This window comes from Scomber japonicus, chromosome 2 (genome assembly GCF_027409825.1).
Source record: "Scomber japonicus isolate fScoJap1 chromosome 2, fScoJap1.pri, whole genome shotgun sequence".
Lineage (NCBI taxonomy): Eukaryota > Metazoa > Chordata > Actinopteri > Scombriformes > Scombridae > Scomber > Scomber japonicus.
The window spans coordinates 20,377,254-20,521,432 of NC_070579.1; the positions used below are offsets into that span (position 1 = coordinate 20,377,254).

Genomic DNA, 144,179 nt, shown 5'->3' on the forward strand with positions numbered 1-144,179 from the left:
AGAATATCTGTTAGTCGCTGTAAATAAGTGGTTGTTTACCTTTGTATGCTGCTGGTTCACTGAGTTTTTAGCGCAATAATAGTGGTACTGTTGAACTCGCCAGGGTCTTAGCTTTCATATGAGATGCTATTTGTTTGTGTACCATGAAGTATCAAAACGGTAGCAATGGAAATGTGGAGAGTGGGTTGACTTTCTGACGCTATTCGGATTTTGATATTTGATCATTAACCTCTTAACGCACGCTGTTCCGTTCACGGGACGGGACGGATGTTAGGAGGTAGCCACACGTTCTTCTGAATGTTTTAAACACCAACCGTTAAACATGTATACTCATGCCGTACATTGTTGGAAAGCCTAGATTGTTCTGATTCATTCAAGACCACTCACGACTTATATGGTTGCTCACAGCCGTAATAGTATTAGCGATTAGCTTGGCTAGCCACTCAGCTAAGTGAGAAAAGCTATAATGCCTACATACCTTCAAAGTCTTCCCTTTATCCACAACGATCATCTTATGACACAGGACTTTATGTACAGCTCGCCAAGTATCCATTCTTGTGAAATATGAAATCCGTTTCCATAAAACCGGAATATTTTCCTCAATATGTCCATGTATTTAGTCCAACACGTAATGTAATAACACAAATAACAAACCATATACGGTCCGTTTACGTCATTTCCTGACCTGCGCGTCCATCTCACAGTACACGTGACTAGATGTTTACGACCGTGAGCCTCTTCTGCTTCTGACGACACCACACACAAGCCAATCGGTGTTTAGGATTAGGCAGTAGCCTACATGCAGAGACATTGCTGCTACTCCCACTGGCGTGTTACAATGTAATGTACCTCGGTGGTTTCAAGTCAGTTACAGCGAGGGTATGTTCGCTTCCTGTTTTCAAAATAAAAGCACCAACTCTATCATTATGGTTTTCTTAATAATAAAAGGCAACGGGTGTTTTATTTTGTGAAAATGACCGGAAGTGCGTTACTCGCTACGGCTAACTTGAGTGGCTCCGAATTCGCAGGAACAAAACTTTAAGCAGATGTTATTTGGACAAATTAGCGTCACATTGTTGATCTAAAGGGCTACTTTCTCGCCTAAAAAGGTTAGACATGTGGATAAAGTGGTATATTTACAGAGTTAGAGCTAAAATAAAATCCGGCACCTGACCTGGCAACCCGACTGCTGGAATTACTTTTTGGTTGTTGCGACTACGATCTCGAGACATTAGATGGCGTTGTTCTGCTCATTCTACATATTCTACCTTTAACGTGTTAAATTACGTGGTGGACTACGGTGTGCCGTGCAATGGCTTCAGTACCAGTGATCTGAGTGAGTATTTTATCTGCTGCATTAATATTGTATTTCATTATGTTGATGTAACTGTAGATAAGTTTATTAGTTAATGTGGAGAAGAGGTCGGAGTTGAATTGCCCGCCATGTCAGCTTCATGTACGCTAGCTAACAGCCTGGCTAATCAGACCTTGCACTTCAGGTCAAAATATATCATGTAGAGTCCAAACTATGTTTACGTGTTACCTGTTGTAGTGCTGTTAAGAGTGTTTTGTGATTGCGCTGGGGTACAGATTGTTTGGTGTGGGGTGTCGTTTCCATGCCAAAATGAAAGCTAAGGCTAATTAGCCACCGGAAGTGGCACACTGATAATTTCACAATAAAAGCATCCGGCCGCCACAAGAAGTGGTATGTTAGCATTAACGGGAGCTTGACACAGTGTAAAGAAGAGAAACCTGTGTATTGAGTGTTTGGAGTATATTTCTGTTTCTTTGTAGTGTAAATGAGTAAGAGAAATGTAAGATTGTAATCATTTGATGACTTCTTTTGGTTGAATCATTGTTAGTTGATATTAGGTTGGTAATATTATTTATATTACTTCATATGTGTAAGATTAATGTATGGATATGTGGTTATCCTTTATTGAGTTGTATTTGTTACTCTTTCTTTATAGAAAAAACACACAATCACAACTGTAATATCCAACTGTTCTGGAAGCTCTGTATGTTTGCTGCAAAGAAGAAGAAGTAAAGAGAGTAAACTGCAGATTGGCCTGTCAGTTCTTTATTCCTCCATACTCTGGAAACGGCCTTAAGTGGTGTTCTGGCCGACACTCCTGTGTGAACTTAGTAATACAGTCAGAACTAGCACCCAGCTAGAGCTCCTCTTCCTTACACTCTTTATCCAGGCGTAGGTGACGCAGTTAAGGCACTGAGTGTTTGCTGCGCTGGCATAAAATGCCCCTGAAAGTGTGTGTGTGTGTGTGTGTGTGTGGTGTATATATACTACATAGCTTGAGTGACAATCCTGTCGTCTTTGTACTGTCCATCCCTCCCATCACAGAGCGCTTCCTAACAGACGAGTTCGCTGATGGACTGCTGTTTGTTAGTTAAGTCAGGCAAAGGATTTAGTGGGATTTCAGATCCCTGGAGCCATTTTCTATTGAACACTGCACTGTTTATTGACTGCTGAGTTGTCTCCAACATGCTCGCTACTCTTGCTTTGAGAACACCTTAAGTTTAACCTATGAACAAGGTTAGTATTGTCTTAATAACTTACTATTGTCTTAATAACGTAAGCCCTTTAATCCTGAGTGCCTGTCTGTCTGCCTGTCTGACATCCAAGCCAGAATTTATTTATTTAAAGGTTTAGAAATCAGGGACAATGCACATTAATAAAACATTTTAACAAAATGTAAACATGCCAGAATTAGCCAAAAGGATATTTTACATCTGCTGTCCCTGGACTGATGTTAAATAGTCACCCTTAAGGAATATAAAAAGATTTAGTTTTAGGCATACAAATAATACATTAAAAAAAGAAGACTAAATCTAAATAAAAGCAAAAAACAATGCAAAAATCCATACATACACACACACGCTAACAAATATTCAGCTCAAACAGCAGACAGTTGCTACAGACAAAAACAGCATTAAGCAGCAACACCAACATCAACAAAACTGATTACACCAGACACCATTAACAAACTAGCAGGCCACAAGCAGGCGGGACATAGACAATAAACACATTATAAAAAGCCATGCACAAAAAGCAACAAAAATGCTAGACAATTAATAAGCTGACAGACAACATGATGGATGGCATCAGAAAGCAGGGACAGAGGCAGAGCAGCAAACGTGGAGGAAAATTAAGCACTAAAATTTAATGTTGACAGCTTTGACTACTAATTCACCACTTTAAAAAAAATGTTTTAAAGCAGCATAATTTGAAAGATTTCTAATGTGAGTTGGAATGGATTGTAAATGCAGACTGGCTAAAATCACTTTTTCTTTTCCATGTGGATGTTGATGCCATTTTTATAAACTGGCTCAATACAGGAGGAGCAGTCCATGTATGGTTTTGTACATAAAACAGGAGTGTGAATATTTAATCAGGTTTTCCCAGTGTAATAACTTGTATTTCAATAAAATATGGAATTTCCAGTTAGAGTTTCCCCATTAGCTGTTTCACTAGCAAGGACCACATCAACAACATGATGCGCTTTAATGATTTATTTAGAAAAATGATTGATGAGCATAGTTCTTCCTTTGCCGACTATGTTTTGGGGAGGCTTATAGGAAGTGCAGGGAAATAGGGCGCCGAATACGAGAGCGGAAGGGGAGGAGAAGTTTAGGTGGTATTTATAGGAATGGCTAGAGGCGGGGCCATTGTGTGGTTCTGCTTCCCTTTCAAACTGTTTTAATCACATCTTGCAGCCGTGCCCGAGTGCACTCCCAAAATACGTTTTAAAAACATATACCGACCGAAGTTTCTCACACAGAGACTCTGACACTTACAGGAGCACCACCAACCAACAGACACAAATGGGGCTTTTCCATTATAAAGTTCTAGCAGTACTCGGCTCGACTTGACTCGTTTTTTTAACTTATCCATTAGGGATAGTACCTGGTACCTGGTGCTTTTTTTGGTATCTGCTCTGAGTCTGACGAGGTTCCAAGCGAGTTGAGCCAATACTAAAATGTGACGTCAACAGACTGCCGGCAACTGATTTGTCAAAGAGTGTCATCACTGGAAGAGTCATACACAAGAATCAAACCCGCAACATCATTACAGCGATTCGTTTCAGGCGAGTTAGCATACATGGCACCTTCTCTGGTTCTCATCTCTTGCTTTGTGTGTGACAAAAAGCCGCAGACTGAGCAGCAAGTACACCATCGTCCTCCATTGTTTATGTGTTTGTGTTGCGTATAAAATGAGGTCACGGCTATGAAGTAATGGAAAACGACATGCCTGGTACCAAAACCGAGTAGAGTCGAGTACTAGAACTGTATAATGGAAAAGCCCCAAATGAGATGTGACAGATCAATTTTACTAGCCTAAACCGCAGGTATGTGGTGGTTAGCATGGCTAGCATCATTAGCATAATCATGCCCAGAGACTGTTATATTGTCATTATAATTATAATTGTTATAGTTAAAATAAAAATAAGTTTGATGTCAAATCAGACAGCCCAAGATATGAGTGGAAAATAATGTTTATTATTATTTATTATTTATTTTTACCTAAAAGTTGCTTGACCATGTCATGTGAAAGGCTACTTCAGTGCACTTTAACAACTACTATACCAGGACCACTACTGAAAATTGCAGATAAATCTTTAATATCCAGAAATCCACATTATAGACACTGGCTATCCCTGTAACAAAGTGGCCACAACTTTGCACATTGACCACAGTTCAGCAATATACTAGACTTTGACCTAGATTTCTTTTATAAATGTCACATACCTGTAAAAGACACATCAGAGTAGTTTGTTACTGTCCATACAAATTCTGTTGTCCCTGTTGTTGACATTATACATTGCTCAGCAGTGGTCAGGACCTGAACTTTGTCTCACTTCACTAGACAAACCTGCTTCATGACCCGTGACTCTCGTAAATGTCACATCTCACTTTATAATGTGTAAAAAATAAATCCAAATCATATCCACTGTGTCATTTTAGTGAAACTTAATTCTGTAATTTCATGACGAGTAGGTTTACTTTAATCCTTTACTCCATCCATTATGTAGCAAGGTCTTCCTTCCTCCCTCTTTCCCAGTGTGTTGCCTAGTGAGGCAGTGCTGCAATGGGAAACTGTTGAGGAACCTATTCCCCTCTGCCATCAAACCCTCACCACACTCAAATATGCTTAGTGCATCCAACAAAAGCCCTTATTTAGCATTTGGCTTTTTTTAAAGACGTGGATAGTTTTTTTCACCCCTTACCTTCACAGAAAAAGACAAGGAAGTGCAATAACGTGGTCACATTTCATGCACCAGTCAGCTCCCAGTGGAGTACAGACCTTTGAATTGTTAACTTAAGAGGAAATTAACTATTGTGATTCGCTTGGATTGGCTGGAGGCAGAGGTACAGTTTTGGGCTATAAGACGCCACGTTTAATAATAAAGAATTTGGCCAATCCAATCCAAAATGTAATGTAAAAAGGAAACATTTTACATCCATTCTTATTAAATAGAATTACATTTGTACCGTCTGTTTAAGTAGTAATGCATGTGCTGTTTGTGTGTTTGCAGAGATGCTATTGGAGGGGTCTCAAAATTAATGATGCGTTCAGTTATTGGTGACTGATGATGTCATATCAGGAACTAATTGCCTGCACTTTTGCCTCATTAAGCACAGCATGACGTCCTGCCATAGGCCACTGACTGCACACCTCACTACAATCACTGCTATCTCAATATGTCCCTGTTTTACTCCCTCATTTGCTGCTGCTGGGGTGTGTGTGGGGGGGCATTTCTCTGTACGTTTTATCAGTCCTGTCAATTTCTCTTGGTTACTCTTGCATTTTAAATCCATATCTCTCCCTGCTCTTTATCTCCATTTATCTGCTGTTATCTGTCTATCTCAGTTTCACCTGTTTTAACTTGTATGCATATTCTCTCCATTGGATCTTTTTAATCTTTGATATTTGCTTTTGTATTTCCTTTTAATTTTCTATTTCTCTCTGTGTCTTATTCGCTGCAGTCACCTTCACACTCCTAATTTGGAGCAGTTGGCTCGTCTCTCCTCTTCTCTCTCCATTCATTCACTCATCATTCGCACATGCCCACTGCCATGCCTCTGGGCCACCCCCACCACCACCTCACATCCACCTCAACATCTCTCCCTCTTTTATTTATGGGAATATGCTGATGGGGCATACCCAGATAAAGATAGAATATTTCTAGTTACAGGGCGATAAATAGGAAATGAAAGAGAAAAAAAGAAGTGAGAAGGTATGAAGGATTGAAAGAGCACACACAATTAATCATTGTGCTGTCATTTGTCCTAAAAAGCAAAGCCATTTATCAAAAGGCGCAGAGGAAAAATACAGAAAGGGAGAGAGAAAGAGTGGGGGGGGGAAAAATGTATTGCAGGATCTATGCAGTATCTAATTGGGTCAGTGGCAAATAATGTGGCTGCGTTAGTGCTGAGCTTTGCTTCGGAGCTACAACAGCAGGCTGATTGGAAATCAGCATCAGCACAAGAGTAATTCAATCTTATGACAGATAAAACAAAAAATAAGGTAACCTCAAACCTCCTGAGCAACCTGACTTCATATGTTTCAAATCCAATCGTGTTTCTTACTCCAGAACCGCCTGGTAACTTTCTCTATATGAAAACATGAAATTGAGACCCAAACAACATCACCTAAATGCCAGAGGGACCTGTTGTGTAATTTATCCAAGACTGCACATAGACCCAAAAAAGAGCAAGAGGAGAAGTATAAAATAAACAAGGAATGAACCTCGGGGAATATCATTCTGTCAATCTGTCATTTTATTTGACAGGGGTCATTCTTTCTTTTGCATTGCTGGCTGAGCCTGTCACAAAACATTAGAAAAACGAAAACTTATTCAATTATATTGTTTTTGAATATAGTTTTTTCTTTTTATGTGTACCCCTGCTTGTCAAAGTTGAGGACAAATCACAGGTAGGGTTAATGGGATCTGTCTGTGTCAGACAGAAAGACTCATAAAAGGGAACGATGAAGGTGAGGTTGGGTGTAGATGACAGCAACGATGGAAAGCTGAAAGACAGACTGAAGGAGCTGTTTTTTGTGCAAGACCATGCTGGGCTGAAGTTGGGAATGTGGCACACGGTGAAAAGAATAATGCACCTTGACAGAACAGCACTCTCTGCCAACACGACCAATGATTCCCCCTGAAGCAGAGTGATGTGGATTGCAAGCAGCACCTGTGACACCAACTGACACCCCTGGGGAACGTCAACAACTAGCCACCTGTTATAAAATGCAGTCACCAACATCACACTGCTTATTAAAGTCAATGAATCTCCAATGATTGATGCGATTGTGTGTCACGCCATGACAGCCTTTTAATGATTATTGAGCTGAATTCAAATTCATTCAAACAATTTGTCAGACACTCAAGGAAATTGTTGCTGCATTATAAGGTGACTACTTCACTTAAAGTTGAACTGAACCTCCTTTTATACTTGGTGTTCATTATTTGGGGTATTTGGGGAATACCCATTGTGCTGTTAAACCATTTTTTGGTTGACTTTATACAGGCCCTAACTGCAAATGCAAAAAAAGAACAGGGAAGTAAATCAGGAATTAAATATATGTTTGCATACAATATATACCTCCAGGGGCAAGTGTAGGATATAGTGAGCATTTCCTTTTATCGTTATCATAAGATTTAAGCAATTTCCCATCTTGTGTGATGCCAAGTATGTTGAAAAATTCAGCACACACTATAGCAACAGTATGTAAATAGAGGTTTACTTAATCTCAGAGCTAATGGCTTGTGAAGAAGCTGGGGAGTCTGTGGTTGTACACTTAATGGAAAACCTGCGCCGCTTTGTGCTGGAGTAATGGGAGGAGATTATCTTGCCATGCAGAAGGACTGGATGAATACTCCTCCACAAATTGGTCATACCCTCTCCTTCCTTCCCACCAATCTCTTTCTCTATCTCATTTTAGATGTTTATTATTTATAATATACTCATGAGCATCATGAATGCTTTAATCATGCTGACATGAAGGCTGAAGGATGTTTGGCTGACAGTCTGAAGGATGGAATTTTTGGTTTGATCATGCATTTTATTTTAATTAGGGTAAGTTTTGTGACTTGTTTAGCATACAATGGAGTGTCACTACATAATATTACAAGTTAATCTGTCTCCATATTCTTCATCATCAAACTTTGCTCCTCTGATTTTGATTTCACATCTTGCTGCTGACTATTATTTACTTTTGCTACTGTGTTAAATGTCTATGTCACAGGCAATCTAATGTTTACCCCAGAGAAAGATCAATACCTCAGCGCCATTGTCCAGACTTCATTCTTCAAGCACAATTGATTGCGTTTCTTCCTCAGAACTGGACACAGTAAAACCAGACAAATCCATGCGGTCTGGTGTCACTGTGGATGGAAACATTGTCAAGTATTAAGGCTGTGTCTGCCGAAAGAACTGATTACCTCACTCATTACATTGTCAATCTTTGGCTATGGTGTTGTCAGCCTTCCCAATCACAAAATATAGAACACTGTATGTGTCAGTTGAATGATACTCTGCTGAACTTTTTCAATATAAGACTGTGACAACACCAGTCACACAGTCTCACAATTGCAACTTTTTTCTCACACAGCCCAAAATCACAAAGTATAAAGGTGGAGATTGAAAAATATATCAGCCAAAAGTACTCTATTGCAGATAAATGAGTATCAGTGTAGGGTATATGTTGGCCTAAAAGTAACATGAAATGTATGTACAAGAAACTGCAAAGTTGTGGATGGATAAGAAAGGATAAATATTGATGCAGAGATAACACAAAGAAAAAGAAATTTCATTTTTATATCACGATGAGTCTACGAGTGGTGGTCAAGTGGTTAGAGCGCACACCATATGCGCAGCCGACCCTGGTTCGAATCCCGATCGGAGGTCCTTTGCTGCGTGTCACACCCCCTCTCTCTCCCTGTTTCCTGTCGGCCTACTGCTAAATAAAGGCATCTATGCCAACCAAAACTTTTTTTTAAAAAGTATATCGCCCAGCTCTACCCACAAAACAACTTGACTCTACCGATAGTTCAGTAGGAGATTGGGATGTGTTATGCTAGTAGCAGCTAATGTAGCCTCAAGCCGCTAGCCTTAGTTAGGTGAAGAGTGGCCTACAGAGGTTTGGTAACCTCACTTCTTTGTAACTCCACACCTGCCGATTCTTTTGATTTTCAAACCTGTAGTCTTCAGTCCCAAGGAATGTTAACATCCCTTGCAATATGTGTGATTCAAATGCCATTTTAAGCAATTTAGAAACAGCGTCACCATTATATAATTTATCTTTCAGACAGCATAGATGAGGTTCTTTTTCAACTGTAAAATGTCCTGCTCATGCCATGATGGTCACAACTGTTTTAAGTAAATTAACAACTTTATTTCCATAGTTGTCTCAAATGTTTTTTTTATAATTTGTCTTGCCTTCACCCAAATTACAACTCCCTGGGCCCTCGCCCCCAATAGAAAATAATTCCTTTCACCGAGAGATTGTTCCCTAAATACCTGACAAACAAACAAATAAACAAACAAACAAAAACCGAAATGCTGAAGTCCCCCCAATCCTGCCACACACACAAAAAGAAAGACTCCTTTTATTTTATTCTTTGTATTTTTCATAGGTATTGACTGAGTTGGTTGTTTAATTCTTAAATCAACCCAGTATTTTTCTTCTCTCTTTTATTTAAAGAGTGAAGAAATTACATAGTCATTTTCAGGAGATAACTAGGTAGTATCTGACCTATAAAATACACTCTATTACTCATAAAGCCCTCTCCACGCTGTCAATCATAAAATTCAGGTAGAGAAATACTGAAATTATTTATTTATTTTTTTAGTCTTAAAATATTGACTAAAAAACTGGAATCAGAGCCTAAAGATTTTTATCTGCAGAGTGTGAACCCACCAAGATTGCTAAAAACCTGAAAGGTGCATGGCCTCAGATACCACAAGGTGTGGTTGAGAAGGAAAAAAATATATATATATATTTTAGTAGTTTGGTTGAACTTAACCCTTGCAAATCTGTGTAGTTCACCCACTCATGACCTAAGCGTGTTGAGACTGCCTTGAAAGCCCTCTTGGTAGAGTACAGCCTGTCCCTCGGGTGCCCAGGCACATGGAGAGCGTCTGAGAGTTTTAGTGGTCAGCAGGTCAGCTGTGAGCGCTCTGCAGCTGTCTGATAACTGCTGCCGCTGTGGGAGGAGTAAGCACTCACCTATGGAAACGTGCTTTTTCATTTTTCACAAAAGGGATGAGCACCTCTGGGGAAGCCAAGAAGACCATGAGAGGATTCTGTTCATGGACTCAGACAGCCAAAAGGCTTTAATAAAGGCACTTCTATATTCATCTAAACCATTTAAAACATGCCAATTTATAGATTGATAGCTTTGGCATCGGTAGACTGAATATTCATTTATCTCTTTTCAACTAATTTAGCTCTCATGTTCCTTTTGCAAATTAATGAACATACAGTGTAATGGTCTGTTAGCACAGTATTGATGAGGTAACGCTGATAGTAATGAGATGCCCAAAGTAAATCAAAGTGTTTACAAATGGATGAGCACGGGCATCCACATCTAGCTGACCATTAATTTAATTGACCAAGCTTGTTGTTCATCTGTTACTTATCAACCATAGAAAATTGCATAGTTATAAATGAATGCTGTGATGACATTGCAACCGGTAATACGTCACGAAAATATTGTTTTTATATTCTCTGCCATGTGCTGCATTCAGAGGAGCTCTCATCCCACCTGACAAAGAATGTGTTGTAAGCTTTCTCAATGAGAACATTTTTTATTGCTATTTATAATGTTTTACTGTTTTTATTTTGCGCATTTATTTCATTACTGAGGCAGATGAAAGCTGCCACAGTTATGAATGCATACAAACAAAGCGCACACACATGCACACATATGCTTGGCTTATATTGGCCACAGTCTCAGCCAACACAAATTAATCTGGCAGTGTGATTGTACGGCTGGCAGTGTATTTTGTTCAGCTCAGTCAACATGTTGAATTTAATTTCCTCTCACTGTCCTTCAGCCGGTGGATTTTTGTTTTCGTCCCAGAGTAATATTTCCCTTTTTTTATGCACTGAGTGTTTACAGACTGGTTTCCCTCTCCATATACTGTATATATATATATATATCTGCCGCTCTGTGTATTTGCTTTTGCTGGTGTCACTGTGTGCAATGCCGGTTTGTCTCCTCATCCGTCTCTCTGTCTTGCTCTGCTTGTCTGTCTGTCACCCTCCACCCCCCCCCCCCCAATCCCCCCTCTACACACCACATCCACCAACACCATCATCTTCAAAACACACACCCCCAACCCATTTTCCTACATTTCATTATATCTCCTCACTGCTGAGAAAGTGAGTGACAATATGCACAGTCTACAAACGACTGACGGGGATTTTAACAGGATACGTCACGACTGAAGGGGAAGGGAGAGAGGGAGGGACAGAGGAGAGGGGAGAAGGAGAGGAGGAGAGCAAACGATGAACAGAGACAGAGAGAGAAAGAGAGGGAGAGAGAGAGTACAGAGGGATATATTGACTCAAAGCTGGTCTGCATGCTCCTCAGTGTGTGAGAGACTAAGGACGTGAGAGCAAGCAAGATGGAGTGCTGGCACAGATGAAGACTGTCCCTGGGTACGTATTTGTAGATATCTATATTTGTGCATGTGTGCGTCTCTGTATGTTATAGAGGTTGAGAGTGAATGAGTTTGTAAGCAACATGCTGCAAGTTATTATTTGTATGTGGGTACCCAAGCACTGAATTTGGGTGTTGTTACATAAGAGCAGTGTGAGTAACTGAATGAGTGGAGGTATCGAAAATGGGAATGGGCAGTTTGGGATCTTTATCTGTGTGTAGGGTCTTGATGCACATGTGTATGTGTCAGAGGGAGTCTGTTTAAGTGCTGTGAGTATAGAGAGAAAAGAGAAAGATACAAGTTTGTGACTGAGTGAAGTCTTGTTGTTTTTGGACATGGATAATGTATTGCCTTTACTTTTAGTAGATAAGCTTCCAGAACCTCATTGTGTTCAGTATAGAAACGTGTATGTGAGTGTGTGTCAGAAAGAAAGAATAAATGTTTTATGTAGGCTTAATAGTGATGTAAACAAAGCGAAACAAAATCTTAGCATTTTCACCAACTGGGTTTTCTCATGGCTTCTACATGCAACTGGAACATTTTCAGTTTATTCTCTTGGCAACACACATTACCAACAACAAATATTGTACACTCCTTGTGGAAGAGGTTTTTCTATCCAAAATGAAACTGTAACAAAAGTAAAGTTTTACTCTCAATGACTCAATTAACTGATTGTCAATCATTTTCATAATTGATTAAGTCATTTTTCAAGCAAAACGCCAAGCATTCTCTATTTTTTCCAGCTTCTCAACTGTGAAGATTTTTCATTTTATGTAATTGTAAACTGAATACCTCTGGGTTTCTGTACGTTAGCAACATTTGAAGACATTGTTCCCAGTGTTCAGACATTTACAGTCTAAATGATTTGTCACCTTACTATAAAAAATAATATATTAATCAATAATAACCATTATCATAGTTGCAGCAGCTCTAGAGTCAACACTTTGATATGTGAGTTTTCAAAGTAGCACAAGACTAATAAGAGAGCTGCCAAAAAGCTGATCATTTCTGTCCAAATAACGGATGCATCAATCAAAAAACAAAAGAGCAGTAGTGTATCATTTGCAAAAGGAGATGAGAATCTTGACATCTGTTAAACGAACAAACTGCCTTGACAAAAAGGAACAGCGGTTGTGCGATGACATTAACCGCCAGCGACATGATGAACATATGCAATATATAGGGGGATGACAAGTGACATACATCCTCAAATGACCTGCATTTGAAGAAGTGTTTGCAACAGTGATTCAGATTATGTGTCATGTTTAGGTACTTCATTATAAACTGAATTTGCGATTGTGTCTGCTGCCTGCCTGCATGAAAGACCATTTTATTATCTAGTTATTTATAATTGTAGTTGTTTTCCGTAATGATCATCATTAAAATGATAAATGATCATCTTTCACAGTTTCATCTAGGAGTTTATCCCTTTGTTGGAACAGCACCAGTAAACAAAGGAAAGACTCTGACATCTGATTGTAGCTGATCACTGATATCAACCATCTCTTTAAATAATGAAGAAACAGATGCACAGTGGGAGCGCATATGAGAAAACATATCTGCAGTCTCTTAATCACCGTGAAGAAAATAGGAAATGATACTATTTGGCTTCATTTAGTGACAAATATGCTAAGGACTGAGAAAGGCATCAAATAGTATTGCGTAAATATTGCTCAGAGGACTTGCAGATGAGAGAGAGAGAGGAGGGAAAGAAAGAGATAAGGGAAGGATTAGAGTGAAGTGCAGATGCACAAAGTGACATCACTTGTTCATACTCTACAGCAATACATTTGAATATTCATTCATTCAGAGAACAGACTTTGTAATGCTGACACAATGTGTGAGTCACACTTGAAGTGCCAAAGGTTCTAGCGAATTCTATTTTGGTTTTTTCAGATGTCAGGATGAAAATGGATGAAAACAGAAACATATTTCTGCCGGATTGTTTCAGATGTGTTGTGAATTTTAACACATTTTACGTGTGTTGGCTTGCCTAGAAAAGGACTGTTGCTGCCGCTGCACAAACCCAAAATATAGAAAGTTGGAAACTCAGAGGAGAGTGAAGATGTGACATATGTGTTGTTTTGTGTTTTCTTTAAGTTCTGAGCCTCAGGTTCCTCCCCTCTGCTATGATGCCATGTGTTATTCTGTTTTTCTTTCATTCCTTTCTTTCTCTCTTCATCTCATAACTTCATCTTCATCCCTCCCTGTCATTTCACCCCACAGTCCTGTTCGACAGTCCACATGAGTGTCTCCAAACCACCGCCGCCACCCTCCACCTCTCACCTGGCCATACCCCCTTCCTCTACCTCCAACCCCTCTTCATCTGCCACCTCCCCCTCGACAACACCCCACTCCTCTGCCCTACCCCCTCCCTCACCGGTCAAAATCTCTATGCAGGAGCACTTTGCCATAAATGTGTGCCCGGGCCCCATCCTCCCCATCCCACAGATCTCAGACTTCTTCCCGCGTTTTCACGACTACCCCTGCACGCCACCGCCCCCAAGAGAGAAGAAGATCCTGAAAGAAGAGACTTTCAACGGGGAGACGGGTGTAGGATACAAAGATGGGGAGAGGGTGGTGGACAACGATGGAGACAGGGAGGAAGCGGTTGACTCTGATGATGATGACAGTGAGTTTTTAGGAAGGTGGTATAAGTTTTGTGTGTGTGTGTGTGTGTGTGTGTGTGTGTGTGTGTGTGTGTGATCACTCATGTGAAAATTAGAAGGCTAAACAGAATCAAAACAACACTGCCAAATCTGCAACTTTGGAGTGGAGAGTCATCTTCTTTTTTACTCAAAATGAGTTTGTGCATTTTTTCCTCTCTGAAGCACACCATATGCTTGCAGAGTAATTGTGGCGTCAAGCATTTTTCCTAAAGTGTTTGTCACTCCCACTTTGTGTGACACTGTGCCTCGGATGATTTATTAGACAGCATCACAATAGTGGGACTCAGCCTGCAAGTTTCTTCTCATTCCCAAACAGTAATCAAACAAGACAGATCAATTCACATTAGCTGGCGTCATGTTTTTAAGAGAACATCTGCTACAAATATGACTCCAAGCTTTTGAGTGTGTATTTGTGACTGGGTGAGTGTGTCTGTCCCTTTTCCTGGCAGTAATTGCTGTGTTTTCTGTTGTTTTCAGCCTACCTGGGAACATTGGAGTTCACCCTACACTTTGATCAGGAAAACAACTGTCTTCACTGTACCATTAACAAGGCAAAGGTACACACATTTCCAATATCCAATACCCAGTAGACACTTCTAATAAAGACACCCCTGTCTATGTGTGAGTCGTTGCATAATCCTCCTTGAGGAAAACAATTGGATGTCATACTACTTTGTGTCAACCTTTTAAAAGCAACATGTTTGCCACACATCCACCACAGCTTGTCAATTCAAGACAAAATCATCTCATACTATGAAATGTTAAAAAATAGTGCCCCATTGCTCTGGCACATTTAGTATGTGCATCGTAAAAGGACACCAGCCTTGTGCTATATATATTGGCTATATATACTGTCACATGACGTTAATTATGTAAATCTCACTGAATGGTTCCCTTGAGGACAACACAAGGGAGTCGAGGAGAGTAGAAAATAGTGGTGTAGTAAGAAACACCCAGCAGCGCTCTTGAGTTGTAACTACTGTGGAGGAGGTCTGTCATACTCGCTGTCTTTTTCTGACCCTGTCAGTTGTGTGAAGTGTTTCAGGGCATGATGACGTCACCTTTGACACTACAGTACATGTGTGCGTGTGCGTGTGCGTGTGTGTGTGTGTGTGTGTGTGTGTGTGTGTGTTTGCTTGTGTCCACAGGGACTGAAAGCCATGGACTCCAATGGGCTGGCTGATCCATACGTCAAGCTTCATCTTCTCCCCGGGGCTAGCAAGGTCACTGCTCCAACCTTACCTCAGTGGCAATTAACGTAACATGCTACCACACTGTGCGGCATGCTCTGTCCCAGTCACTGCAACTCCCTCATGAAGTCATACATCACATCAGTGAAATTGGTGGTAAACAAAGATCATTTCTGGAAAAGTATTTAAAAAAGCAAAAAACAATGATTTGCTTTTTGTATTTAGTTTTTGTGATTTGCTTTTTTTGTAAATACACTCCCTCATTGATTCTTGTTTATCAGACACCATGAAAAGGTCAAAACGTTCTCGCTGAAATGTAAGCGTCTGAATTTATTGGGTTGCTTTAGCGGGCCGCTTAATGTAGCCCATCCAATGCTCTGCTTTATTGAGCACAAACATGTTCTGGTCTGCTGCACTGCTCCTGTCTTGTTTGCAGCTCAAGCAGCAGAGAAGATAAGTCTCACCACAACAGTAAACCCCAGCTCTGGCAGAATGCAACTTGTTGTCGGCCATTTTGGCTCAAGGTTAACACGAAATGAGGTTATGATAAACGCGGGGGAAGACGCTGAGCTAAGATAGGTTGAATGAGGCAACTGTCTGAGGTCTAAGGTGCTAACAATAACAACGTCTGGGGGATTTTTGTCCTCCAGCCTTCCTCTGTCTGTCTTCTCTGCCATTGTTATCGCTCTCCTTTCCCCACTTTCCACCCCTATCTCTGTCTCTATCTCACTATCTTGCTCTGACCCTCTTTGACCTTGAAATACCAACAGTGTGTGGAGAGAAAGGAGACAACTGGGAGGGAGGAAAGGAGGGGAGAGTGAGAGAGACGGAGAGAGAGGGAGTGGAGAAAGGGAGGGAGAGACAGATGAGGGGAGGACAGCAGCAGGTGGTTGTCATGGAAACAGGGAGGATTGTTATACGACTCACGTCAACAGGCGAGTGTTGATGGGGGATAGGAAGGTGGTGGTGGGGGGGCACGGAGAAAACGTCAATGAATAGGTAAGTACCCATGTACCCATTTGTTTAATATCCACCAGACGGGGGTCACCACACTTGAAAAGTGGGAGCGAGCACACGAAGAAGTGAGGATGACAGAAAAAAACACACACACCTACTCTTGTCCACAGTCAGACTCAGCATGTGAGTATTGTAATAAACGATCAACAATACAAAGGGTTTCAGTTTCTGTGCACAACTGAGTTGTCTGCGAGCAGAGACACACGTCTCTCTGATCACACACGTTTTCCATCCTTCACACTCTCACATCCTGCAGCATACGCTGTGTAACCATGCAGTATACACGCAAGCATGCTGTCTTGTGATGCCAGGCACACAGGGAGACACTTGCGGCACATGACCTTGCGTATATTCAGACACATAAGAGTTTCGTCACAGTCACATAGAGATGTGTGATGCACCCTTCATCCCCCACTCTTCCTCTATCACTCCCTCTTTCCTTCTCACACATAAACATACATGGACACAGTAGTTCCTGGAGCCTTTTTGATGGTCACTGGTGTTTTCATCTCTTCATTCATAATTGAGACGCGTGGCAAATTCACCCATAGCCAGCTTCTCTTCAATCACAGTTTTAGAAGTAGGGATTGAGAGAAAGGGAGTGTAAAGTACTGTGAATAAAAAGGATCCATGCAGGCAGATGGAGACAGAGAGAGAGAGAGAGAGAGAGAGGAGGGAGAGTGTGATGGACAGATGGAAGGATAGAGATAAAACATTTAGAAACAGATGCAAAACCTGGGATGAAGTGGGAGAATGAAGGCAGGGAGTGACACAGGGCAGGAAAAGGGTACTGGTGTTTTAAATGTAAGATAAGTGCTCAGAAAATATTCAGTCAACCCAATTTAGTCAATAGGGAGTGATCATTATTTGAAGAATTGTTATTGAGTTGACTTGTGCTGGTACACATGCAGTGGTGCGACATGATGTGAGTCGTGACTGCCTGTGCACGACTCCTCCTGCACTTTAATGAATCAAACAAATGACATGAATCAGAAACACTTGTTCCCTTCATATAACAAGCTCTGGAGGGCTGACTCTTGTAGATAAGTCGAAACTTTCTGAAAGAAGGAAGGATAAAGAGGGACCAGTGATGGGAATGAGGAAGAAGAGGGAAGAGGAAGGGGGAGCCAGTGCAGGCAGAACAATGGGATGTGGACAAAAACCAGAGCATGGAAAAGAAGATGGAAGGAGAGGGTTCAGCATCTGGTCCTGAGGCACTCACAAGAGGGTGAATGTGGCAAAAGAGAGAGAGAAAGAGAAGAGAGAAATTATGTGATCTTCAAAGCTTCAGACATGAACATTTTGAGAGAATAGCTACACACTTTCTCTACCAGCTTGACAGCATATGAGTTTGCATAGACACTAGTGCTGGAAGATACTTTAGTGAAGTAAATGTAGAAACACTATAATGTAGAATACTACAGCTTAAATGTTGATATTTTTGTATGCATTAAATAGCCCCTGTCATATACTTATATATTATATTATTGATAAGTAGAACTTATGCTTTAAATAATATTAAACATATTATTGTTCTTATCTAACTTTGGTCATTTAGAGGACAAGGCTGGCGATGCTCTATATTTTTCTTATTGTTAGCAAATCTCACGAGAAGACCAAAACAAGAGTCTCTCAGTAATCTCAGACTTCTCTAGTCTATCTGTGGCTCTCAGCCCTGAGCCAAGTCATCCCTACTGAAAATGGAGCATCCAAATTCATATAGTTTAATTTAAAAAAGTAGTTTCCTACATCATCTGGGCTCTCTAATTTCTTCCGCAAAAACACTCAGAAAGGAGTAAATGGCACATTTTGGGGAGCTATTTTCAATGGCAGATTAAAGAACATTAGAACATTTGGTCTTATAGTGAGTATTTACAGCATCATGACCTTGTACTATTTGTATATATAAATATGTGCACTGACTCAAAATAAACTGCCCACATTCAGGGTAATGAAAAAAACATGTCGCCCAGTGCAATGTGGCTGATGGATGTGTTTTTGATATTTTGTTTTTGGACAAAAATGTCGCTCTTTAGCACAGAGGAAAATTAGGATTTTGTTACATGAAGGATATATTTCATGTGGGTTTTTATGGGATTTCTTGGCAATAACAAAAATGTACTATTTCAGAAGACTCATAATTTATTTCTGTCAGTTACAGTTTGTGTTTATGTATATATGTAAATCTGCAGTAACTACTGGTAATTGAAAGAAATGTATGTGGGTTGAAAAGTACGGTAGGTTGTTGGAGTAGAAGTTAAGTGGCATAAAACTGAATGCGTAATATGTCATATTTCTACTTAAAGTACTTCGGGCAAATACTTTCCAAACCTGATAATCCCACGGCTCTTTAAGGTCTTATTACCTATATTTTATGAGAAGAATTTGTGTAGAACTTCAGCATTTGAGCCGCAAGTTTGGCTTTACAAGATTACCCTTCAGGAAAATGTCAATACATAGGAAGTCAGTGATGCATTATATTATCATGCAAGCCTAATTTCTAGATGGTTTTATAAAACCATAATTATATACAATAGACAAAAATCCGAAATAAAAACTTAAACAAGATGAACACGTCCTTAAGGCGACTGGGAAATGAAGCAGCAAGTGGCAACTTTATTTATGGATGATGCTATTAGGGGCTTGTGGGCATTTCCTTTCCTTTAATTTTTCATACTAATTGTGTTGTGCAGTTTAATTGGCTGCTATGTTGTGCTGTTGTTTCAAGACACAGTGCTTGTTTTGGAGGCCTGGCTGGTGCTAATGCACCGACTTATCACGCTGGGGAGGAGACAGACGGACAGGTGAGGCGAGGGAAGCCTTGTGTCCTCTCACTCTCCTCTACAAAGTATGCAGCAGATGTCTGTGATATCCTGAGGGACAGAGATAAATGATGTTCCCTCACTCTTTTTCTCTCACTCCCTCTTTCTCCCTCTTTGATCTTTTAGTGTCACTTGTTTTTTTCTTCTTTTTCGTGATCTCATTCTCCTTCTTTCTTGCTGATCTGACAACTTTGCTCCCTTGACACTTTAAATATTCGTCACCACTCTTTTCCTCTTTTGATCCTTCCCTTCCCATGGATGTCTTATTTAATATTTCTCCTACTCTCCCCTCTGCAGGCGAACAAGCTACGCACAAAAACCCTGAAGAATACGCTGAACCCTGTGTGGAATGAAACGCTGGTGTATCATGGTATCACAGCGGCTGACATGACCACCAAAACACTCAGGTAGGAACAAAACTCTAGATGTCACTCTGGCCAGCAATTAGCTCTATTCCCCAGACAGCCAAATGACCAGTTTATTATGCAGAGGATGACGATCCATGCTTCCAATTCTCTAGTGTACTGCCAGCAACTGGCTATGTATCCCACTGGGATTTTCCAGATAATTCATTATTGCAGCCAGGCAGCACAAGCCAACTGTTCACCTCACTGTTGCTCATCAGGTGTTGGCTAAGTGGTGAATCTACCTCCCTCATGGAAATTCTTTCCATATGAAGTAATTGAGGTCAAATGTAGCCATCTTGGCCCAAAAACCCGGATGCACTGGTGTCACCCTGCATGTGTAAGTTGATTCAGAGGCTGAGTTTTGTGTATGTTGTGTTTGTGAACGTGCGCGCTGCGTACAATCATTGTCAGTTTGTTCAGCAAATTCATAATAGGGTTGGATGGCATTGTTTATCCTGAGGAAACACAAGCACGAAAGCATGCAGACATGTGCACGAGTGCACACAGGCCACGCACACCCACTTGTCTCTGCCGCACACATAAATGCAGGCAGTCAGGTGTGTGCTTATCCTCTTGTGTGTATGTCAAGGGCAATCACTGGCAGGAAACAACATGCATGGCCCCTCCTCTGTACACAGAGAAAACACACACACACACATAAATAACGCATGTCCTTGAGCTTGCAAGCACACACATTCATAAATAACATTTACTCTCCCTCACCAAACACATCTCACACACAAACAGCAGCATGAGGAGAGACCCCTCAAACTAAAGGAAACCCACCTGACCTCTATCCAAGGACATAGCCAACAGACAAAAACCAGCATGGAGGCTGTGGGCAGCCAAGGCGAGGACGAGGAGGAGGTGAAGTGTGTCCAGTGTCATGCAAGAGATGAGGAGAGAGGGAGAGAGAGAGAGAGAGAAATAGAGAGGTGGCTGCCAAGATCAACAAAGAGAGCAGGAAGAAAAGCGTGAGTGATGCCAAGTGACAGATAAGGGAGTGCAGAAGGGGAAACTAGGGAGGCCAAGATTGAGGAACACGACAGAATAGAGGGATGGAGAGGATCCAAGGGTCAATGGAGAGACAGAGACACTGGCTTAGAGAGGGACAGTAATGAAATGGCTTAAGTGATGAATGAGGAATTTCACTTAGCTGGGGGAAAAAGGGGCGAGTGATGGGAAGGAGTTTACTCAATGAACAGCCAAAAACAAAAGAATGAAGACAGTGAGAAATATTTGAGAACAGCAAACAAGCATGAGTGAATGAAACGCTGTCTGACATGTGGAAAGGGGTGGGGAGGGGGGCGAGCAACAGACAGAGAAAAATCAGTTCAAACTCTGTCTGGATGTGTTAAGGCACCAGCACAATACTTTCAGCCAATAGACAGACTTTGTTCTCATTACACCATAGAAAGCAGCAAACAGTCAGAGAATGGAGAAACAGAGAGCGATCCCTGGAGAGATGTTTACCTATCAGTTGTACCCTGCTGTGTCCTGCTGGTCTGGTCCCAGCAGGGAGCACAAGAGGGGATACTGGACTCTTTGATCCCCATGCTCTTTGCACTGCTGAGTGGGAGGACTGTGTCCAGACTCAGCCTCTCTCTAGACTTGCCCAAAGGCCTGGACACTGCGAAAATGGTTAATCTGGGCTACGCTGCATGCAGCCTAAACCCATTTCAATTCAAAAGATTTGGTTTTCATGCGAGAACAAAGGTTCTTCCTGAGCGGTGTTGTCATTCAGGTATTTCTTTAAAGTTGTTTCTTACTGGTCAGCCCACATCAGAGACACAGATAAAAGCTTGAGTGCGGCCAAAAACTTCTGAGTCATTAAACATTTCTTTAGTGTTAAAAGCATTTTTATCGAACTGTTCTTTGTAGTGGAGGACAAATGCTGTATGCAGTGTGTAAAGTGGAGGGAGAAGACTGGTTTTGTGTATTTATCTATTTATCCCTTTCATTTTCAGTTAAAAAGATTACAAAAAGGCATTATGCTGAAGGAAAATGGGCCAAAATAGAAAGAAGCTGGTTATGAAATGGCTATAAAAAGAAAGACGTCTCTCAAAGTTGTTTAAGAATTCTTTTTTATATCATGTATTCAACAACTCTATTCCTCAGTGTGCAGACTTTATCTCCAAGGACCACTGTTATTAAGAATGAACCAGCTGAGTAAACTAATAACTAATGTCCTCAATCCAGACTTCACGGTTGGCCTCATACTGACTAATCCTTTAATTGGTGCAGGAATACTGCTTGAGGTGTTCAGGTCTTGAGTGAAACACCAACCAAACTTAAACACAGTGCAGAAATCCCCATCCTCATAAGTAATTTAGACTGTTATTGAGTCCTAAACATAATAATTGTCACAATCTGAGATGATTTGAATGTCCAATAAAAATCAGTTTGTTTCAAAAGTGATTTAATTTCTAGAAAGCACCTGACACATGGAAAACTGCACTGGGAACATCTCCTTTGATGTCTGAATATTAGACATAACGACTCTCTTAGAAGATCGTTTTATTGTAGTGAAGCTGACATGATTTCAAGATTAGGTCCAAATTTCCCTGTTTCTCCATTGCATTCTGCCTCTGCCTTTGGGCAAATTTAAAATTATTTGACAGTAGTTACCTGGTGCTTCAATCATTCCCCTCATTTAAATGACACAGCCCTCAAAGAATATGTGAATTGTACATTCATGCACACATTGGGTAGAATATTAAGGCTCCTTTTAGCTTTTTAATAGCTGAAATGATGATCAGGCCACTAGTTAAAAGAGTGAAGATGGAGACTGTGGCGGTGTTTTGATCAAGAGATTGTGTGTGTGTCTGTGTGTGTGTGTGTGGACTGGTCTTCCCTCTATCTCACCATCCCTCTCTCGGGCTTCGTAATAGACTCACACTGTCCCTGGCTGTAGAGAGATAGGAGCAAATCTGGGACCTGATATTGTATTGGATGTAGAATGAGGCTGTGATTAGTTACTGGATGCCTTAGGTGAGATGTACAGTCTGGTACTGATATGGTCAGGGAGCAAAAAAACAAACTTTGATTAGAAGTTAGATGCTGCGGTTACATTTTGGTTGGGGTTGTTTGTTTTTTTTGTAAGGAGTTCACTGAACAATGACTGTCCATTTGTTGCATAGCAACTGTAACTAGGCAGGTCAGGTCTGTCGAACTAATTAGAGTGGTACTTGGTATCTAATGAGTGTGGTTGGTTGTGTCTTTTTATGACCTTTCTAATACCAGAAACATAACAGAAAAAGGAAAAGGGAAAGAATAAGCTGTGTTTATCTGTTCTAATTAAGACTGCAAGTAACATTATCATTACTTCCAAACTCAAGGGTCACTAGCCAACTATACTAAATATGTGGGGTTACTGGTTATACCTGTTCAGGACTGGTGCATCCACAGCATGGAAGCCAAGATAGTGGTTTATCAGTAGAGTAACATTAGCAGCTCTGCCTCTGCTCTTAATTTGTCTTGGGGAAGTTTGTTTAGCATAAATCTAATCACTCTCTGTCATGCTACTCAAAGTACATTCTTTTAAACTATCATCAAGATCTTGGACTGATTCTACAAAAATGTGTCCTGATTTGCATGTTAGATCACATCATGTACTGCTCAAAAGTTCCTCCTACAACCAGTGTAGAATATCAGCTAATTTCAAGTAGCCATGTAATTTATCTTCACAGTATTAAACTTTTAAATACATTAAATAATGTAAATGGAAAATGATATGTCATTTGTAGTGCTTTGAACAGTTCAATTAATATTTGGGAACATGAAGTAAAGCCCAAATGTGGAAAACAGAGAATTAAGCCTTAAATCACACAAATCCCCATGGCATGGAATTAAAAGCAATATGGCATAACAAATCAATTGGCAGGCTAAGTGGGGATTCATGAGGTATTCACAGTATCTAAAGTTTGAAACACCAGTGAACTCCTTTCATGCCAATGATCTTTAAAAGAAAACTGTAATAGTACCACAACAAAGGTTATACTTGTCATCGAAGCCAGTTTTTGTTGACAGTCTTCCTACTTGTTTGAAACCAGTGTGAAAAAGTGTTCAGAAAACACACTGGCATGCTAAAACATCCAGTTAATCTAAAGTAACTCATGAGGCAGATTTTTGTCAGCGACTCCACACTGAATTTGGCACTGCAGGTTGAACAGATTCCATGAGCATCTGCTTGGCTTTTACAGGAATACTAGAGCCGGAAATTGTGGGAGAGGGTGCAAAGAAACCGGATGGAGCATTTGCACAGAGGGCCACACGTTTTGGGGCAGAACTGGTGTCACTTTTCACCACAACCTCCGTCTCATCACAGACACCTTACAAGTATGACAGAGCAAAGGCACATAAATCATCTGACAGCTGTGGTCATGAGTCAGAGTTATTCTGAGGCATTTTCTGGAGATATCAGTTATGACTAAAAGGCTGGAACCAGCATGTCAAACGTCCAAATGTCAGAGGGACAGGAAGAGGGTAAGAGGTGTGTGTGTGTGTGTGTGTGTGTGTGTGTGTGTGTGTGTGTGTATGTGTGTATGTGTGTGTGTGTGTGTGTGTGTGTGTGTTTCCATGTGTGCAGCGAGAGAGAGAAAGGTTAGGTTGAGAGTAGAGAGTGAAGAGTGAGAGTGAAATCAAGAGAGGAGACAGTCCATCTGGGAATATCTGAGCACAGAGGGAATATTGTAGCAGGTGATGGGCTGTGAAGACGCCACTGTATCTGATGGAATATATTCACCCTCCATCAAACATCACCAACTGTCGGAAAAAATGCTCTCTGTGGGAGCAATCATTTTGCACGACTATAGCAATACACAGGACACTGATTTAGTTGTCTCTTTTTATATTTATAGGGCAACTAAAAGCAAGAAATGCAATAGAAGAATCTTTACATAATTCAAATAGAATGTTTTCTGCTCAATTATGGCACCTTTAGTAATATGTAGATAGTCTATGCAAATGACTCGATTACCTGCACACAACATGAAATAAAAACATTTTTCAACTCAGTGAAACACACAAAAAATAGAGTAACAGTGAGTCCGAAATCACTCCCTCATTCACTCCTTCCTCTTATAAGAGACACTCAATAGCTTACTCAGTAATTTACATTTACATTTTGTCATTTGGCAGAGGCTTTTATGCAAAGCAACTAACAAGCGAGGCAAGACAATCAAGTGTTAGAGGAGAGAGACAGAGAAAGAGCTGTGGTACAAATTGCTGACATGGTACAAGTGCAATTAGAAAAAGCTGTCTTCAGTTTATTTATTATTTCTGTTATTGTTGTTGTTATCATTAAGGGCTGAGGTGTTCATGGAAGAGCTAAGTTTTCCTGAAAGCAATGAATTATCATCATTTTGAACCGTAACAGTCACTCTGTAATTTTTCTATCTATAAAATGCTGCTGATTGTTTGCCGGAAGTAGTGTACATCTTTTGGACATGATTTTATACATTTACACACTTTCAATTAAGACACTGAAATAAATCGGCAGAGGGTAAAATAGTGCACTCTGAAGTGAATAGTGAATGAATTTACATAGCATAATAACACAGCCTAATACTCTGCAGCCATGCTAGCAGCTCTTGGACTTAAGGGAGGTTGTGCATTGAGCTAAATACTACTGCCATCAAGCTAACATGCTCAACATGACAAAGCTAACATGCAGAGGTTAAGCAGGTAAACTTACTATGCTCACAATCTTCGTTTTGTGTGTTAGCATGCTAATATTTGCTAATTAGCACTTAATTATAAGTACAATTGAGGCTGACAATTAGCAGATTAGGTAGCCTGGCTAATTAAGCTAATCTGCTGCAGCACATTAAACAGCATGCTTACCTGAAAATGGTCTAAAATGTGAGATGCTGGTCTGTCCATGACTTGTAGCTTCAGCAGTTTGTTTACTTTGCCATATGGTGTAGCCCCACATTCTGCCAATTAATGTCAATCAACAACAACAAACCTCCAACACGACCCCCAGCTGACTTAGAGAAAAGCATTGCTGATATTTTTCCAGTCATTTTTTTTCTTCATTCAATACAAAACTATGTTGTTTAAACTGACTGCAAAGGGGGATTATTAAATGTGATTTCAAATAGGTGTCTGATGGAGGAACAGCCATGAAGAACATAACTGAAATCCTTTGGAAACCTATGTCCTCCTCAAGCAATCACGCAATGTCTCATCAATAATGAGGTGGTTCTTGTGAAATCACAGAGAACTTGTCTTGTGTTGCACATGAAGCTGGATGATAGTTCAGACACACTTTGGATGTATTTGACACAGTCTTCACAATAATGAGTAGAACAACACAGCAGCAGGGTTCTTCTGTAACTTCACTGACTCATCTGTTTCTCTGTGTATGTGTGTGTGTCTGCCTTGTCTATGAAGGCTGTGCGTGTGTGATATGGACAGACTCGGACGAAATGAATTCATTGGAGAGGTGAGAGTGGCACTGAAGAAACTGAGAGAGGGGGAGAACAAACGATACAATATGGGCCTGGAGAGAATTGCACAGGTTGGTACATTATGTGTGTGTGTGTGTGTGTGTGTGTGTGTGTGTGTGTGTGTGTGTGTGTGTGTGTGTGTGTGTGTGTGTGTGTGTGTGTGTGTGTGTGTGTGTGTGTGCGTGTGTGTGTGTGTGTGTGTGTGTGACCATGCATGGACTGTTCACATACATAGCAAATGGGTTTCTGTAGACATATATATATATATCAAGATATGTCCTATTTCCATTGTTCATGTTGGCCTCGGGGTTATCAGGCATCAATTTGAAACACTACATTATATTGTGTAATAGATATTCACCTGGAGGTTTTGTAGGTTATAACCAAGATTGCTCTCTCTCTCTTTCTGTATGTCTGTCTCTCTCTGTTTCTCTGTCATTTCAGAATAAAGAAACTAACAATCAAATGGTGGAGCCAGGAGCGGTGGTGGCAGAAGAGGAGGTAACACTATCATGTTTATCATCACCAATCCTATCATCATTTTAACCTAAACATGGCTCTCTGCAATTTCCTATTACTCTTCTATAAAATACATGTTTTTATCTTTTTTAGAATTTCTAATCTGTCTTCTATTTCCACCATGTAAAAAGAAAGTTTAATTGATTAGTAAATGTGGTGTGCACTTTAATACACCAGTGTGAGAGAAACTTTTCATATGGACACAATATCGGTAACAGTTTGTGAATCGCAGCAGTGTTTTTCTCCTCTGGTGGTCGTTATCTCATTTCTCCTCATGATTTTACAGACAGAGGCTAATAGCTTTGGGTCTCAAATGAGAAGGGAGCAGTGTCATTTTGCCAATCCCAGATAAGGCTTTTAATTACAAACTTAAATTTGAATACTGCTGTTTTCCTTACAGGCACACATTGTAATTTTGGAGCAAAATTGCAGCTAAAGTATTTGTTTTAATTTCATTAAAAAAAAATATTGTTGCTATATTTCAGTTCCTGTGGGTGAAAAAGAGTTCAGTTAATTTTTATAGTCACTGACAAACAAAATCTGCTGCAGGATTCCCCACTGCGCATATTCAGTGAAGGGGGGAAACATCAGAGTGGAAACAGGTGCTTCGTCTGACATGGTTGTTTTCTGTCCCCAGCGTGGTCGCATCCTGGTGTCACTGTGCTATAACACAGAGAAGGGCTGCCTGCTGGTTGGGATCATACGCTGTGCCCATCTGGCTGCCATGGACTCCAATGGCTACTCTGACCCCTTTGTCAAAATGTAAGTCACGTCGGTATTTTTATGAACAAAACTGGCATCCAACAAATGTGTGTATGTTCATATGCAACTGTTCTGCATTTGCATTTAATGGTTAGTGGCAACGCTCTCAACGAATACAAGTGGTATACCACTGCCATAGGCACTATAGGAACATCATATATGATGCATAGGGAAAAGTAAAGATGTGAAAAACAACATGCTGGAATCAACAGTGGCCTGGGCTTATGTTATATCATACAAGAGCAGGACTTTTTCTTTTTTACTTAACCATATTTGGGTCATTTTTTAAACTTTAACTGACCATATCTTAATCATTAGTTGCCATGCACGGTACTGAAGGAATATTCAATTATATCATAATACTATAGTAATTTGTTGTGTCTAATGCTCACAGACATTCATAGAGGATTTTACAATCACAGTGGCAACTATTTCATCTTTCATTGTGACAACTGTGAGATAAACAGATAGGTAAACAGTAGAAATGAAGCGTTTACTTTGAAACGTAATCCACCAGGAATGTGTGCTTGCACGTACTGTGTGTAATGTGACACTTTATCCCAAATGATGTTCCAGTAAAAGTTGAGCCAGATTTCTCTTTTTTACTGGACGACCGTCTGTTGGCAGCCCTTCTGCAGCAACGCACTGCATCCATTCAAGTGATTGAAAGGGCTGCGTTTTTTTTCGGCAGGGCTCAAGTCGCTCATAACATGGCCTGTGGAATTTTACCTGAGGCTTGATAGAGCATCTGTCACAGCTAACACTAACCACCAATACAAAGCCTTGATGCTGTTTCCTAGCTCCACAACATAGAAAACACTAAGTGCCAGCTTAGACAGACTACTACCAAAACTATTACTATAATCCTTTATTAAATTTCAGTCAGAAAACTTGCATGAACTTGCCCTATCAGGCAAATCTCAGACAATGTCACTGTGTCAAAAAGGGTTAAAGGGCTCTTATACATTACTCATAGAACTGGGTGATACAGTGCATAAGCTTTGATCTATTACACACAGACTTCACCATCTAGTGAGCCTGACAGGCTTGAGGGGGCGAAGCCAGATGCCCTGCTAACAGAAGCATGGCACAACACCCACAAACCTATGAATTGCGAAAACATGGGCCACCCTCCAGGAGTAATGATTGAACTGTAAAGCTGCCACAAGCTTAATTAACTTTTAGCAGTGCAAGACGCAGATCAGCATCATAACTTTAACTCTGTCGCCTTTGTGAGCTGAAGGAGGACACATCCATGACAGTTAAAGAACCTTAAAAAAGCCCCTACAGTCCCATAATGGTTGTGACAAAACCCATCATGCAGCAGGTGGATGTGGACTCCTTTTCCTGGTCATACTGTACTGTTCAGGGGGGACTACGACACAGGTCTCTTCGAAGTCTAAAATATAGAGCCAAGTGAAAGGCAAAGATTGTACATCTGGGCTAACCTACTCACAAGGCATGGGTGGTGACAGATTAAACTCACACAGCTCAATCTCTGCTCTTCCATGGTGTACTCACTGTAAATACCAGCAGTGCTTAGAGACAGAGCTCCCACACAGGACAACCAATCCTATAAGCGATGCCACCTACAGTAGTGGGAGGCTTCGAGGCAGAAGGAGCACCAGGCTGCTGAAATTGTCTCTAAAGGAAGTTTTAAGAGCTCTAAAGCAGTTTTTAGTTTTTTATGTTGGTTAAACTATGATCCAAATATTCAAGAATAGGTAAAGCCCTTGTGACTTGGTTTGTATCTCTTTGATGGGGAGATAACATGTGTTTATGGCCAAAGGATGATGGGAAAAGATGCAGAATGTGCAGTACCAGTCAAATGTTTGGACACACCTTCCCATTCACTTGAATGAGAAAGTGTGTCCAAACTTTTGACTGGTACTCTACAGTTACTTGAAGAACTGGTTTACCCAGTGCAGTGAATGGGAGAGAGATGGAGAAGTGATCCACACCAGTTTGGAATAGACTGCATGAGAGGGACAGCTGGAATTACCGCAACATTTTTATGTGATGATGTTTTCAGTAGGTTGCACAAATGGGAAATATTGAGCAAAACCTTCTCAATATTCATCCACAATATTGGTATTTTGGTGGTCTTTTGAATTGTTGTAGAGAGAGATGAGACAAACAAACAAAAAAAAAACACACCTTTCTCTCTCTCAGATGCAGAACACATGCATCTTTTTCTGCTGTCTCTCCAAGTGCTTTTAAAGTGCCACAGTGTACTTTATCAGTCAATTTTGATGCACAGACTTTACATCTGGCTCTTTCCTCTGTCCCTCTTTTCCTTTTTACCTGCTCTGTTTCATTTTCTACGCTTTGGTTGGTGGCTTTTTTTCTTGTCTTGTGTCTAGGGCTGGGTATCGGTACTCGATACCTTTCAGGTATCGACCGAAACAACCCAGTACCAAGTAGTATCGAAACTGCGGCTGTCAAACGAGGCCTGCAATCGGTTCTTTTTTATACCCAGATGTAGAGTGAAAAAAAGACTGTTTCTATGGTTTTGCTCGCAGCCAATCACCGTGGTTGTTCTTCGATTCAAAGCGCCGTCTGATTGGTCCACCACCGCAACAACAACAGTAGTTTGTAAGGCTGTAAAGCGGGAAGCTCGCGCTGCATCTGTTACGGAGTTGGCTGGTAAGCGTTCAAAGATGCCAGGAAAACGATCAAAAGTATGGCTATATTACACTTCTGTGTCTCCCGGTATAAGCAAATGCTTAAAATGCGGCAAGATGATTTCGGCGAAAACAGGAAATACAAGCAACATGATTAAGCACCTAATTAAACACGGAGAAAATTTGAGGGTGGAGAACTGTACCGTGTTTACAAAGCCCACTTCTTCAACGCCAGTGTCGTCGTCGTCTCAACAGGACACAGCGCAACCGTCGATAACTTCAGGTAATATATACTCCTCATCCTTTGTGTGTTAAAACATTTATTAAGTAAAAAGTTTTCAGTATGTTGTAGTAGGCAGCTTTGTGTACTAACGCTAGCTTGCTCGCTAATGTTTACGTAATTAGAAAGTTAGCACCCTACTCTCAGTCACGTCTATTAATGCTTTATTCAGTGGTTAACTTACCGGTAGTTTAGCTTCTGTAGCAGCTATGTGTTTGGTTAATGTTAGCTCCCATACTTAATGTTAAGGTCCAACTACGTCTACTACCCCCACCACAACTGACGTGGCCAGAGCCCCTAGCAGCAGCCTTGATCGCACACCATTTACAATAGCTGCAAGATCGCTGATGACAAGGGAGAGGAAGGAGGAATGCCACAAAAAATTGACAGCATTTATTGTGAAGGGGCTTCAGCCATTTTCAACAGTGGAGTCACCTTGGTTTAGGTAAGCCAGCCAGTATAGATGTTTGTAGGCAGCTCAGCTCAGCTCACTCACTTATGCTCAGTAAATTGAAGTATTCAACAATTAATGCTTTGAGATGAGACATTTAAGATGTTCTGTGTCCTGTGTTTTACTTAGAGAGATGGTTGCTGCCCTTAACCCACGGTATCAACCACCATCAAGAGACATGCTCTCTAATACGTTGATACCAGCGTGGTACGCCATAGAGAGGGAGAGAGTGCAGGCAGAGTTGGAGGAGACTGAGCATGTGGCACTAACCTGTGATGGTTGGACCAGTGTAGCCCAAGATCACTACATTACTGTCACTGCCCACTTTTGTAAGGGAGGTCAGCTGCAAGAAAGGGTTCTCCACACTAGAGCTGTCTATGAGGCCCAGACAGGAGCATTTGTAGCAGAAGAGATACGTAACATCATGGCAGAATTTCATATTCAGGGAAAAGTGGTAGCATTAACAGTTGACAATGCTGCAAATATGCATGTGGCTGCTAGGAACCTGCAGGTGGTCAAGATAGGCTGTTTTGCTCACTCTCTGAACCTTGCTGCTCAAAAGGTTTACACTGAACCAACAGTGTCGAAGTGGGCAGCAAGAATCCGGGCAGTGGTTGTGTGGCTGAGGAAGGCAAGCTTAGCCAAGCCAGTCATGAAGGAGAAACAACGCCTCTTAAGTATGTCTATTCCTCTATTGGCAGTATAAATGTTTCCAAAACTCTCAACATGTTAATGAAATGCATGCATTGTTTAATATGTTTTCAGATCTCCCACAGCATGCATTGGTGCTTGATGTGAGAACCAGGTGGAATACACTCTATCTCATGATGGAACGATTTGTAGAGCAGTATTCAGCCATTCAGGCAGCATCTTTGGACCCCAGGCTCAGGAGGTCAATGGAAAGGGACAGGTAAGATTTGATGTGCATGACATTATGACTAGTCTGACATGGTATTTCTTTAATTTGATTTCTTCATTAAAACTGTTTTTATTTTGTGTGTGGTGGTTGTCTTCTTTTTTTCAGGCTGGAGAGAATTACCGAGCAGGACTTCAGGCGTGCAGAGGAGTTTGTGAGAGTGATGAGAATCCTCTACACCTCAACACTCTGTGTGTCCTCAGAAAGGACTCCTGCATGTGGCCAAATTCTGCCCATCCTGCAGAAGCTTGAGGGCCACTTCAAGGTTCAGGGTGCAGACTCCACCTTTAGTGCTGCCATTAAAAAAAGGGTGTGGGATGACCTTGCAAAGCGTTACACGGTATGTATTTTGTTGTTGTTGTTGTTGTTGTAGTAAATCACTAATAATATTTTATGAAAGGGTCTAACACTGGTACTGGCATATTATTTTTCTCCCCCAGGATGAAAACATCAGGATGTTCCTGGAAGAGGCCACATCACTGGACCCCAGGTTTAAGACCAAAATAGTAGATGCTGCCGTTTGGTCTAGGTTGGAGGGGAAGGCGTGCAGTGAAAACTCTGAACCGGTTTGTTTAATTTTGACTATTATTACTGTACTTTTTGGGATGAAGATGGATTATTGATGCCACACAGAATAGTGATATAAAACTGTATTTACACAGCATGCACTGGAAAATGAAGAGGGGATGGAGGAGGAAGAAGAGGATGAAGAAGCTGCATCAACGGACACAATACATGTAAGCTTTCCATAATACTTACCATTCGTTACTTACTCATCTTTTAAGTAGACAAACCTAAGCAGATTTCCTCTGGTTTATTCTCACTTGTTTTTGTTCTCTCTTAATTTTTACCTTGATACTTATCTTTATAGACTGCTGTGACTACGAGCCACTCCATGTCTGACTCTGCACTGGGGGAGCTGTTTGCTGAGGAGGACCTGGCCCTTAAAACCATCCAGGCAGCCACAGTCCTTGACCGGTCAGAGAAGGCACGGAAGGAGCTCGAATTATACAGAGCTTTACCTGCAGAGCTGACCACCACCAATCCTGCTGAGTGGTGGTGGGAGAGGAGAGGGACATTCCCCATTTTGTTTGACCAGGCCTGTAATTATACATGTGTGCAAGCATCATCCACTCCAACAGAGCGAATATTTTCAACTGCTGGAGACACAATCAGCCAGGAAAGGGCATGCCTTGCTCCAGAGAAGGCTGATATGTTAATATTTCTTAAAAAGAACTGTTGAGGAGGGTTAGGACTGGTCAGTGGCTAGATTCTCAGTGTTTGTACAGGTATTCAATAAATAACGGGGAGGGGGGAGGGGGGAGGTTTGTTCTTTGTTTGTTTTGTCTCATTTTGGTTTTTGTTATGTTTCTGATGAAAAACCTCTGTAAAAATTGTGTTTAAAAAAAAAAAAAAAAAAAAAAAGTTATTCAATAAATAGCACTTTCAAAATGTATTTGTGTAAAAATCCTTTGAATGGGGAGGAATATTTACACAGCTGATTGCTTTCTATTTGCATGATTAATATTGAGTAAAGTAAAAAATAAAAAAAAAGTATCAAATGAAGTACTCAGTTGGTATCGGTATCGTTTTAAGGGTACTGGTATCGGTACTGGTATCGAAAATTTTTAAACGATACCCAGCCTTACTTGTGTCTTTACACTTTTATATAGTCTGTTTTAGTTTACATGATTTGTTTAAGCCACCGCTTTGATTCTTATTTCTGGCCCTTAAGTCATTCTTCTTTTTTTTCTTGGCTCTTTTGTACCGGGAACTTTCTATAACCATCACAAAGAGCCTTGTTTACCTCACTTCAGTGGCTGGTCTGCAGAGTATATTGTATGACACATAATGCATCCTTTTGTGATTTCCAGACCCAACACAATTAATGAACTGAAGTTTAGTGAAGTAAACTTCAAACAAAGAAAAAACTGGGGGTGAATATAGTGCTGGCATATGAGAAATTGCATCTCTGGAGTAAAGCAATTAAGTAAGGACTTAATTTGCTTAGCTAGCTTTCTGACTTACTTCACAGTTAGAGCGCAGATGTCCTGCAGCTGTAACACCAGCAATCCTCTATAGGGATCTGTCACTAAAGCTGATGTTGATGCTGTTCTTTCCTCATTCATGCTCACTATGTGCTTGTGTGTGCATGTGTCCTGAAGGCTTTTAAAATTGGTGTTTTCTCTCTGTGACTCTCGATCAGTCTTTAGAAGACATTCAAGTGACACCAGGTCAGTCAATTATTACAGAACTAATTTGTTTTCCGTTTTAAAAGGACAAATTAGCTTTTTAAATAAGTTTACATCCTTCAGAAGGGGGCCACAGTCTTTTCCCTTGCTCTGCAGATGCTCTTATCAAAATATTAGAAAAAATAAATTATTCTGTCAGAAAAAAAGACATGTGAAGGCAGAAAATGTGCAAAACATGTCAGATATTTCCTGCTGACCAAGCATGCTGCCATGCTTTACAATGTTATTTTCCTTTCCTCTGAACGCTTGTGTGAAGTGAAAATCCTGACTCCTTCATGCAGCAGGCATATATTTAGCTCCTCTGTGCAATTGTCACTCATTTTCTCTATTTTTTTTTTTTTTGCATGTCTGTGTCATAACTGCTTTAATTTAGCTCCTGTTTTAACACCAGCTCCGTCATCTCTCCCTGTCACTTCTTAGTGTTTTAGTTGTTCCTTTATCTTGTTCACGAGGACACTCTCATTCTTTTGTTTGTCTCATTGTCAGATGTTCTGTCAGGATCATTTTTGGTACCAAATTCTCTTATCAATTTGTCATGAGATTATGTCATGAGGTTCCTATGACGTAAAATAAATGGTGAACAGTGAAGATAAACAATATGGGAATATGGTTAGGCACATGGAGAACAAGTGATTAGTACAACAAAACAGCACAAAAGCATGTATAGAAAAATAAATAACATTGCAAAATGGGTCGAGAAGTCAAAGGCCTTCTTCAGTGTCTTCAGACCTCCCCTACCAAGATAAAATGAACAATGTCAAGTCAAATTGATTATGTTCAGCTTTTTCAGTTATTAATTGGTTTTATCACTCCTTTTGTCCATACTGACTGGAAAGAGATCCCTGACTCCATGTAAGAAAGGGGGTACATCAACAGTCCATTCTGTACAAAGTCTCTCTCTCAAGTTCAGCGGAATCTGGCATGAGGCTTCATCAGTCTTAACCTGATGTGCCAGATGGTTTGTTACACAGAACCATCGGAGAAGGTGTCCTTGGAAACTGTTTGGAAGGGCAGGTACTTTCAACAAATACTTGGCAGGTGATTGGATGGAGCTTTTTGTCTATCATTGTCTTACCTTGCTGGATTTCCAAGATCATCCAAGAATCACACAAAAAACCTTTAAGGACGCTGATTGATGGCTTGGACTCAAGCGCATAACTTGAAGCCTGACAAGATGGAGTCTTGCATGATCTTGCTGCCTTGCAAGGTAACAGCAGTCTGAGTTAGACAAATAAAATGGATATCTTCAAAGTTACCATCTTTTTATTTCGAAATTAAGCAAAGTTCTTTGCTGCAATAATTGGATAGTAACACATGAGGGAATTTCATTCTAAGACCATCTTTTATTTGTACCACTCAGACTAGCAATTCAATGAGACTCAAATTAGATTCAGAATTAATTTACAATGCATTACTGTGCAGAATGAGGACTGTGTTTTTTGTCCATCTTTTACAGAGTAGTCACACAGAAATTGCCTCATCACCACAGTGGACAGGAGGAATATTTGTTGTATCAACTATTAACTATCAGTGTAAGATAGACTTCTATCCTTTAAAAGAAAAATCATCATAAATACAGACAAGATTTAGAAAAAAAATCTTTAAAAATCTGATAAAAGATACCAATACATCAATACCATCAATATGAACAATAACAATATAAGACAAGTCAATTACTGTTGAAAAGTTTTGTAATGTAAGGACAGCAAAGTAACTTTCATTCAGTACCTAACACATGCAGTATGATTTGTGTTAATTTGGCAGCTGTAGTTATGTGCTGCATTACAGTAGATTTCATTATGCTGTGTCTTGCTCTTCCTATTTGCCCTTACGTCACTCCTCAGCCATTGGTTGCCCTTGCTTGTCCAAAAGGCTCTATAGGAGAAAAACAAACTAGTCCAATGGAACAAAAGTCCCAGTCATTATTAGAGAATCTGTTAGTCACTGTTAACATTATCAGTCAGTGGAGGTTTGTGACACACTGGTAAAATGGGAGAATTATACAGCACACAGTTATATGGTTCATTTCTCTGTATTCTTCAATGAACAACCTACTATTTAAAGAAACAGCCAACAAAAAAAACAGGAGGATAATCCTCACTATCTCCATGGACCAGCCTCCCATGTTACAAATTATTCCTCACATCAAATTTTCCATGCTAATTCGAGCATAGTTTGATGGCTGCTGTACAGAATATTTTTATTTGTGCTTTCATTATTATGAATGTTGCTGTCAAATGGTGTTTTGTTATGCTGGAAATTGGAATTCCCCCATCTGAGCTGCCTGGGAGCCATATGTAAAATGTGATTTGGCACAGCTCATACTGAGATGTCCCTCGAGCGTTCACCTCACCATCTCACATGCTGCTGGTCAAATAGAGGTTTTGTTTGGCTGCCTCTCGCAATTGATTCCGTCTTTTCTTCCCATTTCCCTTTCTTGTGAAGGCAGGCAGACTACTGCATATGCTAGAGGTATTACAGGGGATAAATTGTGATAAGCTTATGGAGAAAATGACCTTTTTAGAATGCGGTAAACATGTAACAGTCTGGAAACAAGAGGTGATTTGGTAACATGCCATAAAAAATTGGTTTGAACTGGAATGAACTGGAAATAGTTATGGATAGGGTGGGTTTATTACATGTAGGTATTTCTTTTAAACTTCTGATATTTAAAATGAAGGTAGTGTTTCCCCAATGGGAGGGGGTGGGGGGTCCTTTGATCAGATTTGATTTTCAGCGACCAGACAACCAACAGTCATCAGATTCAAATGATGCTGAATCCTGATTGGCACACAAGAGGTACACGGCCTCATGTTTTTCCAGCTGAAGCACAGAAGGAAATTAAATACTCATCTTTTTCTTTGGGCAATAACAAAAAATGTTCTAACTTTGGGAAAAAAATGCTCTTCAGTCTCATCAGTCATAGTAAGAAGCTGATTGGAATAATACATTTTTAGGGTCTTTAATTACATTCTTAATTCATAATCAGATCAGCAGCAGAACTTTAAAAAATCTTCATACTGTAGGACTGAGGTTGTACAGTAATGTGTAATGTCTTTGGTTGGAATCGATTCACATTTGTATAGTAAATCTTAAAACAACAGATTTTACACATTGGAAGGGGTATTGAGTGATGAGGGTCAAAATCCACAGTCCTTATTCTGTATAATAGTGTGTTTGTAAGTTCATCTGAAGCTAAATGAGACTTGTGGATTTCATCCCCCATTACTTCAATTACTTTAAGAGGGAATCTCTTTGTGTCCAAGTATAAAGGAGGAACAGTTACAGTGGCCAATAATCAATAATCATTTCAGTGAATCATTTCAGAGTATTAGTTTAAGACACTGAAAATATGTGAGCCTGTGTGATTTTCCCATCTCAGATTGTTTCATCTGAATCATTTATGAAGGTTTGCACAGGGGAAATATACCTTAGTTCACAAGAAAAAAAACTGAAATCGGAAAGAATAAAGTTAACTATATATATTATTATAAAGTTAATTAAATTTAACATATTTATTTATGATAAAAATATATTTAGATTTTTTTTTTTTTAAATCTAATGTCCCTTTAATCTTGTGATCGCCTAGATTCATGTTGTAAACCCTTTATCAGTCAAGTCCCCACAGACTGGGAAGCATATTGGATATCAGATAAGGTTGCTTACATCATATTGATTTCAGTCCTGTTTAAGAAATAACCAAGAAAATGTTCATAAGCTAAGACTTAATTTGAGTGTTTGCATCTCTAAAGTGTCACTACAAGGCAGGAGGACTTAAGTCAAAATTCTCTCTGATATCTATAACTTCAGAAGATCATTTCATATCATCATTTCAGTGGCACCTGTCTTTGTGCTACCACTTGCTTTCAATCAGTTCCTCTTCCTCCTGTTTCTTCGTCACCTCCATCCCTCCATCCTTCACTCGCTCTGATTCCCGCTCTGCAGTTGCAGCCCCAAGCCCATCTCATGCATCAGCTGTCAGGCCAGCATTCGTCACTGGTGGGGGTGAGGCTGGAAGAGTGCGATATCTCATCGCCTGAACATCTTGACTTGGAATTTATGCTGATGGTGACTCCCGTTGCCCTCCAGCGATCCTTCTGTTGCCTCTTCGCTGGAGCGTATATAGTCCTTCAATGTCGGCATGATTATGATCTTGCTGTAGTCTACTGTCTCTCTCTCTCTTGTCACTCTCTCACTGTCCTAGCCTTTGTACAAAAGACTTCTGGGTCACAATTATCTCAGAAAGAGATTTTGCAAACTTTCTGTCTTCCTTTCTTTCTGCCATTCAGCAAGGCGTACGATCACAATTTGGCAAAAGATAAAGAAGACATGGATTAATTACTTCAATCTCAGAAATAATTAATGTTCTGACCCTGTTTGAAAAGTACAATGCATTTGAGAATCTGTATTGTACAAACCTTTACTGACACCTTTCATCCTACGCTGCTCGGAAATTGTAAAATGTCTCTTTAACATCTACAGGCTACAACCAGGGTTGAATCAGAGGAATAAGTTGAGATTTTGGGAGTTTGTTCAGTTTCTTGCTGAGAGTTAGATGAAAGGGATCTCATGCCTGTGTGACAAATATGAAGCTACAGCCAGCAGCCATTAAATTTACCTTAACCTAAAGACTGGAAAATGCAAGGGTACCAATGCATCGTCATAATTAAATGACATGATGGGTCGATTATACCATGCACTCCAGAACGACCTATAGGAGTATTTTCTAATATGCCGCCACCGTCGTCAGCTTTCCAAAACTGTTACAAATCACTTTTATGGTTTACATAAAATAATATATTCTATGGTGTGACAACACTGTTTTTTGCTTTTACTTATCATTATGGGGTAAATGTTGATTGTAATGGAATATTACCATCAGCGTTTAGATTTGTCCCCTATAAACCTCACTTTCACTATTCAGCTATGTCCACCACTGCCTACCATGGATGTCTTATAAGAGCTGGACACCGGCCCAAAAATGGCGCTCATTCAGTCCAATAGAAGTTGCTCAGCTGGTGCATATGCCAAAAGTTTCTAGCTCCAGGTTTGCTTCCACTTTATGCAACCCACTGAATATGCTGGCCTTATATGTGAGTTTCGATTGTGATGAGATCACAGATTTTTAAATTGCGTCTCTCGGCTTGAGGAGAGTAAAACCTCCATCGATCAATAAAAATTGTAATAGAAAGAATAATAATTGACTTTGTTTGCAGTTTGATGTGTACTGTCAACAGCTTTACAAACATCTCTTTTATGATCGGGTCTATGGGGCATATGCTTTTTGACCCGCAGCAATTTCTTTGCTGCAATACCACCAGTGGCCACTGGGAAAAATTGGCTGCAAGGCCAAGCAATAACAATAACTTTTTCCTGTTTCCAAATGAATTATAAAATTGTGACAAATTCAATTTACCTGTTCAGTGAACATGCTTCATTCTTCTATCTTATTTACAAAGTAGTGTTGATCATTTCTTCTCAGACCTATGTTCTAAAGCTGTCTTTGCAACAGCGGTGTAAACAATAATACAACTTGGAAATGCTATGTGGTGTGGTGGAAAACAAAAAACACAGTTGGTTAGGGTGAGGGAAAGATCATGGTTTGGATTAAATGACCACTTGAAAGGTGGTGTGGGTTTAAGTTACTACAGTAAAAACCTCTGATTATGAAAATGTGTCACCTCAGGACATTATTACTATGGCCACCAGATGGCATATGTCACTATAATGTAACTATAGGTCATTTTTGGAAACCTACTGTTGTTTTTCTTGGGAGGATGGACAGGGGAAAAAGCCTGCCCAGCTAACAAACCCACCAAATTGCCGAGCTGTTTCCTGCTGTTTCCAGTCTTTATGCAAAGATAAGCTAATCGACTGATGGCTGCAGTTCAATTTTGAACAGACAGATGTGACAGTAGTATAAATCTTCTTATCTAGGTCTCAGCAAGAAAAAATAGCATGTTTTCGCAAAATGTCAAACCATTCCATCACATTTGAGCTATTTGTTATCTTGATGTTGGACAGTATCTTCAGCTGCTCTCCCCCCCTCTTCCTCAGCATCTTGCAGCCAGATATGGGGAAAAAGTCAAAGTACAAGACTTCAGTGAAGAAAAAGACTCTCAACCCTGAGTTCAATGAGGTACAACCTGTCTTCTGCTTTATGAATAGCAATTAATCATACCCTTTTTAAAACTGCCTCAAATTTGTCATCTGCTGCATGTGCTCACATTGTCAGTCTGCATGTTCTCACAGAAAATGCTCTAAATAATGAATTCAGTTCCTTTCAAGTCTCATGTTTATGAATCACTGATATAAATATGTTCCTGTGTGCACCACCTGCTCAGGAGTTTTCATACGAAGTCACCCTGGACCACCTGGCAAAGAAAACCCTTGAGATCTCTGTCTGGGACTACGACTTGGGAATGAGCAACGACTTCATAGGTAGGTTGAGATGCTGAGGTGTGGAGTGGAAGAGAGGAGAGGAAAGCAGCAGCAAAGTAGATGACTCTACAAGAGTGTTTGAATGAAAGTGACGCAATTGCAGAAAATATAAAAACCAGGCCAAGCGTGGGCGGAGAAAGGAGTAAAAAAAAAAAGATGTGGAGAGATGAGGGGTAATTATGAGGCTTGAGGAGAATGATTGAGCGAGCAAAGGAGAGATTGAGTGGAAAAGGAAATGGAGGGGCTTTAGAAATCAAAAAGGAAGACATTTCCTCTGGATTCCCTTCCTTCATGGACAGATCGATGCTGCTTCATCAGACTGCTAAACAGCTTTGGCATGGCCTGATGTGTATATCACATCAATGGAACACATGCAAGCTTAAGGAGTGATGGGGAACTAGTGGGGAGGCACAGTGGGAATGGATTACCACCCTATGAGCTTGAAGGCCTTCAGATCAAAGCGTTTTGTCTAATGTGTGTGTACGCATGTGTGTGTAAGGCAGTGGATGGGTGGGTTGGTGGGAGATACCCAGTGTTTAGATAAGCCCAGTTAGTTATTAGCTCTACTGGGAGAAAAGGCCATCAGTCTAACATATAGCCCCAAATAACAGCCATTCCCTTGACCATTATCATTACAAGTTTAGCTACAACACCCTGCCAGTTATGTTAATTGGGGCTGGGAGAAAAATGACACCGAGACACAGAACAATGGAGAAAATGAGACGATGAAGAGGGCGAGCGAACACATTATCAGTGCACTCGTATAAGAGTGAGAGCAATAACAAGTGGGCTAATAGGCTTAGCAGAAGATATAGAGGATGTCAAACAGTGAAAGGTGAGATTTAGGAGATACACAGAAGAGAAAAGTGAAAACGAGAGAAAAATGTGGGACCAAAAGTACATAAGAAAACACATTCAAAAAATCAAATGGATGACTTGACAGAGGAATCGATACACAAGGAGAGATGGAAAATCTCATCTCTAGGCTGAGCCACATTTCAACCTCTGATTTTGAGTTAGCCATTGTATTTTTTACATTGACAATGACTCCTTACAGGAAAACTGTAAAACCTTATAGCAATCCTTCAAACCTGGACAACTGCTGAAGATACTAGACACATTACAGATCAGGAATCAACTGTGGTCCATTCTAAAGTTTACAATACAGTGTCTTCATCACTGTCATTATAAAATTCAGTGTTGCATTATACATTAATTTAGTCCTAACAGGCTTTTGTCTCACTTTTGACTCTATGACTACAGCAATGCCTTTCATTATATTTACAATGGGTTTTAAACAGCGGGGTGAACAGATTTTATTCATTTAATTAAATTAAATAATACCTCAATTAATCTGTTGTTGTTGTAAACTTGTTTGAAATAGTGAAAAATGTTGATTCCCAAATCCCAGATGCAACCTAAAATGTCTCAACAGTGAACAAACCAATAATATTCAATTTACTATCATTTTTTCTTGAAAAATAACTCGGACGGAACGGATTATCAAAATAGTAATTTCATTTTATGCTTTTCACTATCTGTTTTTAATTTAAAATTTTTATTGAGTGTCCCACAGTCCAAGTTAAGTCTTAAGGGTTTTATAAACTTCAAATAAACTGGTTCATCTAAGGCAGAAGTGTTTGTACTTGTTCCAAATGGACACACACATTCATTCTGAATACACTCCAAGCCTGTCACCACAGAGAGGGCAAGATACAAAATTTCACACAAATTTGTATGATGAGACCCACTTGCGGACATTTTATTTTCAAAGGCAATCTGTTGCTGCTGTTGTGCATGCAAAACGTAATGTGAAAGTGAAGGATTCAGATGGACATTTAAAAAGTGTGCCTGCTTTCTCACCTTTGTACACCTGGTCAGTTGTTGGATGAAGTGGGTATGCTTGTTGGGTTGTCAGATCTGGAAAGGTTGGAGGGTTTCAGGGGGCCACAAAACTTTATGTGAAGCATAGGGACCACATCTTGTCTGTATATTGGTATGTGCTGGTTGAGTTGAAGAAGAAAAATGGGTAGAAGAGGAAGTTTTCGTAAGGGTTAAAAATAAGCAGACAGAGAACAGGGTCAAACATTCACAAGGTCTATCAGCCTTGCCCTTGTTTGTGTCATCTCCTCTGATCCCTGTTCCTCATCCTTCTTCTGTCCCCCATTGCATGTCACAATGGCTGACTGTCCGTTTGTCACTAGCAACCTGCAGGCTCAGGGAACACTCCATCGATCACTGTTTGGAGGAGGTGGGAGTGTTGTGGGGAAGGCGGGGCTGGAGGTGATAAAGTGTTGTGCTTAATTATCCAATCGAAACTCTGTCAACAGGTTTAGACTTGCTCTCTGAGATGTGTGTCTGCAAGAGAGGTGAAAGGAAAGTGATGGAGGATATGGGGTATGAAACACACAAATAAAGGCACCTCCCAGCAGCAGCATCAACAGTGGAGTCTTGTTTGCTAAGGCGCTGTTATAAAGCAGCATTGCCAAAAAGCTATGTTTAAAACTTCACGCTCCATTAACTATGCAATCACAGCCAAAGGAATGGCTTTGTAATAACCTCGGTGTGACAGCTGCCTGCATCTCTCTGGCTTATAGTCTGCCTCTCCACCAACGCCTCCATCACCTCTGCTCACTTTCACCTGAGTCATTTCCTGCCTCTATGCATATTTATCCCCATCTTCATATTCAGTGGCTGTCCTTTCAATAAGTCTTTTTTTATCTAAATATCATTTTCTTGAAATTCCCCAGCTACCTGTCTATTTCTCGTTTTCATTCTGCCTGGAGGAATTTGTCTTGAATGTCCGTTTCCTTCCTTCATTGCTCTTCTGTTTGTCCTCCTCCTCTAATGCCAGGCTGTATTCCTTGTTTCTTGATTTTCCTTTATGTCTTCTCACCCATTGCCAAATTCCCATCATGTCCTGACTCTTCTCCTGTTTTTGCCTCTGACTCTCGTTCCAGGTGGAGTGGAATTGGGCATCAATGCAAGCGGACAGAGACTCAGACACTGGTTTGACTGTCTCAAAAACAAAGGGAAGAAAGTGGAGTACTGGCATACGCTCACACAGCAAGGAGCCCCGATCAGTGACAAACCGGACTAGATTACACACACAGGACATTCTTGCATACACACACACACACACACACACACACACACACACACACACACATGCACACAAAAGTACATGCACTTTGTCTCACTGAAAGATGGCTGATAACAGAGACCAAGTGAAGAAGCAGTAATAAGAGAAAAAGGATAAAACATGCAATAATAATAATGTTAAAAATGAAATCTGTTATATAATACCAATAATATAGCACCAAGTATTAGTATAATGATATTCATACTAATATTAGTGATGGTGACAAGGTGTAATCTGATATTTTTTTAAAGGTGAACCAAATTGTGACTGTGTCCTCATTAAAGTGTTGACGTAACAGAACAGTACTCACAAAATTGTGCTTTAGACCTTACTGTATTGTGGAAGTTGCTCATATTCTGTCATTCAAATTTACAACTAATGAAGAAATTTGAGCATAATGTACTCAAAATTCATTCAGTGAAAGGGGCCACCAGTATATGCACCCTTGTGACTCATGATGTGGTATACAGTTAAAGGAGCGGGGATGTTATGAAAGGCTGATTATGTCCTGAGAAGTCTCTATTTTAGTGGTTGTTGATCTGATGCAAAACAACACACCATATTATAAAGCACAAAATGATCCATTTGGTGGATTTGTACCTTTACCGTTGCAGTGTTCTTGTTCTTATGTCTTTCATTGTCTTTAAGTGACAGTGGCTTTATATACACCTTCATATCGGACAGTATTGTGTCTGTATATGTGTGTGTGTTTGTGTCTGCGTGTGTGTGTTTGTGCGTGTGTGCGTGCATGTGTGTGTGTTTGTGTGTGTGTGTATGTGTGTGTGTGTGTGTGTGTGTGTGTGTGTGTGTGTTTCAGTACATGAGCGTGCATGCACACGCATCGGGCTATGAGAATATGAGTGCCTACATTTTCTGTCTGTGCCGTATGTGTCTATCTGTATTCATGTCATGCCCCATTCAAAATGTCTCCATCCAACTTCAGAAGCACAGAGGTGTGAAGACATAATAACAAAGGACAAGAAAGACACATACATGAGAGAAATCCTCTGCAGCTACCACGGGCCTCAGTGGTCTGAGTGTTCCTGGCTGGAGGACACTGACAAGCTGTCAATCATGTGTGCCAGACCTTTGCCATCTCTCTCCCATTGCCAGGCAGTCATAGAGCAACTGTAAGAATGGACTATGTCTTGATATGTAACCTCTGACCACTCTGTCTGACTTTCCTAACAAAAGACTGGAGTTGCTTCAGATATTGCTTTTGGAGTTACCATTTGTACCTTCACTTAGCTGCATCATTATATCATCACTAACCTGATTTCAACAGGATCAGAGCAGGTTTACCTCAGTGGCTCCAATTCTGCTCCAACAGAGTCACAGACGATGCAGCATTTCCTTCCTGCAGGGCAAAATCACACCAGTAATGTATTAATTTGAATAAGGCGGACATTTGATTTGATTGATCTTATTTGATATGTGGCAGTTGGTCTGCCCAAAGCTTAAAACGCATCTCTATTACACCTGTATACACCCTTGGATACTCTCATCAACACATCAAACATTATAGGGCCTCATTTTTTGTGATCAGTTTCATTCATCCCATGATTACTTACTTAGGACTAATAGTACATATTTAATCCTCATGACCAGAGACAATACTACTGTGTCCAATTCTGAGACACATAAACTGTGCTCACTTATTGGAAATGCAGACACAGAGAATGGAGCCCAAATACTGCTTACCCTCAGGAGGTAAAAAAGGGATTAAACTCTGCATGGCAAGACATTTGGCAGCAACCGTACTGAGAAACTAGATTATGATGGTGTGTGTCTGCACATATCAGCTACATGTTTATGTGTCTGCATACTGATGTTGTGTATGGGCTAAACTGAATTATCTAAATGCCTGCAAGGATATCAAATGTACTGCCCCGGTTCATCTAACACTAGCCATACACCAGTTCACGAAAGCACACCCACAGACGGTCGGTGGCCTCCGGGAGTTTTCTAACTGTTGAATCGATCCAGCTGCTCATATTCTTGATGTCCTTCGACAACCTTGTGAATGTCTCATTGTTGACTGCAAAAAAATGGACCCTTCAGTGGTGAATTAGGTTTTGAATAAAAAAGGGCTTGGGCATTATCAAAAGCTTAGAAATAAACAATGTATTATTATTATAATAGTAAGCTTAAAGACTTTCGGTAGGATCTTAAATGACTTTAATAACAGGGTTAGGCAAAGACAGCGGATTATTCTGTACTTTCTCTATGCACATCGAAACTCCCAGCACGACAGCAGTGAGATAATCAAACCAAAACAACAACATTATCACGTTATCCATGCATTAACGATGCGTTTTTGAGAATACTCAGTACTTTGTTTGGAGCTAAGCTGGGTGACAGTGATCAAATGGAGTTCACATTACTGGCTGGAAGGTTGCTCATTCCTGTCTCTGGATCCGCTGGTTTTGTTTACAGTCACCAAATTTTCTGACTCTTGTCTATTGACTCCGCTTTGCTTATGTAATCATTTTATCTGCAATATATCTGCATGTTTAGCAATCACCATCAGCTTGTATAATAGGGTGCAACCTTTGCTGATCATTCTGAATGCTGATGTGTTTACAATTAATGCCATCCTCTCAATTTCTTACCATCAGTGTGTATTTGTTTGTTTGTGAATACAATGATTCAGGGTATTTTTTGCTCAGTTTCTGTGCTTTAACAAGCAAGCTGTTGCTTAAGAAAACAACCTTTACTGTCACAGATTTTGACACTTGTCTTCCTTAAATTGATATCAGTGGTAATGATGCAGGAAGGTAGGGGTGAATGTGATGGGAATTCACTACTGCAGTCCTTGTGTATTCACTGTCACTGTCAATCACACAGTCTGGCTGCCATCCTGTGGTGGGTTTGTGTAACTACTTCGCAAAATAAATTGAAGTTGTTTCAGTGGTCGTCTGTCCTTTGAATGACATGTGATTCTTGTTATTAAGTCCTCAAAATCATAAGACTGGCAGAGTATGTTTTACTTAATATCTATTTTTATTTATTCATAATCAGTTTTGAAAACAAAGGGTCACCTGACCTTGATGACTACTTGTACTGATACTTGTGGCTGTACTCATATGAATTTATCTTGCTTTGTATATCAAATCTTGAAAAAGCAACTGATTTTTCAGAAAAAAGCATAATGACACAATGACATGAATTGATTCTACATTTACTATATCTTTCTTAGCTCATGTGCTTGTTACATTTTATTCCCACCATCTTTCTGTCTCTCTCTCTCTTCCTCTCTCTTTCTCATGGGTCAGTCACTCTGCCTATGAACAGTGGCACATTGGCCTGGTCACTCCACAGCAGCATGATGAAAGGCCGCAGGGCAGAGAAAGATGGAAAGGAGCGAGAGAATGACATAGAGGTGGCGGCGGCAGCCTCCACTCCTCGTTCATTCAGTTCCAGGAAGGCTCTGTGCTTGGCATCGTCCAGAACCAGCTGGTCTTCAGAGTAGAGGCCACACAGGTTGCCACCCTCAAAGAGTGAAGACAGTCCTGGTTGAGGGGGGGTTGCATCAAATACAAAGAGATAGAGATAAAAGAAAATATTTCACAAATGTCATTACTGGCTGGTAGATGAACACAGGCTGAAAGCATTGGTAGGGCACTGGTATTAATTAGAATAATTTAATTCACATATAATAGGATATAAAAAAATAGATATAAAAGGACATAAAAGATGAGCAAACCTAATTTCTTGAGAAGTATGTTCATGTCTGGCTCGACATTCAGCTTAATTTGGGGAAGAGTGACCTCAATATGCTGGGGAGGTGTTGTTTTCATTTGTTCTATCATTTGATGCACAGCCGTGTCTGTCATCTTAACCTCGACCTCCTGCAGGTCAGAAGCTTTGCTGTCGCGAGGCAGCACGATGTAAAGACTGCTGTCACCTGTGAGACTAAACCTTGCCACCTGTTAGGGGAAAAAATACAGGTTTTACTGTTTAGTATGTTAATGTGTACTTTAAGTAAACTTACCAATATAGAAATACAAAAATAATCAATTTCAAGTAAAGTCATACATTCAAACTCATTGGAGGACAAGTACAGAAATGTTGTGGGCCAAATCATTAACATAAATAGCAAATAGATTAGGAGAAAGAATATCACCCTGTTTAACGCCAAATGGAGTACTACTAGACCAATCTGTCTGCATATTATGTATCTCTATACAGGCAACAGGACAACTATACATTGATTCAAGTGTTGTATAGAATCTACCATTCACCCCCGCTTTTAAAAGTTTTAGAGCGAGTAGATCTCTATGAATCCAATCAAAAGCTTTTTGGAAATCTACGAAACATACAAATGTACCTGCTGATGGAAAGTCTTGTTCTAACAATAGTTGAAACAGAATAAATATGGTCAATACAAGCTCGATTTTTTCTTAAACCATTCTGCTCATCAACTAAATTTTCTACAGCTTCTATATACTGGGTCAGCTGAGCATTCAATAAACTAGAATATAATCTATACACAGTACTGAGAGAGCTGATTCCCCTGTAATTTGAAGGTACCCTTGGGTAATTTTTTGACGATTTTGGGATGGGCTTAATAATAGATTTATACCAAACTGAGGGAACAATATTGTAATTAATGCAAAATTGGAACAGACAAAAGAGGACATTTAAAAGTGACAGTGATTTTAAGACCTCATTAGGGATTTCTTCCACACCTACAGCTTTACTCACCTTTGACTTATGTATGGCAGCTCTCACTTCCTCCAGAGAGATATCAGAATTCAACATTATATTAGACGAATACTCATCTTGAACCATATTTCTCTCCAGTTCATCTATTAAAGCACATGCTTCTCTTGGGAAATTTGAAGAAATCTGATCTCCGGAAAATAAATCAGCAAAATCTTGCTCCCATTTTTTAAGCACACTCTTTCCTAGTTTCGACAAAATCATCATTTATTATAACCTCCATAGGTATTGTCTGTACTCTCTTGGGTCCTAATTTATTAATCTCTTTCCAAAATTTCTGATTTGTAAGTAATCACATTTTAATGACTGTCCTTTCCAAAAATTTCCTTTTATAGAATCGTAGAAAATTATCAAACAGAAATTGTGCTTTTCTATATTCATCTCCCATTTTCTGTTTATCAAGGTTTATCTTTACACTTTAAAAAATTTTTATATATTGTATTTGATATGCTTATTGTGTGTTTTTGAATATCAAATTTTAGTATGGAAAGTAAGTAGTAATTACAACTGTCAAATAAATGGAATACAAATATTTATTATTTCTATATGAAATGTGGTGAAGTAGAAGTATAATGCAGCATAAAATGGAAATACTCAAGTACCTCAGAATTACTCTGAAGTACAGTACTTAAGTATCTGTGTGTGTGAATATGGGTGTGTGCATGTGTTCATTACCTGTGCCTTTAGCTCAACCACATATGTCATAGTTGCCATGTATTTCCGGTGATAGAGTAGAGGCACCGGTACAAGATCACCATCCAGTTTTGAGAATAGGCCCTTCTTGTGTTTCTGAGCAAACTTGACTTTCCACTGACCTAAGACACACATACACACAGTTCATTAGTTTCCGGCACCATCTCCACATGCACACACACACACACACACACACACACACACACACACACACACTCATATACTAATTCACACACTCACACATTACTGACCACTGAAGGACACAGCATTCAACAGGATTATCTGGGCGTTGGGTGAGACGAAGTCAATCAAATGTGTGATTTTATGTTTCGTCTTGTTTGCCACCCATTCGTTGATCATCTGTGTGTTTTTCTCGCTGGTTTCCAGCAGCCTGACAGGCTGTGCTTCGTAGAACTGCATCGACTGGTTAGCAAAAGATTCATTCAAACTGATTTCTGAGGAAGAGAACATAAACACCATGATGAGGTACAGAGATATTCAAAGATACGTGTGCAATCATGAATCTCTACATCTCCCTCTTCTTTCTTTTCTATTTTGTGCACTTCACACAGTGACAGTAGTACGTGGGTTATAGTAGATCTGAGAAGCAATCTGCAAGGAGCTGGACAACTTCTCTCTCAACTTCTTCATCTGGAAGTGAACACAGTGGAAATCATGCGGCACACACACAGCCGTCTGAATGGCTTTGCGGGTGTCACCTCTTGCACCTGTAAGTAACAGAGCAGAAGACGTACAAAGAAATGTGTGATATAGAAAGCAACAAGATGGGTTGGTATTTATTGTTATTCTATTTATTTATTATTTATTATTATGTATTATTTATATTTTCCTAAAGCAAAGCTATCCAGTGCAACAGTGTGGTTCTCTAAAAACAATCTTGATGCAATTTTGAACACACACATAATATTTCAATTCATTGCTGGTTTTGGTCTTTTCATGGGATTTTTCGACAATAAGAAAATATACAAAATCACTTATCCTTCAGTAAAGTAATAATAAATAACAAGGAAACATCAGATTGATAAAAGCACATCAGGGGCCTTCCTACCTAATAACAAATGGCTGAGCGCCATGCTGATACTAATAGGAGAGAAGAGCAGGTTGGTAGTGGGATTTGATTCTCTGATGTAGGAATACAACTTCATGGAAAACTCAGTCATGGATTCCTGCAGAAGAGGTCCCCCTATGCGACTGTTCTCATCCTGACAGGGCTCCCATGGTGTCAGGAAGCCACTGCACGAATAAGGAGCAAGGGTAGGAGGAACTGAAAGAAAGTTGAGCACAGTCAAAAGTTTATACAAATAATAAAGCCACTTTTTGTGCCAACATATCAACATGGTTTGGATAATTGAATTTTGAATCTTTAATATTAAATTGCAATCTTGATTTTAATGTTTTATTTATTTCGCAATAACTTTGATTATCAAAACTATGAATCCAGTGTTGTTAAAATGAATCACTTGTCACATGAAAACATATTTAGGGCTTGTTGCTGCTCCATTATAATCAGCAATGGTGCAAGCTGCCACACGCACCTACAACAGAAAGATATACACTGCTGAGCTTCTGCCCCTCTACGGATTCACAGTGGTAAATTCCAGCATCCTCCATGACAGTCTCTCCAATTGTGATGGACTGATCATGGTCAAGTGGAAAACGCAGGTTCACTCTTGGACTATCATCTGATGCAGTCCCTTCTTGATTCAGCAGTGTCTTCCTGCCTCCGCCCGTCTCTTTGAACCACAGTGCATTGGTCTCAACTCGGCTGGAAGGTGGCAAATTGCATGGGAGATGAACGTCTGAGCCTTGGTTTACCTTGATCTCATACCCAATTGATGCTGCAGAAGAAGACACAAACAACTCTTGTAGATTCAAGCTTTTTGTAGAATGTTATATACATACACTTTAACCATATCCAAATTCAAAATGCTCCACTATAGTTGTTTTTCTACCAAAAAACAGTGCGTGTTTATTATTGTATTTCTCACCAACAACTGTGATGTTGTAGATCCTTATCAACTCCATATCGTTCTTCTTTACTGAACACACATATGTGCCCTCGTGAGCAGTAGTCACAGGGGAGATAGAGAGATACAAGCCATCCTTTTTAACTGCTGCAGAGCTGAGTGACTGAGCACCTATATCTCCACCTGTTTTAAGAAAAAAAAGAGACAAATATATAAAACATATATAACTGTGTGCCTCTGCAATGCAGTGAGAATAGTGGTGGTAGTTATTGAAATATAATGAGACCATTGAATTGCCAGGTGATGGTTTCTGCATAGAAGTCTGTTTGGAATGAGACGCAGGGCAGCTTCAGAGTGGTTCCAGGTGCCACTCGGAGATGTGTGCATGACGAAAGCTGAACAGAAACAAAATGTTAGATAAGCTGACAGGTTGATAGTCAAGAAGGCTACGGATTAAGCCCTAATGTCAACTAATTAATTGCTATAGAGGCGATACAGTATTCATTATTCTACAGTTATCAGATGAGCTTACCTCAAAAATGAGCTGCAGCAAGAGGCAAAATATGGCCTGACGTCTCATCTAAATAAGAGTACAGGGCAGAGGTATAAAAAAAGGCATAAGCAGGTTAATTGTTGCAGTGGTTGTTTTGCAAGAAGGGATTTCAAAATATGGCACCAAGCCGTAAAGATAAGATCAATATGTGGCGCAATCTGTGAAGTTCTCAAATATTAAAGCCTGTTAAACTGTGATCGTCTAGTTACAACTTCCATTTGCATTAAGTCGAACCTTGTAAAAGTTAAAATATAGCATAGTAAACTTTAGAAGACAATGTGCAGTTATTCATAACTGTATAATACACTATATAATAATACTGCTCCAGTTAAATAATTAATCAACAGATAGTCAGACAAATATAGAGAACTTACAACTCTTGAATTCACCAAATCGTCCAAATGCAGTAATGGATTCAGTCTTGTTTTTAACTGGTGGTGTTTCAGCTACATCCAGCCACTGTTCACTCCATCTACCACTTCTGACTGTCTGCTCCACCAAACTGCAACCAACAATGACTAATCTGTGAGTATTGGTTTAGAGTTGTTTGTTTGTTTAATGCGGGCATTCTGACTTGCTGGAAATCACATGATTTCACAGTTTGGCAACAGAGAGTAGGATGATTGATATTCTTCTACTTATTCTGAGTTTTACCACCATTTACTTTTCCATGTGTATAGGTAAAATATAGTGTTTACGACTTGTTATATCAGTTTTTAAGTAAATTATGCCAACTCAGTCTTGACACTTGGAACATATTTATTCACATTGGGGGAGGATAAGCTCTTTGACTTTGGCTCATTTATACATTTGCATAATAAAATCTTTTTGCCTTAAGTGTTTTCACATAATTTAATTTTTTTCAAGGTTGCAATAGGCACACGGAAATGGTAGAAGTGTCATAATTATGGAGGTTATGTGACGTGTTTAAAAAATGAATCATTAAATGAATCAGTTCTTTTCAAGTACACTATTCAACTGGATAAGTTAGACTTTTTTCAATTTTTTTCCAAGATTTAAAAAAAATGTATATGTTGATTAGTATTGGTCCTATTATGATCTCTAGCTGGAGGTACTGTACTTGATTTAGTTTATAGATACTGTCACTTAACTTGAGTATTTTCATTTCGTGCAACTGCATACATTTCAGAGGAAATGTTTTCTCAACCTGTTGATATGTAAATACAAATAATCGTAATAATATATCTATCAAACATTAAAATCTGAACATTCTTAATAATTTGTTCATGTATATATATATATAGTATATAGTATATAATATATATATATATATAGTCGTAAACACTATATTTTACCTATACATATATATATATGTACAGTATAAATATATGTACAGTATAAATATAAAGAGAAAACTATTAGTTATTTATCAGTTTAGACCACTGTGTCCACACAGTCAGTTTGTTCAAAAATGGATCTAAAAGTTCATTTGGAGCTCATGAGAGGCTTCAGCAGTATGAGCAAATGGATTACGTGCCACAGTGTTTCCCTGTTGAACTGTTGTGGTAGTAACAAAAAGAGGGACCTAGGCACTAAAAAGATGTTTAAAAAAGAGATGTTGAAAAATATCTGCTTGATTTGACTAATTTGGCTGAAGCTTCATTTTCATTTCAGATAAACTTTTAAATACATTTTAGCCTAGAAGGATGCTTGTGGGTTTTGGTCCCAAATCACTTACAATGTAAGCCTGGGCTAAATACATTATGAAGGCATCTTGTAATGACTAGAACAGGAGGAATGATTACAGCAAGTAAAACCTATTTCAGTGTACATTTTGGCAGGGTTGGAAAGGTTACTTTGGAAATGTAACAGGTTACAGATTACTAGTTACCCTATTTAAAATGCAATGAGTAATGTAATTATTTCAATTAATTCATCAAAATAATGTAACTTATTACATTCGATTACTTTTTGATTACGCTTTAAATTGTCTAACAAATGTTTTCAACTATTAGGGTAAGTGTAGCTACCATTAAGCCCACCAAAATCTAAGTCTGTCATGGGATTTATTGGGACTGTGACATGCCTGTGTGTGTTCCAAATAAACCCACCTCTTGATTCATTTACAAAATATATATTTTTTAATTGATTTAAAAACAGCAATATATTCAGTAACAAGTTAAATATTAAAAACTCAACTCAAAAATCAAAAGGTCTGACTTCAGATGTAACCCCCTTTGTAATCATCATCATATCCATAAGTGACTGTAATTTAATTACACATTTTTTCTCAGTAACTGTAAATGTATTTTACAGTTTTTACAAATTACACCGTTACATGTACCCAACACTGCATTTTGGTACCTGACAAATATCAGACAAGAAAAAATGAGGGGGGGGGGGGGGGGGTGTTGACATAAGTTTTACATTTAAATGCCAAAATAGGATACTTGCTTGTAAAGTAACATTTTAAGATGTCACAGGATCGATCGACAAACCTATACTCGATTAAGCGGCCTCCAGATAACTCGACTGGGCGTAATCAGGCGTGTGCAATCGAGAGCCGGTGTGAAAAAAAAAGAAACGAGAGAAAGGAGGAGACTCAAAAGTTTTGCAAAGGCGTTTTTCGGTATCGATAAGTAAATAGATGCTTATAGAAGAATTTAGACGGAATAAGAAAATACTTTAGAGATATGTGACCCTTCGTTCAACATCGCGGAGCCGAGTTCAGCCTCAGTTAAGACAGTAAGTGTTGCTGCTGCCTGGTCATCTGATCCACTAAGTTAGCGGAAAAAGCACAAACAATGGCAGAGAGCAACAGCAGAGCCTGTTAGCTGCTTATTTTAGTCAACGTCGGTCCTGTTTGCTCAAACATATATTCCGCATCGAGACAGTAAAGTGGATGGGGTTTTTTTTACTTGCTAGTATACTTGAACAATCTCGCTTAGTTTGGAGTGGCTAACTTTATTACATGGTACATAATGAGCTCCTGACTTGTGTTTGTGCTTTAAACGCGTTAAACCGAAATTCCCACGTTGACAGCAACATAAATCGAACCCAAAATGTCAACAAAAGTCCATTTAAAGGGTTAGGGTTAGGTTTTTTTTACTTATTTATGGTAACTCTTACGGTAGGCAGTGAATATTAGCACTTAAAGACACCCTGACGTGTTTTGCTTCAGCCGTGTACTGATACTAACATACATACTCTAAAATCCACAGTGAGTAACAAGCCACAGGACCTCAGGGTGTAAGAGGTGATCACCATGGCAACGCAGTTCAGTATCGATGATGCCTTTGTGTTGGAGGGAGATGAGGAGGGAGCCGTGTCTGATGGAGAGCCAGAGGGATGGAAGAGCCGAGACAAGGACAGAGAAGGAGGAGAGATGACATTTGGTCCTCTGAGTTTTTCTAAACCTCAGACTCATCCCTCACCCGCTGCCGCTGGCTCGCCTGAACACAGTAATCTGAAGTATCAGGTCAGTTTGAGCACCCACTGTGTGTACAAGTACAGGTCTATCAGTTGTTTTTCTTGGGAATGCAACTCTTGTGTCATCCGCTGTTTTTCTTAGAATCTGGAAAATGAAGACGCCCTGGGCAACAATGGCAATTCCTCCTTCAATAACTTCTTCAAAATCAGGTGGGTCCCGTAGGTAGGGTTGCTGATGGGATTTTTTTGGTTTGTTTTTGCAGTGTTGTGTCTGCCTGTGTTTTGAAACTGAGAAGTCTACTTCTGCTCTATCCACAGTGACCCTGCGACTCTGTCTTACTGCAGCTCTCAGTGGTCCTTCAGCACCCTGAGTTCTGTCACACAGCTTTCTGCACACTGCTGCGGGTGAGTTCAAATAACTCCAATGCACACAGTCTCACACTAAAACAGAAACAACAACAAACACAGTTACTTAAAAACAAAAATGTGTTGTTCAGGTGGATGTCCCATCCGCTGGTGAAGAAAAACAGAAGAGTTGTTCTTGCTTCATTCCTTCTCCTCATCACTGGAGTTGGTAAGTCTTTAGCAGAGGTGTTTCCTATCGATTACATAATAAATATCAAAATGTTGTCTTCTGCACCTGATTTTCTCGTGTTTTCCTAGATTTTTTTCATATTGTGTGTTAGGACTAATTGTCTGCTTTTCTCTTGGATGAAACAGATAAATGACTGAACTTTTTATATGTTATGATATTATATTATATTATATTATATATATTCATTTGGTTGCCATCTGCAACCTCACCGCTAGGTGCCACTGAATCCTAAACATTGTTCCTTAAACGTAAATGCCTTACTTCTAGAGCTGCAGCGATTTGTCAATTAATTGATTATTCGACTGATAGAAAATTAATCTGCATCTATTTTTATAATTGAATTTTTTTTTTTTTTTTTTTAAATGAGCTTTAGCTTAGTTGTGCATGATGGTAACTGAATAACTGTGGGTTTTAGGCAGTTGTTTTGGGAAATTTTAAGAAGCTGTGAAAAACTATAGTATCTTATACACAAAACAATGAATCAAGTAAATAATGGATAGATAAATCAATCATGAAAATAATGTTAAGTTGCAGCCCTAAATACTTACAATAGTTATGCAATCTTAAACAGGCCATTATTGAGTGTTGTCAGTCTGTGACAGTACATGTTTGGCACTTTTATACAGTGAACTTTGTCCCCATGTTGATCCTCTCTGTATCACTGATTTCAGCCAAACGTATCAAAGTTAATGAAAAGTGAAAAAATATTTTGTATGCACTGAGTCGTTCCCCTGTCCCACTGATGTACATTTGATCTGTTTCTTTTTAGCTCTTATTTTCACAGGTGTTGTCATACAGCTGAATCCAAATGCAGGTGAGGAAAAGTCAATTTTGGAGGTCTAGCTTTATGATTTCTTACAAGTCTGGTAGTCCAGATGAATCAGCAATAATTTTAAGCATGATTAACAAGATCAACATCATGATAAATACAGTATGTGTCATGGATATTTAGTTAGTTTAGTTTAACATCACAAAAGCAATAATAATCACTGCAGTGTGCAGATACAGAACAGAAATCCAGTGAAAGAAACAAATCAATACTGTTCAAACAAAAAAAATTAAAAAAACACAAAAACTCACTCTGTGTATTTAAATGGTAAAATCAAAACTGTATGTTTTGATTGATGACTATAAATCGTGTTGTTTTTGTGACATTATTTTACAAACACACACACACACACTCGGCGGATAGTTAAGAAGCACCAGTTTTTCAAGGCCAAAGTCCCTTTGATGATATAAAGTAGAGCAGCGTTTTTTCAAGCCTCAAGGGTTTATCTGTCCTGTTATTTTTATTAGTGGTGTGAAGAGAGCTGATGGTGCAAAAGTTGAAATGGGAATGATACTCCCACTAAAAAATAATCTCCTCAAGCCAGTGGAGTGTTATCTAACAGGGATATTGCAAACAGTACAAATCCATAGTAACATGCAGTGCATGTTTCCTGATAACTGTCAGTGAAATCTTGGGCGGCAAGGTTGTTTGCACCAACTCATGTCAGAATTATTTCAGGTTGTAGCTTTTCTTCTGAAAAGTATTATTATAGAAATCATGTAAGGATAAGTGTTCTTCACATGTTCTTCTTGTATTACTATTAAAAAGATTGACAGAAATAAAGAACAAGAACCAAAGGGTTGAATGCTTCTAAATGACTTTGTATTTCAAATTGTAAGACTTTCCATGTAATTTAATGTCATTCTGATTGAATGGATAAAGATGTGTGGCTGTATTGATCGTTGTTGATGACTGCGTCCTTGCTGTGTGTATTAACTTGTGTTGCTGTGCTCACAGGTGTATCAAGTGCTATTTTCTTTGTACCTGGATTTCTTCTTTTCATCCCTGGAGGTAAATTGATTTCTTGGTTTTGAGATGTCTTTCTTTGTTGTGACTTTAAATACCAGTGAAAGCATCCTTTGTCGAGTTGACATTAACAGTGCCATTTGCTGTGTTCCCTCCAGTGTACCATGTGATATACATCAGCTGTGCTGTCCGTGGAAGAAGAGGCTTCAAATTGTTCTACCTGCCTTACTTTGAAAAATGACATTTCATGAGACACTACATTTAATATTTTTTTGTTATCGTAAAATGAATTCTATTTTGTCACTTGTAAGAAAAAAAGGTATTGTCACATTGTTTTTTCTTGTCATTGTAATGACCACTACTAATTCAACCACTCAGCGCCTTGACTGTTTCCACTACATGAACTGACCTTGCTGTATGTATCCACGAATAAGAAGGAAATTGGTCTTGCCTGTGTGAATAATGACTGTGAAATTACAATAAAAACTTTTGTATATTTTAAATTGTGTCAGTTCACTTAGTTTTCCAAACATGGGGTAAGGTATGAGTTGTTCCCAGTATGCCTACAGACTGTAGATTGTGGTCAAACCACTCTAATCATGTAATCATGTAAGGATACATAGATTAAACATGAAGCTTGTATTACTCTGATGATATTTAATGTTTCGAAAGACAAAGCAATGCATTTCTGTACAATAATGTCTGAGAACAATTTCAAGAACCAAAGTGCCGAACGTATTTTAAAATAACTTCCAATAATCCGAAATATTCAGTAATATTCATACAAACATAGATTTGGCTAATTTTTCATGGGCACAACCCTGCTGCTCATCCCACAAATGCATGTTCCTTACAAATGTGGCACCATTTAAAAGGGAAATAAACAGGCTTTCCAACGGTATGAGATTTATTGCCAAGAAGCATTGTTCTAAAAAACAAAGAAATACTCTACCAAACACACATTTCCTTACTTTTTGTGCAGTTTATATTTCACATATTATATACTCATAGTTTGCATCTGCAGTGTTCATACATCATGCAAAATTTAAAATGCAAAAGTTCGAATAGAAATGTCCAAACTAAAAGCCTAGATTGCAATTATGCAACTGAAAAGGGCAAATTAAATAATAAAGGGAAACATCAAGTATAAATAATATAAACATTTCAATTGAAAGGTTAAAGAGAAAAACATATATATTGTTTTGTTTGTTTGCACTTTTCCAGAATAATCTTTTTAATTTGATCTCTTTTAATTTTCTATTTAGACTTTAAATTTGAATTATGACGAAAATATTCTCCAAGTCATATCTCCATATATCACATCACACCTGTGGGACATTCCTGCAGTAGTTTTCATATATTTCACCCTCTCTCAGGTTGTTTGGACAAATCATTCACTCGTAAAGTGCAGCTACTTTTTTCAAAGAATGATGACTCTTAAATTGCCCAGTGGTTTTCAGCCCTGCTATTTTTGAATCAAGTACTACTTCACTCTGAGCACCAGGCATTTATCAACCTAGTGAGATAGATAACCAGCAGAAGCACTCTTCTTTCAGTGGTCACTTTTCCAATCTCAGCTCTTCAGAGATTCAGCAGCAGCTCAGCCCAATTCAACCACAGGTCTCGCACTAAAATCGAACCTGAAAGCTACAGCACTCAATTTCACTGTGGCAAAGCATTTATGCATTTATGTTTACATCAAAAAATAAACCATGCGCCACACAGATACAAGAGATCATCTTACTATCTGCATATTGCTTGTGCTATTATCCTGTGTGTAGAGTGATATACACTCCTTTACTTTTCATTGAAAGTTGCAATACCACAGTTTGAAAATACAGGATTACAAGTAAAAGTGTAGGAGTCTGAACAGTAATGTGTGCTTAGTATCAAATACAGTACATGTTAGGCAGTAGAACGGCTGTGGTTGGTGTTATATGCTCTATTATTGCATTATCATTAGTGATGTACCAATATGTAAGCAGCTATTTGATGTTTTCAATTGGTTGAGGTCGAGTTCATTTGACCTTATATTCTGTTGAGTATGTTAAAGGTACATTATGCAGTATTTGTCAGTTAATGTTTGTAAACATGCAGCATTTAAAGTTGGCCTCTCCTCCCCAGCTCAAGGAGTGAGAGAGAGAGACAACGAGAGCAACGGTGGTTAGAAGAGGAGAACGAGAACGAAGCCATGTATTAGATAAATAAAATGTTATTGTCTAATTGTCTCATGGTAGTGACGTTTTGGTGCACAAATAAAACATGCCCTCGCCCCCGCAAAGCCATGCAGGAGGTGCTGCACTGTTGGATTTTGTGTGAATGCAGAGCTTCATCCTGCTTGCTGAGGCCTCTCTGCTCTGCATGTGTATAGCTCAGCCCCGCCCTCGGTCCAGTAGACACACAGACCTGCAGCGCTTGATGCATCCATGACACAGAGACAGAGAGCAGAGAGACAGCTATATAAACTGGATGCTACCCTTTGAGTCCCAACCTCACACCTGGTGCACTGTTTTTGGCTGGGGGAAACTCACAAACTGCCAAAAGGTTGATGCAAAGCAGCGTCCAAAACACAGTAAAATAATAAGAAAATACAGGCAAAGGGCAGAGTCTCTGTAGATAAATGCACCACCATACACTTCTAGTGGGTCATTAGTAATGACTGAGAGGGATATGACATGCAACAAAGGTCTGTTGCCAGACTCAAACCAGGAACACTTTTTAAGGAAAATCCTGCATAGTATACCTTTAACCTGCAGCAATGCACTTCATATTATACACTCATAGCTTTTGTAAAACTTTATCTGTAAAGTAATTAGTTAATACAACAGAGCCAAAAGTACAATGTGTGCCTCTAAAATTGTGCTTTTACATTCTCTTTGATTCAGTCTTTTATAGGCAGTTTGTTGTCTTTTAAATAGGCTATGTGAGATGAAATGCACTATAGAATTGTTCACTGGATCAGATCATTTTAAGTATAAATATGAAGAAGTATTACATCCAAAATACTTCAAGTAAGTTACTTCAAGTACAGTGGATTATTTGAGGAAGTCCACTGCTGGTGACATAAATAGACAGTATCATGTCGCCTATGATAAAAATGTAAATCCATAATCGAGATTTATATTCCATGTATTTATATTTTCTGTGAATGAAGACTTGGTGCATTATTTAAATGAATGCATGAATTATAATGCAAGGCATCTGAATGTTCTGTGTTTTTATGGTGATGAAAAAAGTATCTCGCAGTGACATTACATGTGGAGGGCGCTGTCGGGGCTTAGGTGCATAGGTGACGACTCTTCGACAAGCTTCGGCAAACATCGTCATCGGTCGTGAACTGAGACTCGGCCGAGGATGGAGGAAGAGGCACGCAAGCTTCTCGAAGAAGGAATAAGAAAGAAATTGGTCAGTCCTGGTAAAGGAGAGCTGTCGACCTTCCCCGATGGCACCAAGGTAAAAGCGAAGTATTAGCAGTTGAACGGGTTGAGTATTTTCCTCTGAAGTTTCAGAAATACGACGAAGCACGTTAGCTAGCTAATGCTATCCCCCTCTATCTGTTATCACATCTCGGCTACATTAAACTTTAACCGTGAGGTTAATTTTACACTCTCGAAGATAAATCGCGGACGAGCTCGTAAGCCTTGCTGTCTTTTGTGCGGATACAACGAAACGTTTGATTTTAACTGTTATTTTTCGGCCAGGTTACATTTTTTCTGTTTCTTTTTTTCCCATCTGATGGAAAGACGGGGGCGGGACAGGATGATGTGTGTTGATGAATGCTGATTGGTTGGTTTGCCATGCCAATCAATTTCCTGGTGTTGTGATTGGTCAGAATAAGACCGTTTATGAACGCGGTGCAGGCCTGTCAGAGAAGTGGCGACTGCTCTTTTTGTTTCTAGTAAACAACTGCATCTATTTTATGTCTTTAAAAGACCGTTTATGTGATCATGTGTAACACACTGTTTTTATCCATCCAGTTCATTAGGTGCCAATCAGAGATAATCGATTAATCGTTTAGAGTTTTTTTCCCCAAGAAAACAGGTCAACATTTTCTGATTATAGTTTTTCAAATATGAATATTTTCTGGTTCATTCGATCTTCTCTGATAGTAAACAAAAGAAGACACTAAAGATAGTCCACTTCGGGGTTTTGGGAAACTGTTATCAAGTCACTTTGTGAACTAAACGAACAAATGGACTGATCGAGAAATTAATTAATTCATAATGAAAAAAAATGCTATTTGCAGCCCTAATTATATTTCTGTTTTACCAGGTGGTATTTCACTACCGCACCAGCCAGTGTGATGGCACAGTGCTGGATGACTCCAGAACAATGGGGGGCTGTAGCAAACCCATGGAGCTCATCTTGGGCAAGAAGTTCAAACTAGCTGTGTGGGAGGCTGTGATCATCACCATGAGAGAAGGTGAAATTGCAGAATTTACCTGTGACACCAAGGTAAGCGAGCTGACCAAACAGGATGCGATATGGGTGGTGATCTTGCTCTGTTTTAAGTGCTGACTGTTTCTGCTTTTGTCCTCGACCTTCAGCACACTTCCCTGTACCCACTGGTGTCCCAGTCACTGAGGAACATCAGTGCTGGTAAAGACCCCCTAGAAGGCCAGAGACACTGCTGCGGCATTGCCCAGATCCACTCTCACCACTCTCTGGGCCACAAGGATCTGGACCATCTCCAGGCTAATCCACAGCCCCTTGTTTTCACTATCGACCTGCTGCAGGTCAGTGGGGGGATTAAGTTTAATAGGGGATGTGGTGTAGTATTGGGTTATATTTTGAGTGTCAGCATGTTTCTAACATGTTTCTAAACTGATGCCAATATGATATAAGTTTCTGTAAGAAGTTTTTCTGTTTAAGTTGTCGAACGTTATCCAAACACAATCAGCCAGACAACTTTGTTTACATAAAATAGCTGGTAAAAATGTTGATGCAATGCAATTGAGAACATATGATGCTTTTTGTAATTTTCTGTTATTTCAATATTGCTCTGTAAAAACACAGACTGCCACAGTGGGCTGGGATAGAGTTATTTACCTTTAATTCCATATAAACGGCGCTGCTCACTTCTGCAGTCTCCACTCAGGACATGCACTGTGAGGAATGGAGGACACTACTTGCTTAGCCAATGTGACATAAATAGCCTCTTAGTTGCTAATGTGAAGTGTGGCAGTATTGAGGTCAAAAAAGTGATCAAGGTCATGTCCATGTATCATACGATAAGTCCATATATAGACATGATGATGTCAATAAATTGATAACGTAATTATTGTGACAGGCCTACTCTGAATGCTTCGTTTTACACAGTTACCTCTTCTTCCCCCATGTGATGACATCAGATTGTTAGCTTTTGTTGCTATGGGTACTCCACGGGTTCTCGTTGTCCACTCACATATTTCTGATGAGGTTCCATTCAATTTTAAAATAAATAAGGAGTTTTTATAAACTGTAAATAATGCAAAGGTATTCCTGTGAAATCCAAGAACATAAATGGATCCGGGATTGTGTCCAATATGTCGAATCAAACAGTCTCTCACATTCAGTGTCTTACAGAAAGAAAGCTTTACAGACCACTGATTTCTGATCTCTTTCCCTGCTCAGGTTCTGCCTCCAGGATCGTTCCAGTTGGATGTGTGGGCCATGACAGATGAGGAGAAACTCCAGCTAGTGCCTCAGATACATGAGGAGGGCAACATGCTCTTCAAACAGGGCAAAATTAAGGAGGCCACAGAGAAGTACTACAATGGCATTGCCTGCCTCAAAAATCTACAGATGAAGGTTAGATGACAGTTACTCCTTTGTTCTTCATCACAGATGGTGTGATGATTTAGAGATTCGTAGCTTTGAGTCTGTTTGTTCTTATATAAACACTTCTATTTCTATACAAAGCTTTCCAGTGTCTCTAACTTCTCTCTGTGACTCTGTTTTTGTTGGTTTCAGGAACACCCTGGAGATGAAACATGGGTAAAACTCGACCATATGATCACACCACTGCTCCTCAATTTCTGCCAGTGCAAATTACTCCAGGGCCAGTACTACGAAGTCATTGAACACTGCTCATCCTTGGTCTTCAAATACGAGGGTATGGCTCTGTTATTTGCCCGGGTTAGAACCATCAGATTAAAGATTCTGGTTGCTATTTCGGATTTTCAGATTACCTGTACAAATCAAAATTAAACTGGCCAATAGAGTTGTGCTCTTTGTCATGTCAACACATCTGGAAGTCAACATCTTCCCTAGAATCAGATCTTGTCTATGGTGTGTTTGCTCTGAAAATGCTCTCAATTATTCTACTCATAGAGTTATTGATACCGCTTATCAGTCCAGTTCTTAATTAGTACTTTAATTGATTGTTTTTCAATAAATAAATAATTGTTATTTTTAATTATCATTTTAAAAAGAGTAAATTCAGAACAAGATTAAAATGGATTTATATTTTGTGTGTGAGCGAGAGACTGAGGGTGGGGCTTAGCTCCTCCACACACAGACACAGAGAGCAAAGGAGAGGCTGCAGTGTGACCTTTTAGTTACATAAATACATAAAACAGTACCAATAGAAGACTTAATGACCTTGAAAACACTTTCAGAAAACCAATTCAGAATCACATTTCAAGGGCCTAGTCCTTGGTCTTGCTTTGGACATGCTTCAATAAGTATATGAAGAATATGAAAATCAATAACAAGTAAGCATTTTATTGACTTCATCACCTTCCCAACAGACAACGTGAAGGCCTTTTACAAGCGAGCTAAGGCCCACGCTGCAGTGTGGAATGAGACTGAGGCACGAGCAGACTTTGCTAAAGTGCTGGAGCTGGACCCGTCCCTGGGACCGTCTGTGGCTAAGGAGCTGCGGGCATTGGAGGAGAGGATCCGCTCCAAGGAAAAGGAGGAAAAGGGTCGCTACAAAGGCCTATTCAACACGCCACCAGCCACTGCCACTACAGTCAGTCCAGTTTAGTGCACTTTGGCCCTTTATTCCCACCAGGAGCTGGTGATGTTGTTGCTATGATATACTGCAAGATGGCTATGATGCTGAATTTTAATGAAGATGATTTTTATGTGCTCTTTCACATCACAGGGTTGAATTTCTTCAGCAAGTTGGAACAAGAGGATGCCTGTGAATTTCAAGATGGATGAGAAACAGTAGAACGCTGCTGCTGTTTAAGTTTGATCATGCGCCCAAGCCAAACACTTTCTATGCCACCCTGTCCTTCATGGTACATGCAGGTCATACACACACATGCACCCACAATTCACTGATATTTTAACCAAGGTGCAATTTGCATTCCTGCCTTATTCCCTACAACTCCCTCTCTCTAAATGTTAATTTCAGTCTTTGATCAGGACTTTTTGACATTATAACTTTGAATTTAGTGAAAGCCCAAAATGCCCTAAAAACCTTTCATCTGTACCAGCCAACAGTAACATTTGGGTTTAGTGCATCTTCAATGGAAGGGAACTCTGAAATCTTGAATTTCTGCAATTCTGTTGAGGTTTAAGACATGTTTCAACATTCTTGGTAAATAAGGTCCCCGCAGTAATAAGTTACTTTAAAAAAAAAGTTACTGTCAGTAACGGCTTTCACAGGATATGCTGCAGAGAACTTCTTTTGATTTAACGATGACCCTATGTGCTGTTTGTGGAAAGTCATCGTATTTTAATTTATATAGCATACCTATATATATATATAAAACATAATGTGTGCCACAGTGTTAGACACAAATAGATACAGCATTTTATGTTCTCTAGCTTTCTCTGATATATGTGCACAGCCGTTGGATAATCTTAAAATTACTCATAATTGTAACCCAACGAGGAAACATTACAATGAATTCCAGACAGAAAATCCAGGAATAGGTTTTTTTTTTTTTTTGCACTAGAGAGATCATGCACAACTCTGCCTTGTGCTGCCAGGCTGTATTTTCTATCCTGGTCAGAGCGGAAGCACTGGTTGAAGCAGGAGACATTTTCTGTTGATGGCTGGAACGGGGAACTCAAGCTGTCTGTGACAATCTTTAAATGACACGCTGAGACTTTTGTTATCTTAGCTTTCCCAATATGTACTTATTTCATTTATGTGAGAATACTACCTTAACCTTTGTTGTTTTTGTCAAGATGTACTCAGCATAATGCTCAGTGACTTTCACTTGCTTTAGTAAGAGCTACCAATTACTCTTCATGTGCGGCAGGGGGTTGTTAGCCCCACCTGTCTTAAGACGTCATTGAGACGATGATTATGTAACTGTAATAAATGTGTTTATCCCTGGATTTGCTTTTTGTTTTGTTTACCTGCAATCAGAATTTGAGAAAAAAAGGTCTACCTATGACCTTTTCATTTAATCAGACTGATACCAAGTATGTTCCTGAGTAAAGATAGAAAACCAGATGAGGCTGAGGATATTTGGTGTTGCTTTTTCCCCTTTTTTGTTAAACTGCGGTTTCTAAAAAGGTCAACGGCGAACCTTCAAACTTAATTAAACATTTAATAGAAAGTAGTCATCACTGTCAGAAACATGAAACAGACTATGTAACATACTACACATTTTACAAAAGAGAGGGCCACAAAGTGTTTTTTTCTGTTATTTAATTAAGATAAACATACCGAACTGCAAAAATCTGGTTTACAAAATTTCCATAATAACAAATTGACTTCAGATGTACAGAATTCTTGGGATTGAGAAACATCTAATATGTTTACGCTACAAAATACAAAGAAAACAAAGCAAGTGTGAAGGGAAGTTATATTCTAGATGCTCAGATTGACAAAAAAAATATCAGTGGTTGCAAAGTGATGCTCAGAATAGAAACTTGAGGACAGGTGCAATTTGCACAATGATATCATCATCCTAAAACAGCCAATTTTTTTGGTCAATTGCAATTATTAGACAAATAATATAAACATCCCCATCCGTTTTACTATGCTTTTGCTATACTTAAAAATATGTTGAAATTCTCCGCACTCATTTTAAAATAGTTACAAAACTGCATTTTGCATACACCCCAAAGATCACAGAAAGTTTGTAAGTTACTAAGTGGGTGTGATGGAATGCAGGGAAGAGTGGAGACAAGAGGGATATTATGCACCTATTAATAAAAAGCCAGCAAGGGAAGTGTAAAGGATAAGAAATGGTTTTAAAACAGACAACGGGGGTCATGATGAGCAGAGAGGCTTCTACTAGGGAAAGAATGAGGGGTGGAGGGATCTTTCCAAAAGGTTATGTGCGGGCGCTTCTCTCCGTCTCTGCAAGACACTCCCTGACCAGTGCACGGGCGTGGATTATACCTAGAGAAGACAAACACAAGGAGCAAGAAGGTATTAAACCAATACCAATGGAATTACAGGATAAATTGGAGGAGAAAAAAAAAAGATTGTTTGCAATTTCTCAAATCTTCAGTCTGCATTTACCAGAAGACAAAAATCAATTGTATCTAACACAGCTATTTCTTGCTGAACTATGAAAACTGCAGGTCAGCAGTCTGTCTACATATACATATCGTCATTATCTATCAGAATTTAATGGAGTAGTCCAATAATGGTATGTCAGGGACTTTTGCTCTTGCATGTATAAACAGTATGAAGTTTTTCTTTAAATAATTTGCATTTAAATCAAATTCAGTGTTGGACATGCTTTCACCAAAGAGGGAAAAAAGATAATTTTATTCCTATGAGTGGTTGGCTAAGGTCAACACTTCCATGGGTCCTTCATTTCCATGATAGACACACAAAGTACAGTGGGAACAAATTCTTCCCCCTCTTAGCACTTGAATCTACTATCCACAATACATACCATCACTCAGTAAAAAAAAAAAAAAAAGATGACAGACATGTGCTTCTGACAGGTAAAACATACCTCTCTTTAGCCTCTCCATAGCGCTCTTGCTCCCAGCGTACGTAGGCCTGATCTCACGGCTCATCTCTTCAATGACAGACAGCAGCTCACTGTAGGTGGACCCTTGAGACACTTTAACAGGCTGGTTGTGTATTTTCACACGTCATGTTAGGGGGACAAAAAAAGATCCATCAATACTAGTGACAGCTGAACATTCACACCACAGGTTAAGAGACAGAATATCATAATGAATGTAAACTCCTGCTAATGTACATATTGTGATGTTTACTTAAGAGGAAAACAGGGCTGATATAAAGTAGTGATTAATTCAAATAATGATTTGTGCACTAACTATTCCCATCTAATCCCCTCTACATTTCCATGCTTTCAGGCCTATGAGAAAGCACAGCACATTCCTCTTTTCATTGTTTCAAAGTATGTTCAACTTCAACTTTATTTATATAGCACTTTAAAACAACCACAGCTGAAACATAGTGCTGTACATAAATAGATAAATTCCTCATTCCATAATTTAGGAGCAGCAACAGAAAATGCTCTATCCCCTCTGAGCTTCCGTTTTGACCTCGGTACCTCCGGGAGCAGCAGATCAGCTGACCTGAGGCACCGAGCAGGAGTATTTTCGATTTACTCAAACTTCAATCAAGTCAGCTTTCCCTTGGCTATCTCAACATGCCTGTGTGGGTCACACGCCTGCAGCTGCCTCACATTAGGGCTTTGCAGCACAGTCAATATTTAATAATGAAGTACTTCATGAATACAGTCAAGATGTGGGAGAATAATCAGTACAGAAAAGCATGTTTTTTTTTATAATTGAAATTCTAATTTTATTTAATGGTTCTTTGTTTTAATACAAAGCCGATGAACCTGACTTAACTTGTGTTTTGTCCTTCTGTTGGGTGCATCAGTACAAAACTCCTGTTAATCAAAAGATTAATTCAATTTGCACTCCAGCAAATGAAGGAAAAGTCCTTCCTGCAATCCAATTGTGAAATGAAATGTTCCCAATAAATGATGAGCTCTCCAATAATAGCCAGGTGTGTGATGGCCTGAGGTGAAACATCTCTACTATGTTCCTCATAAATAAGGCAACGAGCATGTGATTCTTTGAGACACATTTCATTAATTTTCCTTACAGGTAAAACACAGTTACAGCACTAGTAATGACTTTATGCAAAGAGGTGAACTAATCAATGAGGTCAAGTACAGTGAGTGTACCCAACAGGAAAAACATTAGTATGTATTGTTGTGTAAGTGTTTGTGATTATGAGTTCATCTGTATATGTAAATGGATCTACAACTGAACAGTATGGAAGACTGTACTGCAAGCATACCTGAACGAAGCCCATGGAGGGAGGGCCAAAGTCGCTGAAAGCTGGCCTGAAGTTGGATGACGATGGTAGAGATGGAGAGGGCACAGAAGAGCCTGGAGAGAAGAAGAGGTGAAAATATGTAATATCACACTAGTAACACAAAAACATTTCTACTACGGCAGCTGCCAAACAATGTATTTAATGTCAGTAAGGCCAAGTGTCCACAGAGTTTTTTCTGAGCACCAGCATCTTTTCAAATTGTTCCCAATGCAGAGAAAAAATGCTACATCCACTGTTTTTTCCCCCACAGTGCTCCACCTTTTCTTTCCTAGTTGAAAATCTTAGAACTTTTCACAAAGACACTGGTGTTATCATTGTCCATCTTTTCAGGTAACCAATCATATATCAGATGGGACTCCCTCCGGTTGGTGCTCGTGGTGAATGTCAAACAAATATAATGGCCTAAGAATAACAAATAGATAATAAAAGCAAAGGGGCAGCACCAGTCATCATCATAAGACGGTGGTTACAGTTGTAATATGTTGTCAAGATATCGTCATAGAAACAAAGTCCAAGTGCAGCACCTTATCAAAAAGGTACTGGGAGTGCTGGGATGAAGGCTTTTCTGGCTTTTGTACCAGAGAAAAATGCTATATGAACAGATGCCCTGAGGTATAATTACTAATTAATTATAAACTGCCTACTAGGGGTGTGAGGAGATCTCGTGGCACGAGATCTTGCAAAGTGAATTTTGTCTCGCAAAGCTATAATTAAGGGGCGCACCAAACAAACAAACCAAAAAAAGACGATCAGTTCTCTATCGCTCATTTGCACTTCATGTCTTCTTTTTATAATGTCACGTGTGGATCATTAACCTTGTTACAGCTTCTACCTGCCGAGAAGATCTCAGTCAGAAGTATGAGATGAGGACATGAGGTGAGGAGCAGTGGTAAGTTGACCTCAGGTCTCTACACTGAGAGCCTGAGGTAGGAGCAGCGGAAGAATCTAGTGCAGCTGTGGAAGCCTAATGATGCCAAAAGTAAAATGAGTCACACTAACAAATAATACAATTTATATTTTGTTCTACTTGTGTATTTATGTGATACAGGATTTGTGCAATTTACTTTTATTTCTGTGTTTTTTATTAGCAATATGTTATAATTTGTGATAATTGGATTCTTTATTTAATTTATATTTATATATTAGAATTGTTTCTACTCTTTATTATTTACTTTTTAGTAGTCTAACTTTTGTATTTATGGTTATGGTACCAAAATTATTCATCTATAAAATATCCATCTTTATGGGGAAACCTTTTACAGTGCTGCATACTGCATATGATAATTATATATTTAGAAAGTACTGAAACTGAGAACTAAAGTGATTCATTACAAGATGATTAGTTAAAACATTTCAATTTAATTTCCATTTTGTGAATCTCAAATAAAAGAACAGTCATGTATTTCCTCATTGAAGTTTTCTTAAAAATAGAGTTAAAATCTTGTCTTGTCTTAATCTCGTGAACCCAATATCGTGTCTCGTCTTGTGAGCTGAGTGTATCATCACACCCCTACTGCCTACACAAAAAGAAAATGAAAGTCACTATAATTTGTTTTTATAAGTAACTCCTAGTTTATGTGGTGAGTATCTTTGGTTTATAATTGTATCACTATGATTATTTACACTCTAATAACAAGGCTGCCATTACATTGATGTTTAACAATTCGTTTTCATGCATATACAAAATGTTTTGTGAAATGATGCACTTCTGTATGTATGTGTAATGATCCACATATTCATAACATGAAGAAATGATAAGTAATCAATAACTGCATGAACAGCATCGAGGCTAGGTGGTACCTGGAGGGGTGTGGTTGGAGCCAGATGGCGCAGGAGCTATAGGTTTGTAACTCATGGCGATGTCAGCAGGCAGCTCTGCGTATGACGCGCCACTTCCTTCGGTCCCGTCAACCCGGTGCTTATACAGCTTTACTGGTGGTGATGAGCTCCTAAGAGCTGATGCAAAGACACAGACACACAAACAAAAAGTTAAAAAAAATTATCAAAATGTTAATGATATTCAGATGTAAATGGTACCTGGAGGGCAGCAGTTCTCAAACCAGTGAATATTAAATCACCGAATATGTTACACTCAGGCAAATTGGCTCTTTGTCCTGACGGGCACAATGAAGCACACACTGAGGACAAATATACACAGAAGTCTCTTAGGGCTGCAACCAATGCTGATGATCATTTAACCTGCTGATTATTTTCAGATACTTGATAAGTTGACTGATCATCAAATGTGACGTCTTCAGATGTCTTCCTTTTTTCAACCAACAACCCAAAATTCAGAGATATTCAGTTTACTCTCATGTGCAGCAAAGAACAGCATCAAATTCTCATATTTGAGGAGCTAAAACCAACAAATGTTTGGCATTTGTACTTTGAAAGTGGATGAAAACTATTTTGATTATCATTTGATTTTGAAATTAGTTAGAACTAGACATTTTCTGTCAATCCACAACCTGATCAATCAACTTATTATTGTAGCTCCAAAATCTCTCGTAAAAAATCCCCACCTAAACTGTTCTAACTATGGCAGACTTCATATCTGTCACTGCACGTTTCTGCTTACCTTATCAGTTCACTATGGTAATTTAAACAAAGCATCAGAGACGGTTTTGTAGAGTCTTATTCATTTTATAATTGAAATTTCAGAGTGAAGATTTGGGTCTGGAAGTGAGTAAAGCTTTCTACTTACTGTTGCCCAGATAAACAGGCGGTCATGCATCAGCAGCTGAAAGTAATTATTCATGTAGACTAACACAGACCTGTTAATGACTTCCACCTAGCAAGCTTAAGCACACCAAATAAGAACCTGCTAAATGAAAACCATTGTCACAGAAGTTCAAACTACTGCTTCTTCTCTATAAACCAAGAGTGTTTGGGTTTTTTAGTTTTTTAAATATATATTCAATTCTTCTGCATAACCAAGAAGTGAAACAATTGGATGACCGGCAACTATATTAATTGTTGATATTGACATTTAAAAGATTTTGGGCAAAAATGCCAAATATTTTCCAGTTCCAGACATGTATATTTGCTGCTTTTTTTGTAACATATAAATTAGATAAATTGACTAGGTCCAATAAATAACAAGTACGAGGCCAAATTTAGGATTTAGAAAATCAAGGTGATTTAGAAAAGATGAGAAGCAGATTAGTATTGTGCATGTCCATAAAACCTTAGTATGATAGGTGCTAGATACGAAGATCAATTAAATTGTGAAATGTTCGGACCAACTACAGGTTCACAGGCAAAAAAGCAAAACCTGGAGATGGTCAAAACTTTGTAAATAAAATATGGATACTCTCAGTATTACAATTTGAAACACTGTCACCATTAAATAATGTATCCACCTGAAAGCACTTTAACTGTAAAATATCCATCTTGGAATTTATCTTGGTCACAGTTTATTCAAAAAACTAATCTAAGTGATCCAAATAAAGAGTTTCAATAATGTGTTGTTGTGTTGTGTTAAATGGGATAAAAACTACCAGCCATAACATTTTGAATACACTGTAGTCACCTCAAACTTCATTTGTATATTTCTTGTCTATGTATCAGGCATATGTATGAAGATTTGTACTTGTGTGTATTGTATCCTATATATGATGCCCTTTGTACCTTAGTGTTTTAAAAATAGTCATTATTATGAGACGGGCTTGGCAAATAATATATACATGAAACTGCCCATTTATTCAACTATAGGACGCCTTACTGCCATATAGTCAATTGTAAATTCCCCTACAGCATTGACATCAGTTCACAAAAAGTACATTACACACTAGCTGCAGTAACGATTGGTAACATTATAGTTAATTTAAGCATGTGTGTAATCTGAATTTAAGAGGCGAGACACGGTTAATGAACGATAACGGCGGCAGTTCATTGCCAATAAAAGGTAAGCATTAACTTGTCATTCAAATCTTGAAGACAGCACGTGTGGCATATAGCTACATGCTCATTTGAATGAATTAGCTTCGTGTGTCGGTGTGTGGAGGATGTTTGTCGTGGATGTGTGGGGACAAAAGCTGACGTTAGCTAAAGAGGAAGGTGCCCGGCTAACTACCTACTAGGTAACGTTAGCTAGGTTAGCTAGCTTTCGCCGGGTTAGCACAACAACAGCAGAATAGCGACGAAAACGTGGCTGACGCAACACTGATAAAGTAAACATACGAATTAAACAATCTAAAGGTTATCTACAGTTGTGACCATTGAAAACACATCAAACACTCAAAAATATTGTTGTTTTATTTACCTTTTTAAGGAGACTTATTGTCCTCAGTGGGACGAGAGTCCTCTTCCTCTACTGTGCGTGAGTCTGCGCAGTAGAGACGCTAGAGTACTATCCTTTTTTTTTATAATTCCAGCCACGCCATTGGCTGCTGGAGGAACCTATGACGTCTCTTCCAAATCACATTAAAGAGCCCTTTGATTTAAATTTTAAATTTTTTGTAGCTTTCATTATATTAAGGGTTAGACAAAAATATAACGACATTTAGATAGCACTCCCTGAGCCATAAGAACATTTAAGACAATTAAAAACAACTTAAGACATAAATAAAACATTGACAATCTATAAGAGCAATAAAGTTAAATATGCTATGCATTATAAAAAGTCGCAAACACAGCAAACAGTAGCAATGCTTGTTGTAACAGTAGGAAGAAGAGACGCTGTTGTGCCTTCCCAATGATGGTGGATGTATGTAAGGTCCAGGAGAGGTCCTCAGTGATGTTTACCCCCAGAAAATTAAACTTGGAGACACTCTCCACTGCTTCACCGTTAATGAACACTGGCTTGTGAATACTAGGCTACCCTGATCAATGTTCATGCATGAATCCTTGTGTTGCAGCCTATAGCTATACATTACATTTCTATTTTTTGGCATGTTCCTCCTGTCCAACAGAGTAATACAGTGAAGATATACACCTGTAGGTAAATAGTGCAAATATAAATAGATGAAGGATTTTTTCTTTAAATGAACTATAAGCCCTTACCAACTAAAGATGAGGTGACTGAGTTGTCAACAACAGTGACTGCAGGATGACAACATTTGATGTGAATGATTTTGTCTCACAGTTTAATAAAACTCTACTCACTCCTCCTCCTCCTGCTTGTGTCTGACCTCCTCTACTCACTCCTGCTCCTCCTGCTTGTGTCTGACCTCCTCTTCTCACTCCTCCTCCTCCTGCTTGTGTCTGACCTCCTCTACTCACTCCTCTACTCACTCCTCCTCCTCCTGCTTGTGTCTGACCTCCTCTACTCACTCCTCCTCCTCCTGCTTGTGTCTGACCTCCTCTACTCACTCCTCTACTCACTCCTCCTCCTCCTGCTTGTGTCTGACCTCCTCCTGCTTGTCTCTGACCTCCTCTACTCACTCCTCTTCCTCCTCCTCCTCCTCCTGCTTGTGTCTGACCTCCTCTACTCACTCCTCTTCCTCCTCCTCCTCCTCCTCCTCCTCCTCTTCCTCCTCCTCCTCCTCCTGCTTGTCTCTGACCTCCTCTAGTCACTCCTCCTCCTCCTCACAGGACAGCACATGAAGTTCCTCAAAGTCCTCATGCACCTCCTAAAAACCTCCCCACATATGTTGTTGGCAGCAGGAGGAGGAAGAGAAAAAGTCAAGTTTTCAACAGCTGGCCTCTGTTCCTCTGTGTCTCTGTTGTTAGGGAGACCAGTGTCAATCTTCTTCTTGGATGGTGATGGAACAGTGTCTATTCTTTGTCTCTGTCCTCTGTTTGTTCCTCTCTTCCTCCTCAGGCAAGTCCTCCTCTTCTGTACACTGCCTTCTTTTCTTCATCCTCCTCCACTTCTTTCTCTTGCTCCTCCTCCTCTGTGTCGCTCGGTGTCTTTGCTGTCGCTCCTCCTGAAGGTCTTCCTCCTTCTCCTCATTGGACTCCTGCTCCCAAGAGTCGTCATCTGGTTCCTGAACTTCAAAATAATTATTAAGCTTACCTTCATAGTTAAAGTCCTGTTCCTCGTCCTCGTACTCCTCGTACTCCTCCACCAGTCTTGTCACCAGGATCTGGTTGAAGGCGATTGGAGCAGGCAGATGTTCTGGGCTGCCGTAAACCTGCAGTTTCAAAAGAGAAGCATCAAAATGATCATTTTCTTGTGTGTCTTTGATAGTGAGAAATGGATTTACAGTGTCAAACAGCAGCTGGATTTAAAAAGTGTACCTCAGTGAAGCGGTGGGCCACCGAGCAGAGGTACGGCAGCTTCACAGTTGGTTCCTCGTCTCCCTGGTTCTCCTGGTTCTCCTGGTCCTCCTGGCACAGCTGGGCTATGCTGGCTGTAGAAACCACAGCAACAACCATCATGCATTAAGTTAAAGAAAAGGAGAAAAAACATGTGTGTGTGTGTTGGCACTTACAATTAAAACGGCTGGTGTCCTCCTCAGTCCTCAGCTGGGGGATGAATGGAGGCTCTTCTTCCATAAGGAACCTCCAGCAGAGACCTCTAAAAAACGGGTGAGCCTTCACCTCTCCGGCTCCTCCTGGAGAACAAATGAGACAAACAGACGTTGTAAATCCACACAAAAAATTGTGAATGTGAAGAAACAACAAGTCTCCCATCAGCTCCCAGCCTGTCTCTATCCACGTCTTCATCATTAATGAATGTGACACTAACCTGTCCCCAGACGTCTCATCGCATTCTTCTGAAGGAGAAGGCTGATCAGGTCCTGGGCATCAGTTCCTTGGGCTGCTTCCCCCTCCGGCCAGATGATGTCATCTGAGAAAAAACAAAAAGCACATATCAGTAATCCAATAACAGAATTAAAAGTTTAACTTCATCATAAAAAAACAACACTGAATGAAAAACATCTTTAAACAAGTTCAAAGTAAAAGAAACAAGAAATTCAACCACATGTTGCTAGATTTCCATGAAAATCACAAAGTAGGATAATGCACATTTTGAATCATCTTTTAAAATAAAGAAAGATTAATTTAGATCTACAAGCATGACTTAAATATAAAAGGGTCAATGATGTTTTTTTTGTGTGCATATATTTATCATTCTTTTGTAGTTACACCATTTGACATTTTTAGTTTAGGAGTATTCAGTCTAACTTTTGGTAAAAAATTGAATGAAAGATTAACTGAATTAAGGATTCTTACTTTCAATGATGTGCTTGCAGAGTTCGTCATCGTCGTTCCCATCAAATGGAAGAAGCACCCAGTTATTTGCTTGTTGACTAAATTACAGTGCAGCTTTTAATTAATTACGATATATATAAGTGGTGTGCACAAGGGGGTTGACAGTCATTGGTGAAGAGGGCATACAGGGTAGGGCTCAGGACACCCAGATTGCAGAACACAAAACCCATTTTTACCTCTGTGCTATTGCCACATTTTAACATCAGAATACATTGATAGTTATGTTTTTTTAAGCAGAAACTGTCTTTAAGCCTCACTGGTAAGCAAGAAACACTTAAATTAAGGTTAAGGTTATCAGTGTGAGATTGACTTCTACTGTAAACTAACATGTAGCCAGGCTTATTTATCCCTGCATGCATCAGTCATGGTTTTCACTACTAATGTTGTTGTTGAGTGTGATAGAAAAACATTTGTCAGGTTCTTAAAGTGGCACTTTTTGTCTTTCTACAAGGCTGGCGTTATTCAAAATACCCATGGTGCTTTTGATAGCTGAAGGTGAAGTAAATCGTTAAAAGGTTTTTTTTTTCTGAAAAATTGTCTTTTCTCCCTGAAAGAACACGCAAGTAAAAAAGAAAACAAAAGAAATCTAAATGTTTTTTGTTTGAATCAAAATGTACTTCAGCACTCAGCATGTGGCGTACAGTAAAAGAGCCACTCTCACTTTGTCAAAGAAACAACAAATGCAACAAATGAAAAACAGTGCATCAACCTTTGCCCTGTCATAATGGTCATATTCATCAGCTTTATGGTTGTAGGAAAGGTTTCTGTAACTCCCTGTTGATTACATGTGTTAACATCTTTGCTATACATCTTTGAAAACATGTTTTTAGACATGATGGGATTCATCCTTTTAATCCTGGTTCTCCAATACTGATGGTCATTTTCATGTTTTTCCAAACAAAAAATGTTTTGACATATATTGATGCAAGACAAGACAAAAACAAATTATAGTGTTTTCACCATTTTCTGCATTATATATTTTTTTACTTGTTCGTATTTCGTACACTTTTATTGTCAGATCTGTCAGTTATCCATAGATTTCTCTACATGTTCTTAGTGGATATCAACTGGAGCAAATAAGTGAGGAGAAAGCAATAATTTATTTCAACAGAGATTTTTTCCACTTGCCTCAGCTCCGCAACAGTGATTTAAGATTGCATATATTATGATGGCATGTGGTCAGGATTTTGCTCAGACATACTTAAACAGCCAAAAGCTAGTTATAAAACACTATATTAAAAGAAGGGATTCGTGTCATAATTTACAACTAGAATATTTCATATATGAAATTTCTTAATCTTTAATATAGCAGCACTAAGAAGGCCAGAGCCATAGGACAACCCACCTTCCAAAAAAAGACAGGCCTGGTTTATTTGTAGGGGATAAAGATGAACTGATCTGTATCAGTTGTCCAGGCTGCAGAAAATTGTTGAAGCCTTGGTAAGACAGAGCTGCAGCTGTCTGGGCAGAACATGACATGCTTTAACACAGAGGGAGGCAACAATATTATAGGTGACTTGTGTGATGGCCCCCGTCTGCTGGAGTCGAGGAGGAGCTGATTGCAGTAACCAACCAAATTGGGAGCACTGTGAGATATCAATATAGTACTAACCAAAGCATATACTCATTTTATGTTAAATTGTATCAGGCTTTTAATATTACTCTGTGTGTACTGTATAATCAAGGCATTGAATCAATAAAGGCCTTAGGCCATCGTGCATGGCCAGAAGGGCTGAATGGGAAGTTAGGTCACTGTGGCCTGGCTCTGAGTATAAGGGAACATCACATCAAAGCTGAAAACTGATGGGCAGAACTAGGGGATACATTCATGTGCTGATTTTAATTAAGCACTGACTACTGAGGGATACAAAAACACCTGTAGTTTTGAAGATGTAAACAACTTGATTTAAAAAAGAATGACTGTCCAAGGTCAAAGAGAATGGTGAAAATGCAAGGAGCTTCAAAGAAATACATGTAACAATACATGTTTAGTTTGGCAAAAGGAGGGGTTATTTGGAAATATAAGAGAGTGCTATCAGTTTTTAAAGTTGGTGCCAGTATCCATGGACCAGCCTTTATTACTGCCTAATACAAAGTAAATACATAATTGCATTAAACTCTGCCTGAGTCAGTGTGTACTTTGCTTTTTAGTGTAACAAGGGTTGTGGAGACCCTGGAGCAAATCTGGCTCATCTGCAGGAGGAGTTTTTCCCACACAGTACCTGGGCTCAGTACTCCACAGGATAAAACTCAGTTTTCCGCAGTTCTCTCCCCCACCAGCACCCACACCTTTTTTGTTTTGTTTTTACTCCACAACACCTTACTCCAAACATCCACACACGAACATTAGTGATGCCACGGACTAACACATCCCATACCAGAAGTTACTTTACAGCTTACTTTCTCCTCTACAATAATTTACTTGTATTTATTAGCATTTGGTGTCTTTTCCTGTTTTTGCCATGGCCAATGGGCTGGGTTATGACATTTTACTTGAAGCACACTAATAGCTTAAGTCCTGCCCAGCAAGATTCAGGATTTCCTTTATTGTAATTTTCATTATTTACATACATAAGAAAACAAAATGAAGCTAAGCAAAAGTTCAGACAGGAATTCTTTAGTCATTCTGATCCTTCTCACAGCTCATACTGATCTCGGTCAAAGCTCATAATATCCTTGCTGTTATTTCTGGAGCATCAATTGACATGTCAGCTGTTCACATCACCTGGTCTAGTCTAACCAATAGCACAGTGACACTCCTTCATTGTAAGCCTATTATATTGCAGCTGCCTATGTAAATGTTCCCCTTTTCTGCTCAGATGCTTTCTTGATGCTATTTTGTGCGACCCATCACCTCCCCATCACCACCCAGTCTTCAGATTCCTCAATGCAACACTTCAACTCATCAGCCCGATCAGTCTCAGCAGAGTCAGATTGACATCGTTTGTCTCCGTGCTCTCTCTCCTCTATCCCTCTCTCCCTTCTCTCTCTTCTCCTTCTCTCCCTTTCCCTCTCTCTCTCTCCCCTCAACCCCATCTGGTCAAGGCAGATGGCCATCCACCTAGAGCCCGGTTCTGCCTGAGGTTCCGAGATTGATTGATCGAAGTCATCAGCCACCACCATCACCAGTGTCTGGATTCCACAGGGGGATCTGTCTTGCTGATGCTTAGGACTGACATCCTTCGTTTCAAAAATTCTCGCTGCAGAGTCCAAGTGCCAAAGACTTTGACAATACCTAATCATTAATATCACCTGCATAATAAACATTATTTTACTTCATTCTCTGGTCTCTCCTGATTGAAATAATATTTACCTTAAAAGACAAGAAAAAAAAGTGCAAATTGAATTAGCAATCTAAAATGAACACCTTGGTCTACATGACATTCAATCAACATAATGCTTGGGCAGACTGCGATGTGTCAGTAAATTCACTTTGCAGTTCAATAATGGCTCAGCCACTGGATCAATGTCTTTCTTTTGGACTGAAAAAGCCATTCACACTTACACTAGACAAGTTTATACACCACAAATGAAGGGATACAAATTACAATGGTAGCTGAATATGACTTTACATGACTGAAGTGCTGAGGCTGCACAGTTGTAAATGGAAAAGTCTGAACTCATGGCAGGGCATCAGGTTGACAAATGCATCACCACAGGAGAATAACCTTAATGATTATAGAAAAAGCCAAGGCTATAGAGGTGTGGTAGGCGTGTGAGGAGGAATAGATAGAGGAACTACATGTTCCTCTGCAACAAAGTAGATGAATCCGGCATTCAGAAATCGAAGAATTACATAATGTTCCGAACTTCATAAGTTAAAAACAAGCTCAAAAAAGAGCAAAATGCCAAGGAAGGGGAAAATGCTCACATTCTTTGACAAAGTTTATGGAATTATTAAAAGAATATAACAGCAACGTGCACTTTCGGCAAGTAACGACAACAAAGATGGGACAATGGCCATTTGTAAGATTTTTGCTTCAAATGACCTGTCTGAGGAAGCAAATGTTCCAGAATAAATAATCTGATGACACAGCAAACTGACAAAACATTGTTGGGCAAATAGATGCTCCTGTAGAGCTGTAAGGAGAGAAAATGCAGAGCAAAATGACTTATTTTTGGCGTCTCTTGCATGCTTTTGTACACACGTCCTCCAAATGTAGCACTGTGATCTTTCCTATGCTTTCTAAATGCATAATTACCTTCACATCTTGCACATCTTTCTTTGCCTTGTATGACCTATTCTTTGCCATTCAAAGAATCTTAATGCTGGAGAGATGTACTCTCTTACTGGATAGCAGAAGAAGCCTTGAAAGACACTCCTTGGGAGGTTGTGTTCAAAGTCAATGATTACAGACATTTTCTCAACTCTCTCTCCATTTCTTTTCTTTTCCCTCCTTTGAGCTGTTTTAATATCCTCAAATGAGACAGATAGTGGCACTCCAGATATGACTTTCCTGTGTTTAGCAGTTTTTTTTAATGTTTTTATCATCCAAAGTATTTATCTTCAGTAGAGCATTATATTGTCATTTACTCACTGTGTGTACAAAAATACATTTGTTACTCAAGTATTTTTAACTTCACTCTTCCTACATCCTGTTCTAGGACTATATCCTTCATAATGAGATGAAATGCTCAAACACAATAATGACTTCTAGGTTTTCAGCCCTCAACTGAACTCTAGCTCTCTTGAGTTTCTGCTGAAACTCGGGGGTACCAAATCACACCCAAACCCTCAAACTTTGCTAACACTTTTTCTAATGCAATGTGAGCACTTTTTTAGGAACACCCGTACAATCTGATGCAATCCCAGAAAACAGCTTCTTCTACTTTTAGTTTATAGGCTTACATTTTCAGTTTTTGTTGACATTGTCAGAAAGGTGATAATTCTGCTTTTGGTAGGTAACTAATATTTTGTCCACCCATTAACATACATGAGGCGGGTAAAATGTTAAGTTGAATTGGATTGTATTAGATTGCATAGGAGTTCCTAATGTAGTAAGTCAGGTGAATCGAGAGCTTTGTGTCACGTGGTTGGTTTGGTTTAAAAGCCGAAACAATAATTTAGTTTAAAATGTTGCCAACAACGCCACCTAAGTTGAGGAGCTTAGGACTCCATAATTGCAGATAGGCTACAGGTTCTTTTTATCAGGACGGAGCAGAGTTAAAAAAAACCACATAAAAATAGAAAGTTCACCAGGATTTATTATAAAACAGTCCAAAGTCTTTTCCTAGTTCCAGACCGTCCTGGAGGAATCCTTCCCAGGACTGGATGCTGATTTCAATTCTCGGAGATGATGGGGGGGGTGAGACCTCCTTCCTTCTCCGGATCTACTCGTTCCCTCAGTCCGGTACTCCGCCTGTAGACACAGAACACAACCGCCAACCCTCTGTCGACACACCCGTCTACGCCCTCACTCCCTCCTCTGCCTGGCCCTACAGCCGGCCTTCTCAGTGTCTGCATTTTGGATTTGCGAATTAACACTCACGGTTTTCCTGGGTGATAACTGAACGTCATTCACCCAGGCTGGAGTAGTTACGCCGACAGACACGGGCCGCTGCACTTCAGGTAGGAGGATCTTTCTGCGATGGTAGGTTCTTGGTGGCCTGCTGGTTCTCCTGCTGGTTCTCCGGCTGGTTCCTCATCTTCTCCTTCTCCGGCCTCTCTGGCCTTCCTTCGTCTCTGGCTCCTCTCTCTCTCTGGCGTCTCTGGCCTGCAATAAAAAGGGTCATACCTGCAAGCTGCCAGCTGTGGCTTGTTGCGCTGATTGTCCGTAGGCTGTGGGATGTTCAAGGTCAGCTCGGAAAAAGAAATTTCAAACATAATTAAATCACAGCAAACCAATATATTAAACTGACCCTGTCACATCTGCCTTTGGGCTCAGCTCCCTCTTCACCAGGACGGATCTGTGTAGCGTCTGCATTACTGCAGGCGCTGTATCGATCCGCCTGTCGATCTCCTTCCCTCACTCTAATATAGTACTCTTTAAGTTAATATTACAATTGCAGAATTACACATATTTGATTTGATTAATTCTTTGGCTCAGATTTTACACGCTGAGTAAAGACTGACTCAGATAAGGCAGTGACAAAGCCGATTTTCTTTTAATTGAGATATCACAGCAGGGCCCTTTATGGGCTCTGGCTCAGGAAACTGAGAATGGAAAAAAATTAGTGAATAAAAGGGAAAGGTAAAGTCAGAGAAGAAAAAACATATATTGCTGTAAAAATCAACAGAGGTGGGGGAAAATAGGCAATGAAGATGAAATGGAGGTTATGTTTATGTTGTGGGTCACCACAATGTTGTGTTTAAGTGAGATAAGCATAAACTCATGAGCCATATCAAGGTAACAAACTTACTTTAATACCTTCTTGGAGGATTTCAAGCAAAGACTCAAATGGATCTTTCGCGGTTTGAATGATGAGAAGCCAGAAAAGGCAAAGAAATTGGACAACAATTGTTGCAGCAAAAATAATTAGTGGAATTTCTCCAGTCGAGGGATGACAATAGTGATTATTGGGCTGGTTTGGAGTGTTTCATGGTGAAAATTTGGCAAATGTGTGACAGAACTTGATTTGGGTGAAAGAAGTTCTGTAAAATAATGCAATATCCATGATTATACTGATGGTGGATGTTTTAAAATGAATATCTCAAAGTCTACTTGCTAACAGCAAAATGGTAAAGAATTGTGGCTGCCTTGAAAGGCATACCAGGCATTGTGCATGGTATACTCACAGTCTGTGTACAAGGACATAATTGAGACATTGATTGAGGCATTAACCCAACAGTGGAGACCACTGAGTTCTTTTCACACGCCATGTTTCTTTAACCAGAACAAAGCGATCATTTTAACACAAACTATGATCTTTCCCTAAACCCAACCAATTACTTTTGTACCAAGACATCAACTATAGGACTGTCATATCATAAAGCATCATTTTTAAACAATGACTGGAATTTTGGAAAGCACCAAAAACGGATGTTGCCCCGTTGATAGGTTACATGGACCATCATCGGGAAATAACATGGTGAAGGTCTGCAGTAGTTCTTTGTTCCGCTGTTGTCGGCCAAAAGTCTTCTGCAATACATGTGTATATCTACAGACGTGCAAAAGAAACAGAGAACATAGAGCTTAAAGAAATGTTCTACAATATGATTGAGACAAAACCCTGAGACCCTGAAACTGTCAGATACAATAGATGCATACACATTTCACAGAAGACCACAAATGTAAAGTTATCATATATGTTTGAAATAAAGAAGCTGGAGGTAATAGGCAAGGCAAGGCAAGGCAGTTTTATTTATATAGCGCATTTCATACACAATGGCAACTCAATGTGCTTGACATAAAACAGAAAAACATTTGAGAAACAATTTGAGAAACATTAAACATTTTTATTAAACATTATTAAACATTTTATTTTAGCTCTAACTCTGTAAATATACCACTTTATCCACATGTCTAACCTTTTTAGGCGAGAAAGTAGCCCTTTAGATCAACAATGTGACGCTAATTTGTCCAAATAACATCTGCTTAAAGTTTTGTTCCTGCGAATTCGGAGCCACTCAAGTTAGCCGTAGCGAGTAACGCACTTCCGGTAATTTTCACAAAATAAAACACCCGTTGCCTTTTATTATTAAGAAAACCATAACGATAGAGTTGGTGCTTTTATTTTGAAAACAGGAAGCGAACATACCCTCGCTGTAACTGACTTGAAACCACCGAGGTACATTACATTGTAACACGCCAGTGGGAGTGTCACTACCCGATGTGAGTCGCCTACCCGATGCGAGTCTGACATGCGGGCGTTTTTTCCAAGCGGAGTTGCCGTACATAACCGTCCAAGATGGCGGACGATCGAAAACGCTACTGCGCATGTCAGACTCACATCGGGTAGGCGACTCACATCGGGTAGTGACCATAGACTGTATGGTAGTGACAGGGAGTAGCAGCAATGTCTCTGCATGTACTGCCTAATCCTAAGCACCGATTGGCTTGTGTGTGGTGTCGTCAGAAGCAGAAGAGGCTCACGGTCGTAAACATCTAGTCACGTGTACTCTGAGATGGACGCGCAGGTCAGGAAATGACGTAAACGGACCGTATATGGTTTGTTATTTGTGTTATTACATTACGTGTTGGACTAAATACATGGACATATTGAGGAAAATATTCCGGTTTTATGGAAACGGATTTCATATTTCACAAGAATGGATATTTGGCGAGCTGTACATAAAGTCCTGTGTCATAAGATGATCGTTGTGGATAAAGGGAAGACTTTGAAGGTATGTAGGCATTATAGCTTTTCTCACTTAGCTGAGTGGCTAGCCAAGCTAATCGCTAATACTATTACGGCTGTGAGCAACCATATAAGTCATGAGTGGTCTTGAATGAATCATAACAATCTAAGCTTTCCAACAATGTACGGCATGAGTATATATGTTTAAGGGTTGGTGTTTAAAACATTCAGAAGAACGTGTGGCTACCTCCTAACATCCGTCCCGTCCCGTGAACGGAACAGCGTGCGTTAAGAGGTTAATGATCAAATATCAAAATCCGAATAGCGTCAGAAAGTCAACCCACTCTCCACATTTCCATTGCTACCGTTTTGATACTTCATGGTACACAAACAAATAGCATCTCATATGAAAGCTAAGACCCTGGCGAGTTCAACAGTACCACTATTATTGCGCTAAAAACTCAGTGAACCAGCAGCATACAAAGGTAAACAACCGCTTATTTACAGCGACTAACAGATATTCTGTCTTACCTTCGAAGTTTTGTGATGAAAAGTTGTACTTGAGAGCAAAAAACGCTGGTTTTAGTAAGTCCAACACGGCCGTGTTTGTTTACAACTCCATTTCACCCAGTGCCAGCCTACAGTAGCTGCGCCGGAACAACAGACAACCCTGGCAACCCGCAATTCCGGCCGCTAAATGGCTGGTACAATGTACACAGAACGTGTCAGAACGTCATTGTCGAACCCGTCAAAAAATTCTAAAAACATTAATTCAGACTAAATTTTTTTTTTTTATGGAAAAGCAATACTTTCATTCTGTACCCCTCAAAACGCCCCATGGCTGTATTATTTTTAAAAAATATATAGCTTTTAATAAATATTCTACATATTCAACCTTTAATTAACCTGAAACCCAAGTGATGTTTAACATGCATTTTTATATAGAATACACTGCCTGATAAACTTTTAGCATTTATTCAGATACATTGACTGCAGTTTTTCCTCAAGGTTTAGCTATTTTTCTTCATCAGAAAAAATAAATTCTGTGACAAAATAAAGGATTTAAAGAGAAATTATGACTGCAGGTTTGGAAAGAGGATTCAAAAGGGAGACTATTTTCTTTATTTAACTGTCAGGACCATAAACTGCCAATATAGTATATTTGTAATGGGAAAGTGGAAGGCAGGTGTAATATGTGCTCCAGCTACTGGACTAGCTCTTTATGTTGTACTCTACTTTGAATGTTTTGTCTGACATGATTTTTGAATGAGTATTGCACAGGATTGAATCCAATAAATTTAACTAAGTACCCTTTCAATTTTAACAAACACAGCCAAAATAAAATAATTACATTAACTGACATAAATTGATTTACATTTATCCAACTCAAACTAATATAATTAATCTGAAATAAAATAGGGAAACATATGTTTAATTTGATCCCCATTTAAGACAAATATAACACAAAACCTGGTTGATGGGTTTTTAAAAACCCATCAAGATATATGTGTGTGTGTGTGTGTGTGTGTGTGTGTGTGTGTGTATTGATTGAACATCACCATGGATCTTGTTCTGCCCTCACTGTGTGTAAAGCCACCCTCGCAAAAGCTAGGCAGACAGTTAACATCAGAAGGTGGGAAAAAAAGACCAGGAGGAGACTGATTTCAGTTTGAAGGCTTGTTTAGTTTTCTGATTCTCTTTTCTTTCCTTCTTTTATTTTTTGTAGAACTGCAATGATATGAAATACACATAGAATAAATGTTACAATGTGTACTAAATAATGCTTTCCACTGTAAAGACATGAATTGACACCAACATGAATTTAGCTGCTAAACATTCAGAGTTTCAATGAAATGGAAACCCTAGCTAAATAAATTCAACCTCAATAACCCTGACACATGCTACAAGTGTGGTAGAGAGGGCACACTATACCATTGCCTATGGGACTGCCCACTGATTCAGGCCTTTTGGAGTGAGGTGATGGATATGATTTTGCAGGTTAAAGGTGTAAAACTAATATTAGACTCCAAACTATGTATCCTTGGTATTTTTTTCCGATAAACCATAACCTTAGCAAGGCAAATAAATCTATGATTATTTTTTGCATGCTACAAGCCAAATACACTATAGCCAAATCATGGAAATCCACTACTAAACCAAGTATTAGTGTCTGGCTTGCAGGACTATCAGATTCGCTGGCACTGGAAAAACTCGCCTTCACGTTAAAGGGTAAATATCTAATTTTTGACAGTATGTGGAGATCTATTATGGTGTTCTTAGAGGGGAGGAAAGCATTAGAGGCATGTTCCCCCTGTATGTAAACCATCAACAAACAAAATTACCATGTATTATTATTCGTCTGTTTCTTGTCTGTCTGTTTTTCGCTCTTTTTATTTTTTATTTGAAATGCTTTTTTCTAAGGGAGTTGATGGATTATTTACGTTTTGGACTGTGCACAATATCACATGCTACTGCCCTGTGATGTCTATCTCATTTAAGATGAGCCTTATTGTGATAGTTTTGTTTTGCACTTGTATTATAACTTGTCGTAGTGTGAATATTTATTCTGAAAATCAATAAACACACTTGTTGAGAAGAAAAAAGAAAAAGAAATGAGAGCTGCACATGACTTCTTGTAGCATGCCCAAAAACAGAAGCGAACTGAAAGGAAAATACTACTGGGGTAAGTAATGTGAAAAGGCATCCATAGGGGGTGCTGTTGAGCAAACTCAAAGAGCTGAATAGATCTCATCAATGAATCCATGACAATGATCCATAATTTTGAACAACATCATGACTTGTGTCAATACACTTATAGAAATGACTGCCTTTAAAAAGCCTAGATTTCAGGCAGAAAAGCTAAGGCAAGTTATGACCTTTTTGGACCATATACTGCAATATGTACTGCCTACAGACAAATATGAAGCAGTACAAAACAGAACCTGAAACAAAAATGTCCCAAAAAAAGGTCCAGTCACAAGATACACAACACAAGAAGTTAACAGAATTTTAGAACACGAAAAACACCAATGATGACTGAGGTAGGGTCATTCATTGACCTCCCGTAACATGAGCCACCACAGTCCACAAGCAGGAAAACACATGACAATGAGTGCACAGGTTATGGTCTTTTGACTTCTTTTAGGGTGCACTAAGACAGATCTCTCTCTCTGTAGCCTTCATGGTAGGATGAAATGGCAGCAGCATGTTTTAACCACATATAGAGCCTCACTTTAAACAGCTGAAGAAAAATAATCACATCAGATAGAGGGCATGGTGTGTGCCCCTCTCCACACACCAGCGGCGGACCATTTTATGACACCGTGGTATATGTAGAAAATGTTATAACGTGATACTGAAGCTTTTTTTCTCGTCAAACCCTGGAAAGAAAAAGGGAGCATTGATCTCATGATGAAAGTAAATATTAATGTGTATTTGATTTTAAAAGGCTGCTGTTTATCAGCCAACTGTCAAACCTGGGCTGATAAAGGTTCCCACAGTACAACTCTGAGCTGCAGCTGACATGTGTAGCATGCAAAATCAGTGTGATCTGAAAGTGTTTTCATAAAATATGCAAGAAAGGAGAAGAGAAAGTGAAGAGTGAATTGAGCAGCTCAACCTGCTCCAGAGAGTGATTCATTATCTTTTTGCTTCTGCTGACACCTTGGTAAGAGTTGTTTGTTTTACTAAATGTAGATATTGGTCTGTGGGTTGACAACACAATATCCATATTTTCAGATAAGCTTGAAATGGAGTCACAGGAGGAAACATAAGTTATAGGAGAGAATGCTCAGAAATTTAACCAAGCATAGAGCTGACAGCAGGTTTAGAAAATAAGCAAAAGGTAGGCGGGTAAGCAGGAGAGGTTCAGAAACTGCTAGACTGGCAATGCACAAAAAGACAACAGTGTAGTGTGTACTGCGCCTCATAAACACCTCATTAACAAGTGTTCAGATTGCAGGAACACATGGTGGCAGGTGAACAAGAATACATGAATGAATCAGTAAAAATAACAAAATAGACAGACACATGCTTTGTCCCAGTTCACGTGCTCTCTCAAGGGCCACATTTCAAGGAAGAATATGTCAAACAGCTTGTGAATACCTCTCCAAACACAGAAGAGAAATGTTGTGATCTCCTCCAAACACTGAACGAATGCAAGAGAAATTTAAGTTATGTTATCGCCTCATAATAGCTGATACAGGTGTAAGGTTTGACAGTAATTTAATCCTGTAGACCTAACAACAAAACAATTTACCAGTACTACCTGCACCATGATGGCCAATAATTTACTATTAATTACTGCATGGCTTGTTACGATAATTTGCCTACATTGTAGTAGGAGACTAGAAAGTTTCGCATTTAAAATATCTCTTCTTTTGTCTCAGCAGTCAATAGGCCAATACAATTTCGCAGAGAGTAATAACTAGTCCTTTTCTCAGTGCAGCCTCTAATAAGAGGAGAAACTGTGTTTGCTGACAGGGAGGCATTATGGATGAACAATGGAGCAGTTAATTTGTAGGCTGTCCACGTCTTTGCCTTGTCCCTGACATTCAATTTGGTTATTACCATGATTGCTTCAGCAACACCTTTCTCTTGCATATTTATGAAATGTCACTTCAACTACACCTAGATACACAGATGAGTGTGATGGAAGTTTGCAAAACCCTGTAAACTCTCTGAATGCTCTAAAGTGAATGTCCTGGGACTTAATTTACCCAGGATTCACTTACAAAGCAGGACTGAAATATATCCCTTAAGTCTTCTTCATTTCAAATACAAAGTTTTTAGGGATATTCTGGCATGCGTACCCAGTGCTAGGCATGGGCCGGTTACTAGGGATGTCCCGATATGACTTTTTCCCTTCCGATACGATACCGATATTGTAGCCTTGAGTATTGGCCGATACCGATATCAATACGATACGATATAGGCACGAATCATACATATATTTATTCCTTATTTTGTTGTGTGGAATGTTAGAAAAGGCTTGATAAAGTGATGTTACTGTTACTGTTACTGATGTTGTAGTGATATAACAGAAAACAATAGTCAGCAACAGTAGGTATAGGAAAAACTGACCCATTTATTATTAACCAATTGGTTACATACAATACAATACATACAATTTTAACATTCAACATAAGAGCATTACCTCAACAAATCCAATAAAAACAAAATGTTATATTTAAAGTGCAAAATAACCACTGGTAACCAACATCATTATACAATTGAATAGAATAACTTAAAATTTAAAGTGCAAACAATTCAAGTTCACTCCAGTTAAGTAGTAATTACTCTTAGTCTTCACTGAAGAATAGAGTGTAAACACAATAAACATATCACTCTAATAACAAGAGCATAAAACAAATAATAACAAATAATCAGTCAGTGCTGACTACCCTTACTACTACTCCTCCTCCTCCACTTTCTGCAGTCCGAGCATAATGTGGAGATTTTTTTTTAAGAAGATAAGCATTTCAGCATGCTGTGCTGTCAGCCTGCTCCTGTGCTCCTCAATGATAATTGACGCTGTGCTGAAGAGTCTTTCACTCTCCACACTCGTGCAGGGAGCACAGAGGAATTTAGCTGCTGTTGCTGCCATGGTGGGGAGTCGAGCTTGGTTTAGGCTCCAGTAGTGTAATGGGTTGCTCTTCCGTTCAATCGGAGCCTCACAGAAGTAGCTCTCCATTTCACAGATTGCCCCTGTGGTGATCTGGTCAGACGGACCTGCTGCTGTGCTGCTCTCCTCCAGTATTTCGTCAAAGATGCTGCCAAGGCTGCTGCTTGCACCCGGCATCAGTGGAGTCTTTTCCACTGGCTCGGTCACATCAGGTGGAGGCGTGGTCTTCAGCTCTTCCTCTACTTTACATACCGCTGCCTTTAACGCTGCTTTTGCATGTCCCAGGTTTTCCGGGTTTGTGAAGTACCTGGCATAAATATAAAATATATAAAATGTAACATGTATATTTTAGAGCTTTTCAAACCCAGTCCCCACACATTTCTGCTCACAGAAAGAAACACAGTCACACACAGTCATGATAATGTAAACAGTGATTCTAATCTGTAACCTGTAATCTTATTTTATGCAGTCACAACACAGTCACATAGGCTACAACCAACTCACTGTAAACAGTACAGTTTTTCTCATATACATCAGATTAGGCTAAATAAATGTAAGAATTTAACATAAATTCCCTTACTTGTCTTTATAACGTGGATCCAGCAGTGTTGCCACGGTGTAGAGGGGCTCGGATTCCACATGCCTGAAACGTCTTTGGACTGCATCCAGAAGGGTGGCTTTCATAGTTAGGATCCCATGATCATCTTCACTCTCCTTACTGAGAAACCGTACCAGTGCATGGACAGAGGGGATGACATCGGCTGTGGTAGCAGAGGCGGCACTGACTAGAGTTGTTAGCTCTTCAAAGGGGGTCAGAACCTTTGAGGTCTTCTCTAACAGCCCCCACTGGTTTGCTGTTAGAATGGCTGGCAGGGTGTGGTTTTCTTCAGATGAGTAGGCATGCAGTGGCCGTTTTTGATGAATGAGGCTGTCAATCATGTACTTTGTACTGCTCCATCGTGTCTGGACATCCTGCTGGAGACGTTTTGGTGTGACATTCAGCTCTATTTGCAGGTCTGCAAGGCTTGAATAAGCCTTGGGGGAATGTTTGAAGTGGCCCACTATTTTTCTCCCGTTGGCTAGTGCATCACTTACAGCTCGCTGTGACAAGACCCCTTCATGGACTACAAGCTGAAGAGTGTGCAAAACATCCTAAGCTTGACACACCTAGCTGATCCATTGCCCTTTTCATGTTAGCAGCATTGTCTCTTAAAACGACATGGACCTTATTTTTCTCAATCTTCCAGTCATGCAGCATCTCCTCCATGGCGTGCGTGATAGCATCAGCTGTGTGCGATCCCCTGAATTCACGTGCATGTAACACTGCTCTCTGCAGTGTGAAGTCAGTGTCCACCCAGTGCGCAGTCAGGCTCAACAGAGACAGCGGACGATGGTCTGAGCTCCAGATGTCGGTGGTGAAGCTTATAGCATTTGCCTTCTCCATGTGTGCGGCAATACACTTTTTAACCTCTTCGTGCATCTGGGGTATAGTTTTATCTACAATGTAGTGGCGGCTAGGAATAATGTAGCGTTTTCGTTTAATGTAGGTTCGAGGTGCTCCATTAACCGTTTAAACCCGACATTACTCACCACCGACAGGGGCTGGTCATCAAGCACAATAAACTGGGCTATCTTCTCTGTTATGGCCATTGCCTTTTTGCTGTCCCGTGGTAGTTTGTCACGTCTTGCAAAGCTTTCGGCCAGCGTGGGTTGCTGAAGCGAGCCAGAGGCTTGTTGCTTCGCCTTGCTGCTCACGCGAAAATCCTCATGTTCTTTTTTGTGGTTTTTTTTCAAATGTGCTATGAGGTTGGTTGTATTGAACCTTCCCGGCTGTGTCCCTCCACGGGACACTTGGGCCTGACAAATGCTGCATTTAGCTGCAACGTCTTTGTCCGAGTTTATGGTAAAGTACTTCCACACAGCCGACATCACTACACCTTGCTGCAGGCACACACGTTGTCGTTGTTGTGATCACGTGAGCTGTGCATGCTGGATCAGAGACGCTCTTCTTCCGCGGCCGGCACCAACGTTAATTAAGGGGCATTACCGCCACCTCTGGTGTGATCAAACCAGAGTCACCTATTATTATAGAAGTGCTGGAGCGGTAAATGGACAGCTTATATCGGAGCGTTTATATCGGAGTTTTTAGATTCAGTCCGATAAAATCCGATATTCACTTTTTTGGCTGATATCGGACTGATTTCCGATATCAATATCGGATCGGGACATCCCTACCGGTTACCGGTTTCAAGGTATACCACGTTATGAAAAAGTCACGGTTTCAAAACCACTAACATTTTCCGTCATACCGTTCCTGCGGTATGAGCGGGTTTTTTTTTTTTTAATGTGAAGTCTCGTCAGAGAGGTAGCGTGCAGCTGCAGCGTAAAGTAGTCCTCCTCCGGTGCACCTCCGGTTGCTGTTACAAGCAGGTGGCTCTGCAGGCCGTATGATGGCTGAAGGAGGCCAGCCCCCCGAACATTCCCCCCGTCTAAAAGCGCCAAGTCAGCTGTATTTATACTTCGGCTGCCGTTTGGAGGAAGAAGGTAAAGGACAGTAGCAGCGCGAGGAGGAAATACATCCAATATGATTGTGAGCAAGTCTCCAAAAACGGTTGAGATTCAGTTTTAAGCTCCTGCCTGCATTTATTTATTTATATTTATCGTAGATGTGTTTTTACTTTTTTCAATTATTTATGTTCTGATCTTGAGCCACAGGTTAAGTGATTGCATTTATTTGCATTTTGTGTTGTTTTTTTCACTAAAAATAATTAATTTATGTCGTGACTTGAGCTGCAGGTTTAGCCTCAGTTAAAGGACTGCACTTATTTTTTTATTATTATTTATTTTAAATACTTACTAAAAATAAAAGACTGTTCAATGGAGAAAAAAATTTTTTTTGTTTTTAAATAGGCTACAGACGTTTCAAAATATCACATTTTATAGCCGTAATCATAATACCGTGAAACCGTGATATTTTTACCTAAGGTTATCATACCGTCAGAATCTCATACCGGCCCATGCCTACCCAGTGCTATACCGAAATTAATGTTAATGTTATGAAAGAATAAACAAGTTAATAGAATAAAGAAATTCTACCCAGGAAGAGAACTTTGACACGTATCCACTGATACATACACACATAACACTCGTCAATGGAGGAGGAGAAGAAGTGGTCCGTCGCCCACATTGTGGTTGTTTTATGTAACTGTGACCTCAGCTAGACACAGACTACTCATAACCAGCCTGAAGGTAGAATGTAAAGGGGAAGAATAAATGTCTAGTTAATGACAAATTGAACAGAAGATGGAAGAAATGGAAAGAGAACATTTCTAAAAAAAGAGCAGGACTGAAGACATTATTAGTCTGGGTACTGAGACATGTCTGCTTGTTTGAAGCAGGCATGAGGAGAAACCCTGTAGAAAAGCCATTGATTAAAGTTGTGATCTTTATCTTGTCAGCTGCATACTTAATGATGGCATTGAAAAAAAAAGCACATTGAGTTGCCATTGTGTATGAAATGTGCTATATAAATAATAATAATATATAAATAAAACTTGCCTTGCCTTGAGCCACTTCACCACATATTAATATTTGGTCAATTGTTTCTGTTGTAATCACATGCTTTGTACAGTCTAGAGTTATTTAGGTTTATGCAACAGTTCATCCACAGTGAACAGTACAGTTCCAAGTTTATTTTGAAGAGGGTTACAGTGTTTTTGGGTGCTACAATGCAATAACGTGATACTTTTGAAGAATTTCTGACTAAGGTTTGCTATGATAATTGAAAAAGCAGCAAGGAGCAGCCAGTGAGCAGATGAGACACAGTTGGGAACCAACACTGCTGGATGTTGAAACTGATGTGAAACATTGGATGCATGATGTGAAACCACGGTAAGCTTCACATTTTCTATTGGCTGCCAAATTTGAAGAACTCCAAATGTGCAGTGAATGGGGGAAAATGTCTCTCTTGGATCTCAACAGGGAACTACTTCTATAATGTATTTTTTCTTAAGGATACAACGTCCCCATCCTCACATTGAACATCGCGTGCTACAGTAATTTCCACCAACCAGCAGGGTGGCATATCGAGGGGGGGGGGGGCTGAGTTGAACTGAAAAGTACAGATATGAGGGAAATGAAAGTCTGGCCTGTTCAACCATGGAAGGGTTAGGGTTAGGGTTTATTTTAAGACTCTGAACACCTATTTTCTCAACATTCTTACAATGATTGATTGGGAGCTCCATTAAAATAACATTTTTGATTATGCCAGTTTTGATTATTTTATACAAGACATTTTCTGTATTTGTGTTTTTCTCTGTCATTTGAAGTGGATGGGATTCAGTAAGAAAAACATGATCTCACTAAATCATATCCACCAATCGGGATGTAGTACCGTTTTAATTCCAAGCTGATGTCAGTTGGTGAGTTGGTCACTTGTTTTGCCAGGTCACTTTCAATCAAATCTGATCAAACCATATCCACACTGTCCTGAATAAGCAGATTAACTGAGTTTGTGACAATAAAATTCTTAATTCAAGTCACCCTCCACTCAAAAATGTTTTTATTCTTTTTCATTTGATTGGATGTTTGAGCCTTGCTGTGCTGAATCATGTATGTACAGAGTTTGAAACTAAAAGGACATTTTTACATTAATGTGCTGAAATGGGAAAGTTTCTCTGTACCCACCTTAAATCTGAGTTTAAGGCATGTACATTTGTGACAGCACAGAAGAACAGTATGCAACAAAATGACAATCAAAAGAGTGTGAGTCAAACATTAGACTTCATTTTAGGAACAGTCTCCTCCTCGGTCCTCGCATATTTTGTCTGCCTCCATGTTTCATTTCTTCAGTGGATTGAAAACTTTGTTTGCATCACACCATTTGCATTTTCTTTTTGTCGATACACCACCTTGTCCACCTCAGGCAAACTTAAAATCTTTTCCCACTCAGGTTTTTTGATGGACAAATTGAAAAGGCTCATTAAAACAGGTGGGTGGAAATGCATTAGTGTCATAGTGTCATGTCCTTATAGCTGAACATGAAATGGCTCGCTGGTAACTTTGTAGGTATCAGAAGCGGTATATGGCAGTGACAGTTATGGAGTAATTGCCATTATGAACAATGTAAAAGCATAAAATGCAGAGAAATTTTATAAGTTAGTATAATACTACAAGACTTCCAGAGTACTTTTTGTGTAATTTTCCCATTATAACAAGACCATAATCCTTAGTTGTGGCCTTTTCATAATGACCAACTGTACTGCAGGTAAGTGCTTGCACAATCAAATGAAGGGTGACTCATGCTGAGAGCATAGTGTAGAGCAGCAATGTTCTGTAAATGGCTGTGTTTGCACTGTTGGTCAGGATGACCTTTATTGGCTCACAAGTGCTGTAGGATTTGTATCAGTGTATAATATTTCTCTGAGCACACGGGTGTATGGAAAAGCCCAGGCTGGCAACAGGATATTTAAGCTCATTCATAATCACAATTGTGACTGATGGGAAAGAGGAAAACCAACAACAGCAAGACAAACTAGAGCTGCAATGATTAGTTAATTAATCAGTTCGTCTATAGAAAGAAAATGTATCAGCGACTATTTTGATAATTGATACATTTTCATAATTTTTGATAATTTTCTCCTTTTATGCTCTTGGGATGGTATAAAGTAAGGAGGGATTTTCCTTTGTTATGCTGATTAGCATTTGGTTTTATAATGATTATGGAGGTTTTTTGTGAGATTGCAAATAGTATGGTAGTCTTGTTTATACTGATAAGGAAACACTGTCATTTACCTGTTTTAGGTGTGAGAGACTGCGATACCCCTAAGAGTAATACGGTTCTGCTTATTACTTTAATTTAATTAACTCAATTGAAAGGCATATTTAAACGATTTGTGTGTTGTCAGTTGAGAGAGAAAAATGTCCATGTAGCTGTGTGCACGTGGTCATACAGTTGTTGTTCTCTGTTGGAACTTTTCTCTCCTCACGTCACCCGAGGCCTGTACTACGAAGCTGGATTATCTCTTATCGAGGTAACTTCAGGGTTAACCCTGGGTTTTCCGTACTACGAAGCTGGTTCACTTCTTACCGGGGTAAATCACCATGGTAACTTATGCTGAACGGCTAACCTGCTCCGGAGTTATGTTCTGGATAAGAGATCAATGAGTACAAAAGCACCACCGCCTGATCAATCAGTTCTCTTAGAAAATGACCCGCCCATTCTTAGAAGATCCTGTCAACATTGGTGCGCGGATCGTGAGAGGAGCGCTTAGGAGAGAATGAGTTTTTAGTGATAGATGCAATTTTTTAATTGGCCAAAATATATATTTAAAAAATAATCATTGAGGCACGTGGGGGATATTATTCTGTAGGTTTGACATCCTTAGATCAAAGGGTCATGGAGCATAATAACTGTATTTATTTATTGTAGGCCTAATTGTAAAAAATTGACGAAAATATATATTTGTAAAATAAGCCTTGAGACACATGAGGGATATTATTCTGTATGTTATACAGTTGGTTTGAAATCATTCACTCAAATGGTTGAAGCGCACAATAGGTTTGTATTTTGAATGTTGAATATTAAACTAACTTAATGTCTCTTATGAAAGGAAGGGCACTGAGGAAGCGCTCTGCCCCAAACGTCTGTACCGTAATAAAGTGGCATTGTGTGATCAGAGTGCTGTCCGTTTATATTGTCCGATAAATTAATATTGTATGATCTCATGAATTTACACATTAACAGAGTCGGCAATTTTCTGCCAGCATTCCTTCCTGGCTTTTGCTGCTGCATCAGTGTTGCAACAGTGTTGCTTTTGGCCTGGATGATGTTTGAATTCTTCATATTTATGAAGATTGTCTGCTCCTCCATGGTAAAGTAGTCTGCTCTGCAGGGTTTCTCCATGTTTGTGATTGGTCAGACGCTGCAAACACCTCCCCTTTATGTGAGCGCGCAGAGATCCAGATTGGAAAACCCTGGGTTGATTTACCGAGTTGATAACCAGCTTCGTAGTACCGCTTATCCTAGACTGCGAATGTCTGGGTAAATCAATCCAGGTAACGGAGAGATATCCTGGATAGGTTAATCCAGCTTCGTAGTACAGGCCTCCGAGGCCATTTGAGTGAAATCATTCACTCAAATGGTTGAAGCGCATAATAGGTTTGTATTTTGAATGTTGAATATTAAACTAACTTAATGTCTCTTATGAGAGGAAGGGCACTGAGGAAGCGATCTGCCCCAAACGTCTGTGCCGTAATAAAGTGGCATTGTGTGATCAGTGTAAAGTGTGCTTTTCAGAAACCTTTTATTCTCTCCTCGTACAGTAGTACAGACAACAACTGTCTTGGAACCCCAACGTAAACTCCCGCCTCCAGTTCACGTCTCACGTAACTACTCTGCGTAATACGTCTGACGTAGTCCACCTATGACAATCAGAGTGTCAGTTTGTATTGTCTGATAAATTAATATTGTATGATCTCGTGAATTGAACACATTAACAGAGTCGGCAATTTTCTGCCAGCATTCCTTCCTGGCTTTTGCTGCAGCAACAGTGTTGCTTTTGGCCTGGATGATGTGTTTGAATTCTTCATATTGTTGAAGAATAATTGTCTGCTCCTCCATGGTAAAGTAGTCTGCTCTGCAGGGTTTCTCCATGTTTGTGATTGGTCAGACGCTGAAAACACCTCCCCTTTATGTGAACGTGCAGAGATCCAGATTGGAAAACCCTGGGTTGATTTACCGAGTTGATAACCAGCTTCGTAGTACCGCTTATCCTGGACTGCGAAGATCTGGTTAAGTCAACCCAGGTAACGGAGAGAGATCCTGGATAGGTTAATCCAGCTTCGTAGTACAGGCCTCTGGTGGCACAATATAAATAAACAACTCTTTTTACTCTTGAACCAGTCTTTGAGTCTGCCTTTTTTCTTAGTCACTCTGGCTTCCTACACATTATCCACGTCTACTACTACTCAAGGTCATTGCCCATCAGTCAGTAATGCAATATCTTAAGTAGATTTCGAGCCCCAGTAATTCACCTGCAGCTCTTTTGTCTTTTAGTCTTTTGTGGGAATGGGAACATCTGAGAGTTGCTGTCAGGGCGCTATTTGAAGAATGGTACTCACATACAAAAATCATCCCTTTCTTAAATCCCTTTCCATAATTCTTAACATGAAGACGCTACTACATTTCTTCATTTAATTTCCAATGTATCCACGGGTTTGGAAGGTGTTCTAAACATTTTTTTAAAACTCTCTCTGTTTCTGTCACTGATGTGGAGAAGAGCAGCTTCAGCAGCTTCATCAGCCTCAGAAATTAAGATTCTGAGTCAGGGCCTAAAAACCCAGCCAGCAATAAGGCAAAAAAAAAAGTCAGTGTCTCCTCTGAGCAAACCCAACCCACCATCACCAATTTCAACATATTCCCTCAGGTTGTAGATACAAACACCCAGAAACAAAGTTTAATCCCAACTGCCATGAGGTTGGCTTTTCTTATAGTTTTCTTCTGGCAGTATGCTGTTTCACAGATGTGTTGATGACACATCAGAAAATCATTTACAAAAAGTTGGTTGAGTTTGCTAGTTGGGTGACTTTGCAGGTCTGCGCTTGAGAGATTTGTCTTTAATCCTACCGAACATGTTGCCAGGAGTCTGGAGGATTGCAATCATCATGTAACAGGGCTCCTGGAAAAGAGTGAGCCAAGACCCCTATTGGCTTAACCCAGCATATCCTGCCCCCATGCTGTGTAATGCTACTGTGTTGAGTTTTGTATTCTGGGAAATTCATGAATTATGCTGGGTTATTATTGAGAGTTTTTCTGGGTTTTGGTTTGCTGTTTGTTCCACCACTCCTCCTGTATTAATGTGCTCCTCACACCTGCCCTGCATCAAGTTGATTAGCCCTGCCCTGCCCTGCCCTCTCTGTTTTTCCCAGCCTTCACACCTGTCCTGTATCGGTCTCATCAGCCCTGCCCTGTCTCCAATGTCCTCTCTGACAATCAACTCACAGCCAGCCCTTGTCATGTCATGTGTTCCCCATCAATATATATTTTTTGTTTATATTTGAGTCTTGGTTTGCACTTTAGTTATGTTGGATCCTTCATCAAGTCTGTTCTGCTGAGCCCTGCCTAGCCTAGCCTACTTTTTCTTTTTGTATGCATGAATCCAAGAATTAACACCTTTTTTCTGCAGCTCTGCTTTCACCTCCAGGCTCTGCATTTGGGTCCATCTGCTTTGCTATCCCTGACACCACATTTGTCACCCACATGAAAAACTGAGTCTTCCAAATAAATACATGGTTAGACTATGTGCACTCCAGAGGGGTATTGCACAAAAGTAGAATAAAGAAATCCAGGATAACTGAGCAAGCGCAGCTTGATCTAGTCTGACCGGCGCATCTTGGCTTATTCGGTTGCACGTTTGCTGAGCCAGGATGAAAAGGCGCGGCTATGTCAAGCCAGGTGTAGATAGTTGGGATAAGTGCGTGTTCACGGCATTCTCAAATAGACCCATGGCATCGATCACAGAATCACTGATTGGAAAATGGAAAGGTGTTGCGCGTCATTCTTCACGGCCGCTGAACAACAGCTCCTGATGGAATTTCATGATGAGGTTAAAGAAATGATAAGAAAAAAAGGCAACACAAGCACAAAGCACTGTAATCAAGGAAAGGGAGAAAGCCTGGCAGACAATCGCGGACCAGCTCGATGCGTAAGTAGTGCAATTAAAGTGCAGTTAACGGGTTAAGCATAGCTCAGTGGGTAGAGCACTCGCGCCATGTGTTGAGGCTACAGTCCTCGCTGCAGGCGACCCAAGTTCAATTCCCGCACCAAGCACTCCTATCCTGCATGTTATTCCCCCCTCTCTGTCTCCAGTTTTCCTGCCTCTCTCTACTCACCTGTATATCAAAGGCAAAAAGCCCAAAAGATATACTTTTTAAAAAAAAAATATTTTTTTAATAATAATAATTTTTTTTAATACAACTAGAACTGTCAAAATTACAATTAAAGGACTAAAGAAGTTACTGTCCAAGCTCACTAATCAACAGTTTTGATTTAAATTAAATTAAACACTTTGATTTAAATGTGGCAAGTAAAATTGCATGCTACTCAGGAAATATAATTAAGTGCAAACAATTATTATAATTAGGTGTAGGGCAGGGGGAAGGCACATCTGCAGCTGCAGGATGTTGCTGGACTCCAGGCTTGAGGTATCATGTCAATTTTGTGGAAATGTCTTGCTCATTTAGCCCATAATGGATATGAAGTCAGTGATTTGGTGCTAATAGAAAATAACGTGTAACAGGACCCAGATGCTGCTCAGCCTCAGAAGCAGCCAAGTAACATTGTGAGTATCGGCTAGTAAATAGTACAAAGTAAATCTACTGTACATTATACACAATAATGATACCACATGAATGACTATAAAATGACTGTTGCAATTAAACAGTCAACAGACTTTAATGAAACGACAATATAGTCTATTATATCAACATATTTAGAAACACCATGGAAATGCTGTAAAACACATTAATTTGTCACATGATTGACAGAACTGCCAGATAAATCCCTGAGAATAATCTTAGCCTGGTTGTTAGCCTGGTCTGGAGCAGGCTAGCTGCGGAGAATAAATCACCATAGTAACTGGGCCAGGTTAAATTGAACCTGCTTTCATGCAACCGACTTGAGGCTAAATTCAGCCAGGATAACTAACATATTTCGTGCAATACCCCTCAGAACAACATATAGGAATGTTTTCTAATCTAGCCACCTACCTGCAGTAATTGGCAGAACAACATTGCTCACCTGTACTTTCCAAAGCAAATCACTGTTAAAAAATAATGATATTTTATGATGTGACAATGTTGTGGTTAAGGTCTGGTTAAATTTAGGCACAAAATCCACTTGGTTCAGTGTTTCCCACACATAGACTAATTTGTGGCGGTGCGCCACAGATTCAACACCGGCCGCCACATATTGCGTTTCGTTATTAATTTTTTTTTAACGCTAGTTAAAAAATACGCATCGTATTCGTTAAGCTGCATTTCCTTTTTCCTTTCTCTGCTGTCCCTGCGTCTCTCTCACATAGCTCACACACACAGCCCCTCCCCTCCGTGCACACCGCGTGTGTCTCCATCAGCGAGATCATCCCCCCCCCCCCCCCCCCCCGTCGGTCGCCACACATTGCCTTCAGATCTGTGGGAAACACTGTGGTTTAATGCCTCCATCCACCCTACTTCCTCAAAATGAGGGGAATTATCTACATATATGTATACACATCATTCGAGGTGCCACACTGCTGTTTGCAAGATAAGCATATGATTAAACACAAGTTGGATGTTTCCTACTGTACATTATAATAGTAATAATAATATACAGTAGGTGTGATTTATATAGTGTCTTTCACATTCCCAATGACACTTTACAATGTATAAAACAAACAAACAAATATACAAAACAAACAATTAAAAACAAAACAAACAAAAAACAGATCAAATCAAGACTGAGCAGAAGATGAGGAAGACAAGGCACCTACGTAAGGCACCATTATGTGGGTGCTGTAGTTGGAATTTGCTGATGCTGTGGCTAGTCATATATAAAGTCTTGATGCTGATATATGACCGAATAACTGTCATGCCTCTCCAAGGTTCTCGTAGGACCTTGTAGCATACCATCTCCATCTCTCTAGAGGTGGAATAATACTATATTTTGTGTTTGGCAGATTTCTCAGGCATAAATATTGATTTACAACTCAGCATCCAATTTGACCTGTTGATTCCACCACTGCAATGTCAGACAGACACATCATACATTATCAGGTTGCATCATTCATACGTACACTACAGTAATGGTGTTTGCATTCTTTTGTGATAAAGTGATGATGGAAGGTTTCCCTCGTCTCATCGCTGAATAAGAGACAATTATGATGCAGTCATTGATAACAAGTCAGTTTTATTTATGTAATAACCAAAAGCACAAATCACAAATTTGCCTTAAGGAGCAGGCATCTCACAGTGAAATGCGTATCTAGAATTGATGGATGGAAATTATGTCAGAGAAAGCTTTGGCTAGGTTTCTAAAATTGTGTGTTATAAAACAGCTATTATGTATAGTTTGTCTATGATCAACATTACATAATAGTCACTTTGGACTGTAAGCAGAAGTAATGCACCCATTATTTGCTTACCTGAATACACAAGGCCAAACAACAACTATTGACTACCACTTCCAATATTTTGAATCATGTCACACACAGAAATATTTCAAAATCACTGAAAGGTCCATAATGCTCCTGATGTGGAAGCTGATACACTTTGTCAACTTTAGCAGTTTTTAAGAGTTTTAACCCTTCAACCCGAACATCATGTAGAAAGGGTTTCTCTGCACATCTTCCAGCAGTGTGTAGCTGAATCAGCTGTGTTACAGGTCAGGGACAGCCAATTTTAGATGAAAAAAAAAAAGTACACTAACTGATTTTTGATGTTTCAACACTACTCTGTCTTCATCAGAGTCAAAGGAAGATGAAGGCACATATAGTTAACATTAGAGAGATGTACATTTGTCTTGGGTAGAAGGTGTGGAACACATAATTTTTATTATTTATTTTACCCAATAGTTTTAATCATAGATTCATAGAGTAACAAAGGATACAGTTAAAGGTACTAACTGAATAACTGAGTGTTAATGGATAACACATTTTCAGTCTCGGAAAGCGGGCCCATGATTAATCACTCTGACCCAGACATTGTAAATTTCTCAAAGAAGATCGGTACAAAGTCAGGGTTGTGATATGAAGTACAAGCAAGTAGTAGTGAAGCTCTGAAAACTGACAACAGACATATTCCTGCACTTGCAGAGTGGCATTTGCCATCCACAGAACTACTCTCCAGAGACATGATCACTGTTAATAGTCTTTGGAGACATATATAAACTACCCCAGGAAGACTAGCTGTGTTTTAGGGCACAACTAATGGGGATCCAAACAAATAAACAAAACTAATTACTGTATCCAACTTCTTTGTAATGAAGGAACATGTTACTCAGTGTGATGGTGTTGCTTATTTTTAATAGTTTCTGGACAACAATTGAGGTTTACAACACAGTGGAATAAGATATATATAAGACTTTGGATACACACAGAATATGCGTAAGTATAACAATTCAAATTTGATTTGGCTCAGCACATTAGATTTTTTGACAATAAGAAAAATATAAAAATTGCAAACAACCTGTATTTACACTTTCCTGACATTGTTTCATTTCTTAAATCTGCAATAACTGTTTTTTTCTGATCACTTGAGGACAGCTGAAACAATTGGTAAACACTGACATATTATAACATTTTAAAGGACCAGTGTGTAGGATTTAGTGGCATCTAGCAGACTCAACTGGTGACCTCAAAAAACACAAAAGGCCCTTTGTAGAGCAAGTTTGTTTGATTTGCCTGTTTTAGGCTACTATAGAAACATGGTGTTGCAGCATGGTGGGCTCTGTGGAAGAGGACCCCCTCCCTTTGTAAATATAAAGGGCTCATTCAGAACTATTCTGATTTTCAGGTGATTATACGCTAATTAAAACAAACATATGAATATTGTATTCCATTTTTGCCAAGTCTCTTCTGCTAGATGCCACTCAATTCTACATGTGCCTTTACGTTGAAGCAGTTATGTATTTACTCATCCAGCAGACACAGAGCAACATTGGCATTTATTTATAAGCCCAACATTCATTTGGAGGAGTTACATTGATCATTTTGGAAGGCACAGACAAACATTTCTATTTGTCATGAACTGTAGGTAGTATTTCATAATATTGTGCCTGCTTCTAGCACAGTTTGGGAATCCATCAGACCAAGGCACTCTCACCCACCAGCCAGACAAATACCTGTATGCTATCTGTTGGTCCCACGGGTGAAGCATCGTCTGAAGCATAGTACTATCTGGCCCAGGCTTTTTCTCTTGGAGCTGTCACTCAGGTTTACATCCCCCTGGACAAAACTGAATACCTTCAACAGAGAGTACATCTTGTATCACTAGTGTATGGGTAAACACACTACTACACTACTACACACACACACTTATGTATATCTACTGTATGTGTGTGGTGAGGGAGAGAATATATGTATATGTTATTGTGTGATGTGCATCATGAAATCTCTTGTATTAATAATATAAGATGCCCATTCGTCATTCTTTTTGAAGGTATGTAGTTGTTGAAGTGCTGAACTACATCCTTTTTTTCTACATAACTGTACACATGTACATGCACACCTACACCCATTTTAGACACATATTTTTTCACAAGGAACACTTAACATTCACAAAAATATCATCTCATCTTACGATTTTCTCATCTTACGAATGAGATGAGTGATGTTATGTAGGCTGATGCACCGACTGCATGTACACACACTGTTTTGCTGCCTATCATTCTTTAGAAATAAGGTCACCACTGTTGAGACCCCTCCCTTTCTGTTTGCCATGGTACATTTGGTCAATTCCTGCAGGTGCTGTCAGCCAGGGAGGGTCGTTAGGGCAATCTGCTGACACCTGACAAGGCCTCAACCAAGGTTACTGAAGAGCATTAATGTAATGTTTATTCAAGAAACGCACAGTGACAATTTAAATGAGACTGACTGGAGGAGGGAAATGGGATGGGGAGGTGGTTTTAAGTAATCTCAGTAGAACCAGTGGAGGAGTGGCGCTCCTCTTTTCTAGAAACGTTCTGCCTCAGTCTCATGTAGTGGAAGAAGTAGTGAAGGGGAGACTGATGGTGGTTAGAGATCATTCCATGGTGTCATGTACTGTTTTTATTGCAAATGTGAAGCATACATCTGCATATTGGCTCTTTAACACTGTTTTAGTATTGGATGAACATTTTAAAGAAACATTTGTATTTTTTGGAGAGGTTTTAGAAATAGAAAAGGGGATTTTACTTTGTTGAAGCAGTGGTGGGATTGTGGAAAGGTGCAGATCAGGCAGCTTTGTCAGCAGTACACTCTCAATGTCTCTCGTGACATCACCAAATCTATAAGAGATCTGGAGATAGAAATAGTGGAGCTGCAAAATGCTGCAGGGTCCACAGGAAATCGAGGTTGTTTTGAAGATCTCAAAACCAAAAAAGCCGTACTGGTAGACCTGCTGGGCTCTAGAGCACAAGGGGCGTTGATACAGTCTCGTTTTCAGAGTGCTGCCCTGATGGACTCACCGTCTCAGTTCTTTTCCAGTTTAGAGAAGAAGAATGGGCAGAGCACGTTCATCCATGCTCTGCATTCAGCTACAGGACACCTGCTGACTGAAGCTAGTGAGATCCGACAGAGGGCTGTGGATTTCTACTCTCAGTTATATGACAGTGAGTACATTGAAGATGAAGGGGCTTTTGACTCGTTCTGCGGTGGGCTGCCCAGGGTCTCGGAGGAGACCAACAAAAAGCTGGAGGGTCCTCTGACTACAGAGGAAGTACACACTGCGCTGCAGAGTATGCAGGGGGGAGGGCCCCTGGGATTGATGGGCTCCCACCTGAGTTTTATAAGGCTTTCTGGTGTGAACTGAAAAGAGACATCATAGAGGTCTTCACGGAGAGCTTTGGTGACTTGTCTCTGCCCCAGAGTTGCAGGAGAGCAGTTTTGACTCTGTTGCCGAAGAAGGGAGATCTTCAGGACATTAAAAACTGGCGAGCGGTCTCTCTCCTATGTACAGACTACAAACTGCTGTCTAAAGTCCTAGCAAACAGACTGAAGAAGGTGATGGACCAGGTTATCCACAGTACTCAAACCTATTGTGTGCCCGGTAGGTCTATAGTTGACAATGTGTCACTAATTAGAGATCTTTTGGAAGTCTCTGGTTCGTTGGGCTTTGATGCTGGTCAGATTTCTCTAGACCAAGAAAAGGCTTTTGACCGGGTTGAGCACCATTACCTTTGGAAAGTTTTGCAAAGGTTCGGCCTCAGCCCTGGTTTCATTGTCAAGATTAAGGTTTTGTATGAGGACATTGAGAGTGTGCTGAAAATTAATGGTGGTTTGTGTAAACCTTTTAGAGTGACTCGGGGGATAAGACAAGGCTGCTCTATGTCTGGTATGCTCTATGCACTTTCTATTGAGCCAATGTTGCACAATATTCGTTTTTTTATTGATGGTCTGGTTTTATCTGATTGTGACACACGTTTTGATTTATCTGCATATGCTGATGATATTATTGTTATAATAAAAAATCAGTATGATGTCACAAAGTTAGGAAATATTGTTGAAACATTTGGAAAAATTTCAGCTGAAAGAGTGAACTGGGCAAAGAGTGAGTCCTTAGCAGTTGGGAGTTGGTCTGCAGGTCTTCCTCAGCTGTCAGGAGGGTTAAGAGGAGAGGAGGCCTAAAGTATCGGGGGGTTTATCTAGGATATGATCAGACTGTCAATAAGAACTGGGAAGGAGTGGTGGAGAAGGTGGAGGGGAGGCTATCCAAGTGGAAATGGCTGTTACCTCACATGTCATACAGGGGAAGAGTTCTGATTAATAACTTAGCGGCATCAACTTTATGGCACAGGTTATAATGTATGGAGCCCCCTGCTGGGTTGCTACAAAAAGTGCAGACCATTATGATTAATTTCTTTTGGGATAATTTGCACTGGGTTCCACAGAGTGTACTTTACATGCCGAAAGAAGAGGGGGGGCAGGGGTTGGTACACCTGGGGAGCAGAGTAGCAGCTTTTAGACTACAGTTTCTCCAACGTTACCTCACAGGTAATGATGACGTGGTATGGAAACCAGTTACGAGCATCATTTTGAAGGGGAGTCGCAGGTCTGAATCTAGATGCATCCTTGTTTTAAATGAATTGTAGTTTTATACGTTTGTGTGATCTGACTCCTTTTTAGAGCATGGACTCTTTTTAAGTGGAACAGACTGGAACCTGCAGCTTCACTGTTCTGGCTCCTGGAGGAGCCTCTAATCTATGGGGCCCGATTGGATGTTCAGGACAACAGTAGAACTGGTCTCACCCAGCGTTTGTGTTCAGCTGAAACAGTGAAGTTGAGATGCATAGTGGACGCTGCAGGTCCAGGACTCAACAACACAGAGGCAGTAGCTTCTCTGTTGGGCCTGAAGTCACTTCGTCACACCAGAGACATTTTGGACAATTGGACTAAAAGACTGAGCAGTGCAGAAATAGAAATGCTACAGGATTACTTTTCTGGAATGGACACTCCGGATAGAAGGGATCCTTTCCCTGAACTGGGTCTTACAATACACCACACTGGATTGACGGGACCGTTGTTGATTTACAAAAATGCTGCTTCTACAGACCTGACATGTTGAACGGGAAAGCTCTGTATAAATATTGTGTTCAAGCTTTGAACAAGAGAAAGTTGAGTGGGAGAGCAGATAATGTGTGGAGAGTCAGATAGATTGAAGGTGCAGGATCACTGTAAACCAGTGTGGAAGCTGTTTTATAAACCGCCTTTAAACAAGCGATCAGGTGATCTGCAGTGAAGAATCTTGCAGGGGGCGCTGGCTGTCAACAGCTTGGTTTCCAAGATTAATCCCACAGTGTCCATTACATGTCCTTTCTCTCAGGAACCAGAAACTATCGTTCACTGTTTCCTGGAATGTAAAAGACTTGAAGTTCTGTTTGAAACTCTGAAAAGTGTGTTTTTAAAATGTGGTGAGTTTGGTGTGAAACTGCTTTTATTTTCGGTGCTGGTTATAAGAAAGAAAATGCAAAGTAGTGGCAGCTGTTGAACTTTGTAGTGGGACAGGCCAAACTGTCCATTTATAAAAGCAGGAAGAATTGAATAGACGGTGTTTCAGGAAGCGAGCTGCTGTCAGTGTTTAAGTCGTTGGTGAAAGCCAGAATCAGAGTAGATTTCAGATTTTATTCACTCATGAATAATGTTTTGTATCTCAGTGGTGGTTCACTGCAGCTCTCTGTTCTTTTGTTGATGAGCACTGAAGGGCTGTGGCACGCGCAAGAATTTCCAAGCACGGTGCTTCGTGGCGCTTCCGCACCCGGTGTGAACCAGGCACAACCCTGGAACTCAAGTGTAGCAGAGAGTAAGGTTTATAAAAAGGCAGCAGTGTTGAAATTGTATGAACTTGTTCCAGTGTTTCAGATCCAGGAACAAGCTTGATAATCAAGTCTACAATGAATTTGCCAGTGACTTGATTTCCCAGTTTATCCGCTGGTGTACAGCATCTGAAGTTGACAAATTTGAGGATCTCTGCAACTTGTTTGTAAACCTGAGCATTTACCTACATACATTAATGAACATAAGTAAAACATGATGAGTATGGTGTAACGCACAGAAGTTTCTTTGACATGAAGGGTGATGTTTGTCAGAGAGAGAGAGAGAGAGAGAGAGGTCCAGGCTGGTATTTGTAACCTTGGTAGAGGCCTAGTCAGGTGTCAGCAGATTGCCCTAACGACCCTCCCTAACTGCCGGAATTGACCAAATGTACCGTGGAAACCGAAAAGGGAGGGGTGTTGACGATCACTTAACTCATACTGACCCTTAAAATTGCTATTCAGCCTCTGTCCAAAATAGGCTGTTTTAGCTTCTGTCCTCCCATTGAGCCCATCCTGTTCTGATTGGTAGCTTTATAGGATTTAACAACTTTTTCTTCTTTACTGGAAATGTTAAGTTCTCAAGTACATCCATACATGTTTGAGCCAGAATCTGTTCTGAAATATGAGAGCGGGAAATGCAAACACATGAAAAAATCTCAGCAGCAAAGGCTACAGAATGGACAAGTGTTAATGGGCTTCCATCAGCAAGATAGAAAAATAACAAATTGCAAATTAAGTGTTGAAGCCCCAGCTTTTAACTTGCAGGGAGCATTTCTACATGCGTTAAGCTCAAGTTTTAGGAATTTGCCCATGTTTAACATACATTATCTGACATCATAACAGTATATAAATAACAGAAAATCCCAAATACCATATGTCCCCTAACTATGTGGGGTGGTTCAAAACTTTGTGGTGGTCTTTGGCTGACTCTTTTTTAAAAACAAGAAGCCTGTAAAAGGGATTTTAAATCAGTACTAAATTTGCATGTTTAGGGCAAAAAGTCAGCATCCTCACCACCCATTATTATGCTCAGTCAGCAAGAATCAACATTGTTTCATTTTGTAGTGTTAAGCTAGGTCTATTATTAGTATCACACAGAACAATGTGAAGAAAGACTTGTATTTGTTTCCATTACAATCCTATTTGACTGCTTATATCAAGCAACATACTTGGGCAGCCAAGACAGACAATCTGCCTTTGTGATTTCTTGTTCGTATACTTTACTTTTAACATTAAAAGAGTATAGGATGAGGACTTACCAATGCGTTTGGCTAACATACACATAGCACTATCCCAGATAACATGTTTGGCTGGCTTGTGATGAGTTTGTTCTTGTGGTTTTGGTGGAGGCTTTTCGGACTATAAATCAGGAACGAGGAAAACCAGCATGGAAAGAGAAAAATTGGAAGAGGAAAAAATTGTATATTTAGAGTTACTAATGGAAAATGGAAAAAATTACGGTTTCTACAATTTATAGCCATCACAAAGACATGTCCTCCAACTCTGCTGATATTACAGTCATTTGTGGGCTCAGCCATGCATCTCTGAGATTTCTGATTTCTCGTCATCTTTGGAACATGATGAAATTCTAAAATAGGATTAAAGGGGACCTGCTATGCTCATTTCCAGTTCTATATTTTTATATTTTGGAATAAACTACAGTAGCTTTACATGACTCACTTAAAATAACTTGTTATTTATCTTATACTGGCCCTTCAAGTTCAGCCTCTGTCTCTGAACAGGCAGTCTTAGCTCCTGTCTCATTAATAACCCCTCTAAATGAGCCCACTCTGATTTGATTGGCCAGCTTGCTGGAAGCCTGCGGCAGGGCAGTCACATTTTTGTGGCTGTCACTGCTATTACTACTTAAATTACTGCTTAAGTTACCCAACATTTCCTACTTTACTGCCTCACAATAAAGCTTTGAAATGACTAAATAATGAGAGTGAACTGTGTGAAGAAATTACAGGAAATTAAATGTTCTCCTCAAGGAATTATTGGAGGTTCATTAGCGGCGCTTAAAACCAGTTGAAAAACAACTTATGGAGATATTTGAAGCTGTTTCTTCAGCGGATCAATTGATGATGTTTGATGAAGAGCTGCAGATGATTAGTACACCTCCTACAGGTAAACTACTTATTTTACCTTGCCATGCTGTGTAACAGAAAACACTCACAGTGTGCCAGCTCGGCTTGAGTCATGGCTTGGCATGACTAGCCCCAAAACAATGGAAAATGCCATACTGTTAGTGGAACAGAGCAGTGAATTTGTTTTTCAGTCAGCTCACAGCCACGATAGGCTCCACTGAGAGGATGTCAGTCCTTCCTGAGAGGACCTGCCTGGCAGTGAAGAGCACATGTGTATCTTTAAGATTGTGGGACTGACTGGAAGAGGCGTGCTGTGAAGAGGCGTGGCCTGAGTGTGACAAAGCATGCCTTGGCCTTGAGGACTCATGGTTGTCAGGCCAGGCTGTTCTGTGACAGGGAGCGGCTGCAGGGCGGAGCTCTGGTTCCAATCCAACTACTGTCCTCCGTCTCCTTCTGCACATGTCCAAGAGGAGTCGGAGCTCCTGACGGAAAGTGGGATTCAGGCAGCAGTAGATGAAAGGGTTGTAGCAGGTGGAGCTCATAGCCAGCCAGTGAAAGCAGAAGTAAAGAGCGTTAGAGGAGTGGATGGCTTGGCTGGAGAGCAGCACCACGTAGCAGTTGAGGGGGAACCAGCAGACAGCAAACACCCCAACCACCAGGAGTAACATGGCCAAGGTCCGCCGCCGCTTTCGTCTTTGGGTGGCGTGCTGAGCTGTTGTGGTGTCACCGATGGCATTGTTGCGCCATAATCGGCGGGCCACTGTAGTGTAAGAAACTGTGATGATGAGAAGTGGCAGCATATAAAGAAGTATGAAGGTCAGGAGGTCAGTGTACTGCCAGTAGACATCTGATGGCTCTGGGAAGTCAGGGACACAAAGGCTACGCTCCTTCTCCTCACTGGTAAGATAAATTACAGAAGAAGCAAGACAGGCACATAAATTAGCAAAGCGGGTGAGATGAGGACAGTGATGATTGCATTCAGAGGAAATGGGATGTGAAAAATTACTCAGACATGGATAGGGTCCCATATCAGCCAAAAGAAAAGGGTTATATGAGGCGGATTAAGAAGATGGAGGTTAATCTAAGCAGAAAATACACTAACAGAGCACTTTATTAGGAATACCTATGCAATCCAGCAGCTCTTAAATTCTATATAAATTATCAGTTTTTGTTGACATTGTCAGAAAGGTGTTCATTTTTCATGTTTATTATCATCTTTTTGACAATGTCAACAAAAACAGAAAAAAAAAAGATTAGTAAAAGTAGACTGTCATAGCAGAGTAGTAGTAGTCATCCTAATAAAGTTCTTTTGGAGTGCGGGGATACTGGCAGGTAATAATGAATAAGTTGTGTAATTAAAAAATGTTGAAATGACACTTGGGGAAAAGCTCAAGTAGGAATAACTTTTATCACTTCATTTGTCCATGGATGAATTTCTGTTATCACCTCCACGTTTCCCCGCTGTCAAAGTGTGTGAAAGTACAAATTATGACGTCTAACAAACTATCTTTCTCCGAGTCCTTGGATGTGGTTCTTTAAATATAATTGCCACCCACAAACGTCCCATCACTGGCATGACAGATGTCCACAGAGACTCAACTGAAAATAATGTCATGCATTTCCAACTGATCTGCCCTTATTGACCTTTTTGAGTGTGTGTTGTTTTACCTGTATGTAAGTGTCAGCAGGTTTTGGTAGATTGCATGAGGTAGGGAGAAGCAGCTGGCCATTATCCAGATAACAGCTACCCAAACACCGCCTTGTGCCGGGGTCATGCGAGGTCTCAGAGGATATAGAATCACCTGAGAAATATCACCACATACAGATATCAACTGGTCAGAGCAAACAAGCACTTAATCTGCACACATCTGTGTATTTATTGTGGGGGTTGAATTCAGCACTAATTTCTGTTCACCAATGGGCCAGTACCCATTCTGAAATTACTCGTTTACTCAATTACAGATCCATCCGCGCCCAAAGAATAAAGCGAACTCACACTAGGCCTGGTTGGCTTGAACCGTGCCGGAGCACGATTTCCCCCCCTCCCCACTCCCCTGCTGGCCTGCGCTCACACTGTATATAACGATCTGGGCCCGGGCACGCTCTAGTCATCACAGTGCGATTTGTTTTTGTGAAACAGCTGTCACACAGTACGATGGAGTTAACCATTTTGCTTACTTTGTGTCAGGGCTCAAACGTGCATGGGGATGGCACGGATCGCCTAGTGTGATTGCACCGTAATATTTCTCAAGCAAGTTTAGTCAAGCAAGTAACCTTGGTATCATTAGAGCTCCAACGATTAGTTGACTAACCAATTAGTTACCCATTAGATTAATCACTAACTACTTTGATATTCGATTAATCATTTTTAGTCATTTTTGGAGAAGAATGCTTCCCAATTCTCTGACTCTAGTTTGTCATATAGGAATATTTTCTGGTTTCTTTAATTCTATATGATAGTGAAGTGAACATCTTTGGGTTGGTGAATATTGGCTGGGAACAAGGTTACATAATTTGGATTTATACAGTTAAGAACAATCAAACAGGCACAAAAAACAAATATCTAGAGAATTAAGCTCAAGGTAATTCATGGTATGATTTGATTACACAGCCCAGAATTCAAGCAACTGTGGCTGCCCTCTCTGCTATAAAGAAGACATTAGTGTCTTGCCTCAAACAGGATCACAGCAACAAAGCTAATTTAATTTCAGACAATAAATCAATTTGTCTTGTTTAATGTCTGCAGATAAGCAAATAGTGGAAAAAAGACGAAAGAGCACAATTTTCAGCTCCAAACATGGGTTATGGTTATTGCGAATAATGGAAAAGTAAAAAATAAGAAAATCAAACACTGTTGAACACTGCTGAATTGAGGGAGAAAACTAGAATTATAAATTATTAATCCATGCAGATTAATTAAATTAATTTTTAATAGTTTTGTAAATCTGTAATATTCTTTCCCTCATGTCATTGGTGCTGAGGTTTGTAGAGTCATGAGTAATCTGCAAATTAAAAGCTACTAACAGTCACCCAGTAATGTGATGTGCATCCATTAAGGCTCACCACCGGTTAATTTTAGACACATCAGAGTGCATATTCCTCTGATATCTGTTCAACAAAACATTTCAATGTCCACATTACAAGGAGTTTATCAATTCAGAAAGAACTTTTTTTAGACTTTGGTGCATTAGAAGCCTGAATTAAGGACATTTACAGCTCTTCTTTTCAAAAGAGCTGTCTTATTATCCAGTTATAATTATGATGATGGTGATGATGACTAATTTAAGGTACAGCTTCTACAGGTGCTGCATTAGCTATTCAATGCCATGCATCTGCACCCATGTCATTTGAACATTAGAATATTCTCTGTGGTTGTTGCCACACTCCAAAGAGAGGAGCTAAAACTCAAACACACTTCTGTTCCTCACAACCTCATCTCTGACTTACCTTTACCTCCCACTGAAGGTGGGGCAAAATATAATCTGTGTAATATTAAAACATTTTTGAAGATTACACAGTACTATTCATTATGCAACACCATTAGAAAGGTGTCTGAATGTCCCAGATTTATTGTGCAGCATGATGATGACAACTAAAGTAAACATCTTCAGTGACAAGCAGAACAAGGAGTCCTGCAACAAATTATTTGGCCCCCACAGAGCTCTGATCTCAACATCATCCAGTCAGTCTGGGATTACACGAAGAGACAGAAACAACTGAGCCAACCCTAATCCCCAGAAGAACTGTGGCAAGTTCTTCAAGATGCTTGGAACAACCTTCCCATACCAAGGTACCTTGAGTGTATCGAGGAGAACTGTTGCTTTTTTAAAAGCAAAGCATGCTCACACTAAATATTAATTTCATTTTGCTTTCCCCTGTTTACTGAATTTGCAAGAAGTTGATTGAATAAAAGATTGTTGATTGTTGAATGAACTGATAAAACCTTTTAATGGCATTGTTTTTGAGAACATTCTCACTGTACTTTTAGTGCCTGAAACATTTGCACAGTACTGTATGCAAACTGGACTGCACTATGCTGACCCTACTTACATTCACAGAACAAATACACACACATCTGCAATATGGCCGGAAGCCTGACAAAAATAACACCAAATCATTATTCTACATCTCATCATGCTCTACCTTCAAATTCAGCACCATGGACAGCTCTGACAGGAGCACTCTTCTGCACATACTAATACCAAGCAAGTTCCAAATATGTTGTGTGCCCAGACTGGAAAATGACTTAAAACAGTATGCAAATGGTGCCCCAAATCACATTACACATAAAAATAAGTATATTAAAAAACAGTTGGTGTACATACTAAAAATCCCTTGATACTTGTCTCCCACAGAAACAACGAATAGCTTTTTCTTTCATATTAACAGCAAGAACAGTATGTTTTAAAGATGAGTATATTGTGCATGATGTATACAGTTATTATGACATATGGAAATGGGACATTTTTCTCACTCTCTGCAATCACTCCCTATTTGCTAGCTCTCTATATTTACTTTCTACCGTGCTACATGAATGTCTAAATGATGTGCGTACACTTTTCATACTGTAGAGTCCCAAATTGGCTCTGGGAATATAAAATACAAAACAAGGATGTGAAAGTCATTAAGTAATGAAAGCAATGTGTGGATGTGTGTGGATATGCGCTATGATGCAATGAAAAGAAGCAGATGTAGGGTCACCAGCTGAAGGAAGACAGGCAGATAATGGGCCAGTTTTTAGAGAGTTTAGAAGAGATTAGATCAGCTGATGACTCAACTCTCCCATATATTAGCTAAAAGACATTTTTACAGCAGATATTTTGACATGTCACAGGAGGGAAACTGGTGTAGATAATAAAATGATGGCTAAATTCTATTAAGTTGATTTGGTGAAGCAAGTCTCCCGTTGTCCCATGAGCTTTAACAGATCAGCCCACTGGACTACTAGATTTAAGTATGGACAGTAGGGACATTTCCCCATGTGTTGCTAAAATGACCCTACCAATATTTTTACTGGTCACAACTTCACATAATATTAACAATAAAATCTATGCAGAGTTTCCAGGTTTGTGTGTTTTCTGCAAAATGTGGGTTATAAAGATAACGAAAGAGTGAAAAAACTGAATTGAACCATGGATGTTTCAGTAAGGTGATCTCAGGTGAGCTGTGATGTCACACACAAACACTCATTTGTGCTCTGATGTCTAGCCATAAGTTCAGGACCTTGATAAATAAATAATACAGGTAGAAGTTTTGAAGACGATTTAAGATATGCTGTTATGACTCTTTATGAAACTCTTGAATTGTGTAACAAGCAGATGGCTGGTTTAAACAAGGCAGCACATTACCTACATGTTTCTTTAAATTTACTGTTTAAACACCTGAAAATCTAATAAAAGTTAATAAACAATTAATAAAAAATGTAACAAACCAAATAATTTAATAACTTGATCCATGATCAACAATCAACACTACACCTGCAAGAATGGGGCAAAATAATGACTAATCAGAGACTAAAACTCGCTGCAAAGTAACCTGCAAGGATTTATCATTTGGTTTGTGGCATTTTGTGGTGATAATAGATTTTATGCTTTAGTGGCATCACTGTGTGAACTCTCCATTGTTCTGATTAATGAAGGAAATATCAATGTATAAAGGAGCAACTTCAGATACAACATTAAAAAAAGAAGGAGAGTTCTGCACAGTCTGATGTTGAGGTATAGGCTACAGCTCGGGCACTGAGGCAGGTAAACAAGGCATTGAATAGTCCAGGCATGAAGATGAAAAAGCAAGAAGAATGTTTCTAAAAGTACAATTTTCAGTCAGTTTATTTGATTTCCTCTCTTTGCACACTGCAATGTGTGGCCTGACATCTTATAGTGCCAGAGAAAACAGGAGGAAATCTGTGGAAAAACTGTCGCTTGTTGCTATTCAACTGATTCATCGCTCTAGCAGAAGGAGAGATTTGGACTCCCTCTACTGATCAAATGTCAAATGATTTTTAAAAAAAAAGATTTTTCATCTGTGTTCTCTCTTGTTTGTCCATGAATTTATTGAGTAATGTTACTAAAAATAACATTGTCGTTGTGTTGCAACAGCCTTGATGAGTTCCAGCAGCCACCACACGAAACATGTCACATTTACCTAAGCATACAGCTCCTACAGTTTGCTGGTTTAACAAACTGCTATCAGCAGTTTATTGTTGTCATGAGCATTAATTATCAACATCTTATAAAAGTCCCACATACTCAGAGGACATTAAGTATCTCCATATGGTGCCATTTGTCAACTTTACAGCTAAGTAAGTTTGCTTTGAGTGTAAACTCACATTGTGCCTCAATGCACTTTACAACAAGCAGAAGAAGACAATTAAAGAGGAGATCATTCTTTGATCTAGTTTACAACATCCTCACACATAGGGTTTCAGTATGATAATATAGAGACAGTTTGAACTACAGCTACAATGATTAGGTGATGACTACATATGCAGACAATTAATCTACAACTGTGTTAATTAACAGATAATGGCTTTAGTCATTTATTAAGCAAAAATACCAAACATTTGCTGGTTACAGCTTCTCATATGTGAGGATTTGAAGCTTTTCTGTCTGAGACATGACAGTAAAGTGAATAGTTTTGGTTTTTTAACAGACAAAACAGGACATTTGAAGATGTTGCATTGGCTCTAAAAGGGTTTGATGGTCATTTTTCACTATTTTCTGAAATAATGATTAATTGATAATGAGAATTATCATTAGCTGCAGCCTTAGTTTGAACTAAACAGTAGGCTATGTGTGCCCTATCAGAATATCTCCAAATAAAGAGATATTTTTTTGCCAGGTGACTGAAATGTACTACTAAATGTAATATTCACACATTGAAAAGTGGGGCGGACATAAATTCACAGTAGGCTATAGTCTGTACTGCACTCCACATCAAGGTATGAATCCACTAATAGAGACAAACCTGTCGTCGGTCCAGCGCGATGGCGGTGAGTGTGAGGGTGGAGACGTGCAAGGAGCAATACTGCACAAAGCGGCTGATATGACACATTGTCCTCCCAAACACCCAGGTGCTGTTCACAAAGCGGACCTGAGGGGACACATATACGCACACTGTAATTGTTAATTTTTCCAACTGAGTCGTTTAATCGAGATGAGACATTAAAGGACTTAAAAAAACCCAAATACTTTCAAGGTATGATCGATGAAACACTCATAGAGCCACGAGTCTCTAAATACATATTTTTGGTTATGGGGAATACGCTTTTTGTTTTACACTTTGTTAGTCATGAATCAAGGGAATTAATAAAACCAAACTCAAACCCTTTAACCATAACCAATTCATGACTAACCCTAACATTAACATAACCCCAATTCAAACTTTACCCCGGACTTTAATATGGACCTTAGAAACGACGCTTTAAGACCTGGCTTACATTCATGAGGACCACTGGTCCTGACAAAGTCGGTGCTTACATCTGGAACAGTCCCCAAGAGGTGACACAAAACAGGACAATATTTTCAGCCCAGAAACGTATTTTTGAATATTTCACCATAGCTAACCCGAAGACATAAAAAAAGTCTCAGAGGTTTGGCCACTTTCTTAGTGTAAAAGTGTAAAGACAAGGAGAGCCTATGAACTGGTTTGTACAATGCTTTTACTGTATTTCCACGAGTCAATACGTGAGTACAACACACACACACACACACACACACACACACACACACACACACACACACACACTTCAAACCTTATCCCAGATTAATGGTGATCTTACCAGAGTGAAAGGAGTATTGAGGACCGTAATGAAGATATCAGCCACAGCAAGGTTCATTATAAACAAGCTGGTGGCGGACTGGCTGCGCTTGTTCTTCACTACCACATGACACACCAAGGTGTTGCCGAACAGGGAGATCACGATGATTAAAGAGTAGGCCACTAGCAGCGCCTTGATGCTCCCATCCTGCGACTCCCCGCCGCGGCGCTTCTTACTGGCCAGTGAGCGCCAGTCCTCCAGCATCCCTTCATCAAAGTCCAGGAGAAAAAACCCCGAAGTCCTGTTATCCACCTGCCCCGAAACGTTCAGCAAATGTCCCGTGTAAGAAAACAGCCTTTCTCCCAAAAGTGAGGTATCGTTGAGTCTTTGTCCCGCTGTTGTTTCTGCTGCCCTGTAACAGCTACCCATCCAAATGACCACAAATAACCAAACACACGCAGCCCTCATGTTTCAGTATTGTCCTTTTATTTTTCTCACTTGTAGTCTTTAATGTGCGCAGCTGTCAGCTGTGCCTGCTCTGCCGTTTAAGTGAAGTGAAATGATGTGGAGATGCTGAAGCAGGAGCAACAAGTTGCGTGCCTCTGCTGCGCGGCTGCTGTTTTTGAACCTTTAAGTGTGCGTATGTATCTGCGAGCGTGTGTGTGTGCGTGTGTGTGTGTGTGTGTGTGTGAGTGAGCGAGAGAGAGAGAGAGAGAGAGAGAATTGCATTGAGTGGCATTGACGCTACAGACATTGATTTATAGCTCTCGTACATACTGTACACATACGTTTATCCATCCTTTTCTTTACAAAACATTATTTTTTTTCACTCTTTTTTTCTCTTTTATTTATTTATTTTGTAATAAATCTTTCAGAAAGATACCGTGATTTGAGATGAGGACAGATATTGAGACTATAGTCTGTTACCTATACCATCTTGGTGTACACTCATATTGATCTGCACTCCTAAGACTTAATTAACCGGGGCATGGTGTATAAGCAGAGCGGTGTGGTGGCTGTTTTAAAAGTCAGATACCTCTCCATCTTAAGATCATCTCTTTGCTTTCAAGTATAATGCCAGGAGAAAGTGTTTGAAGGGCATATTTAAAAGCTGGCTGTTCTGAAGTGAGTTTTGGCCACAAACAGATAAATGAGTTCCTTGACTAGTATAGCTGAGATCTATTTGTTCGGGATGAACGTGTGTGTGTGTGTGTGTGTGTGTGTGTGTGTGTGTGTGTGTGTGTGTGTGTGTGTGTGTGTGCTACTTGTGAGATCTCTGACAGTGATTTCCTTCACACTCTGTCTTTGTTCTCGTCTCTGTAATTGAAACAAGTACTCAAGGGCGAATACAGCCTATAGATGTATTCATCCTCAGGCTCACAATGAGTTCTGTGAAACATGTTCACCAAACTATCTGAAGTCAGTGTGATGCTTTGGTTGTCTTAGTTGTTCAAACCAAGTGGGGATTTCCCAAAGTTAGTCTTTTTAGCGTAAAATGTCCTCTTTGTGTTTCCATAGACAGTGTTTCCATGCTAGAGTAATTGTTGTGTTAAAAATTGTTATGACAAACTTTTGGAGACATATTTGCACAGCAGGGGGGCTGTGGATTTAGTCCCCCATCACTTACACTGAAAGAACATTAAGCACCACTGTCTCCATGTTTACACATGTAATGCTGGCTGAATTACGTTTTCATAATGATAACATAATGAGAACATTTTGTTAATTTACACATTTGTAATGTCGATACTAAACGTAAGAGTGAATTGTTCTGTGTTTTTTTCTTTCTACCAAAAAATGTAATCCTGCAGAACAATACCCACTAGTAAAACTATATCATAATTATACTTTTTATGGAAGTTTAAAATGGGAAAAGGTCAGCAGTGACTTAAAGCAAAACATATTTATTAACATTTAATCAACACCACACTCTTTCACTGACTTTAACCAAGGTGCTTTTGTTGCTAACCAAACACAGGACTGAGAATACAAACTCTGGTCTCTGTTGCTCTGAGTCCTGCATCTGATAAAACCACCATGCACCCTGACATCCTCTCTTTGACTTCAGAGCAACATATACATGTAGTGTTTCATTGATTTGAAAAAATATTATTGCATATATAATACATAATAACAGAGTGTTAAAATGTAAGCCTATTTTTCATATGTTCTCAGGTTACATGACTGTAAATATTGTTTACTCTTAGCGACACAAGAGGGCGCAAGAGCTCACTAAATGAGTTATGTGTGATTGTTCATCTACTGTATTTTGACACAATGGACTTGCCGTAGATGGACATATATGCGCGACTGTCATATTCCATTCAGTTCATCCGCGCTCAACCCAACTGGCAGATGGCCACGTTTATTTGTTCTGGGAAATACATTTCCTAAAATGAGAGAAGTCGTCAGCCTCCTTCCTACGCATCGTCAGCAGCACCACTCTGCTGATAAAACTCAACAGGTTATGGGCCCAGGAGACGTTCGGAGGAGACGTTCAGAGGAGAAGTTAGTCGACGAAAGCAAGGAAGTTGCAACGGATCGCGTGCTGAGGAAGGCTGCTAACCTGAGGAGAGGGGCAAGCTAAGCGAGCATGGCAGAGCAACGAAGGGCAAGTAGCAGCAGGCTACATCGACTGGTATGGTAAAGCCTCGTATAATTAGTTTGTACACCACGCTGACATCACTTCAAAAGTCCAACGACGAAAGTGTAATGGACTATATCATTAGAGCAGAGACCGCCATAACTGCCCTGAGAAGCGCGGGAGAAACGCAGGGGGACGGTTTGCTGGTGGCTATGGTGCTGAAGGGATTGCCAGAGAGCTTCAAGCCATTCGCAATTCATGTGGTGCACACCTACGACAACATCACGTTTGCTGACTTCAAGACCAAATTGCGGAGTTTCGAGGAAACCGAGAACATCAGAGCAACCGGGTCGAACGACGACAGCGTGATGAAGACCCAGGGGAGAACCAGACGGCGACCTCCCAAGGCTAGCAGCGCACATGGACCGGGAAAAGATGACAGCGAGATGGTGTGCTTCAAGTGCGGGACCAAGGGGCACCGAGCGAGAGCGTGTTGACAGAAGACGTGGTGTAGTGTTTGCAAAAGTGACACACACAGGGACGCGACATGCAGACGAAAAGACAAAGACAGAGACCGAAGGGACGGCGTGAGCAAAGTGTCGGAGAATGCTGAGGTAAAGGAGGACTTTGCGTTCAAGATGGCGGACGGAGAGGCCAGTGACCAGCGGCAGCCGGCGCGCACCATCCAGGAGAGGGGCCTGATGGTGGACACCGGGGCCACATCCCACGTCATCAACGACATCGCCACGTTCACAAGTTTTGACAGCACCTTCAGGCCGGAGACTCACAACGTCGAGTTGGCTGATGGGACCAGATGCAGCGGCGTCGCTCAGCGGAGAGGCACGGCAGTGGTTACCCTCATCGACAGCAGTGGATGGCGATGCATAGCGAAACTGTTGGACGCTCGTATACCGTCGTACCCGCAGAACATTTTCTCGGTGAAGGCAGCAACCACGAATGGGTCCACAGTCGTCTTCAAAGAAGACAATGATGTCTTGATAACCAGATATGGTACCAGGTTTGACATCCATGTGTATGGCAGGTTGTACTACCTGCACACTGAGATTGAGTCAACTGATGACAAGTGTAATGCAACCCACGACATCCAAGCATGGCATGAGATACTAGGCCACTGTAACTATGATGATGTGCTTAGGTTACATGATGTTGTTGATGGTATGCAGATCAAGGGAAAAATGAGTAAGCCTGAGCAAGAGTGTGAAGTGTGTATTCAGGGGAAGTTTACACAAACCAGAAATAGGAACCCAGATGCCAGAGCAAAGGCTCCTTTAGAAATGGTACACACAGACCTCGCAGGTCCAATAGCCACTGAGTCATTAGATGGGTACAAATATGCACAGTCTTTTACTGATGACTACTCCTATACAGTGTTTGTTTACTTTTTGAAGAAAAAGAGTGACGCAGTGAAGGCAACTGAAAAATTGGGTGAAGGTGAAGTGCATGCCATCTGATAATGGAACTGAGTTCACAGGTGGTGATTTCCAGGCGCTGCTGAGAAAAAAAAAGATTAGGCATGAGACGACAGCTCCGTACTCACCGCACCAAAATGGAACAGCAGAACGTGGGTGGCGTATTTTTTTCGAGATGGGCAGGTGCATGCTAATTGGAAGTGAGTTACTAAAACACCTATGGCACTATGCAGTACAAACAGCAGCAATGGTACGCAACAGATGCTTGAACAAGCGCACAGGGCTGACTCCTTACGAGATGTTGACAAACAAAAAGCCCAATGTGTCCAGAATGCAACGATTCGGGTCTGTTTGCTACACTTACATGCAGGAAAAGGGAAAGCTTGACTCCAGATGCGAGCAGGGGCGTTTTGAGGGGTATGACAAAAATAGCCCAGCGTATTTGGTGTATCACCCAAATACAAACAAAGTGCAAAAACACAGGCTGATGAAGTTTGTGAACAAAACAGCTGCAGAGAAACAAACACAGACAGATGAGCCAGATCTAAATGATGACAGTGTGGGGCACATAGTTAGGACTAGTGGGACGCAGGGGGTCAACAAGAGTGCAGAAAAGGCTCCAGAGTAGGCCTGCACGATATCAGCAAAATGTGCGATGTGCGATCACACTGTTCAATATTGCGATGACGATATGACTTGCGATAAATAAGAAAATATTTAAAGTTTGCATACAGTTCCTGTCTCTTTCAGATTTTCAGCTTTAAAAGATTCCCTGCTTTTAGGTACTCTAAAACACTGAATAGCTGATTGTAATTACCGCAAATTCCGGACTACAGAGCGCACCTGATTAAAAGCCGCATGCTCTAATTTTAGAAAGAAAATCAATTTTGTACTTGTACAAGCCGCGCCGGATTTTAAGCCTCAGGTGTCCCACGTTGTAATATGAGATATTAGCTATGGTTGGTCTGGCGATGCCTGACAGCCATCACGCATTTATTGTGTATTATTTTATCATTATTAAGGCAAAAGAACTCAATTTATGTCCATGGACATTGTAATGAATAGGATATATGCTTAATATTAGTTTGCATACAGCGTGCTGCATGGACTTCAATACATCTGCTGCACCGCTGCTATCACAATTATCAAATGCTAAGTTTCTACAGTCTGTGACTGTGACCCTCATAAAAGTAATATTTTACAAATCTGCATTATATAAACTAACGAAATTCGTTAAAGTAAGTAATTTGGCGACTTCTAAGTCATTAAACTAAGTCTTACTTTTACTGGAGTAATCTACCTCGTTGGCACCTGTCATTGTACGTCTTGCTTTGAATTAAAACTTACCTACTGAGCGAACTCTCCCGTTCTCTCCTATGAACGAGTCGGACGACAACGTGTATCAACCATGAAGCAAAGTGAAAAAATAATAAAGTACGTAACAGCCGCATCATATGATTTTCTTCGAGTATTTTCCAGGTTGATGAGAGTGAGTACAAATGACTGATTTACAATAATAAAGCGTGCTTGATTTATCACACAATTTCATTGGACCTCTGTGAACTACTCATCAATTTTATTGGTCTACTGTTACAAGGCAAAATGTTTTGGACGCCACGAAAAAAAAAAAAAAGTGTGCGTGGCCAATTTATCGCATTACAGACCAGCTTTTGCGATGGGTTCATCGCGAACGTTCACATCGCAATGACGATGAAAATTCGATTAATCGTGCAGGCCTACTCCAGAGCCAAATGAACCCGGTAAAAGTCCACATCATGACAGTCCAAGGGCAGCAAATGAGTCTACTGAGCGTAATGAAACTGGAAGTGTTACAAGCGTCGATCCTGAGAGTAGGCGGTATCCAACAAGAGAAAGGAGGGCACCAAATTACCTAGGCGACTTCGTAACAGAAAACAGTGATAGTGACGGGATGCATGTCACAGTAGACTACTGCTGCAGAACAGTTTGTCGCATTCCGCAAACTTACGATGAAGCTATGCAGTCAGATAGTTCAAAAGAGTGGAGAAAAGCAATGGATGAGGAAATCCAGTCTCTAAATGAGAACAAAACCTTTACACCGACAACACTACCCGTGGGCAAGAAACCAGTGGGGGGTAGGTGGGTGTACGCAATCAAGTCTGGTGTAGATGGGAATGACCAGTACAAGGCTCGATTTGTCGCGAAGGGCTACAGCCAGAAAATGGGAGTAGACTATGGGGAAACGTTTTCACCTACAGCAGATCTAACCAGTGCAGAATTGTGTTACAGAAGGCAGTGCAGGAAAATTTACTGGTCCACCAAATGGACGTGAAAACCGCGTTCTTACACGCCCCCATTGACTACGAAATCTACATAAATCCACCAGAGGGTTATGAAGAAAAAGAAGGTGTAGTCTATAAGCTGGAGAAATCGCTTTATGGTCTCAAACAGTCTGGAAGAAACTGGAACAGGGTTTTACATGATTGCTTAACTGAAAATGGTTTCACACAAAACCAAGCTGACCGCTGTGTTTATTCCCAAGAGTCAAAAGAAGGGAAAGTCATCATAATTGTGTGGGTCGATGACTTGATCATCGCTACAAGCGATGAAGGAAAAATGAAAAAGGTGAAAGGGATGCTTGCAAAGCAATTCAAGATGAAAGATTTGGGGCAACTCAAACATTTTCTTGGCATTGATTTTGATTTTTCTGATGGGTGTGTTAAGATGTCACAAGAGAAGTACACTAACAAAATTCTACAGCGTTTCAACATGTCAGAATGCAGGGTGAGAGAAACTCCTTGTGAGCAAAAGCTTGAATACAGTAATGATGCAGTTAAAATGACAGACATCAGGATGTACAGAGAGGCCGTGGGCAGTCTGATATACCTGACGACCTTCACTAGGCCTGATCTGAGTTTTGTGGTGAGCAGGCTGTCACAGTACCTAGCTGAGCCTACAGAGGAGCAATGGGTTACTGTGAAGCATGTCCTGCGATACCTTACAGCAGACAAAGGTTTAACCTTTAGGAGAAGCACTGAGAATCTTGGTATAATAGCCTACAGTGATGCAGACTGGGCGGCTGATACTAGTGATCGCCGCAGTACCACAGGATACTGTGTTAGTCTTAGTGAAAACAGTGCACTTGTTTCATGGAAGACAAAGAAGCAACCTACTGTTGCACTTTCCACATGCGAAGCAGAGTATATGGCACTTGCTTCTACTGTTCAGGAATGTCTTTACCTAGAACAATTACTGGAAAATATGGATGGTTACCAATACACACAAATGGTAATACATGAAGACAATGAGGGGACGATTGCTCTTGCCAGGAATCCTGTGAATAGAAAGCGTTGTAAACACATAGACATTAAGTATCACTTTATTAGGTCTACTGTGAATAAGGGTAAGGTGAATTTAATGTATTGTGCTACTGATGAAATGGTCGCTGATGTGATGACGAAGCCTGTCAGCAAGTTCAAACTGGGGAAGTTTGCAGGTCTTCTTTTTGGTGACTAATATGTGTAAGCCAAAGGTACACATTTGTTCAATTTTGTTTTGGTGTTTATTGTGTTACCAACCTGAGTACAAGTGGGGGTGTTAAAATGTAAGCCTATTTTTCATATGTTCTCAGGTTACATGACTGTAAATATTGTTTACTCTTAGCGACACAAGAGGGTGCAAGAGCTCACTAAATGAGTTATGTGTGATTGTTCATCTACTGTATTTTGACACAATGGACTTGCCATAGATGGACATTTATATGTGCGTGATTGTCATATTCCATTCAGTTCGTCCGCGCTCAACCCAACTGGCAGATGGCCACGTTTATTTGTTCTGGGAAATAAATTTCCTAAAATGAGAGAAGTCGTCAGCCTCCTTCCTACGCATCGTCAGCAGCACCACTCTGCTGATAAAACTCAACACAGAGCAACGGCTCATTTTACCCCAAGAGGGTAAATCTGGCCCTAATGAAGAGCACCTTATGAAGAGCATCTGTGTTTGCATGTGGATTCCAGTTGTAAACTAACTGCCCAAGTTTTGATTAATTGACTTTCAGTGATAATTCCAGTCCACGTCATCAGGGGATAACTAGTAGCCACCATAAAAACTTGTTTTTTAACATTTCAAGGCAAAAGTCTCCTAAGAAATAAGTACCTTTAACAAAAAATGTTTTCTGCTGTGCACTACAAGTCATTGATTTTCACTTCCATTAGTCAAAGAACAGATGGTAGCAAGTGGGTAAGAGACAACGGAAAGGCAAACAGCAGCTTGCAGCTTGATGGGTTGGTAGTAGAAAATCAAAATCAGATATATTTTCTCCCATTAAGCTCTGCCCTGTCGTCACCAAAGTCTTCATTTTAATGACTTATTTTACTGAATTCGCCATGAAATGATTTTTGGAGTGAAATCAAATGAGTGTACCATTTATGTGATAATTTGGTGAAGTGTAATCAAAAGTTCACTAACATTTGTACAGTGCTGTAATAGTGAATAGTGAAATAACGAAACCTTTACTAGCCTGGACTGACCTGATATGTTATAATGGGACGATTTTGGCGCTTTTCCACTAAACAGTTCCAGCACGACTCGACTCGCCTCGGCTCACCTCGACTCATTTTTTTTTGCGTTTCCACTAGGGATAGTACCTGGTACCTGGTACTTTTTTAGTACCTGCTCTGCTGAGGTTCCAAGCGAGCCGAGCCAATACTAAAACGTGACGTCGACAGACTGCTGGCCGCTGATTGGTCAGAAGAGTTGTCACTGGAAGAGTCATGAGCCGTCCCACACAAGAATCAAACCCGGCATTTTTAAATACCGGCAACAGCGTAACAACCATACGGCTCAATTTTGTTGCTTTGTGTGTGACAGAAAGTCACATACAGCAGCAAGTACACCATCGCCTCCATGTCCTCCATTGTTTATGTGTTTGTGTAGCGTATAAAATGAAGTCACGGCAGTTTCGCAGAGCCGTGTTATGCCGACACCACCCATGTCGAGTAGGTACTTCTTTGTAATGGAAAAGGTCGTTCCTGGAACCGAGCCGAGGTGAGGCGTGCTGGAACTGTGTAGTGGAAAAGCGCCATTATTCAAGTCAAAGACTCGTCTGCCGGCTACTTAATGTGGGAAATTCTTTATGGTAAACCTCCTGTGTGTGCATACGTAACAAGATATGAGTGTTGTTTGTGTTCTGAATATGATGTGAATCATTAAATGTAGGATTTAGAAATACTCATAGATTTCTAAGATCTTGAGTCATAATTTTGTGATTGTGAAATACCATACCGTCTTCTTCTGCTTTATCTGGGGTCGGGTCGCGGGGCAGCAGCATAATGGCGCTTTTCCACTACACAGTTCCAGCACTACTCAGCTCGACTCGACGCGACATGGTTCCAGGAACGACTTTTTCCATTACAAAAAGGTACCTACTCAACCTGGGCGGGGTCGTCATAGCACGAGTCCGCGAAACTGCCGTGACTTCGTTTTATAAGTGACACAAACACATAAACAATGGAGGACATGGAGGCGATGGTGTAGCTACTCGCTGCTGTATGTGGCTTTCTGTCACACACAAAGCAAGAAAATTACCATAAGTAGAGAAGCCCAGACTTCCCTCTCCCCAGCCACTTCGTCTAGCTCTTCCCGGGGGATCCCGAGGCGTTCCCAGGCTAGCCGAGAGATATAGTCTCTCCAGCGTGTCCTGGGTCTTCCCCGGGGTCTCCTACCGGTGGGACGTGCCCTGAACTCCTCACCAGGGAGGCGTCTGGGAGGCATCCTAATTAGATGCTTCTCACCCTATTTCTAAGGGAGAGCCCAGCCACCCTACGGAGGAAGCTCATTTTGGCCGCATGTACCCGTGATCTTGTTCTTTCGGTCACTACCCAAAGCTCATGACCATAGGTGAGGGTAGGAACGAAGATCGATTGGTAAATCGAGAGCTTTGCCTTTCGGCTCAGCTCTCTCTTCACCACGACGGATCTGTGCAGAGTCCGCATTATTGCAGACGCCACACCGATCCGCCAGTCGATCTCACATCATCTGTAAAAAGCAGTGACCCAATCCTGAGGTCACCAAACCGGACCCCCTCAACGCCCTGGCTGCGCCTAGAAATCCTGTCCATAAAGATTATGAAAAGGATCGGTGACAAAGGGCAGCCCTGGCGGGGTTTTTTTTAATGTATAGTTTGTTTGTTATTGTTATTTCTTATATATATATATATATATATATATATATATATATATATATATATATATATATGTATGTATATATATGTATGTATATATGTATATATATATATATATATATATCTTTTTGTAACGTAAATGAGGCATTCCTCTTCTTTACCAGTGGCCAGAGTCTAGTCTAGACTGCCGGAAATTAAAACAATGAAGAAGAAGTAGGCGGCTGCGATGAATTATGGGTAGTGAAGTCTTTTGACAGTGCTCCTCTGTGACGCTAACCAGGAAAGAAACTACATATACACATATGCCTTTCCCACAGCTGACCGTGGTCGGCTTTGAATCTGCAGAACTGAAAGGTGAGGACCTAATGTATTTGCTTTTTGTTCTTTACGTTGTTAAATCTCTGGACAGTTGTGTTGACACCAGAAACGTCGCTCAAATGTTGTTAGCCATTGTTAGCCGACATGTAGCTTCAGTGTAATTTCCATACGTAAAACTGTGTGTAAAGACAACCGGTCTGTTTACAGTAGCCACTTGAATCATATTGTAAATCTGAATTTGAACGCACTATATGGCAGCTAGCTGAGTGTTACACTGAGGCAAAGCTATCTTCCTGAGAGTTCAGCTTACTGCAATGTTACATTTTTGATGACTCGTTTTTAGAGAAAGATTAATTCAAGTGTATGGTGGGAAAGACATGTATTTAAGACATAAAATACTCTGCTTGGAACAACAATAACGTGTTCCTCATGGTTTTTTCACAAAAAAGTATACTGACCATATTAAAATGCTTAAATGTGATCTAATCTTTCTCATTAAAAATAACACAATCTATAAATATGCAAGTATTCTCCTACTTCTCAGTGTTTGTGCACTGGAGGCTTTGAGTTTCTACATCATACTTGTGTAAGTTGCATACTGGACCACGACTGTCTCCAAACTAGTTGTTATGTAATAAATTATGCTCGTAGATAGGGCTGGGCGATTGTGGCAAAAATCAGAATCACGATTAATTGAACTTTTAACCTCGATTACGATTAATGAACGATTATCTCCACCCTTGATGAACAATTATGTATTTATACTGTTTCTTTTGTTTTGTATTTTACACTGCCCTGATATATGAGTGTCCTTAGTGAGTGAAAATAATGATGTTTTAAGGTGTGACGCTGTGGTTAATGTCTAGTTTACTTGATTAGAACTATGAAAAGATCATGGTTTGGTTTAAAATGATCACTGGAGACAAGTTTTCAATTTCCTTAAAAGATATGCAAACTTTGCTGTCATGGCAACAGTGAACACCATGATTAATTGACATGATTAAGATTAAGTCGATTAGAGTTTCTCGGTATCGATTATTTGCATTTGTACATTGCATTTTCAGCAGATGAATGTGAAGACAGCCTTTTAGTGTCAAACTCTGCACATACCTCATTATGCAGAGTGAAGCTTAAACATCCAACTCTACAAAGTCTGAAATAGGCATTAAATAAGTGTGAAGAAAACTTTAGGGAAAAAAAGTTAGAATTGAATTGCAGGTCAGAGGATCTCAGTGATTGAATCCACATTGAGCACTTAAAATTCTTGAATATGTACTTTTTGTCATTTGAAGTAAGCTTACTGTAATTAAATGCTTATGTTTGGATACGTTGCAGTATACTTGTTCTTGTGGTCTTAGCTGCCTGATTGATAACACATGGTTGAAAAATGCAACATAAAGAAGATGTAGTGAAATAATGAAAGTTTTATAACTAAATTTTAAAAGATCACTTGTGTGACCCCATTTAGTATTCAAGATAACAAATGGCAGCAGGACATCCTCATGATTCCTCACAGCATGATTATTAAAATGCCATCCAACTACTTTAAACAAGATGTCAATCCTGCAGTACCTCAGGCAAAACCCCCCCACGACATTAATTAGAGTGGGTGGGGGCTTGTTCAGTTCTGTATTACAACCTTTTCTCCATCTTTTGTTTTAGTTTCTTCTTGGTCAGTTATGTTTCCCTTTTTTTGTCCATAGAGACATCATGGAGTTTCCAGAAGATTTCAACCAGCTTGAGCTTCTGAATACACACGGACACCTGATCCCCCGAGGAGCCAGCAGTCTGTGGAATGGAAGCAAGGATGAGGAGGAAGACATGGAGGAGGAGGAGGCAGAACACAGTGAGGAGTGGTATCTAGAAAAAGAAGAAACTCTCAGTGACAAACCAGCAGAGCTCCTTCTCTGGGCAGCGGAAAACAATCGCGTGAGTCGAATTTAAGTCTTTCACCAACCTTTACTTGATATGCCCCATTAGTGGTAAGAATTGGTCTTGAGAAGCTTGAGATGGCTCCTGCAGAGTCCATGAAGTTCATTATTAATAAATAGTAACGCTTTCCAGTCTCTTTGGCCACATAATTTGTTCTTGCTTGCTCTCTCTCTCCCACTACAAAATATAATAAATAAACTATATGTTAAGTGTATGTCTCAAAAATGTCTGGAGGGGATCTTGAACGTTAACAAATAAAAAAATCTACAAGCCAGGGCAGCAATTATTTTTATTATCAATTAATCTTGCGATAATTTTCTTGATTAATTGAATAATTGCTTAAACTCTACTATGTCAAAAAATAGTGTAAAAATGCCACATAAGGCCCATGTTGTCGTGTTCATGTAGTTTATTCTGATCAGCCAACTTTCAGTACATTTTCAATATTTGTTTCCAAGGACCCAAAACAAAATTGAGATTAGATTTCCAGCCCTGGTCATGCAGCATCTCACTGGTGCTAAAATGTCCTGCTGACATCCTAACAGCACTAACACTGCTCCTCCTCAGCATCAGCAAACTAAAGTTTCCTTTCACTGTGACATGAGTACATGTGACAAACAAACCTATCCATTGCTTTTCTTCTTGAATCTGCCCTTGACTAGGCATTTACTAAAATAAAAAAAATCATTTTTAACACTTTTTGATAACATTTATGGTCATATGGTACACCTATTCAACAATATATGCCAAAAAATACAAAAAAATATATTTTTTGTATTCTTATTTCAAAATGTATTGATGTTTTCTTCCTGATGTGTGCTCATGTATACCAACCAATTTCAATCAATATCATGACATTCACACATCAATCAGTCTTCATCTTTTAGTAGCACAGAGCTAAACTTCATGCCCACTTTTCAATATTCAAATCAAAATCCTCCCAACAGTACATCCTGCCTGTCTGTCCCATTTTATTCAGAAATATGTCATGATTCAGAAGTTAGATACTTTACATTTTAATTTGCCCATCTACCCCTTTCTGATTATTTTATGATGCAGAGGTCAATTTTAAGCAGCTGTTCACTGATTTTTCATTTCCACTGAGGGCAAATACCCAGCGTTAAGTCAGATTTATGCTTCTGTATCGGACCGACAGCGTAGCTACGTGTAGCCCTCTGCGTTCAACGATGCCTTAGCCTGACGTGCACCTCCAAAAAATCCAAACTACGCGTCATGGCAACGCGGACCGCAAGGGCTGTGATTGGTCTGGTCAAAGCGTCAGTTCAGAGCGTTCTATCTATCGCTCTGCGTCAGTTCCTCCGGCAGTTGCTTTATTTAATAATAATGTTTTATTTTATTATTTAATAATGATAATAATGAACAAAAGGTATGTGGGTATGCTACATGCTACTGTGACCAGAAGATAAAAAAGGATACAGATAGAGACTCCTCTGAAACCAAAACTACGGAAGGACAACGATGGCGCAGAAGCATAAATCAGCCTTTAGTTTCTTCTGGACTGGTAGAAGGGACACAAACACTGGTTAAACATGGGTAAACTACACAAAAAGGCTTCACTTCATTTGTACAAATCCAGGACTTCTAACAGTGCCAACCACAGAACCATTACAAGGAAAACACTTGCTCTAATTATTTGTTTTAAAAAAGAAATCCTAATTATAGTGTCCGATTCACGATGGAGTAGGCTGGTTTTCACTAAGAGAGCAGGTTTGTTGGGAGGTCAAGATTAAAAGAATGCATTTAGTCACCACTTAAGCAGCTGAAATGATTACAGCAATTAGGTCTTTAAATGTTTAACAGTCGTAGCAGCTTTTAATTGTCCAAATGTCAAGTGAATTCAACAGGTCATTTTAAAACAATGACTGTAACTGTTTGGGCATGAAAGGTTAAACATGAATATTTGAAATATGCAGCACACGGATCTCCCTCCATGTGTAATTTGTATGATTTAGTATTACACATGCAGTGCTACGAAAAGATAAATTGAGATGCTACATTAACAGCGATTAGATTATAGATGTTTTTATGTTCTGTTTATACTAAAGATATTAATATTCCTGATACTGTATTATACAGGAGACAGGATTCTGCTGCCATCACTCAGATCGGTTGCAGATCGGTCTATTTCCTGTTCTGCCGCCGCCACTTAATGATTTCAAAGCACGTATTGTATTTGAAGAAAGCCTTCTATGTATTATGTCAAGTGTCCTTGTAGGTCCACTAAAGCAATGTCATTCTCGGCAGCAGGATATATCATTCTCTCATGGCTTCTATAAAAGAAGCAAAAGGTTACCCAAAAATGTACAAACTTATACAGTATGTAAACAGTTTTGTTGCCTATACAACTTCTACGCTTTTGTAGTTTTAGCAGCAGTTGAACGGCCGCCCATATTATTGGAAGTAGTGGGCTATATATGAGGAGGAGTGCATCACTAATCACAAGGCACACAGCCCTCATCTTCACTCACTTGAGTAAACTGCTTGCTCTCATCAGTTACAATCAGTAACATGGATATTACTGTGTGCCTATGTTTTGTTTTTTTCCACGTATTATCAGTTTACCACATTTAATGAAAAGCTGTTAGAGCCTAATAAATGAGCCTGTGAGAGATTGGCTGCTATGAATGCTAATTTGAAATAAGGTACACAGTGTTGCTTCATTAAGTAGGCTTTATATTATGAAGTATTTATGTTAGAGCACTATTTATTAGATGTTACAAATTGAGAGATTATAGATTTATTGCTGAAAAAAAGCAATGAGCCACATCTCTATCTTGAGATCTCTATCAATGTGAGACAAGGTTATGAAAGATTAGGACTTCCTTTAGTGGTCGTGACCACAGCTGCAAAAGTGGCTAAAACTGATTCAATCTTAATGATCTTGTTCTTCATCCAGCAGATGTTTTGATATTCCTTTGAAAAATGATTTCATCTTCTCAAATGTGAGAACAACAACTCTTGTCTTTAATGCACCATAAAACCTTCCCAAGGCATTAATGTTATGAAAAACAATTCACCCTCTGGATAACAAAGCTTCACTGAAAGAAAACCTGGGTCAATATAAATCAGTCATGACTCATTATAAACATAGTAACTGTGTTGCCATTTACCAATTAACAGCATTATTCAAATCTAACTCATTTATTTGTCTCTGTTTGTCTCTAATTTGACTACTACAGCTGTCAGTGTGTAGGTGTGTTGTGTTGTGTTCTGTATCAATTTGTGATTAATTCAGCTTTACTTTGTACTATTAAACAGTATCGAAAGGTATTTTTTCTCTTTGGTAAGATTCAGGCAGGATAACTTCCACTTCAAGTGGAACATTTTGACGGCTTCAAAAAAAGTTTTATGGTATGTAAAAATACTGTAATTTAACTAGTTTGTGTCCAATTTGCGTTTCATTTTCCACAAAACAAAAAACGTTGAAATAACAGATTTTGAAACAAGGCCAGAACAGAGAAGAGAGGAATCGCATCTTCAGATGAGGTGAAATTACTTTACTTTTGGTTCTACTGTTGTCAGAAAACAACACAAAACATTTGATCCCACAGTAGTTGTGTGCTAAAATGCACTTGCTAGCAGCTATTGTCGTTTATTAAAATAACTCGCCTCTTATGTATTAACACATGATAACAGTTACTTGACCACAGAGGTCTCTTTTCTCCAGAGTCCTAGTAATAATTTTAATTGCAGCACTTTCCTGTGTAAAATGTTTTCCATGAGAATACACATTTACTTTCTGACTCCAGCATTACTGTTGTTTCCTTTCAGCTGTCAACAGTCCACCAGGTGTTAACCGCTGATCCTCTGCTGGTGCACTGCTGTGATGAGGATGGTTACACTCCACTGCACCGCGCAGCATACAGTGGTCATGTTGATGTGGTTTCAGCATTGCTCGCGGCTGGCTCTAAGGTTAACCCCCGTACCATCGACGGCTGGACACCACTTCACAGCGCTTGCCGCTGGAGCCGCATCACCGTGGCAAGTTTTCTCCTGCAGCACGGAGCCGAACTCAACGCTCAGACCAATGGAGGGCTCACACCACTACACCTGGCTGCCTCCCACACCAGCGCCTCGAAAACAGACTCTGCCCACACATTAGAGCTCCTCCTATCTCAGCGGCACCTGAAGGCATGGCTCCGCAGCAGCAGCGGGGAGACAGCTAGTGAGTTGGCCCGACGTAGTGGCCCGCATCATTTCCTGTTTGAGATGGTAGAAGATTGTGTCAATGTAGTACTCGTCTCATGAATGAAAACTCACGCTGACACATTCACCTTTTCTTAGGGTCCTTGTATGTACAGCTCCTCTTCTGCTGAAAGTAATACAGTTTAGAATATGTCATACAAAAAGAAGACTTTCACTTTAGTGTGATAGAACTTGCCATTCATTATTGCAATTGAAGTATTTATATGTGAAACAGTTTCACATGGACACAACTTCATGTCTGCATCCCCTCGACTGTAATTAAAGCTGCATGATGTTAATGTTCATGGCTTCAAGACAAAGCATATTTTCTACTGTAGCATCAGAATAAATAAATGCCTAATCTTTGTACTAATGTTCTCTGTGTGTGTGTGTGTGTGTGTGTGTGTGTGTGTGTGTGTGAAATAAATACTGTAATGTTTTCAGGCAATTAGTGTCATAACTAAACTTAAAAGTGGCTCTTCTTATGCAGAACTCATTAAAGGGGATTGGTTTATTTGAGAACTTGTGCGTACATGGTTAAATAGTTCAGTGTTTTGACTCTTATTCAGCCACTTCATGTATTAAATATTCCGCTGTTGTGATGTGGAATTTTTCTTTAATTTGACCTGCCGATTATATGTCTTCCAGGCTAGGTAAGTAGGTAGGTAGGTAGGTGTAAGAATCAGATAATTTGGATTCAACAAGGCACTTACCGTACATATATTGTTACAAACTCCATGCAACCTTCTGCACAACCAACGGGTTGCACTGAGGTCAGTTGAATTTTTGTTTGTCAATGACTGTGGGAGTACATGTTCTCAGATGAGTGGCACAATGTTTTTAAGAGTTGCAAGATAGGAAGCCTTTTTTTAAAGCACAAAAAATGTTCTGTTCTTGCTTTCTCTGATTGCATTATCATCCACAGTTGGTTTCTGCTTAAAATAGGATCTGATTGCTTTGAAAAAGAAATACTCCATGTACCTTCACTCTGAGATGTCTAGAGGAAAATGTCACTGCAAAGTACAGCTTTGTTTTGCAAACTGACCCCTCATTCAATGCCATATACACTCAATTTCAAAAATGTTTATTTTCTGTACAGAGTAAATTTGTACATGAGTGAGCAAGATTTTATGTGGAGGCAGCAACGTGATGTTACATTTAATGGCTGCTTTGCAAGAACAAAAACAGTAAGGGATACTCGCTGTAAGATGACTATCTTTCACAGAGCTCACATTCAAGATGAAGTTTGAAAGGCATTACTTTGAGAATCTGTTAAAGAAGCTCAAATCAGCCATCAATCAGCTGTGGGTTTCATACACAGTACATGTTTTGTACAGTTCTATCTATGAAGCTATCAAAAGTTGTATATACACTTTTTTCTTTTTTGTGATCAAGGTTTTATTTAAGGATTCTGAAGGTTAGAATGAACATAAGTGCAAATCATCCCCATGCACTTCTCTAATACTGAACAGACACAGACTATTCTTTTTTTTCTTTTCAATTTATATTTGTTGGCAAGACCAACATATGTACAGAATAAAAAACATCCTTTCTACAGGAAAAGAAATAGTTGTTCCTCCATTATTTTTTGATCGTTCATTCTTCTGTGAGCAAGAAGGGAACTGAAAGCAATAATGTTTAGCTGCCAAGGTGTACAATTTTTTGCTGAATCAGGCGTTCCAATAATGTCTATCCCTGCACCTGGCCGGACCTCCACCCCAGTGATATCAGAGATTGGTTCAAAATAAAATGGCCAGAAGCTTATCAATTTGGAGCATGTGTGTTAGATCAGCTGGGGATTGTGCACAGCGGTCACATTTATTATCCACTTCAGAATACATTTTTGACAGTTTTTAGAGAGATCTCTCTTTAATTTAGAGAGATGGAGTCGTGCAAAACCTTGAATTGGATTAGACTCAGCCGTCTGAGTAAAAGGAATGACCCTCCATCTTTGGAGGTCTGATCTCACTTTTTCTACCAGAGTAGTAAAATTTTCTTTATATAATGCTTTAAGAGAAGAGGAAAGCATTCACTGTTTGTGAAATTTCGTTTATACCCAGAGAAACTGACAAACCTTTGCAGTATATCTAATATGTCTGGTACACAGGAAACCGGATCAGTGACATATAAAAATAGGTCGTCTGCATACAAGGATACACAATGTTCAACCCCCCAACGACAAATATCCTTAATCAATGAAGATGCTGGCTATTGCAAATAACAGGGGCCACAGGGGACAGCCCTTGAAATATGAAGAATGCAAATTATTATCCCCTGTGGGGAGGAATAGAGAAGGTGGACCACTGAAGTGAATCCCCCCCCCCCCCCAAAAAAAAAACCTACATTAATTTCTGCGCCCTGTTATATAAGATATATATATAATATGAACCAAACGAACAGCACTCAAAATAGCATTTGCAATAAACAAGTTTAAAGCAATTTTCATGTTACAAAACAGACAGTAAAATAAAATAACGTTGCTGGGTTTGTCAGCTTTAGCTACAGCCAGTCGGCTGCTCTTTATACGGCAGCATATAGTTTACAGAAGAAAATTGTAAAAAATCACTTACACAAAATCAATGCAATGTGCCTAATAAAGGCCGCCAAATGTGGGTCCAAGACCATACAGATAGGTCTTGGAGCAGTGGCTAGTCAAAATATAAAAAAATAAAATAAAATAAATAAACCACTGGCTTTTAAACTTAAATTTGAAACAACAACATATGGTTCATTAAGGAAAAATAAACAAACAACGAACATAGCACACTTTCACTTACATTGGATCAAACCCAATCAGTTAACGGAGCCAGCTAAATTGCAGTGTGATATTCAGTATAAGTGTTCTGAGTTTATTGATTGACATTCAATCTGTCCGGTCAATTCAGTTTGATTCTATGTTCTTTGAGTAAAATTCCTCGGTCTCTGCTGGAGTGTCAAAGCTGATGGTTTTGCCTTCAAAAACCACATAAAGGATGGCTGGATGCTGCATCGAGAACTTGACACCTTTCATATAAAGAGATGACTTCACGCTGTTGAACGCAGCCCGTTTCTTCGCCAGGTCGGCACTTAAATCATTGAAGAAAAATATTTTCTTGTTCTGGTAGAGAACCTATCCAGTCGCCCTATGCTGTAACCCATTGCTTTCATTGCTTGGGTTGGTTAGTTTTAAGGATGAAGAGAGAGATTGGAATGGCTCATTCCAAGAAAGGGTTAGGGTTAGGATCCATAATAATGCCTCAGTGTACTAATCATCATCTTGTGCTTCCAAGCTGAATGGCTGATTGGACAGAAATTCAATTGCCTCTCTTAAAATGGAAGTAGAGCGAGAAAGGCTAAAACAAACTTTGGAAATAAATCAAAATCTAAGATGAAGGACTTTGTATTATTAATAGTAATATGTGCCCTCCAGTCTGTTGGTCACTTCACTATCATGGCTAATCTCAGAACCTGAAGTTGATCTATGCATACTGAATAATAACAAAAGAAAGAAATCAGGAGATATTGTCAAGGAAGTAAAGTCTCATCTGCAATGAAAATGCAGTTCATACTTAAAGATTTATACAGATTGATCAAGGGATCCACAGTTTTGGTAAGTGTTTCTGAATAAAGAGTTAAAAGCAGACATAGAATTTCAGATCAGGGGTCAATATTCACAGCAGAGATGTTGGCTGTATTATGGGTACTTTGGTGGTGGGTAGAGCAAAATAAACCAGACAACTCAGTCATATGCAGTGATTCAGTTGCATTAACTACAATAAAAGAAATCAAATCAAGTCCAGACCTGATATATTGAAAGAGATCAAACATTATACAGACTTCACAATGCAGGGTGTGATGTTGGTTTTATTTTGGTACCAGAACACATATACATTGAGGGAAATGAGAAAGCAAATTACGTGGCAACAAACGTTGATAATAGAAATTCTCCTGCAATATGAACTGTCAAATACATTTTAATCATAAAAATGTTGGCAGAATACATGGGAAAGGGACAAGGAGGAGAGCTCTTACTTTACAATACAAAAAACTGTGGAAAAAGCAAAAAATAATTTTCTCTCCAAAAGAAAAGATTTAGTTGGCATGGCTTTCCTCTATTGTTGGATAACACCAACGTAGTTCTGGTATGTCTGGTCTTGACCGCCCAACATATTGCTGGGCCCCTCCCATTAGCACATACTGAACAGTTGAATATTAGTTCTTCACTCCCAGGGAGGCTAGTCAAAGCTCATAGTCAAAGCACATTAAAGCCTGTGTCAACATGAGATAATACCATTTATTGTGACTGCTGTAAAATCGGAACATATCTAGATCTTTAAATAAATCCCAAATACTCAGTGTGAAACTATATGACAACAACATTTGAAAACAAAAAACCTTTTTAGTAAAGAGGGGGAAAAACAAGTGCCAAACTGAAAATTTCAATCCACACAGTGACGAAGAAACACAATAAAGATGTATACCCGCAGGGAGTCTCTGCCCTGTGGAGGAGTTTCATACACTCTCTCACAAAGTTAATGCCAAACACAAATTTGCAGGAAATACCTGCAGTGTAGCCTCAAGCTACTGTTATCAAATTGTATTTAATTGTGGGTAAGATCATCGGAACATTACATATCACTGGGTTAGAAGGCTTTGTGGGACAGACAATAAATATAAGTTTAATATTATGGTATTACATAATGTTTAAACAAAGGAGTATGTTATATTAGGTTCTAGGAAATGGAGAGTGTTCATTTACTTCACTTTCAGTTTTCCTAATTGTTATCACTCTCATAACTCTCTCTTACGAAGTGCACTTAAGACCAGCTTGAAGATGCAAACAACTACAGTATGTGTCTGTGTAGTTTTAATTACATGCAAACAAATGCAACAAGTACAGAGAGTAAAATGCCAGCTCATTAAAATTCTAGCTGTTCTTTCAAGGAGCTTCAAGTAACTTTTTAAAATGTTCATAAAATAATGGAATATTTACTATGTATACTGCTTCAGAAAACTGCCTCTATGTCCCTATAATTAGTACCAAATTACACTATCCATTCCAGAGAACCTCAGAGGACATCATTAAGAAATGACTGGACCTGCAAAAGAAAGCTTCACTGTAAACAGTTCCTTAGCAATTTAGATTTGGTTATTTTGCAGGCTTGTCTTTGCCATTCAAACAGAGCCTGTGGAGCTTCCAAAGTGACTGAGCAACGGGTGAAGAAAGTTTTAGTAAGTCCAACAGAGTTCTCATCTGGTTATTTTGTTTTGTCCCTCTGGTCTTTCCATTTGCTCAGAATTCTGAAGAAAAATTCAGCCTGCAGGCAGATAACCTCAGGTCACATAGAGTAGATAATTGGTTTTTGGAAGGATACTCATTTTAATCACAAACTTTTGACTTATCAGTAAATAGGCAGTTTATTCCCCCTTTCAATGTCACTTTTTAACATCTAGAGAAGGGTAATTAGGATGGCTGCCAGAATGTTTAAATTAAATGCGATATAGATTCAAAGACAGCAGCATCAGAAGAGTCAGTAGCTCCAGGCAATGAAGACAGAGGTATCTTCAAGTCGTAACCCCTTTTAGACAGCCTCACTCAAAGGAGATGCAGTCTAATTTGAATGTGATAACTGTTAATAGATAGAACAAAGACAATAATTCTCTGATCGGCATATGCAACCTTCAAAGGATTTTTAAGCAATATTTCCTGTTTGTTTTAAATATTGGTAATTAACTGAAACCCTTGTTCGCCAGTAATATAGCCTGAATAAAATTATACTATTTTTTCACACTTGGTTCAAAGTGTGCCAGAGGCCAGCAGACGTCAGCTCAGGCAAATAAAATGCTTTTCAAATTAGCATGGTTAATAGATATTACTCGTCTGTAGGAGTCATACGAACTGTTTTGAAACAGCTTGATGTCTGCTCAGTTGGTGCTGGATAACAGAGCTGGGTTCCTCCAGCCCATGATTTACTGAATGTGCATTTATTCTGTGTGCACACCCATTAAGAAGCCTCAATGTTCCTCCCGAGAACATTAAGTGGTCATTTACATGAGTTGATCTACCCCAATCTTTCTTTAAGGAGAGGCTGTGCAAAAGCTTGAGCTGTAAAATTAGTGGTCTTTTCTGTTTTTGAGTATACAATTTGTTGTCTTGGACATGTAGACGTATGACATTTTCTCAGTGAAAGTGATCAAATATTTTTATAAATACAAACCTGATTATTAATTATCTTAAACCTGCATTAGGTGGATGTTTGACCACTAGGGGGCATCACAACAAGCTTCAAACATGGACACATTATCACCTGTAAGTTAATAAGGTGAGCATGTCGTCTATTCACACAAGTCCAGCTTTAGATCTTACAAGGTTAAGAGCTACAAAACAACAAAAAACAAAACACCTGTTTAATAGAATATATTAGAAATACATTAGAAAAAATAATCTACAGATGATGTTCCAAAGTGAATTAGCCTAAAAACTGTTCAAAAGGTAGTTAAACTGAGATTTGTATGCAAACTTTTCCAAAGCCTCTGGACTCTGAATGCAATGGTGCAATCATCCTATGTAGCTGCCCACCATGTAGGGACAGCCAGCACAGCTGCCTTATAGGTGTTTGATGAGGCAATGATGAGGTCTATTCATGCAAATGTTTACCTTGTTGATGACATGCTTAACATTTAATCAGTGAGGCAGCTGGTGATTCTGTGCGAGAAGAACACGCCACCCAAATTCCAAAAAGCATAACAAATTAAGTCTTGATTTAGTGTGAACTTTATCACATCCTTCAGTTTGTCACCTGCAGGTCCGGAGTGTTAAGGACGCCGGAAACCACGACACACAGACTTGCACAAGAGTTCAGATATTTGCATTAAAATCTGAGTGAAGCAGTGCCCTCAATTGATACATTACTCCCACACATACTCATATGTGCCTTAGTCACTTCAGTCACTCTTCAGCTCAGTTGTGCACATAGATTTCTTTTTGAATGTTTTTTTTTTTAATCTTCCTGGGCTGTAGTTCTGCTCAGGTCAATAACTGCAGTAGAGTGAATAAAAAAAATCAAAACAATAATCACAATCTAATTACATTTTAGAGTAAATAAGAACATGGAAGAGTCCCGCTTTCTCACACTGAAACAGAGCTGTCTAATACATTTTCACGTTTTGAAGGACAGGGTAAAGTATGTCACATTTAGTTTTCAGTCTCAGTCTTTGGGCATTGAGTTGCTATTGTGTATGAAATGCGCTATATAAATAAAACCGCCTTGCTTTGCCTTGTCTAACACTGTATAAACGCTGGCAGGAAATGGGGGTCACTTCAGAATGGTGCTTGATCTTTTACAACACGTCTCAAGTTCCCCTCTTTTGGCTGACAACAATGGAAGTTGCTGTGGGTTTTTTTGTTTTTGTTTTCCTTTTCCACATGGCTTGGTTTGTTCACTGCTTTCCTCTCTTGATAAATGTCTTTAGGTCATGGTCAATGCAACTTTTTATGATTGTGCAAACTTTTTGTTTACAAGATAAGGTAAATAGTATTCATCTCGTTGCATCGTTGATTTACAATTCACTTTTCTCCACAAAAACTGATATCCAAAATTGCAGTGTTCTCTCTGTATAGGTGTAACAAATTTTAACCTGAGCTGTGAAAGCTGGGAGCCTCCAAGAAGAGTTTTCAGGCTATGTAGGCTTGTATGTATGAAAGAATGGAAAGTAAAAATAGTTGCCAGTTTTAAATATTTATGTTCACAGACTGTTGTTTCAAATGCACAATTTTTGGTAAACTGGTAGAGTTTACAAAACAAATTAGAGTAGATTTGAATAGAAACCTTTGTGAACTACAGTGTTCCAATATAAGAATCCTAAATGGTTTGGCTGAAACAGACATTAAACATGAACACTGACTGATTTCATATAACGCTATCAGAAACATTGCCTTATAGATTTGCATATACAAGGAATTTGGCATGGTGTTGAGGTGCAATACAGTCAACAATACACAAAGTTTAGTCATCTTAAATAATGTGAGAAGAGTTGGTACAGGTTCAACCATAGGGTTCAACATTTAAATGTAAGAGAATGAGATGAAATGTACGAATGAAACAGTATGTGCAGTGTGCATAATAATATTAATATTAATACAAGTTAATTCAATGTGCCATGTTAGATCAAACATCACAGATGTGCAAATATGATATTTTACATTAATATAATCTGTAATGTCCACAGGTGAGATAGCATACATTTCAATGGGGGTCCCAGGTCTTAAAGAAACCAGCTGCACTCATGTCTTTAAGATGTTATAGAGCTAAAAAACTACAAATTTAAAAAGATAGGCCAGAAAAAAAGTTCTTATTGTGAACAAATCACATGAAAAGAAAAAAAATACAACAAGAATTGGTTCCAATAACACGTATTATTTGTGTAACCAAAGTCTGATAGAGCTCATTCGTCTGTGCTGTAGACCTCACTGTTTTTCACAAATGAGCAAAACACATCAATGTTGCACTGGGGTGACATGTTCCTTCATTACCATGAATGTGGGCACTATAATTTATTCTGAGTCAGTCCTTCATACACCGTCCTGGTGCCATAAATACTCTCTATAGCACCAAATGTATATTAATCCACAGTTGAAAAATAGTCTCCAACAAAACATCTATTTAACCCGATAAAATGATTTAATAAAAAGTAAAAAGCCCAGCTGTTCCAAAAAATGTCAAAGCCTTAAGAAATGTTTTTAAAGATTTGTATCTTCAGAAGGAATGAAAGGGAAACTGAAAAGTTTTGGGAAACTGTTTCTTCATGGGGTTTGCAGATAATTAAAAAACTTTAACTAATCTTGGTCAAACTGAAATTCCTGATATGGTGCACTGAATAATTAGCAGAATGAAAGGCAGAGGAATTGTGTTCATTCAACTTGAAGGGGAACGTGACCCCTCAAATATCTGTGATTGGATGGATTTTTTTGGAAATAGTTAAATTCTATATTCAAAATCATTGTTTTTACTTTGCCCCAACAGTATATAAACAAAAATCCTTTTTATTTATTGTGACGACCCTGTCTGGACAGCCTCCTTGTCCTCCAAATGCAGGAGCCTGGACTGATGGGCTTCTATATAAACTGGTGGCAGTCAGTTACTTGTTCTCTCTTCTGGCTTCCACCATGATTTGTTTTAGTTGGTTGATTTTCTTTTAGTTATGTGCAATAAATCTATTTTTAGTTACAACTCATATGGTCTCCCTATGCTTTGTCCAATCTTGAGCCAGGTGGTGACAAATTAGGGGCTCACACAGGATCAAATTAACCATTTTGCTAAGAAGTTAAGCCTTTGTAGTAATTTGGCCCATCTGTGATGGGAGCAGAGGCTGCATGTTGACATGCTTAATACTGTCTCGTGTTAGTAATAACAGATAATGTTTGATTGAAATTGTGTCTATTGTGCCTTTAAGGTTGGCGTTTTAGTCATATTTTACTCTGATAAACACAGATGCATCATCTTTGGTTCCTTTGAGCTGGTGTTACATAGTCAAGTGTTACATAGTCGCAGCACGTTTAGTAGAGCAACTTTGTTGCATGGCTGTTGAAGTCATATCATGTTGAAAACGTTTCTATTAAATGCAATAGAATATTAATAAGTGTCATTAAATGATATGTAGATGAGGTGCTCATTGTTGCCATTTTATGTGCACTACTCGATTGTACATTCATTGTTTCATTACAGCATAAGAATAAGCAGCTTTGTAGTTGACTTTACTTTGATTACGAGCAAACAGCTTCAGAGGTGACTTAATAAATTGATTCTGGCACTAAAAACATGTTTGTAGAAGGAAAGGGTGGGAATACTAATTGTTTCCCTTGGGAGCTTCAAGGCACTTTTCTAATCAACATACGATTTGAATATGGTCCAGGGATTTAAGGTAAAAAAAAGTGCAGGTGTAGTGAGAGCAGTGGAGGCTGGTGGGAATGTGTCATGTTCAGTCAGTTTCAGTTACCATCACAATACAATAATGATATGTATCAAGTGGTTGAACTCTAACCATTAACTTGA

At 39.6% G+C, this 144,179-nt stretch overlaps 7 protein-coding genes across 8 annotated transcripts; 4 read left to right on the top strand and 3 right to left on the bottom strand.

The window, feature by feature from the left end:
- Positions 1-13,935: 13,935 nt before the first annotated feature.
- Positions 13,936-43,619, top strand: doc2d (double C2-like domains, delta). The gene is made up of 10 exons (XM_053331148.1): positions 13,936-14,323; positions 14,838-14,917; positions 15,509-15,583; positions 19,687-19,796; positions 26,193-26,319; positions 26,693-26,749; positions 27,405-27,529; positions 40,110-40,191; positions 40,397-40,493; positions 43,454-43,619. The coding sequence occupies exons 1-10, from the start codon at positions 13,936-13,938 to the stop codon at positions 43,591-43,593; spliced, it is 1,281 nt and encodes a 426-aa protein (XP_053187123.1). The 3' UTR covers positions 43,594-43,619.
- A 3,002-nt stretch (positions 43,620-46,621) lies between these two features.
- On the bottom strand, positions 46,622-52,116 carry serping1 (serpin peptidase inhibitor, clade G (C1 inhibitor), member 1). The gene is made up of 11 exons (XM_053331077.1): positions 51,969-52,116; positions 51,574-51,621; positions 51,328-51,436; positions 51,063-51,224; positions 50,610-50,912; positions 50,123-50,338; positions 49,638-49,781; positions 49,305-49,508; positions 49,036-49,175; positions 47,342-47,564; positions 46,622-47,147 (listed from the first exon to the last, which is right to left on the bottom strand). The coding sequence occupies exons 2-11, from the start codon at positions 51,619-51,621 to the stop codon at positions 46,900-46,902; spliced, it is 1,797 nt and encodes a 598-aa protein (XP_053187052.1). The 5' UTR covers positions 51,969-52,116; the 3' UTR covers positions 46,622-46,899.
- Positions 52,117-54,017: 1,901 nt separating this feature from the next.
- tmem134 (transmembrane protein 134) lies at positions 54,018-57,933 on the top strand. Of its 2 annotated transcripts, none has more exons than XM_053339273.1 (8): positions 54,018-54,300; positions 54,777-55,033; positions 55,127-55,194; positions 55,330-55,389; positions 55,482-55,558; positions 56,349-56,393; positions 57,366-57,419; positions 57,533-57,933. In XM_053339273.1, the coding sequence occupies exons 2-8, from the start codon at positions 54,821-54,823 to the stop codon at positions 57,613-57,615; spliced, it is 600 nt and encodes a 199-aa protein (XP_053195248.1). In that variant the 5' UTR covers positions 54,018-54,300; positions 54,777-54,820; the 3' UTR covers positions 57,616-57,933. The 2 variants fall into 2 exon arrangements, with proteins under 2 accessions (XP_053195248.1, XP_053195239.1); XM_053339264.1 differs by having other exon boundaries at positions 54,022-54,300; positions 55,303-55,389; positions 57,533-57,930.
- Positions 57,934-60,689: 2,756 nt separating this feature from the next.
- aip (aryl hydrocarbon receptor interacting protein) lies at positions 60,690-65,070 on the top strand. Its single transcript, XM_053339232.1, has 7 exons — positions 60,690-60,827; positions 61,647-61,829; positions 61,922-62,110; positions 62,988-63,164; positions 63,327-63,468; positions 64,106-64,329; positions 64,465-65,070. Exons 1-7 carry the CDS (start codon positions 60,729-60,731, stop codon positions 64,468-64,470), a joined length of 1,020 nt encoding a protein of 339 aa, XP_053195207.1. The 5' UTR covers positions 60,690-60,728; the 3' UTR covers positions 64,471-65,070.
- An 866-nt stretch (positions 65,071-65,936) lies between these two features.
- cdk2ap2 (cyclin-dependent kinase 2 associated protein 2) lies at positions 65,937-72,933 on the bottom strand. The gene is made up of 5 exons (XM_053339298.1): positions 72,872-72,933; positions 70,408-70,563; positions 68,569-68,660; positions 67,238-67,358; positions 65,937-66,669 (listed from the first exon to the last, which is right to left on the bottom strand). The coding sequence occupies exons 2-5, from the start codon at positions 70,460-70,462 to the stop codon at positions 66,602-66,604; spliced, it is 336 nt and encodes a 111-aa protein (XP_053195273.1). The 5' UTR covers positions 70,463-70,563; positions 72,872-72,933; the 3' UTR covers positions 65,937-66,601.
- Positions 72,934-109,950: 37,017 nt separating this feature from the next.
- On the bottom strand, positions 109,951-117,986 carry gpr83 (G protein-coupled receptor 83). Its single transcript, XM_053339220.1, has 4 exons — positions 117,540-117,986; positions 116,726-116,851; positions 111,428-111,561; positions 109,951-110,656 (listed from the first exon to the last, which is right to left on the bottom strand). The coding sequence occupies exons 1-4, from the start codon at positions 117,984-117,986 to the stop codon at positions 109,951-109,953; spliced, it is 1,413 nt and encodes a 470-aa protein (XP_053195195.1).
- Positions 117,987-128,018: 10,032 nt separating this feature from the next.
- ankrd49 (ankyrin repeat domain 49) lies at positions 128,019-134,339 on the top strand. Its single transcript, XM_053339251.1, has 3 exons — positions 128,019-128,046; positions 129,714-129,939; positions 133,735-134,339. The coding sequence occupies exons 2-3, from the start codon at positions 129,721-129,723 to the stop codon at positions 134,209-134,211; spliced, it is 696 nt and encodes a 231-aa protein (XP_053195226.1). The 5' UTR covers positions 128,019-128,046; positions 129,714-129,720; the 3' UTR covers positions 134,212-134,339.
- Positions 134,340-144,179: the final 9,840 nt, after the last annotated feature.

Excerpts from the sequence above, each read along its gene's own strand:
- doc2d (XM_053331148.1), top strand. The coding sequence starts at position 13,936 with ATGAGTGTCTCCAAACCACCGCCGCCACCCTCCACCTCTCACCTGGCC. Across the intron at positions 14,324-14,837 it reads TGACTCTGATGATGATGACA|CCTACCTGGGAACATTGGAG; the intron begins GTGAGTTTTTAG and ends TGTTGTTTTCAG. Across the intron at positions 15,584-19,686 it reads TTCTCCCCGGGGCTAGCAAG|GCGAACAAGCTACGCACAAA; the intron begins GTCACTGCTCCA and ends TCCCCTCTGCAG.
- serping1 (XM_053331077.1), bottom strand. The coding sequence starts at position 51,621 with ATGAGACGTCAGGCCATATTTTGCCTCTTGCTGCAGCTCATTTTTGAG. Across the intron at positions 51,225-51,327 it reads CATCACCTGGCAATTCAATG|GTGGAGATATAGGTGCTCAG; the intron begins GTCTCATTATAT and ends TTCTTAAAACAG. Across the intron at positions 47,148-47,341 it reads CATACTTCTCAAGAAATTAG|GACTGTCTTCACTCTTTGAG; the intron begins GTTTGCTCATCT and ends CCCCTCAACCAG.
- tmem134 (XM_053339264.1), top strand. The coding sequence starts at position 54,821 with ATGGCAACGCAGTTCAGTATCGATGATGCCTTTGTGTTGGAGGGAGAT. Across the intron at positions 55,034-55,126 it reads ACAGTAATCTGAAGTATCAG|AATCTGGAAAATGAAGACGC; the intron begins GTCAGTTTGAGC and ends TGTTTTTCTTAG. Across the intron at positions 55,559-56,348 it reads TCTCCTCATCACTGGAGTTG|CTCTTATTTTCACAGGTGTT; the intron begins GTAAGTCTTTAG and ends GTTTCTTTTTAG.
- aip (XM_053339232.1), top strand. The coding sequence starts at position 60,729 with ATGGAGGAAGAGGCACGCAAGCTTCTCGAAGAAGGAATAAGAAAGAAA. Across the intron at positions 61,830-61,921 it reads AATTTACCTGTGACACCAAG|CACACTTCCCTGTACCCACT; the intron begins GTAAGCGAGCTG and ends CTCGACCTTCAG. Across the intron at positions 63,469-64,105 it reads CTTGGTCTTCAAATACGAGG|ACAACGTGAAGGCCTTTTAC; the intron begins GTATGGCTCTGT and ends CCTTCCCAACAG.
- cdk2ap2 (XM_053339298.1), bottom strand. The coding sequence starts at position 70,462 with ATGAGTTACAAACCTATAGCTCCTGCGCCATCTGGCTCCAACCACACC. Across the intron at positions 68,661-70,407 it reads CTCCAACCACACCCCTCCAG|GCTCTTCTGTGCCCTCTCCA; the intron begins GTACCACCTAGC and ends TCTTCTCTCCAG. Across the intron at positions 67,359-68,568 it reads CCTCCATGGGCTTCGTTCAG|CCTGTTAAAGTGTCTCAAGG; the intron begins GTATGCTTGCAG and ends ATACACAACCAG.
- gpr83 (XM_053339220.1), bottom strand. The coding sequence starts at position 117,986 with ATGAGGGCTGCGTGTGTTTGGTTATTTGTGGTCATTTGGATGGGTAGC. Across the intron at positions 116,852-117,539 it reads TCAATACTCCTTTCACTCTG|GTCCGCTTTGTGAACAGCAC; the intron begins GTAAGATCACCA and ends GTGTCCCCTCAG. Across the intron at positions 111,562-116,725 it reads TCGCGCTGGACCGACGACAG|GTGATTCTATATCCTCTGAG; the intron begins GTTTGTCTCTAT and ends GATATTTCTCAG.
- ankrd49 (XM_053339251.1), top strand. The coding sequence starts at position 129,721 with ATGGAGTTTCCAGAAGATTTCAACCAGCTTGAGCTTCTGAATACACAC. Across the intron at positions 129,940-133,734 it reads GGGCAGCGGAAAACAATCGC|CTGTCAACAGTCCACCAGGT; the intron begins GTGAGTCGAATT and ends GTTTCCTTTCAG.